Here is a 144,179-nt window from a genome sequence, read left to right as displayed (position 1 = left end):
CATGGCAAATTCAATTGGTACCAGGTGGGTAAGTATTCAAGAGAATCCTATTGTAGCACAACCTACAGCTAGAGGCATCAAATACCTCTAGCTTAAGGGGGAGGGCTATATGATGCATGGTTTTTAGGACCCCTTCTGAAGATGCAATAAAGGCACAGTCAGTTGTTGGGGAGATGAGGATACTCTAGTCCAAGGGATCTCGAAAGAGAAGAAAAATCTACTTCACAAGCACCAAAGAGTAAAAAGTGCCATGGACAGAAGATACATGGGAACGAGCTCTTATGCATGCCTACAACCTATATCTTACAGAATAGCCCATTCTAGGTGTGAATTTCTAGTGAAATTTACACGAGGATGTTCGTGTGGACTCACAACACAGCATACTCCGTTTTCACTTTTTTACTGACAGTAAATATTTTTTACCTACAGTAAATATTTTTCACCTACATGGTACATACAAATCACTTTTTACCTACAGTAACTTTTTTTACCCATGGTAAATATTTTTTACTGCACCATAAGTATTTGGTAGGTAACACTTCACTGTTACTAGAAGCAGTGATTGGGCATCAACAATGCAGTTATAGGAGGAGAAAAGGAGAAAATCTTATGGTAAAGGTGAGTCAACAGGGATAAAGACTTTTGAGTTGAAAAGAGACATGCTGATTTTTTCAAAGAACACATGTCAAAAGAAGCCATGGTTGAGGATTTTTTGAGAATTTGATATTCAGGAGGACCCAGCTGCCACCCCCCCCCCCCCCCCCCCCCCCCGCAGGTCCCCCCCTGACATGTGCAAAACCTCCAATTTCAACAGCCACCTTACCTGCTCTTAAATGCTGGTACAGTCAAGGCCTTATCCCCATGTGTCACAATCAGAAAAATCAGCATTTACCCTCCCCTCTCACATCACTCTAGAGAATATCTTGATGGTGACATATTAGGTGACCTCAATCTGTTGACCACCCGAAGCAAAAAGTAACCCCAATCATCGGATTTAAGCATGTTTATCCCTAATCCTAAACCCTCTCAGAAATCTATATAAGGAGGCCTTCTCTCACTCAAAACCAACACTTCACCAAGCAACGAAGCTATGACGACATTGCTCACAACGAGGAGCTATGGATGGAGCTCTACTCTCTCTCCCTCTCTCTCCCTCCCTCTAGTATGCTACATTACTAGCCCTAAAACCTAAATAAGGAGTCTTCTCTCATGCTCCATGGCCACCATCCTCGCCATCATTCTCTAAGGTATTGATGTGTTGCTAGTAGGATCATACCTACTTGCTGGGTTGATTGTTTTTGACAAGGGATTATGCCATCCTTGGCTTGCTTCTCTATATCCTTGTTATGTATGATCAGATGCCGTTGTATTGTTAAGCTGATGTCTTGTGTATATATATGCTACATAAGGTCCCTAAGCTTCGTTTCTATGTGTTTTGCCATATGTTTTGATGCCATCATAATGCCAGAAGTCTCACTTGCCTATGTGCACTATGTGTGAGGTCCCTAAACCTCTTAATTTAGGGTGGTGCCCCCTTTGTTTTGTTCTTTGCTTGTTTTCATGAGGCGTGGTTTGTGGAGTGTGCACGAGTATAGAGGCCACCCGATTGCACTGCTCTTTTTCCCGCTATCATTTTGGTAAAAGGGAAAAAATATATGGGGGGTTCCCATGCATGGAAAAGCTTGCCTCAGCACCAAGCAAAGAGGAATGGAAAGTAATTTACCACCAAAGCAAACCATGAAGCAATCAATATTCTCCATCCTATTGGCAAGAAAATGCTACAATTAGCATGCAAGGAGTCAGGCAAATTTGGGTACCAAAAGCACACCTTAAGGACAAGCCGATTCAAATCTGGGTGCCTAAAACATCATCTACTGTACCAAAGATGGTTCCAAGGTTCAAAACACAAAGAAGATCATCTCGAGTAAGGAACCTAACACAAAATGGATTTGGAAGAAGAAAGAGCACTTATCTTCTCCTGAATCTTTATAACCGATAAAGCAATGGAGAGTCAAGTCTTAGAAGACTCAACCACACCATTCTGACCAAGACAAACCAAGATACCAATGGCGGGTAAAATCTCAACAACCATCATTATTGATACCAACAGCTTAGGAAATCAGCATACCAGAGCATCCTCATGGTACAATCGAGCAAAGAGCACACAAGATACAATATTTGCTCTTTGGAAGACAGCAAAAGAAAACCTCGACATCAGAAACCCTTGAGTTAATTACTCAAGACCCATCTCTTGCACAACATAATGGTTTGAACTGCATTGATCTTCAAAGCATGGTAGAGTCAACCAAGGCTATGCATAGACACGATTGTTCAACCCATGCACACAATCGTCCCGGAGTAGGCCATCTAAGAGGGGTGGAAGGGAACTAAGTAATTAAGGGCAATGTTTGAAGAGGGAGGAAAAATTTTGATGTTAACGTTTGATTTTTTTGCAAAATTACCTAATAATGCCCTTACAAATCATCAACAGGGAAAATCTAACTGATAAAATCTCCCCAATGAGTGTAAATAGTGTACATACTTTCAAAAAATAGTCTTTTTTGGTTATTTTTCATCATTTTTCCTGATATTGGGACTTAAAAATAAAGAAATCCAACAAAAAATAATAAATTTGGTTCTTCAATGAACTTTCATAATTATTGGATTTTCACATTGCTTTTTTAGCGTATTTTGTTATTTTCTTTGATTTTTTCAATAAACAGGTCAAAAATTAATAATAAATAGCAAATAAGCTCAGACGAAAAAATTGAAGATACACTGATGATCAGAAGAACAAGGCGGACAGGCACAAAAAAAATTCAATCAAATCGAAGATGAAAGCGGGAAGCCTAAATTAGGCGGCCAAGGCCTACTTTTGCAGAATTCTTGCAGAATGAGCTACAGGAATCCGATTGGGAAAATTTTTGAGTCTAACATAGATTTTACGGCCTAGTAGGACTAACATGGGAATTTGGGGGAAAATGGTTCGGGAAGCCCGAGTATAGATATCCAAGGTAGTTTAAAATCACCTCATTTCCACTTTTCCCGTTGGAGACAGACCTTTTGACCTTCTTCACGCGCGATTCTCGGAATCCACAGTCGCCCGTTTACAGCGCCGTCTCACACAAGGCATGAGGGGTAAGTTCTATACTTATCAATGATCCATTCTGTACGGTCGGTAGCTAGTCTAAACCCCAAGAAAAAACCCTAGAATCCAAGAAATGCACGAAGTCCTACAACCAGAAATCGACCATAGCAACCTGTGAGCTCAACCAAATCGGACGAAACTTGAACTCTAGCATGCCCCCATATAATAGAATACTTCTTATCACCAGTTGACCATTCAGTAGGGGTCAAGGGGGGTCCCAAGTAGATGTTGGAATTAGGGTTGCAGAGAAATGCACACAGCTTGGAGAAGACGAAGGAAGCTCAAGGCACACAATAGAGAGTGTGTTACTTAGTGTGCAGTGGAGAGAGAGATATCCCTAGAGTGATGGACATATATACAATGCTTGGGGGAAAAAACCTCCTAAAGAGGGAAAAAATACCCTGGCGGTCCTAGTTCACACACATCACTACCACATGTATATGGTAACAAATCCCTCCTGGAGTGATGCGATGAACGAGAGCTAGCACATGAGTAAGGGAGGTGCCATGGCCTAAGGACATGATCAGTCCACAAAGGGGAGTAAGCCTAAAGCTTTGTGGAAAGCTTTGAGCTTCTCACAAGACAATGCCTTTGTGAAAAGATCTGCAAGGTTGTCCTGTGTTGGCACATAAGCCAAGATGATCTCTCGTGTTGAGAGCCTCTCCCTAACATAGTGCTTTGTGCGAGCATGAAAAAGTGGGTTCCTTGCAATTGCCAATGCACTCTCACTGTCAGTGTAGATAGTGTTGGCAATGTCTTGTCCAACACCCAAATTAGTCATAAGGCATCTGAGCCATACACACTCAACCATACCTATGAAGACTGTCCTGTACTCGGCCTCACAACTCGAAGTGGCCACAGTAGGTTGCTTCTTGAACAACCATGATATACATGAATTGCGAAGCATGAAACAAAAACCACTTGTGGACACTCGCGTGTCAAAACAACCAGCCCAATCTGAGTCCGAAAAAGCATGTAAGTCTGGCGGCAATGATCCCCCCTTGGGATAAAACAAGACAAGATGTAAAGTGCCACTAAGGTAGCAGAAAATCCTCTTGACAACTTGCCAATGCTTAGACCCTGGGCTATTCATAAATCTGCTAACCTGTGAGACTGCAAACTGAATATCCAGCCTCGTGTTGCGTACATAAATGAGGTAGCCAACAGCAGTTTGATAAAGAGTGAAATCCGCAGGATCGCCAGTATCATGTAGACTCAACTTCAAAGTTGTTTCCATGGGAGTGGCAATAGGTTTGCAATCCTCAAGTTCAAACTTACATAGCAATGTCTCTATGTAACTTTTTTGACACAAGGCAATACCACCATCACACTGCTTAAACTGTATACCCAAGAAATGATGCAACAGGCCCAAATCTTTCATCTTGAAAGTAGCATTCAAATCAGCCTTAAATTCAGTGATATGTCTCTCATTTGGTCCAGTGATCAGCAAATTATCGACATAAAGAACCACAATGAGAAGTACATCACCCTCACGCTTTATATACAATGTGCTTTCTGTTGGACTGTTACGAAAGCCTTGTTTGACCAAATGAGTGTCAGCTTTCTCATACCAAGCACAAGGAGATTGCTTTAACCCATACAAAGCCTTCTTACAACTGCACACTTTGTCCTCTTGTTTTTCTTGACAAAACCACGAGGCTGCGTTACATAAACTTCCTCAAATATGTCACCATTCAAGAAAGCAGTAACAATGTCTGATTGATGTACATCCCAACCAAATTGAGTTTCCAATGCACATAGAAAACACACAGTTGTCATACGACAAGTGGGAGAAAAGGCCTCTTCATAATCTATGCCTTTTTGTTGTGCATAACCCTTTGCAACAAGTCGAGCCTTATGGCAATTGATCTCACCATCCGGCTTGCGTTTCAACTTGTAAACCCACTTTGTACCAATGGACTTTTTGCCAGGAGTCAAATCACATAAAGTCCATGTGTCATTTTCTACAAGTGCATCATATTCTGATTGCATGGCAGCCATCCAATTTTTTGATTCTGTGCTTCATCAAAAGACAGAGGCTCCTCAGCATCATGTAATCTAGACATAGCCAAAGCATAACAATCTAATGCATAAGATGCATGGGGAGAGCCTGAACGAGTACGACTAGACAAAGGTGCATCCAATTTACTGTCACAAAAAGTGTGTACCAGCCATTTTGGCATACCTCTAGCCTGCTCATTTTTAGCCCTTTCCTCATCAAGTACATCATGTACATCTGCATCAGTAATAATAGGCTAATCTGTAACATTTTTAGAAACCCCCATAGGCTTTACATTTTCCTCATTGGAACTTACATTCGTATTTCCACCACTGAAAAGAGGCAATAAAGTGTCATAAATGTCTTGTAAGCTTACATTACTGTCTCTAGTACATGACAGCAAGGGCTGAACAAAATCTTCCACAAACACTACATCCAGTGAAACCACAATTTGTTTTGTTTACGGATGATACAACCTGTAACCTTTGCTTTCAGTACTTTAACCAACAAAAATACATTTGACACACTTATCATCCAATTTTCTGCGATGTGTTTGTGGCACCAAAGCATATGCCAAACAGCCAAAAACACGCATGTGCTCAATAGAAGGCTTTCTATCATGCCATGCTTCATATGGAGTAATAGACTGCAAAGCTTTCGTAGGACACCTGTTTAGTACACAAGTGGCACACATGATGGCCTCAGGCCAAAAAGAATGCGGCAAAGCTTGACTTTTGACCATACATCATGCCATTTCCGTAAGTGACCTGTTTTTCCTCTCAACAACACCATTTTGTTGAGGTGTATAAGTCACTGTACATTGGTGTTTTCTCCCACGACTAGCCAGAAATGCGTTGAATTCATGAGACATATACTCCCCCCCTCAATCGGAACAGTGGGTGCCCATAGTACATTTTGAGACATTTTCAGCCATAGCTAGAAATTGTTTGCAGCACATAAAAACTTCGGACTTCGCTTTAAGCGGAAATACCCATGCATGATTGGAGTAATCATCAATGAAAGTTGCGAAGTAAAGGTAATTGCCCAAGGACGGAGTTTGCATGGGCCCACAAACATCACTATGCACAAGCTGCAGCCTACATGTGGCCCAAACTGAACCATCCTTTGGAAACTTAGAACGCTGCATCTTACCCAAAATACAGCCTTCACAAACATGTTTGACAGGTGCTTCAAGAGGCGGCAAAGAAGCAACCATATCAGATTTTTGCAAACGCAGTAAACTGGAAAAATTCAGATGACCAAAACGTGCATGCCAAAGTTTTTCATCTGAAATAGCCCTTGAATCTGCAACAGCAATTGCAAAATTTTGTCCACACTTGTCATACAAAGTGAGCGTATACAACCCACAGCACAAAAGCCTAGATGCAACTATCTCATCACCAAAACTAAGATCATGAATTGTACATCTTTCATCCACAAATTTTACTACAAGTCCAAGTCTAGCAAGTGCAGATAGAGACAAAAAATTCTTCTTGATCCCAAGTACATAAAGTGCATCAACAAGTGTGAAGGAACTGCCATTTGCAACAGTAAGCACAATCTTTCCAACTCCTTGAACCAGATAAGAGGCATTGTTGGCACAAGTGACTGAATTCCCATGAGGGACAGACTCGAGAGAGGTGAACAATTCATGATGTGAGGTAATGTGCTTTGTAGCACCAATGTCAAAATACCACACATGTGAATCTGCAGCAACTGACAAGCATGCATCATGGACATCAAGATTGTAAGTGCACTCTGCACTAAAAGACCATTCTGCATCAACATCAACAACACAGTCTCCTTTCACAGAAGACTCAACAACGGCGGCATTTGTAGTGGAACCAGCATTGGCAGTGGAACCACCCTCTTTCTTCTTGGCCTCTTTTGCCTTCAACTTAGGACACTGCTTGATCAAGTGATCATTAGCTTTACAATAATGGCAACGCATCTTCTTTTTTCCCTTATCACCAGAATTGCCAGAAAAAGTGTTGCCAACAAAAGCATTGGGAACAGAAGTTTTGTCACTCGCAGCAGAACCATAAGAAGTGGCTACATTGTTGTTACCACCCTTTCTTTGAGAAGCAATAAAAGCGTGTTCAAATGCACATTGTCTAGTCCTGTTTTTTCTGGAAAGTGACTCTTGCAACAGCAATGTGCATAATGCATCAACCTTGACAACTTCTGGATTTCCTTGGGTCATAAATCTTCGACTCCAGCTCTTTACGCAGTAAAGCAATTTTAGCCTCATTGCGACTTGCATAAAGACCAGCCAAAATATCCCAAGCTTGTTTTGCAGATTTTGTTGAACGGATGTGAGGAACAATAGTGCGCTTCACAGACAACACAATCAATGCATGAGCCTATGCATCCTTTACATCCCAACAAGCTTGTTCTACCATAGGCAAAACAACTCTAATAGCAGCAATCCTTGGAACAAGACCTGCAACATCCTCAACATCGCCTGCATCCCCAGAAGCAGGACATACATCAATGCCCTACACAATATTCTAGACACCCTTTGACACAAGAACATGTTGCATCATGTAAGCCCACATAGGGTAATTGTCCCCATCCAACCTGTCCTCAGCAGCAAACATCTTGAACACATATGTGTTGTTGTCAGCCATGGTAAATGTTGCACCTGATGTGAAAACTGCCCGAAAAGAGGAGAAACAAAGCGAGAACAATAGGTGCTATATAGCACAAACCTTAGAAGACTATAAGGCACCTATTATGTGAAAAATGGTACTGACAAAAATTCTGCACAAAATGACAAAATAGCATGTGCAATACTACCTGTAGTGGAAACGGAGGCCGAAATGAGCCCGAATCTGAAATTTGAGCAGACCTGCGATGCTCGCCAAACCTCACTGTAATCGGAGAAAGTGAGCAGGCATGAGTTGGAGCAGTTGGCGACTAAGCCCGGGAGGATGTAACCTGCTATGATACCAATTGTCGGAATTAGGGTTGCAGAGAAATGCACACAGCTTGGAGAAGACGAAGGAAGCTCAAGGCACACAATAGAGAGTGTGTTACTTGGTGTGCAATGGAAAGAGAGATAGCCCTAGAGTGATGGGCGTATATAAAATGCTCGGGGGGAAAAACCTCCTAAAGAGGGACAAAATGCCCCAGCGGTCCTAGTGTGTTCACACACATCACTACCACATGTATATGGTAACAATAGAAATAGCTAGGTTTTTAGCAGATGCCAGAATTGACTCCACAGACAGCTTATAAACTAGGTCTAGATACAATCTATATGGTTGAATTCATAAAAACAATCAAGGCAAGCCCTCGAAAAGAGAAAAACGACTCGAAGGCTACAAAGCGTCAAATTTGACATAGAAGTCAAACTGACTCCAAATGGGCCAAAACTGGATAGGTTGCTTCAGGACTATGTAGCGGACAAGTCCATAGACTCAAAATTGACTAACCAACTCCATAGGCCATTTAGTCATAAAAATGGATGAATTCAGAGTCGACAAAGCACAAAGTGATGCTGACAAGACAAAACTTTACCAAATTCAATTTAGGACTTGTTTTAGGTGTATGGAATATGTTTGGGTCAAAATTTGACAAGTTTAGCAAAAAAACGTTTAGCAAAAAAAAGTTGACTGTTGTAAATAATTGCGATTATTTACTTTTGCATTTTTTTGGCTTGAAAATGGTAGCGTCACCTCATCTATCACTTGTACACACCTATTACATGCCACATTTCAAGTATGAGCCAAAATGATCAATGATAACTTGGAAAATTATCAAAAAATGCAAAGAAGTCCTTGAAATGCAAATTTTGAGTTATCTGTCACACTTTTTGATCCAAATCACCTCATATTTCATACACAGCTACATCATGCTTAGAACCAAGTTGCACCAAAAAATGTTCATTTTGATGAAAAAGTTAATAATCGCGATTATTTATTTTTTTGCCAAGATGGAAAAAATTTGTAACTTTGACTTCATGGGACCAAAGCATATGATGTCCCAAGCCCACTGACCAAGTTTGAACAAATTTGGAGCTCAAAATCTCAAAATCCCCTTATATCTACTGTTTTAGAGACGGAAAGCCTAAATCTGGCACCATTTTCACCATGTGTACTCAAATGAGCCCACACTTCATTTAGAGTATCTAATGGATATATATTTCAAGCCTATGATGCCAAAATTGCAAAAAATTGGAAAAATTCATCAGCTGTAAATAATCGCAATTATTTACTTTTGTTGTAAATTTTTGCTTGGACTTTATGATTTTGATCTTTACATGTTTTTATGCATCTATGCATGTTCAAAAATTGATTTGAAGCAAATTGGACTCAATTTGTCAACAATTTAGACTGAAGGACATTTCAGAGCGGAAATGGAAAAAAATGTCTAACTTTGCTCTATATTCACTTATTAACATGAGCAATGCAAGCTGCAGAGAAGGCCAAGAAGAGGATCTCTCAAAAAGAGAAGCTGCAAGAGCTACCACCCTACCAACTGGACCCCAATTCAGTAAAGACAGCCAAAGCAACATATCTATCCATAGAACAGCTTGAAGAAAACAACACCACAGTTTTCACAGGTAGGTTTAAATGTGAAGAAGGACATCAAGTAGGGATGCAATTACTACCTAAAGAGATATATGATGTTGCGGAGAAGCCAGACACAAAAGAAGCTAACAGAAGGCTCGGACTCAAAGAATTCTACGATCAAGAACCGTGTGGTATAGACTTTCAAAAAGCCTCTTGTCTACAATCAAGGAAGACGAATCAGCCCAAATTAGTGACCAACAAGGGCAGAAAGTCGAAGTAGTGATCACAAAGGAAATTGTGGCCGAGGCTGTGAAGTTGCCGACAGAAGGGATGACAATGAGGGCTTGAGACAGAAAGATAGCAGGCATCCTTACCAAGGAGACTGTTGCGGCAACCTTTACTGGCCTCAACCAGAGCCAAGTGGAAGAACCAGCACGGTTGTATCACCAACACTTCCATTTTCTAGCAAAGAGACTGCCAAGGTACACAACACCTAATCATGCACTTGTGACTACATTCACACAAGTGTTGAAGTCGACAACCATACAACCCATTGATCACGCGTATTATGTGCTATCAACGCTGAAGGGTACCAAGAAAGATGGTAAGATCACATATCTGAGTGCACCTAAAGTACTAACAAGAATAGCTTACCATGCTATCGGCATGGTAGAAAATTTTCCACTTGCCCCATATCAGAACACATGGATTGTGTCTGCAGGGCCATCTCCAAGGACCACCCACTCGACAAAGAGAGTTTACAAATCTGATGAAGAGTCGACAAAAAGCTCTCATAAAGCACATAGCAATGAAAGCTCAGACAACAAGGAATGGTGAGCCAGAATAGAAGAGATGAAGAAAAAAGCAGTGACCGCACACCAAGAGGAACCTCAGCAGAAAAAGGCGAGGTTTGAAAGGGAAAAACAAACCTACAAAAGAAGCCGCCAAGCTACAGGAGAGAACCCGGAAAAGTGGTTTCCAAAAGAGGTAAAGGGACCTAGAACAAAGAACCCTGCAAGGAAAGAAGCAGAGGACCCCATTGATTTTCTTGAAAGAATGTATGCAGAGGCAGAAGCACTCAAGCTAAAAGAAGCTCAAGAGGTCAAAAGAAAAGCAAGAGAAGCATTAGAAAAACAAACTCAAGCGGAGGCTACTGCATAGGACGAGGCACATCACTCTCAGAAGGAAATGTATCCTAAGCCTGTCTCACCCGCTGCAGAACAGGCAGACCACCCCATGCCAAGCCCTCCACCTTCACCAACAGTTAGACCCACTGAGGGCAAGCAAGCCAAAGAAGAGGAGCCAGAACCCCAAAGGGCAGCAAGTCCTGAACCACAGAAGGCATCCAATTTTGAGCACCCCAAGGCAACAGAAATAGAAACCACCCCATCTACAACCACCCAACAGGAAATGGCCGAGGCATTCATGAAGCCTCAGGAAGACAAAGTACTTGAGGCAACCGCATAGCCGCAAGGAGAGGTAGAACCCGTGTTGCTACCACAAACAGCCACCATAGCCCCACACACAGAGACTGCTGAAACATCTAGGCAGCTCACAGAGCAAGAAGACTGGCACACTAATGACAAAGTCATCCTGCAAGTTAATGAATATGCAAAATAGATGCAAGAGATGATTGAGAAAATGTGAATAGCAGTACTTAGCCACAGTGCTAAGGCTAGAGAGCTGGAGATGGTGATAGAGGCTCTCTAACAAGAGTTAGAGGACATGATGAATATCATCTCTGATCTGCATAGACAAATCCAAGAGCTAAGAGTTGAAGCTGAACAACACCAGCTGGCCAAAGAGAAGCAACAAAAGGAATGGAGGAACTGGGCGAACTTCTCACAAAGTTATCAGATGCTTGCAAGACCAAAGATGAATAGCTGACAGAGGTTACCAATGAACTCTTAACTACAACTCTGTCAATACAAAAGATCCAAGTGCAACTTGACAAAGTGAATGCTTCACTGTAATATTCAGAGCAAAGGATCAATGATCAGGCAACCTTTTTGCGACAGATAAGGGAAAATCCCGCAGTTGCCTCGATCAAAGGTACCGATGAAGTATATAAAGCATTGGAAAAGAAGAATAAAGACCTTAAACTTGAGCTAAAGCAAGAGCAGTCACAGTGAAGAGACCTTCCATTGATGCGGGTACAGAGGAAAGAACAGATGCTCAAGGAGATAGCATAGCTCAAGCGAGTCAATCAGCTACTATGAGATGGACAGCCAGAGACGCAAGAAGAAGCTAGTACCTCAGAGCAACCAAGCATTGAAATCCCCTCAGTCTCTTTCGCTCAGATGGAAACACAGCTTGCAGAAGGGCTAGGAGGAGAGGAAGATTTCCAGGTACCAATAACAGATGCTAAGCAAGTGCCAATGGTCCAACTGTCAAAATCTAAAGAAGATGCACTCAAGGAGCAGGTTGCCCAGGAGACAGATGAACAATGGAAAGCAGTGATGGATTGGGAGTTGAGAGTTCTCCATTCAATCAATGTTACTCAACTCATTCCCAACCAAATCAATGCACAATGGCATCAACAATCACTGTCATATCCCTTGATCAAGGTAGAGCTTTTACATGTCAAAGAAAGATTATACAAAGACATGCAGGCAAAAGGCGCAGAGGTAGCCCCACCCCAAGTGGAGAAAGAGTTGGTTGAACAAGAATCCATGATACTTGATTCTGTTCACAAGAGCACCTGCAGCACTTCTAAAAGACCCAACCTTTTGTCCTATACCACGGGTAAGGACATGGCAAGCACATGAAACAATGACTAAGAAGCGGCGTACGTGGCTAAATTATCCAATATTGCCAGCTCCAGAAAAGGGAACACCGATGGAGGAATACATGGTGAAAACCCTAACGGGCGCCATGACATTCTTCAAAAGTCTCCCTGATCTCTCATGTGTGTTATGCTCTATAAAATTTACTGAATGCTGCTCACATGCATTGAAGCTTTTCACGAGCCAGAGTAAGCAGGAGCACCGTGGATGTCATTCCTTGAGGGCAATAAGGGTCTTTGCTACGACCTAAGCGGCCAACCTTCCAAATAAGGCCTTTATGGCTTCTACGCTCGGTGCATGTTCTTGCCATCTAAAAATATATTGGCGTTTGAGGAAGCGTTCTCTACAGGGTTCTTCACTTGGCGAACAAAGATTTGGGCCAGTGATCAAAAACTTAACCTCTAGATTTGTAGGCTACTCAGCCACCATTGAGCTCAAAAACAGGGTCACCATGCAGTTCTTGCAGGTTCCTGACAAAGAAAGAAGATTGAGATATGAGAAAGCACTTCATGCACTTAAAGACCGCCTCACCAGCCGCCATCAACCGAAGATTATTTCAGCCCATAAAGCTGTGTCAAGGGACGATACGGGCGAGAAGGGGGAAATGTTAGCAGCAAGCTAACTCGGATACCATTTTTCGGAGCTCTCATTGTAAAAACATTTATTATTTTGATTAATCGAGAATATTGTAACTCCTATTTTCCGGATAAACTTTGTAATTGATGAGCCGTGGCTACAAGCTTCCAGATTGTATCAACATGTTTTTAGTTAGAGCTCCAGATTATTAGTTTTGACCACCAAAAACCTTGGCTAAGGTATAAAAGCTAATTTTTGTAAGTTTTTGATAAGTTTTGGATAATAGAACCAAAGTGTGAGCTAATGGCACTCACTTCTCTTCTTCTCGCGCTTCCTACTGCCTCCCCAATTGTCACATTGCAGTCGCGTCTGTTGTGTTGCAACCACAAGTAAGAGCTCTACGCATTGATGTAAGCATTTCACGATATTTTGTAGCTTTTGGCATCGCCGATGCGTGGCCTAATTTCATCATAAGTAGGAATTTACAATTAAAAATCAAAAACTAAGTATAGACGAGGTATTGGGGCATCATTGCCAAGCATTTAGATGCATTCTGGGTCGAAAACGACTAGGTCAAAAACTCACTGCTGTAAATAATCACAATTTTTTTACTTGACCTAAAGTGAGATTTGAGATAGTAAGCCTGTGTGCTTTGGTCTTATAAACATGTCCTAGAAGTTTTGAGACCTAGTTTTTTAAGACCTGCTTTTGATTTGCATTTAGATCTGGCTCACTAAAGGAGTCCTCGTTGGTGTCCTCTTCACTCTCAGGGGAGCTATCATCGGTTGATGTGCTCGGTCCTTCCGAATTTTTTGACTCTGAACTTGCTCCACTCTCTAATTCATGAGATTCAGAATCCGTTTCACTCTGGGAGTCAGTGTCCAAGTCGTGTTGGTCAAAGTCTTCTATTGAGCTATCTGTGTCACTGTCAGATTGGTCCACAATTGCCTTGCCCTCAGAAGATGCATGTATGGCACTTATCATGTTCAGAGGTGCAATTTGTGGTACCTCTTCCCCCTCTGGTGTGACCCAAGTGGTTCCTCTATTTCCCCAGGTATCTATGGTTGCAGCTAGGTGTACCCAGTCTACGTTGTCTGATTCCGTCATACCCGGTAACACATCCATGTAAGGAGAATCTTGGCCAATGTCTGTATCCTTCTTACAAGTGTAACAATATTGTAGTGGGGCCGAGTGAACTGTGGTGTTAGAGCGATGATCAATAATGGTTTTACTTCCTAAGGGGTGTACCTTACCAGTCACCAAATCCACTCTAAGGACAGAGTCTTGGAATTGCAAATAGACATGATTTTTAGACCAATCATGAACCATTTGTGCTTCCCTCATGAATGGTCGTCCTAAAATCATTTCATATGACATAAGGTGTTTAGAGAAATCCATTACAATGAACGTGTGTCCTACCTTGTGTCCTAGAACTTTGATCTTAAGATCCTTGAGCATCCCCATAGGTTTGGCTATGGTACCATTTGCCATCTTTACCACAATGTTAGTAACACTGAGGCGGGGTTTTCCCATGGATTCCCAACAATCTTTTGTAACGATGCTAACTCCCGCACCACCATCAAGAATTCCCTTTATAGTTAATCCCTTGGTAGTGATGGGTAGGGTCGCATTAGACTCGTCGCCTTCAAAATACTGCCCTAATTCGTTAATGGGTACCTCGATCACAGACTCGTGTCCATCTAAGTCAAGTGATTGCACATGATTTTCCTCATCAATCATAATCGAGTCAGGCCTATTTGGTTGCGCAAACTGCGGTAATCCCTTTCGTAGCTCTCCGTTAAGGAATGCTCGAAGTGTAAGGAATAACTCAGGATCTCCATACAGCTTTGCTATGATCGTGGTTCGGACCTCAGAAGACATGAAGTCCACTAGTTTGGCAACATTCATTGGCATTTTGCAGGGTGTAGGTCCTTGACTAGGAACTGGTGAGGATGGGATCTCATATTCCTCAATGGGATCAGGTATTCCTTCGTTAAACATCCTTTCCAACAAGAAAGCTGTATGCTCACTTTCTGATGCCCCATCCTCACTCCCTTCTTGGATGATACTAGATATGGCTAACGGTCTATGGTTCATGTGGGGTGGATGAACTTGCGTGGAAAACACTGTGTCATGAATTTTGACATGCATGGGTTCTGGTTCTAGTTTCCTTTGAGTCTCCTCCACTAAACCTCTTAGATGTTTCACCTGCTCAATCTCGTCTACTGGGTTTGGATACGTCCCAATCTTCTTTTTACGATTCTTCCCTTTTTGCCCCTGTGGTTTATCTTGGGGGTCTTGGATTGGATTTGGAAACACTTGTTGTGTTTTCAGAGGCTCTTTATGGTTTTCTCTTATTCGGTTTTCATTTGGTTCCATGTTACGGTTTTCTTTGTCGGTCTTTCCCTTTGTGGTATTGGTTCTAGTCTCCATTGTCTCGATTGAATCTGAATCATGCTCGAGGTCATTCATATACACGGGGTCATCTCCTATTCCTATGTTTGTTTTGGAACTTGGCTTTGAATTTCCCGTATTCTGCGACCTCTTCCTTCGCGTCTTCTTTTTCTTTGCTTGGATAACTGACGCGGTATCTCTCTCTTCGAGGATATGGCCTGGCCCTTGAAGCATGGACCGTGTAATCGCATAAGCGGGTGCGACGGGTGATATTGGCGATGTCACACTAGCAATTTTGACCAAATTTAGGGGTGTGATTTTAGGCGCATTTGGGTTATAGGGGCATTGGGCAATCAAGTGATCTATGCCACAACGATTACATGTGAGTATTGGCATTGCAGACGTGCTCCCTTGATTCATTTGCATCTGTGCAGCATTCTTTTGCAGCCTAATAGGGCACTCCGCTGCCCGATGTGGTCCACCACACTCGTAGCATTGAAGAGGTGGCCTCCTAGCCTGGGTGTTGATATTTTGACCTCTGGATGCAAGAGCAGCAGCTTGATAAACCGGCTTGACTTGCCCCCAACAATCTTCCATGTAGTATATAGGACACTCTTCCAATGTATTAAGTCCGTAGGCAATACTAGTGTCTATTTCCTCCTCACAGCCATCTGCATAAGCATTTGATGGCTCGCAACCCACTTGGTTCATAGAGGCGACTCTTGGATGCGGGGGCTGCGGTCCTAGCACAAGAGGTGGTAGTAGTGTAGCTTGTACAACATTTTGAGATCTAGGGACCATGTGTTGCGGTAGTTTCTCAACAGGTGGAGCAGGCATCAATACAGGAGCTCGAGGTGCATCCGTCCAGGCTACAGGTGGTCTATTTGCCATAATACGTTTGATCATTAAACAATCCTTAGCTTGGTGACCATACCTACCACATGCGTTGCAAGTTCCATTAAATTTTACTCTAAACGTAGGGCACTCACTAGTGCTATGTGGACCTGAGCAAATGGAACACCATTGTTGCTCCCTTCTTGGATACATGTGACTATTTTGAGGGGGTCGATTATCCTTAAGAGACTCTTGGATTGCCTTGGTGAGGTCTGTCAAGAATGTCTCAAATACCTTTGGCTCATTGGCAATGGGCTTTGCAGTCATGGGTTCATACTCAATGGCTTGTGAGCTAGTGGATCTCGTGTCAGTAGACACCCTCATGCCTACTATCATCAAGTTGTCCTCTAATTGGATTGCATTGGCAGTGACATCTTCCAAGGTTGTGATACCTCTAATCACTAGTCCATTATAGATTCCTTCATTCCTCAACCCTCGAATGAATCGATCAAGCAGTTGGTTATTGTTGAAGCGCTCATTTACAGGGCAGCGAGAGTTTAAGTGCTTTAGACGACTAATGAAGTCCCTTACTGACTCTCCTTCCTTACGTTCGGCCTTCTGTAGCTGAGATGCTACACCCCAAAGCACACCTTCTCGTATGTACTCCTTTAGAAACAACCTTCGAAGGGTAGGGTAGATTGTTTTCTCGTCCACCCTTAGGGTTCTATACCAATCTCTAGCCTTCCCACTTAATGTCAAGCTTAAGGCATTGCACTTATGTAGTTCGTTGCATTCCCCTAAGGAATCACATACTTGTTCAAACACTTCAATGTGTTTTCTAGCATCTTCGTCCCCATTGAATTTTTGCGTGAGTTTGGCAATTTGTACTGCCTTACTTCTAGGCTCTCTATCAGATGCATGACGCATATTTTCCACGATAGATCGACCTATGGTTTGAGCAAACGCTGCCAAGTCACCTATGTGAGGAGGTAGGGCCGGTGGAGGTACTCTTGGAATCATATGTGGGAGAGGGACGGGTACCGGTCTTGGCATATGTGTGGATGATGCAGGATATGGAACATAACCGGGCATAGGTCCACTCGGATAAGGGCTAGGGAGCGGCACTCGAGGAGCATAAACAAGTGGTACAATTGGAGGTGTGGGGGCCATGTGTGCATAAGGGGCTAGAGGCACATACGGTCGAGGCCCCATATTAGGTACTACAACACTAGGTAGTGGCATTGCGCTAACCGTAGATGTCATTGGTACATTCTCTGTCAGGCTTATCCCTGGAGTGAGCACTGTGTTTTCCTTAATAGAGGGTTGAGCCAAGTTAGGGAAGCTAAAGTTGTCGCTCGGAGGCTCAGATTGCATAGAGACCCCAGGTGAAATGACGTAAGATGGGTCCATGGGGCTCATTAGAGGAGTCTCCATTTGTGATAGAGTAGGCTGTTGAGCCTTGCTCGTATCCAGAAATCTCATGGGGCCAGTTGAGAGTATATTTATCCCTCGGTTTTGCCTTTCTGATTGAATAATGCCATGGATAACATTACAGATCATTTTCTGTTGATCTTCGATGCTCGTGGCACTAGAGGTGGATTGTACAATCTCTATCCATCCTACATGGTAGGCGTGGCCAGAGTGTAGATCCGTCAACACCTCAGTGTGGAGGTCGTATGTCCAATGATCATTAATGAACAATCCTTCTAGAGTCGATGTGTTAACGGTTTCTTGTGAGGTAGAAGCAATGTTGCTCCCCGTGGTTTTACTTGTCACCAACGGTACTCTAGAGGGAACTTCTGAAGGAGGCAGCTCAACAGGGCCTTCTTGGTAAGAAGTTGGCAGGATATCCACATGGACACTCTTTGGGGGTGTGGGGTCCACGTGCGATGTGAAAGGAGAGTCCACTTCCCCACCCCCTTCATGTGCTTCATTTGCATCAGGTTCCGAGCGAGTAGCTCTACCTAATGTTTCCATGAAACGGCTAAACATACCAGTACTAGGCTGTGGAGCTTCGGGAGGTGCATGGCCTTCTCTCTCAGTGTTTTGGGTAGGGTATGCTTCCATGATTTCTGAGTCGGAGGAGGAATCACTAGCGGCTATTTTAGGGTCTTGGGTGGTGCTACCTTGTGTCCCCGCTGAGGGTCTAGATCCTATCGTGGATGGGTAATGGGTGTTCGTATGAACAGAGGAACCCTCAATATGCTCGTGTTCTAGCACCCGCCCAGAGCGTAAGTGCATGTGCTTTTGATACCCTAAGGTGTCAAAAAGCTGCTCTAGGAGGCCTTGTGACTAGTTTTTAGCGTGTTTTTTGTTTGTTTTTTTGCTATATTTTTTAGAGCGTATCGTGGAATGGGCCGTGTGATAGCTCGAAATGAGCGTATTGCTAGGAGGGACGCGCTGTGCTTTACAGCCCACCGTTTGGTTCTATTTTGCTCCAGAAAAGCCCGAAACAGTCTTTTCCTAGCTGGGGAACTAGGCTCCAAATAGCAAGTCTAAAGGTGCAAGTGGGAAGAGAAGGGAGGAGAGTGGAGGACTTGTCCCACATGCTCTCATTCCCTCTTGAGGAGGTAGGGTATATATATAAGAGTGAGTCTAGTATATATCATAGGACTGAGGCCTGGGCCTGGGCATGGGCTTGGGCTTGGACTTGGGCTTGGGCTTGGGGAAATGATCCCGATCCCGATCTAACTTTTATACAAACCAACCCATCTGTTTTTATAACTCACGTTTTTTATTTTCGAAAATCTAACCTCCCCCTCGCTCATGTTTTTTTTCCCGGTTTTTTTTTTTCCAGAAAATGCAGAAATTGAAACTTCACAGAACTGTGTAGTGAAAGCACAGAAAATGCAAAAAAACGCAAGAAATGCTAACTGTGTGACTAATGCTAACTGTGTGCAAACAGAAAAACAGAATTTTGCTAGCTGTCTAACTAATACTAAATGTACGCAGCAGAAAAACAGAAAATGCAAATTGTGCGCAACAGAAAAACAGAATTAACAACTTGCAGAAAAAATACGCCTTCCTCTCCCTCTTCTTTCCTACTGCAAACCACTCATACAAGAAGCACAAAGTGCCTCTTGGGCTTAGTGCAGGGCTATTCCCCGGCAGCGGCGCCAAAAATGTGCGCTCCTTGCCGCACTGTCGAAGCAAGGGAATTGCTGATACACCGTGTGCGAGCCGCAGACGGCACCAAGCACACAACTAGTTTAACTAGTAAGCTCAAAGAGGGCAATGGTGTGTCACTCACCGCCTGATGCTCCTGCCGTAGAGGATTCCTCGCCGCGAAGAAGAGGGAGATGCCGCTACGCCGCACTCAACCGCCTCGCCGCCATCGTGCCGCCACAATGCTCGATCGCACACACACTCTCACTCTCTCTCTCTCTCTCTCTCTCTCTCTCTCTCTCTCTCTCTCTCTCTCTCTCACACACACACACACACACACACACACACGCACACACACAAGCAGATCGTGAAGGAGAAGGTGGAGATGGAGCAAGAGCAGCTTCTATTGCACAATGAGAGAGAATGACTCAATTTTAGGTTTAATTGGCTTTTATGTGAGCTCACCCCATTCACACTTGGGCGCCCATGCTTAGCCAACTAACCCTAGCATGTTCGTGTTAGAGTGCGCCTCTCATCGGCGATCACTCTACCTTTCCCTATTGGACCGACAAGCCCGGTGCCTGACTCTACTTAAATAAATAATACGGTTACAGTGTCCGTCGTAGGCGATAGGGTGTCCGTGAGCCACGAGGGTTAATAGACATCATCAAACAACAAGCAGCATGCAATTTGTTGCATACCCTCATTCAGAGAAATTCATCTGGATGTTCCCACCAGATCTTTATTTAAAAACTTTTAATTCATTTTCTTTCCTTTATTTGCTATAATTAGTACTTTCCTAACTAATCATGCAGCACATTTAGTTTCAACCAATTCATCTTGCCTCCCCATTCAAGCCAAGATAATCAGTTACAAGCCATCAAAATGACAGCACCTTCACAATATTTCCCAGAATTAAGTGTTTGGGAAAGGCTCATCAAGTAATTTAATCATTCCTTCCTAAGCATTTTATTTCGAGAGGTATAGCACCATCTGGTGACAGATGCATAGGATAGCCCCTATATTCGTAGCCTTTCCAGTTCCTTTTTAAGCAACCAAGTCGAACAAATTTTCTTAATTAAATTCACATCATCCTCCCTAAGCATGACCTTCTCATCCAACTATTGGCATCAGGCCATACCCGGATTATGGCCGATTTCCAATAAAATACCGCGGGTACTTCACCCGGCTCCGCAAAAATAAAACAAATCGTTTCATCCCTTATCCCTTGGGCATGAATGATCTACGTATAACAACTTGCCGGTTACGCTGCCCTAGCCGAAAAGGGCCAATCTCCGTCAAGTTCCCCAAGAGAATCCTCTCAATGGGCTGGCCTTTCAATCAATTGACCCCAAGAAGATCCATCTTGGTTTCCGGTCATTTCCAGACAATCTTCAAAACTCCTAGTTAAATCTATGTTTTGCAATGGGCTATCCCTATCACCTCTCGAGATTCCTTTTTAACTCCTAGTTGGTAATTTTCAGGTTCATTTATTTATCAACCTTAATTCCTACTTTCATTAATTATCTACCAGCCAAGTTTATTTAGAAAATACAAGCAAGTTTTTTCCATAGGCATTTGATGGTCAATGTCTCTTCAAAAATGCCAACTTTTTAAGTTCAATCCCCGTTTTGTCGATTCCCAGGTTTTTGCAATCCTTTGCCATCCATGGGACATCTCCATGGAAGCTTGTAGAGTTTTCAGTTCAAAACAACACGGAGGTCAATTCCGCGAAGTTATCCCCTATCTCCCCCATCCCGTATTTGCAAACAAACTTGAAATTGACAACTTTTACAAATACTCTTCAATACCAAAAATTGAACTACTTCTATCGAGATTAGGCAACTACTCTTTTTTTATGGTGCCTAGCTTTCCATTTTAGAAGCTAGAAAGTCATCCTATAATTTAGGAGTTTTCGAGCTTTCCATTAAAGCTTAAACCTAAAATACAAGGTAGTCACTAAAGCTTCCACTTAAGTGCAAAGTTACCATTAATTCTTAGCTTAAGAGTGAAAATCTACCTTTGAAACTTAACTTAATGATGCATAGATACACTTAGCACTTAACCCTAATTGCGAGGTTTCCATTAAAGCTTAAACCTAAAATACAAGGTAGTCACTAAAGCTTGCATCTAAGTGCAAAGTTACCATTAAAGCTTAGCTTACGAGAGAAAATCTACCTTTGAAGCTTAACTTTATGATGCATAGATACTCTTATCACTTGATCCTAATTGCAAGGTTTCCATTAAAGCTTAAACCGAAAAATGCAAGGTAGTCACTAAAGCTTACATCTAAGTGCAAAGTTACCATTAAAGCTTAGCTTACGAGTGCAAATCTACGTTGAAGCTTAACTTTATGAGGCATAGATACTCTTATCACTTAACCCTAATTGCGAGGTGTCCATTAAAACTTAAACCTAAAAATGCAAAGTAGTCACTAAAGCTTACATTTAAGTGCAAAGTTACCATTAAAGCTTAGCTTACGAGAGAAAATCTACCATTGAAGCTTAACTTTATGATGCATAGATACTCTTATCACTTGACCCTAATTGCAAGGTTTCCATTAAAGCTTAAACTTAAAAAATGCAAGGTAGTCACTAAAGCTTACACTTAAGTGCAAAGTTACCATTAAAGCTTAGTTTACGAGTGCAAATATACCTTTGAAGCTTAACTTTATGATGCATAACTACCATTTATACTTAACCCTAATTCCAAGGTTACCATTAAAGCTTAAACCTAAAATGATGCACATAAACCTTTCTAGTATTAAAACACATGGATTAATTAATCCTACTAGAAATGAAGATTACCTCCGCTAAACAAGAGGGAAGTGGGGTTGAAGTCTTCTTGAAGAGATGTGAGGCTCAAGGAGGAAGGAAAGGGATTTAGGATGAAGAGGAAGAAGAGAGGAGCTTCTTCACAAAACCCTCAATGATTTGGCCTTCAAGAGAGGGAGAGAACGAGAGCAAGGTTTAATGGAGACCTTGATTTTACTTGAGCATAATCTTGAGCATGGCAAGTATGCAAGTAGCTTACCAATAATGTGTGTGTAAAATTACAAAGGAGAGGGGGTGCTTATAAAGGAAATGGTGGGTGTTCTTTTCTCAATTCCTATTGGACCCCAATTCTCTTCTCACATCCTATTGGACCCCAATCCTCTTCTCAAATCCTATTAGACCCCAATTCCCCTCTCAATTGCTATTGGACCCCATTTCTCTTCTCAAATGCTATTGGACCCCAATTCTCTTCTTAATTCCTATTGGACCCCAATTTTCTTCTTAGTTCTTATTTCTTAACTTTATCTTTCAATCAAGTTAGTCCCTTTTTCTCCCAGTTCCCGATCTAGATCAATTCCCACACGGATTTTTGACAAAGAAGTATAAAAATAATCTTAATCTTTTTGGAAAAATATAGGGATGACGTAATTTCTTATCCAAAATATCCTTGTCTTTTCATTTTGGAGTAAAGTCTCGTTGTCCACATGACTTCTTTGTCGGTCTTGCTTTTTCTAAATTATTTTCTAGGTTGAAAAAAGTTCTGAATGGCTCTAGGGTTTAGGGAGGGATCTTACAAACTCCCCAACAAAAAGAAAGAGTTGTCCTCACCTCGGGACATGCTTTAGAGAGTAGACAGACTCAATCTTTGGTCAACTTATAAAGATGGTCAGTAACTTTAGGGTATTTAGATGGTCAGTAAATCTATACTTCCTCAGGTATAGAAGAGCTAAGGAGTGAATTAGTCAAGGTTGATAAGGACACGACTACTAGTCAAGAGGTCTTTGAGTCTATTGAAGGCAGCATCTCTCCCCAACAAAAAAGAAAGATCTGTCCTCAACTCGAATAAAATACGTAATTGATGAAGCTTCTTGGATACGTCTTGCGACTTAACTTCTTGTTAAAGCTTTCAACTTGACTTCTCTCTTACACTTCTTCATCCCCAAAAATTTGCTAATAGAATATTGGAGTCATAAGGAATCTTTCTTAATATGCTATCTTCTTGAATAAGTCATTGTGTTTGTGGCTTCTTCAATATGCTACTTCCTCTTTAAAAGCTATTGGTAATCCCTTCTTTATCAGCACTTGTTATCCTCTTATTTTTGCAATCTTCACTCTCTTGTAACTTAGCCATTTTCTTATCTGATGGCGTCTTGGCAAGAAGACATGGTTCTTCCTATATGCATCTCTCACTTGTAGAGTGCAGATGAGGCAGTTAAAAGACAGTTCTTAGAGCGATACAAAGATCTCCTCTTTTCTCAGTCAAATTCTTGTGTCGATCAGACGATATGGAAGACATGGCGACATCTCACAAGAGTGACTCTCTGAGGTAGAGACCATTTTCGCAACAATACCAGGCTTGCTATGGTTACAAAGGCGCTGGGACTTGGCCCTCGATACTACTACATCAAAAGTACACGAGATCCTGGGTTCTCCAAAAGGTTGTTCTTACTTGTGCAGTTTATTCCCCATTCCAAGATTTACCTCAATACCATCTGGAGTCTTCCTCTTAGAGGTACTTTTCTCTTGTCAGCTCATACCCGAGAAATTACTCAAGCTGTTTCATGTTGGGATTCATTAGCACACACAGAACTTAGGTGTTGACATATGTCACACACACCAAAGACAGAGTTAAACAAGACCAAACACATTCAACTCATCAGCATTTCACCATTTACCATTTTTGACACAGCAGACTGATGAACAAACATGAGTTATAGAGAAAGAGACTACACAGTTTGATTCATCTTGTTTCAAGAACAACTTCCATTTCAGCGAATTACATACTCGCGTGAACCAACATGACCTTTAAATAGGAACTTCTGGCAATTATAACAGTTACATCCGATTGACCAAAATCCGACTTATCAAGACTCCGACTCACTAACATCCGACTAATAAGTGTTGATTGATCAAACATAAGTACAAGTAATGATCTGGTGCAGGGTCAACATTTCTCGTAGAATCATTCTAGAGGGTGAGCGTCCTAACATGTGTGGCGCTTGCGATACTTGGTTATGTGATCATATATTAGAGGATCTTCATGAGTTATAAACTTTCTTGCCTCTCTCTATAATTACTTCTTGCCTCGCTTGTAATCCTTTTTTGGTTTTAATTGAAGAAATAACCCTTTTTTGAAAAATTTGAGTATTCTCTGTACTTCCTTGTCTTGAAATGTCAGTCTCTCCTCTTTAATTAAATTCTTAAGGACATCTTGATTAGTGATTTCAGCAAAGGGTCTTTTGTCTATGATAGTCTTGAGTAAAGATTCCAACTTTGAGTTCTTGGCTAACTCATAAGTTTGTTTTCTTATTCTTCTTCGGAGTTTAAATGTCTGCAATATTTATGAGCTTATCTATTGCACTTTCCCATCTTGATTCCTTGTGAGATTTTAAGCACATCTCATTTAATGTCTTTTCTATTTGTCTTGAGAGGCTATAAGTAGAAGTTTACTTTCAAAATCTAGAAATAAGATTGGACCATACCATATCTCTTTGATCCCAATCCCAGCTTTCTCATTGCAATCCATAAATTATTCAATAGTTATACGCATCCCCATAGGGTTAACTGTGTAACTCCATTTGACCCACGTGTTCTTCATTTCTTAGTAGAAATGGCACGTTCCTTAAGAGAGAAAAAGTTCGATAAGGTGTCTCAACATGACTAACGTGTTCTCTGGTTCGACTATCCCCATTCTTTTAGGACTATCCTATAAACTTCTTCTTCGTGAATATTGCAAGCCATCAGTAATTTCAAAACAAGTCTTGCTATATATACTTATAGCTTTATCTGTGGCTAATCACAAGAACTTCTTGGATATCTTCATTACTACTCAAAGTTATCTTCCAGTAAATGTCCCAAAAATTAATTCTTCATGTGGTAGCTACCTTACCCAATCTTGCTCTTTATTACTAAGCTTAAGGGATAATGACAAGTAAAGCTCAATAAAAGTTTCATCCATGCCACTTTCATGTATCTTCGCACAAGTGCATGCCTATTCTTTCACAAATTTCTATATCATTCATTTCCAACTTTACTCACATTTCCACTTGCTTAAATCCCAGGGACAAGTATAGGTTTTTAAAAATAAAAGCTCCCAAAAATGTTCCAGTATAGCGAGCCTTTGCTCCAGCGTAGCAGTTTCCATCCTCTCATAGATAATCCGTTGAAATTCTTTTGGTAGATCCCAAGCCATCTTGAAAATTTTTGAATAATTTATTGGAATATCAAGACTTCATTTTGTAATATATTATTGAAATTTGGGTGTAGAATAGACTGAGCTGTTTCTCCCTCATGCATTAATCCAAAATTCCAAGGTCCAAGATTCAAAATTAGGCTCTGATACCACTTGTGAGGACCATACCCAGACTTGACCCTACTCACCTCCCTCAGTCCTCCAAACCGTTCCTGGGAATGACGTACATCTATCTGCAGGTATCCCTCCCATTTGGGACAGACACTTAGACAAGACTCTGGTCTATCTCGAATGCCAACCCAAGGGGATACATCCCTTCATTCAATGATTCTATCTGCTTCTCATAATCAATCTGTCCTTGATAGCTTTCCACACCCAAAACCATGGTCCTTAGTCTTGATTCTCTTGATCTTTAACTTAAAGATCTGCTCTTGCTTTCTTATTCTCCCTTGGTTCATGGCGATAACCCCTTTTTCCTGAAAAGCAGGCACGGCAGTTATCACTTTCCTCTAAGAAGAGGGATCTTGCAACCCTACCTAGTCTCGCTCGTCCCCGATTACCCATTTTTATCCTACGTAGTCCTAGTGTTTAACATTAAATTTTTTAAATCGACATCCGGCTATCTGACCCTCTGGATTTGCCTACCCACCGAACCATTTCATGAAAATCCCTTCCGAGGTAGTACTTAACTACTACCAAAACAAGAAGACAGTAGTCTATCCCCGGGGCAGTCACTTTTTAGAATGTGTATGCTATCACGTGAGTTAACCGGAAAGGATTATTAAAAGATCAAAATGTATCAAAATGTATACATACAAAGGGGGGTGGGGGTTTTTTAAATAGGAACGTAGTGTAAATATAGTATGTATATTGAGGTATTATTAATAACCTCTTGAATGCACGTGATATAGGAAGCTTTTGATAAGTGACCGCCCCGGGAGTCTATCAGACATCATCAAACAACAAGCAGCATGCAATCTGTTGCATACCCTCGTTCAGGGAAATTCATCTGGTTGTTCCCACCAAATCTTTATTTAAAAACTTTTAATTCATTTCCTTTTCTTTATTTGCTATAATTAGCTTGTAACTACTTTCCTAACTAATCATGCAACACATTTAGTTTCAACCAATTCATCTTGCCTCCCCATTCAGGCCAAGATAATCGGTTACAAGCCATCAAAGTGGCAGCACCTCACAATATTTCCTAGAATTAAGTGTTTGGGAAAGGCTCATCAAGTAATTTAATCATTCCTTCCTAAGAATTTTATTTCGAGAGGTACAGCACCATCTGGTGACAGATGCACAGGATAGCCCCTATATTCCTAGCCTTTCCAGTTCCTTTTTAAGCAACCAAGTCGGACAAATTTTCTTAATTAAATTCACATCATTCTCCCTAAGCAAGACCTACTTATCCAACTATTGGCATCAGGCCATACCCGGATTATGGCCGATTTCCAATAAGATACCGCGGATACTTCACCCGGCCCAACATGACCTTTAAATAGGAACTTATGGCAGTTATAACAGTTACATCCGATTGACCAAAATCCGACTTATCAAAACTCCGACTCACTAATCTGACTGATAAGTGTTGATTCATCAAACATAAGTACAAGTAATGATCTGGTGTAGGGTCAACATTTCTCGTAGAACCATTCTAGAGGGTGAGCGTCCTAACATGTGCGGCGCTTGCGATACTTGGTTATGTGATCATATATTAGAGGATCTTCATGAGTTATAAACTTTCTTGCCTCTCTCTGTAATTACTTCTTGCCTCGCTTGTAATCCTTTTTTGGCTTTAATTGAAGAAATAACCTTTTTTTGAAAAATTTGAGTATTTTTCGTACTTCCTTGTCTTGAAATGTCAGTCTCTCCTCTTTAATTAAATTCTTAAGGACATCTTGATTAGTGCTTTCAGCAAAGGGTCTTTTGTCTATGATAGTCTTGAGTAAAGATTCCAACTTTGAGTTCTTGGCTAACTCATAAGTTTGTTTTCTTATTCTTCTTCGGAGTTTAAATGTCTGCAATATCTATGAGCTTATCTATTGCACTTTCACATCTTGATTCCTTGTGAGTTTTTAAGTACGTCTCATTTAATGTCTTTTCTATTTGTCTTGAGAGGCTATAAGTAGAAGTTTACTTTCAAAATCTAGAAATAAGATTGGACCATACCATATCTCTTTGATCCCAATCCCAGATTTCTCATTGCAATCCATAAATTATTCAATAGTTATACGCGTCCCCATAGGGTTAACTGTGTAACTCCATTTGACCCACGTGTTCTTCATTTCTTAGTAGAAATGGCACGTTCCTTAAGAGAGAAAAAGTTCGATAAGGTGTCTCAACATGATTAACGTGTTCTCTGGTTCGACTATCCCCATTCTTTTAGGACTATCCTATAAACTTCTTCTTCGTGAATATTGCAAGCCATCAATAATTTCAAAACGAGTCTTGCTATATATAGTTATAGCTTTATCTGTGGCTAATCACAAGAACTTCTTGGATTTCTTCATTACTACTCAAAATTATCTTCCAGTAAATGTCCCAAAAATTAATTCTTCATGTGGTAGCTACCTTACCCAATCTTGCTCTTTATTACTAAGCTTAAGGGATAATGACAAGTAAAGCTCAATAAAAGTTTCATCCATGCCACTTTCATGTATCTTCGCACAAGTGCATGCCTATTCTTTCACAAATTTCTATATCATTCATTTCCAACTTTACTCACATTTTCCACTTGCTTAAATCCCAGGGACAAGTATAGGTTTTTAAAAATAAAAGCTCCCAAAAATGTTCCAGTATAGCGAGCCTTTGCTCTAGCGTAGCAATTTCCATCCTCTCATAGATAATCCGTTGAATTTCTTCTGGTAGATCCCAAGCCATCTTAAAAAATTTTGAATAATTTATTGGAATATCAAGACTTCATTTTGTAATATATTATTGAAATTTGGGTGTAGAATAGACTGAGTTGTTTCTCCCTCATGCATTAATCCAAAATTCCAAGGTCCAAGATTCAAAATTAGGCTCTGATACCACTTGTGAGGGCCATACCCAGACTTGACCCTACTCACCTCCCTCAGTCCTCCAAACCGTTCCAGAGAATGACGTAGATCTATCTGCAGGTATCCCTCCCACTTGGGACAGACACTTACACAAGACTTTGGTCTATCTCGAATGCCAACCCAAGGGGGTACATCCCTTCATTCAACGATTCTATCGGCTTCTCATAATCAATATGTCCTTGACAGCTTTCTGCACCCAAAATTGTGGTCCTTAGTCTTGATTCTCTTGATCTTTAACTTAAATATCTGCTCTTGCTTTCTTATTCTCCCTTGGTTCATGGCAATAACCCCTTTTTCCTGAAAAGCAAGCACGGCAGTTATCACTTTCCTCTAAGAAGAGGGATCTTGCAACCCTACCTGGTCTCGCTCGTCGCCGATTACCCATTTTTATCCCACGTAGTCCTAGCGTTTAACATTAAATTTTTTAAATCAACATCCGGCTATCTGACCCTACGGATCTGCCCACCCACCGAACCATTTCATGAAAATCCCTTCCGAGGTAGTACTTAACTACTACAAAATCAGGAAGACGGTAGTCTATCCCCGGGGCAGTCACTTTTTAGAATGTGTATGCTATCACGTGAGTTAACCGGAGAGGATTATTAAAAGATCAAAATGTATCAAAATGTATACATACACAGGGGGGTGGGGGTTTTTTAAATAGGCACGTAGTTTAAATATAGTATGTATATTGAGGTATTAGTAATAACCTCTTGAACGCACGTGATATAGGAAGCTTTTGATAAGTGACCGCCCCGGGAGTCTATCAGACATCATCAAACAACAAGCAGCATGCAATCTATTGCATACCCTCGTTCAAGGAAATTCATCTGGTTGTTCCCACCATATCTTTATTTAAAAACTTTTAATTCATTTCCTTTTCTTTATTTGCTATAATTAGCTTGTAACTACTTTCCTAACTAATCATGCAACACATTTAGTTTCAACCAATTCATCTTCCCTCCCCATTCAGGCCAAGATAATCGGTTACAAGCCATCAAAATGACAACAGCTCACAATATTTCCCAGAATTAAGTGTTTGGGAAAGGCTCATCAAGTAATTTAATTATTCCTTCCTAAGAATTTTATTTCGAGAGGTACAGCACTATCTGGTGACAGATGCACAGGATAGCCCCTATATTCCTAACCTTTCCAGTTCCTTTTTAAGCAACCAAGTTGGACAAATTTTCTTAATTAAATTCACATCATTCTCCCTAAGCAAGACCTACTTATCCAACTATTGGCATCAGGCCATACCCGGATTATGGTCGATTTCCAATAAGATACCGCGGGTACTTCACCCGGCTCCGCAAAAATAAAACAAATCGTTTCATCCCTTATCCCTCGGGCATGAATGATCTACGTATAACAACTTGCTGGTTACGTTGTCCTAGCCAAAAAGGGCCAATCTCCGTCAAGCTCCCCAAGAGATTCCTCTCAATGGGCCGGCCTTTCAATCAAATTGACCCCAAGAAGATCCATCTTGGTTTCCGGTCATTTCCAGACAATCTTCAAAACACCTAGTTAAATCTATGTTTTGCAATGGGCTATCTCTATCACCTCTCGAGATTCCTTTTTAACTCCTAGTTGGTAATTTTCAGGTTCATTCATTTATCAACCTTAATTCCTACTTTCATTAATTATCTACCAGCCAAGTTTATTTAGAAAATACAAGCAAGTTTTTGCCATAGGCATTTGATGGTCAATGTCTCTTCAAAAATGCCAACTTTTTAAGTTCAATCCCCGTTTTGTCGATTCCCAGGTTTTTGCAATCCTTTGCCATCCATGGGACATCTCCATGGAAGCTTGTAGAGTTTTCAGTTCAAAACAACTCGGAGGTCAATTCCGCGAAGTTATCCCCTATCTCCCCCATCCCGTATATGCAAACAAACTTGAAATTGAAAACTTTTACAAATACTCTTCAATAACAAAAATTGAACTACTTCTATCGAGCTTAGGCAACTACTCTTTTCTTATGGTGCCTAGCTTTCCATTTAAGAAGCTAGAAAGTCATCCTATAATTTAGGAGTTTTCGAGCTTTCCATTAAAGCTTAAACCTAAAATACAAGGTAGTCACTAAAGCTTACACTTAAGTGCAAAGTTACCATTAATGCTTAGCTTAAGAGTGAAAATCTACCTTTGAAACTTAACTTAATGATGCATAGATACACTTAGCACTTAACCCTAATTGCGAGGTTTCCATTAAAGCTTAAACCTAAAATACAAGGTAGTCACTAAAGCTTGCATCTAAGTGCAAAGTTACCATTAAAGCTTAGCTTACGAGAGAAAATCTACCTTTGAAGCTTAACTTTATGATGCATAGATACTCTTATCACTTGATCCTAATTGCAAGGTTTCCATTAAAGCTTAAACCGAAAAATGCAAGGTAGTCACTAAAGCTTACATCTAAGTGCAAAGTTACCATTAAAGCTTAGCTTACGAGTGCAAATCTACGTTGAAGCTTAACTTTATGAGGCATAGATACTCTTATCACTTAACCCTAATTGTGAGGTTTCCATTAAAACTTAAACCTAAAAATGCAAAGTAGTCACTAAAGCTTACATTTAAGTGCAAAGTTACCATTAAAGCTTAGCTTACGACAAAAAATCTACCATTGAAGCTTAACTTTATGATGCATAGATACTCTTATCACTTGACCCTAATTGCAAGGTTTCCATTAAAGCTTAAACTTAAAAAATGCAAGGTAGTCACTAAAGCTTACACTTAAGTGCAAAGTTACCATTAAAGCTTAGCTTACGAGTGCAAATATACCTTTGAAGCTTAACTTTATGATGCATAACTACCATTTATACTTAACCCTAATTCCAAGGTTACCATTAAAGCTTAAACCTAAAATGATGCACATAAACCTTTCTAGTATTAAAACACATGGATTAATTAATCCTACTAGAAATGAAGATTACCTCCTCTAAACAAGAGGGAAGTGGGGTTGAAGTCTTCTTGAAGAGATGTGAGGCTCAAGGAGGAAGGAAAGGGATTTAGGATGAAGAGGAAGAAGAGAGGAGCTTCTTCACAAAACCCTCAATGATTTGGCCTTCAAGAGAGGGAGAGAACGAGAGCAAGGTTTAATGGAGACCTTGATTTTACTTGAGCATAATCTTGAGCATGGCAAGTATGCAAGTAGCTTAGTAATAATGTGTGTGTAAAATTACAAAGGAGAGGGGGTGCTTATATAGGAAATGGTGGGTATTCTTTTCTCAATTCCTATTGAACCCTTCTCAATTCCTACGGGACCCCAATTCTCTTCTCAAATCCTATTGGACCCCAAATCTCCTCTCAATTGCTATTGGACCCCATTTCTCTTCTCAAATGCTATTGGACCCCAATTCTCTTCTTAATTCCTATTGGACCCCAATTTTCTTCTTAGTTCTTATTTCTTAACTTTATCTTTCAATCAAGTTAGTCCCTTTTTCTCCCAGTTCTCGATCTAGATCAGTTCCCACTTGGATTTTTGACGAAGAAGTATAAAAATAATCTTAATCTTTTTGGAAAAATATAGGGAATGACGTAATTTCTTATCCAAAATATCCTTGTCTTTTCATTCTGGAGTAAAGTCTCGTTGTCCACATGACTTCTTTGTCGGTCTTGCTTTTTCTAAATTATTTTCTAGGCTAAAAAAAAATTTGAACGGCTCTAGGGTTTAGGGAGGGACCTTACATAGCATATCTAGGTGGAGTAGGTGCTACTGGAACAAGTTGTACATACCTCTCCCTGGAATATTCCATGCCATACTAACACTCTTCTCTCATATGGTTTGTCCATTCTCTCTCAATTTCTCACCATAGAGGTTCTTGGAGGTCAGATTTGACTAGAGGAGCAAGTCTCTGAGCTAATCCTTCTATACGCTTAATTTGCTCACTAGATACCTCTAGCTTTAATGTGGGTTGGATTCTTGGTGAATCACTCCTCTGAGAAGTTGTGTCACTCTCACTCTCAGTATCATATCTTCTTGAGATTCTGCTCTAATTTGGATAGGAGTAAGTTATAGGGAGTGGTGATGGTACATATAGTCCTGTTGTGACCGAATTTCCACCTCTATAAAAGTCATGTTCTATGGTTGCATCTGGGTACAGTCATGGTCCATTAGGGAGATTCACTTGAGGAGGCATGTCTGTCATCTCTGTGATCATTTCATCTCTCATTATCGCTCTTGAAGGGAATCCAGGTGGCTCCCTTTTTGGAATTCTCGTGCTTGGTGGAGATATCTGTGGTCCTTCATTGACAAAATATCCACCTCTTTCTAGTGCATTGTGTGGATTTGTGTCAAAATATGGATAGAGTGGCATTTCATCACTTCTAACTTGGCTTTCCATACCTATGGTCATATCTACAAAAGGATTGGTAGATTGGCTTTCCATTCTAATGATTCTAGCTTTCTTAGTGTCAGACCCACTCAATACTCCCAAGATATTCCTTAATAAGTACCTTTGGCCCTTGATCGGGTCTCTCAGAAGTCAGGAAGTTGTGACTCTTTCGGTATCTGGAAACTGTTTTTGGGGTACCCTAAAAGTTTGGATTTAAGAAATCATGCAAAATTCAGCTTTAAAACCAAAACTATTTTCTCATGGCTATACCTGACTCAATTTGGAGTTGTCTATCAAAAGTTAGAGCAGTTTTGGTGAACTGCGCTTGTAACAGCACTTGAAACAGTTTCAGGACCAATAATGTTTTCTTGTATCTTGACCAAATGTGACCCAAATTTGTTGAAACTTGGTCATTAGGCTACTTTTATACTGGCAAACACTTCTGTGAGCTCAGATGTAACTTTTAACCTCTACTTTGGCACTTGAGACATTATACGCGTATAATGTCTATGTGTTCAGAATTTGACAAAATTTGGTATGTGAGCTCTCCTTGATGTCCTCTACCCACTGCAAGTTTCAGTTTGTGAGTTTAATCGTTATTTTGACACTTGAGACATTATACGTGTATAAAGTCTTTTGTGGCAGAATGAGGTGACTTTTGTTCCACTGATTCCTTATGTCTCAAGCAACTCTCAGCAAGTTTCAGAGTTCGATTTGGACATTTTTTGAGCAAGTTAAGACCAATACAAGTCTGAATATGTAGTTTTCTACCTTTTGCTCTTTGTTGCAAGCCCAAATGAACTCCAAATTCTATGAAATTTTGACTAGGGACTTCTTTATGCTCTAGGACACTGAGGTATACTCAAATGTCTATTTTGACCCAGATCTGGCCTATGAGACTTTATACGCGTATAAAGTCTTTTGGCTGATAATGACATGAAATTTTGGAAATAGGCTTAAAGCATCATTTTCCAACCCCCTATGTGGTCAAAATTGAAATTTGACTTTCAAATCTTGGCATGAGACATCGTACGCGTATAACGTCTATATGCTCAGAATTTGACAAAATTTGGTCTGTGGGTTCTCCTTGTGGTGCTTAACACCCTCGTAAGCTCATATTTAAATTTTGGTCTCTAAAAGTGCCCTTTAGACATCATACACATATAATGTCTAACTGATCCAAATGAAGTGAATTTTAGTCCAAAAATTCCTCACTATACTGGCAACTCACAACAAGTTTCAGATATGAACTTTAACACTTTTTGTGCAAGTTATGGCCAATACAAGCATTCACTTGCCTAGATGCATTCTTATGGTCTTTGCAAGCCGAAAAGTGATCCAAATTTGATGAAATTTGACCTATGTTCTTCTTAAATGTTGTAGATCACAAGGGTACACGTAGATGTGACTTTTGACCTCAGATCTGGCCTGCTCAGATTTTAGTTATGTTTCTACTAGAGGTGCTCCTTAGTGTGTAGGACAAGAATATGTGCTCACACCAAATTTTGGATGTCAAAATTGCACAAAATCATCACTTTACACAAGGAAATCCTCTAAAAGATTAAAATCCCCTTAGCTCCCAATCTATATGTCCAAACGATATGAAATTTGGTGGGTGTGCTCAACACATCATGCAAGAGATGGGTTTAATGTCAAAAGTTCAAAATTCCTACCATAATTGGCCTTGAGACATCATACGTCTATGATGTTTGCTGATGAATTTTTTGTCAGAATTCATTCACAAGCATCCCCAAGCCTCTAGCACTCGTTTTCAAGCACTCTTGCCAAGTTTCATGCAAAAATGTGCTCAGAATTACAAGTTTTTCTTTTTCCATTTCAGACACTCCGTCTTTTGTCTTTTGGGTGTCAAGAGTTGGTCAAAACTCTAGTTTCAATGTATACTTAGGTAAAACCCCCCTTCTGAACACACTGGTGCAGTCAAATTTTCAAAATTTTGTCTCAGGATGGTGTTGGAGACATCATACGCGTATAATGTCTATTATCTCAGATTTTAGATATGTTTCTATTCTAAGTTCCCCTTATCATTAGCAACATGTACATGTGTTTACAACAAAATTTAAAGTTGAAAAGTGCTCACAAACACAAGTTTTTTCTTTTTCAGTCACAACCACTCTATCGTTTGGCTTTTGGTCCCCAAATCTATACAAAAACTCCCCACTCAAGGTGTTGCTAGGGTATAATGACCCTTTTGAACATATTGGTGCAGTCAGATTTTTGAGATTTGGTCTCCAGATGCCCCTTGAGACTTTATACAAGTATAAAGTCCAAGTTTATAGAATTTTTGTTTCTGTACACAGACCTCTTGCACATGCCCTCTTATATGCTCAGCAGCAAATCAGCCATGAAAATATATGCACATAAGCTTGTTTATTTCATTTTCCCCTCAAAAACACACTTTTCAAAGATCATGAATGCAAACAAGCACTTCAGCAAATATATCGGTGATGAATAGCGCTAGATCAAAGTCAGATCACTTACCTAAATCTACTCCTACAAATCATATGCGGTTTTGCATCTATGAGTAGAAAAACGTTTCAATGCCACACATGGACTAGCAAACACTTTTATCACCTCACAAATCACTCGACCACCAACAACTACTCTAATCTACAAATCCTAACTAAATCTACCTAGTTGCAGATCCTCGGCAAGACATACGCTTCCTGACTATCCACTTGATCTCAGAAGAACCTCTTTCGGATCCACTTAAGAAAAATGATTTTTTTAGCCAAAACTAAAGCAAGCAACCATCACACGAGTGTTAGTAGGAATACCTACCTAAGTCCTTGTATCCCCAACAACGGCGCCAATGTTGCGGGAGCGAATCACACCACCCATAAAGTGCATGTAGCACAACCTAGATCAACATAATGTCAATCAAAGACACAAATGACATGATAGGAACACATAGGAGGTCTCTTTAGCCTGTTAGACTGAGACCATCCTACACATACAACACTCTAGAAGGCCAACTAAACCACAACCTAGAATCTCACTGCTCTCAACTACACCACCTACCCACATACACACAAACGGTAGGAAACCAATTAAATCATGCCAAAATTGTATGAAACTCAAGGAACACCATCCCCTCCCTAGGATACACCTGTCCCTAAGCCTACACTCAAAACCCTTGTTCTAAACCCATCTGCAAAAAACGCATATAAAGACAGAGCAAAATTTTGAAAGTGCTCAAAACTGAAATCTATGAGTACCTATGCGTAGCTTATGTTGCTACGATTCTAATGACTACTTGCAGACTGAAAACAGACATCATTAGATACACTTACGACCACAAATAGCTCGTAGGTGCGTCAACACGTGTGCTTCGTCTTGCGTGGAATGCTTGGTGTTGTCGTGTAGCTCTCCTCGTGGCTAGTGTGATGGTGCACTCAGATCTACAATGTGTTGAACGAGCGGGGAGTAGCGCCAGGATGAAGCTCACACTCTCTCTCTTTCTCTCTCACACACAGTAGACGGCCTCGCTAAAACTTGATTATGATAAAAGTTCCCTTTACAAAATGACATAGGTACCTTATATACTAAGGTCACCTTAGGTTAACCAAAAATAGAGTTTGAGGGGTCAAATGGCTTTGTATTTACAATCTGGAAGTGTTACTGCACCCCGGCTTCTGCTACTAAACTACCTACTTATTACAAATGATGTTTATAACCATAATCCTCAGCATTCTATAACTCTCAAAAAATAAATCTTTGATGAGTTATGTCGTGTTGTTGACCCAGCTATCAACAGTAATCTACATGCTGAGCTCTTTCCATAGATATATTACATGATATGGTTTTGCCAGCTAGATTTTAAATTTCATTTTGGGGGGAAAATTTGAATTCAAATAAACTAGTCGTTTTGCCTGTTTGAATTCAAAAGTTGTCTTTTGATTGCTTTCTTAATACTAGAGCTTTCACTCCCTTAAACTACCAAATAAAGAGGCCCTCCTAGACCCCATTCTCTTCCTAATGTCTGACTATGACAAAGAGTGTTTTTTGCACCCTGGCGACTTGACTTTTTACATTCTTGTGCTTACTACAAACATCTTGTCAGGTAAAAGTAAGCTCGAATCCTCAGAAAGAGGATTAGTGAAGGACCAATTTGGCATTGAAGGTTTCTTTTGCCATACCTGTTTTATCTTCTTCGAATCTGCATTTGCATGTGTTGGGTTATCCTTCTTTGACTGTGAAGACTCCATTATCTATTTGATTCTCCAATTAGACCTATTGATAGGAGTCTTTGATGTTGTTGTAGCCTTGTATTCAGTGTCAGTATTTGTCTTTCGACTAGGAGCATTTGAAGACTTAGGAATCCAAATCTCTTGATGAACTTTGTATCTCCTTTGTTGACTTTGCTTCACTCTAGGTCTTGTTGAGTTCTTGAGATCTTCATGCAAGCCTGGTGTAGTTGCAATTGGCTTGTGATTGATTGATAGCCAAATATTTGTATAACCTGTAGAATCCTTGTCTAATAGGAAGATTCTTTGAGATCCGTCTTTGTTCTGTATCCTCTTGAGAGTTGAGGTAGACTTTAGCATCTTTTAAGGTTGTTCTATTGTATACCTACTTCTTAGGTATCTTAGGATATTGTCGAGGTTGATACCTTGTGGGCCTTCTTTCTTCAGAGGGACTTGAAGTTACTTCATATGCTCTAACCTGCGATTTTGTTACCCATATCTGTATGTTACCTCCATAGTACTCTTGTTCTTTTAAGCTCCATTGTGATGCTATCCATCCCATGTGTTTGTCTTCTTGTGTTGATTTCCCGTTCCTTAATCCAAACCGGATCATTGACTTTGACTAAATTGCTTGGAACAAACACTTGCTTGTCTTTCCTTTGCTTTCTTGAGTACTTTGGCTGATATATCTTTGATTTGTTGAGTGGCTCCTTAGAGGTTTCAGTTGGGCCAGCAATTGACTTGACGTTTTGAAAGCCTGACTTGCTAGAAGTATCTGATCCACGAGGGTTCTTGATGTAGAGGTATATGTTGTTACACTTTCTTTGCTAGTTGGTGCAAGGTCCACTTTGGCTTTACCTTTGTCTACAATATTTGTCTTTGATTCCGGTGACTTTTGCAACTCTGAATCTATCATTAATGGTATCTCTAACTGTTGCTTGCTACCACTTGGAAAAGAAAGTAATAGCATTATGTCTTCTTTGTATGCTTTGTGTTGGTCTAACCATTGGGTCCAAGGATGACATTTGCATGCATGTCTTTTGAAGAATTTATCTAAAACTTTACTTGCTCTTCATGATTTTGGATGTTAAGGGTAGCACCTCCATGTCTTCTTGACTTGTATGCATACCCATGATTTCTCTGTTACCTGGCTTGCCTAGAGTAATCTCTAGAATACTCTGAATGTTGTATGCAACCATATTGCACTTTGCTTATTTATCCAATAGAGCATTGCATTTGACACTTGCTCCATTTACACTACTGAGGAATATAGCTATTCTCATTGGAGGTGCTCTTGAAGATTTTTTGTTGTGCCATTTAATGGCCGAGTAACTTGTGTGTAGCGGAAAATAGCATGAACATAGTGAGAATTTCATTAGAATAGATTCCTAATGAGATTAACAAGAGTGCTTGGGTGGAGAGAGCAACAAAAAGAATAACACCTAATTAGATAGCATGAACAATACTTCAAAAGAGAGAGAAATTAAGCAATTGACAACAGTTGAGGACCGGATTTGCATGGAGCCGGTCCCCCCCTCCAAAAGGCTTTTTATTATGGTTTCTCCCATCAAGAGAAACATTTTACAATACAATTTCTTGTGTTCCTACTAGCTAGTGCAATGAAGATGGAAACTTCATGCACTAAGCAAAACATTTATCAAACACAACATCAATTCCCTCACGGTCTTAGACCCAAGACCTCACACACCTTCAAAGATGGTGAGAGCTAGCGGGGTATGAGAGTAGATTGAGAGGAAGAAGGAGTATTCTTATGAGAAAGATGTACATCTCCTCACATAATCACTCATATTAGCATAGCTTAGCTTAGTAATTAGCATGGTAGAGAAGATGAGCATGCATTGAAGCTTGGCTCTTGGTTGGATTTGCATCACAAAGCCAAGAGTGGTTAGTGTAGGCCTCCCTTCTCACAAGCTTTGAGTAGGTGGTAATCTTTCCATTAAAGCCTGAGAAGGAGAGAGACTCTTCTTTTCTTCACAATGAGATTTTGTGAGTGTGTGTGATAATGCCTTGCAAAAATCAAACCCCCTCTCTCTCTTGGTCGACCTCCCTTGCTAATTTACTCATGCTACAGCCCTATTGGACCTCCCGAGACTCAGCCAATGGAAATTAAGCAGCATAAGTGATATCCTTCTGACATGTGTCCCCCTTTCCCCTTTTGTGAGAGCTTTAGGTAATTAATAAATGCAACTATGGACCCATTTGCCTCCTGGACAATAGGAATCAGGCAAGCCATTGGGCTGTTGAATGCTCATTGGTCCCCTTGGTAGATTGTCCAATAGTCTTCTAGAGAGCTTAATTCTTATTGGTTCTTTTATTAAGTGTTTTTAAATTAATTAAACTAGATTTACTCTAGCCTAATTCTCATTGGTCCACCTCCATGGCCATCCAATAGGATTTGACTACACCTTGTGGGCATCTGGCCTAGGGAGCTGACTGACACGTGTCCCTCTTTCCCCTTGTGTACAAATGAAGCTTGTGAGTGTGTGTGGGTTTTTCTCTCTCACCCCCTACTTCTTGGGCTCGCCCCCTCCTATGTAGGGCTTGACAAAGACTTTTTGGGACACACTCAAAGCATCCAATTCCCCTAATGTTTGACCTTTGGACACAACCTTTGAATTTTGGAACCTTAGCATTTGGGAAGTCTTAATGGGCTGAACCTTAGGGTCTTTTGAGCCCATTGTTGCACATAACTCTTTTGCAGATGGCCCCCCCTTTGGATCTTTCTGATTAAGGGAGTGGGTGAAGCTTCTTGCCCCTTGAAAGCACCGTCTACGGGTAGGACATCTCCTATCTCATAGGTTTGTATGCCTAGCTTGGTGGCCAACTCTATAGATATAAAATTATGAGTAGAACCGGGGTCAAAGAGAATAAAATCATCATGTTCTCTTACCTTTCCCCAAGCATGGCATAGAGGAGATCCTTTGTGGTGAGTTTCCTCCTCTTGGATTTCTACCAAGGTAGCTCTAGGAGGATCATGGCGGTTGTTCTTTTGGGGACAAGCGCAGTACGCATGCCCTTGTTCACTGCACTTGAAACACCGGTTATCCTTGCGATAACGCTTAAGCTCTTCAGGAAAGATTTTATTTTTGCCTTTGTAAACTCCCTTCTCCTTAGCTTTGTTGGAATTGCCCGTCGGATACTTTCGGACATTGTCCTTCCCCTTAGGCTCATTGGAACCCTTGTTTTCAGGGGGCTTAGAATTCCTCTTAGCCCCTGTTTGGAAATTGATTCAAGAGGCCACCATATTATGATGTATTATCGTCGATATGGTGCGCGGCCTTTGGGAGTTGACAAACTCTGCCATTTCTTCGGTTAAGCCCGCACAAAATTGTTGCTTTTGCTCTCCAAAATCCAACTTTTTGAAGACAGTGGATTTTAGCTGCAGGTCCCAAAACTTGTCTACATATTTGTGGATGGATTCATAGGGAGAGAGCTTCAAGCTTCGCCATTCCATGAGTACTTTGTCTTTGGCATTGGTGGCCAAAAACTGCTTCATAATGGAAGCTCTTAAAGCTTTCCATGTTTGTGGAGCTTCACCATTGGCCCGTAGGCTAGACCACCATTGTCTGGTGGACTTTTGAAAGTGCATAGCTACATGGCGTAGCTTAGAGGACTCCATAAATCCCTCATCTCCAACGCCGCATCAAATTGTTGGATAAAGGCCAAGAATTTATTTGTAGCACCAAAAGTGCCTTCATAGGTAAGGAAACACCCGCTCTTCCCTCCCTCTTTGAATTTCTTGAGCTTGGACGACCTCTTCCACGCGGCATAGGATTTCCTATGGCCTCTTCTTTTTGATGGTTCAAAGGTTGCACCATCACTTTCTTAAGAAGATGAAGAATTTGAGGAAGATGGAGAAGAGGGTGACCTCTTTCTTGCCTTTTTCTTTCCTTGATCTTCTTTGTCTTCACCATCACTTTCATAAGAGGAAGAGGATGAAGAAGATGGAGAAGAGGGTGTCCTCTTTCTCGCCTTTTTCTTCTCTTGCTTTTTTCATCCCTCTTTAAAGTACGGTGTGGAGAAGTATGTGATGGTCTTCTCTGTTTTCGAGATGATGGAGAGTGTTTAGCCCGCCGTCTTTGTGGAGCCATCTCCGTCGAGGTGGCGGGAGACTCACTTCTTTCTCGTTCCTTCGGTGGAGGCTCTTGAATTCTCCTTTGACAAGGAGATGCGTCATTAAGAAGCAAATTTCTGAGCCCTTCATAGGGATCCTCTTCTTCTTCCGGGATCGGAGAGAGACCTCTTTTGGAAGTCTTGCAAGGATTCTTCCTAGGTGTTCTCTCGTCATGGTGGGGAGCTTGGAGAATCCCATGAGCACAAAGCTGTCGTTGCACTTCACTTTGGAGGGATGGATTGCCCATGGCTTGTTAAAGCCTAGAAACAAGATAGTTAATAAGCATCGGGGCATCATTAGTAGCCTGCTCATTAGCAAAATCAAAGTTATCAACATTAATTTCACTCTCTTTACTATTGTCAGCCATTCTAACAACTTTTAGGTGTAAACGTTTTAGGTGTATTTTGGCACTTCAAGCCCTAGTTGCTAATCCTCTTTACCCCTTTAGAAAAAGCACTTAGGCTACTGTACCCGTGGCTTGAATACCATTAATTGCAAGAAATAGAAGAGAGGGTTGTTCAACACCAAAATAGCACCGGCTCCTATCAAGCTTCTAATAGCTCAATAGTGGTTAAGCCGTAGGCAAGCCCCGTAGGACTCCACTATGAAGACCATAGCTCTCGACGGCGATGCCCCGTTAACTGCACAAAGGCAGGCGCACTGCAAGGCTGAAAAATCCCTATTCTACTTACTCACATGCAATTAATAGTATCAACCATTTATAGCAAGCTTGAGGACCTCCCTTCTTGAGCAAGAAAAGAAAAACCTTGTGCTCTGATACCATGTACCATTTAATGGCCTAGTAACTTGTGTGTAGCGGAAATAGCATGAACATAGTGAGCATTTCATTAGAATAGATTCCTACTGAGATTAACAAGAGTGCTTGGGTGGAGAGAGCAACAAAAAGAATAACACCTAGTTAAATAGCATGAAAAATACTTCAAAAGAGAGAGAAATTAAGAAATTGACAACAGCTGAGGACCGGATTCGCATGGAGCCGATCCCCACTCCAAAAGGCTTTGTATTATGGTTTCTCCCATCAAGAGAGACATTTTACAATACAATTTCTTGTGTTCCTTCAGTACTAGCTAGTGCAATGAAGATGGAAACTTCATGCACTAAGCAAAAAATTTATCAAACACAACATCAATTCCCTCACGGTCTCAGACCCAAGACCTCACACACCTTCAAAGATGGTGAGAGCTAGCGGGGTATGAGATTAGATTGAGAGGAAGAAGGAGTATTCATTCAAGAAAGATGTACATCTCCTCACATAATCACTCATATTAGCATAGCTTAGCTTAGTAATTTGAAGCTTGGCTCTTGGTTGGATTTGCATCACAAATCCAAGAGTTGTTGGTGTAGGCCTCCCTTCTCACAAGCTTGGAGTAGGTGGTAAGCTTTCCATTAAAGCTTGAGAAGGAGAGAGAGTCTTCTTTACTTCACACATGAGCTTGTGTGAGTGTGTAAGTGATAATGCCTTGCAAAAATCAGCCCCCTCACTCTCTTGGTTGACCAATCTCCATTTTAACTGTGCTTGAGGAATTTGTGTTGTCATCCGCGGGTGACCAGTCTTGGTCTTCATTCTTTTTTTTCTTTGATGACTCCATCATGTTTGAATATTATATCTCTAACATCTTCTGGGCCATTGGCATTCTCAATATGATGTTAACTGGTACATCTTTTGTTGTTATCACATGGAATTGGGCTATAATGTTTTGTAAACTTACTTCAATAGTGGTGGAGATGATTCCCCAGCGTTTTGCTCATTGATTTCATGATATGCTAACAAATTCAGGAGAATCTTCAAACTTTGGTTGTCCACATCTTTTCCAAGTGCAAAAAGACATGAGGTTCTTGTCTAAATGAAAATCTAGCTTTACTTCACTTGAGAGTTTTTCTTCATTCTCACCAACAATGTTGCACTTGATCATCTCAGGATTTCTTTCTGTATTGATTGATTTTGTTGTGGCAATGTCCTTGGGTTGAGATTTTTCTACATTGGCTTTGTCTAGATCACCTGCTTTCATTGATGTTGGCTCATTTTGTTATAATACTGTACTTTTTGCTTGCAATTGTTGAGCATTGTCTACCTGCATTTGAGTAACCTTGGATCTTAGAAGATCCATTGTACTATCTGGCAAAATCTATCTCTTTGAAGGAGATTTTGGTGGTGACCTTTGTGTATCCTTCTGGACTTTGGCTTTCATTGATTTTGAATTTTCTATCAGATATTCTGGTAGCTTGAGGCTTTGCATCATCTTTAGATAGTCTTTGACTTCAGTCCTACCATCCATAGGGATTTGTACAAGGTCATGATCTTGCTGATATTCCTTATCATGTGCATCTTGATATGCATATGTGAGCGTGATCACATGTAACTGTTTGAACACTATGGAATTTGTCGGCTTTTGGCTTTGACTTGTGGAGATCAGCTGAAACTTGTGTCTCTCATGATCTTCATTTAAGCATTTGTCGAGAGATTCTAGGGAATCTGAGTTAACTAGAAACTTCCAACAACCATATGATCTTTCAATGGTTTCTGCTTTGAAGGGGTATGTTGGCTAGAAGTTCTAGGGCTTCTAACTGACATTGCAGTTCCTAGTACATGAGCTGATTTAATGAATTTATAGCTCCCCCCTTCCTAGGGTGATTACTATAGTCTGCTTCATTATGAGAGTTCAAAATTGTTCGGCTCTGGTTTAGTACCTTTTGAGATTGTGAAGGCACACTTTGGGTAGCATTGTTGATGTTTGGCATCTGTAAACCTTATGCATAGTTTCCTATGTATCTCCGTGAAACATGAAAAATTATTTTCCAAGTCAAGCTGCCTGATATTGTCTATCCCATGGGTCTCCTATGATATGAGAGTCTGTGGTTTCAGAACCGAAGACATCATAGATTTTAGACTCTCGTCTATATATACAATTGTTTTGATCAAAGTATATGCTCGTTTTCTCACAACGTCAAAGTCTGATTTCTGATGGAGGAGAGTTACTCTGAACAGATTTTTGGGTTCACTCGGGTAATATCCTTCAGCTCTAGAGAGGATGGGCTAGAATAGATCCTATCCTCTAAAATGAACCATCCTTTTTTATCTATCACTGGACGCATTTCTATGAGCTAGGATGTGGGCCGTTCAAACACTTGTTGATCCTTTTTGTACAGTTGTCCTTTTTGGTCCACATAGTGTGCATATGAATTATGTCTGCCATACAAAGCTAACATCATTCGTTTTGATGTGTCCCTTAGACTTGTGAATGATTGCACACTTGTGGTAGTGGATGCAAAATCATTTGCAAACCTAACAATCTTGTCAACGTTCGGTGATATCTAGACACCTTGACCAAATTCACACAAGAGTTTGTTGTTCAAAGAATCAATTTTAATCTTTTATGGTGCCTATGTATCTTTATGCTTATTTTGAACTTGCAGTGCTTTTTTTGTTGCTTTTAATAATTATACAGAATCATCTGATTGTATTAAAAGTGACGAGTTATGTGCACTTACATCGAGATTTGCATTTCCAATTTGCTATGTGCTCTTCTTGGCAGTAGATGTGTCCCTGTTGTTTGGAAATCTTCAAAAAAAATGTCCACTTTTTCTTTCACGATCTGAGCAATACACCATGACTGGTAGTATTTCATTTGGTTCTGTCATGTCAAGCTCTTGCTGAGGAGATTTTGTTTTTATGTTGACCAATTTATCGACTTCTTCTTTTAGAACACGGATGTTGGGGGCTCCATCATTGCAATAGCTCCAATGACCAACAAAATTATCAATCTGGAGGGATGAGCTACCCGGCTAGGCCATGGAAACACTCACACGGTTAGTGAGCTAATTGTGGTAACACAAATGGTTAACTCTATGAGGTGATCTTCTCGGCCTATGGAGGAGCTAAGCCGCAATGAAGGGCAATCTCCATATCCACTTCTCTTCACCTCTAATCAACCCAATCAGACACACTACGATTGCAAGACGCACACAACACTAATTCTATCATGCAACACACTAATCGAAAGCACACATGCATAGATCTATCGAGCACCACACTCCAATCAAACCTACATGCACACACAAGCAAAAGAGGGCAATCACACAAGATTAGAGAGGGATTAATCACTAATTAGTTCAGATCTAGTTAATCTGAGCATCATAGGCAATCATAAGAAGTATGAGAGAGGCATAGTGAGAAAGAATGAATCATTGATTAGTGTTAATCAAGTCTCATGAGCAAGGAGAAGTTGAAGGACTCCATAGCCACACACCTCAAGAGCTCTCACCAAAGAGTGCTCTCAACCAATGAGCTTGAGAACCCTAATTTCTTTTACACACTGCCTTATATACCTAGGGTAAAAATATGCAATGTCTGGGCACCCAAGGGCTTTAGGGCTCCACACTTACTAAATCTGTAACTTAGGCAGAATAAGTGACTTGTTCTTTATAGCTTGGAACACCCATTGAGCCCGTAACATATTAACAATATTACAATGGCTTGAAATAAATCGAGAATTTACAATACATGACCAGTTTGGGAAAATGTGAAAAATGTGTAACTCCAATCTTTACTGCTTCTTTTTGTTGATCTTCGATGTGCATTCGTACGTCTTCGGACTTTAGCATCTTATGCTAACTGACGTTGAGTCACTTAACATTCCCCCCTTCCGATTTTAGTGCCCGTCCTCGGGCACTGTTGAAAAGTGTCCGTGGAGGCAAGGGAAGGTTTTTTATTGGTTGTTGATGGGCTGATTGTCTTCATTTATCATTGAATTTTTTGATGAGGTTCAATTTGTTGCAGCATCTTCATTGGTCTAAATATGTCTTATGTGAGAGATGATGTTGCATTTATCCGTTGTAATAGCATAATTATGAGGCTTCTTTTTATTTATGAAAAGTATGTACAAAGGAAGTAGAATGATGAGGTTCTAAATTAGGGTCTAATACCTAGATGATCAAAGGGAAAAAACCCAGTGGGAAAAAGGTGCCTTTGGGATACGTGCATTATTGGAGTACTTATTAGCATGGAAAATATTAATACATTACTGAATAGATGATTTGCTCATAGATATGGAATTAAAAAGACAGCAAATATGAGAGGGTAGCATGATGGAACATTGGTTTCCTGTTGTAGTCCACTCAATGTGCATAGGTGGAAGCAAAAAAGAGTGCCTAATGCATATGTCCAATGATGGGATATCCTATTTATGCATACACAAAAATGCATGGGAAACAATATGTTGTGCAAGAGAGATTTTGAGGGGTTCTTTAGAAAGATGTAGCTATAAAAGCATATGACATGACTTTGCAAAGCTGGCACCCCTTTAAGAATGGTTTTTGTTGACGAGGATATGTGCTCTCATCTTACTATTCACTATGCATGAGTGTGGACTCTACGACACTACACCAATTGTAAGTTAATAGACTTTGACTCTTATGCTCATCTCATCCAACATGAGCAACACGACTTAGATATGCTCAACTCTTCTAGCTTGAGCGTAAGCCTAATAACTACGACCCTTAGCACAGAGTTTAATACAACTTGAAGCTTTGGGACTAATGCTTTGCTCATTTTATGGCTCAGCAGCCCGACTCTGACTATACCAAAGAGCATTTTTTGCACCCTAGTGACTTGAATTTTTTACATTCTTGTGCTTATTACAAACATTTCTTCAAGTAAAAGTAAGCTTGAATCCTTAAAAAGAGGATTAGTGAAGGACCAAGTTGGCATTGAAGGTTTCTTTTGCCATACCTGTTTTATCATCTTTGAATTTTCATTCACGTTGGTTGGGTCATCCTTCTTTGACTGTAAAGACTCCATTATCTGTTTGATTCTCCAATTAGGCATGTTGATAGGAGTCTTTGATGTTGTTGTAGGCCTTTGTTGACTATCGGCATTTGGCTTTTGACTAGGAGCATTGGAAGATTTAAGAATCCAAATCTCTTGATGACCTTTTTGTATCTCCATTGTTGACTTTTTTGAGCTCTTGAGATCATCATGCAGGTTTGGTGTAGTTGCACTTGTCTTGTGGTTGACTGGTAGCCAAATCTTTGAATAACGTGTGTAGAATCCTTGTCCAAGAGGAACATTCTTTGAGATCCATCTTTTTTCTGTATCCTCTTGCGGTTTGTGGTAGACTTCAGCATCTTTTGATGTTGTTCTGTTGTATACATGCTTCTTAGGTATCCTAAGATATTGTCGAGGTTGATACCTTGTGGACCTTCTTTCATAGGAGGGACTTGACATTACTTCATATGCCCTAACCTGCGGTTTTGGCACCCATATCAGTCTATTACCTCCATAGTACTCCTGTTCTTTTAAGCTCCATTGTGATGCTATCCATCCCATGTGTTTGTCTTTTTGTGTTGATTTCTTGTCTTTAATCCAAACCGGATCATTGACTTTGACTAAAGTGCTCGGAACAAACATTTTCTTAACTTTTCTTTGCTTTCTTGATTACTTTGGCTGATATATCTTTGCTTTTTTGGGTGTCTCCTTAGAGGTTTCAATTGGATTAGCAATAGACTTGAAGTTTTGAAAGCCTGACTTGCTTGAAGAAGCTGATCCATGAGGGTTCTTTGATATAGAGATATATGTTGACATACCTTTTGTGCTAATCAGTGGAGGTTTCACTTTAGCTTTACCTTTGTCTCCAAGATATGTCTTCAATCGTTGTGACTTCTGCAACTCTGAATCTAGCATTAACGGTACCTATAAATGTTGCTTGCTACCTCTTGGAAAGAGAGTATTAGCATTGTATCTTCTTTGTACGCCTTGTGTTGGTCTAACCACCGATGTCCAAGGATGACATCTGCAAGCATTTCCTTTGAAGGCTTCACTTGAAACTTTATCTGCTCTTCATGATTTTGGATGCTAAGGGTAGCAACCATTTCTTCTTGACATGTAGCCTTACTCATGATTTCTCTATTATCCGTCTTGTCTTGAGTAATCTCTAGAATTCTCTGGATGTTGTCTGCAACCATATTGCAATTTGCTTCTTTATCCAATAGAGCATTGCATCTGACACTTGCTCCTTTTGTACTGCTGAGAGCTATAGCTATTCTCAATGCTCGTTCTATTGAAGATCTTTGTCCTACTTTTGCCATGGTCTCATCTTGATCTAGTTATGTCTTTATGGAGGGCAGCTTGAGACTCTGTCTTCCAATCTGACTTTCTTCATCTGATTTAGCTCGTAATGTCTTGATCTTTGGACTTCCTATACCTTCTTGGTTGTTTGCAACCTCGTTCTTCTTAACTTCTAGCTTTGGTGGCATTCTTTGCTCAATAGCTATCGTGGTTGCTCTTTGCTCTATTTGATATGCACTTGCTATTGCCTGATTTGCTTTAAGCTCTTTTGCAGTTCTATCCAATGGAGATGAATCATTTTCAATAAGATCTGATTTGATATAAGTCTCCATTTTAACTATGGTTGAGGACTTTGTGTTGTCGTCCGCGGGTGACCAGTCTTGGTCTTCATTCTTTGTTGTCTGTGATGACCCTGTCATGTTTGCATTTTGCATCTCTACCATCTTCTGGGCCATTGACATTCCCATTATGATGTCGTCTGGCATATCTTTTGTTGTGATCACGTGACATTGAGATATGATGATCTGTGAACTTACTTCAATGGTGGTGGAGATGATTCCCCAACATTCTACTCGTTTGTCTCCTGATATGCTCACAAATTTAGGAGCATCTTCCAGTTGTGGTTGGCCAAATCTTTTCCAAGTACGAAAGGACATGAGGCTCTTGTCTAGCTGAAAATCTAGCTTTACTTCTTTTGACATCTTTTCTTCATTTTCACCAACAATGTTGCACTCGATCATCTCGAAATCTTTTTCTATATTGAGTGCTTTTGTTGTGGCAGTGTCCTTGAATTGACCTTTTTCTTCAACTTCTTTGCTTTGATCACCTGCTTCAATTGATGTTGACTCCATTGGTTGTAATATTGTACTTTTTGCAATTGTTGAGCATTGTCTACATGGATCTAAGTAATCTTTGACCTTAAAAGATCCACTGTACTTTCTGACAGAATCTGTCTCTTTGGAGGAGATTTTGGTAGTGACCTTTGTGTAGCTTTTTGGACTTTAGCTCCCATTGATTTTGACTTTTTTGTCACCTGTTCTGGCAGCTTAAGGCTTTGCATCATCTTCAGATAGTCCTTGACTTCAGTCTTACCATCCATAGGGGTTTCTACAAGGTTTTGATCTTGCTGATATTCATTACCATGTGCATCTTGATATGCATATGTGAGCTTGATCACATGTAACTGTTTGAACACTATTGGACTTGTCAGCTTTTGACTCTGACTTGTGGAGATCAGTTGAAACTTTTGTCCCTTATGATCTTCATAATAGCATTTGTCTGTAGACTCTGATAGAATCTGGGTCAATTGGAAACTCCCAACAACCATATGATCTTTCAATGGTTTCTGCTTTGAAGGGGTTTGTTGACTAGAATCTCTAGGGCTTTTAACTGCTGTAGCATTTCCTAGTACATGAGCTGAGCTTGATGGATTTACAGCTCCCCCCTTCCTAGGGTGATCACTATAGCCTGCTTCATTGTAAGAATTTAAAATTTTTTGGCTTTGGTTTAGTCCCACCTTTTGGGACTGTGAAGATACACTTTGGGTAGCACTATTGACAATTGGCATCTGTAAACCTTCTGCATAGTTTCCTATGTATCTCCGTGAAACATGACAAATTATTCCCGAAGTTAAGCTATAGATAGCATTATCTTTGCCTTGATATTGTCTATCACATGGGTCTCCTATGATATGAGCTTCTGTGGTTTCAGGACCAAGGCATCATACGTGCTAGACTCTCGTCTATATCTACGATTGTTTTGGTCAAAGTATATGTTCATTTGGTCACAACATCAAAGCTTGATTTCCGATAGAGGAGAGTTTGGCTCTGAACAAATTTCTGAGTTTACTCGGGTAATATCCTTCATCTCTAGAGAGGATGGGCTATAATAGATTCTTTCCTCTGAAATGAACCATCCTTTTTTATCTATCATTGGATGCACTTCTATGAGCTAGTATGTGGGCCGTTCAAACACTGGTTGATCCTTTTTGTACAGTTTCCCTTTTTGGTCTACATAGTGTGCATATGTATGATGTGTACCATACAAAGCTAACATCATTCTGTCTGATGTGTCCCTTAGACTCGTGAATGATTGCACACTTGTGGCAGTGGATGCAGAATCAAACCTAACAGTCTTTTGAACATTGGATGATATCTCGATACCTTGACCAAATTCATGCAAGAATTTTTTGTTTAAAAAATCAATTTTAGGCTTTTCAGGTGCCTGTACATCTTTATGTTGATTTTGAATTTAACGTGTTTTTATTGGTGCCTGTACATCTTTATGTTGATTTTGAATTTAACGTGTTTTTATTGGTGCTTCTATTGGTAATGCAGAATCATCTAATTGCATTAAAAGTGACGAGTTAAATGCACTTACATCGAGATTCGCATTTTCAATTTGCTTTGTACCTTGCTTGGCAGTTGATGTATCCCTGTTGTCTGGATTTCTTGGACAATCTTCAAAACAATTTTCACCTTTTCCTCCACAATCTGAGCAATACGCCATGACTGGTGGTATTTCAACTGGCTCTATCATGTCAAGCTCATGCTGAGAAGTTTATGCTTCTATGCTTGCCAAGTTCTCGGCGTCTTCTTTCAAAACATTGAGCATCAAGCTGTAGATTGCTTCGTCTTGACCTTTGTATTGTCTTTGGCTTTGTTCTCCAATTAGAGTGGCTTCTATTGGTTGATCTGTTGGATCTTCCATTTCTGGTTCTCAACTATACATCTGACCACTATAATCCATGTACAATGACCCTAATTGCATATGCACCAAATGTATGTTTTGCGGACTTGTGCAGGTCTCTGGATAAACACTTGGGTTGACTTTTTAAACTTCTATATGCACCTCATCTTTGAGCTTGCAATACCTGGCTCCACTAAAGTCAGTGAATATCTGGGAGTTCTCTGAATCTGGCCTGACTCTGATCAATAGGATCTTGGCTCCCGTGTTGCTTTTGCTGCTCATCAAGTATCTATGGCCTTCTGAATCTGTGTACAAAAATTTACCCCCATTGTAGCCATATAGTTGTAAAATCTGTTCTATTGCACTTGTGCATGTGTTGCCAATGCTACTGGCTCTCTCTGCTGTACTCGAATTTTTGGCTCGATTTGAGTCCATGTCAAAGGGTTCTGTAAAAACTGTTTCTTGGTAGATTCTGGTGTTGGTTAGCAGAATTTTTGTTGCTCGTACTAGCATAATCTGTAATTACATGTGAGTTGTGCTCCTCTTCGTGGAAGCTCAATTGCAATGCAATTGCTTATACTTGCCAATTTCTAGCATGCATGTTCACTTCTAGCTCCTTGATCGAATTGCAGCAAGTCTGTCAAAATTTAGCTAGAATAATAATATACTTGGCCAAATTGATTCAATCCCAGTTTCCAAGGAGATTCCAAAATCTAGCTCGAAATTCTGAGCTTCGATGAGTTTAAAATTCTCATTTGTCGATTTTTGGCTCGATTTTGAAAAATTTAGAAATTTGTCTCTCCCTCACAACTTTGAGTCGATCATTTCGCTCGCTTTTTTTTGTTGTACTAATTCTCGGCTTGCGCGGTGAAATTCTCGGCTTGCGGTGTTTGCTCAGTGTGCAGTACACTTTTCGGCTTTTGATTTTCTCGTTGCTATTTTTCTCGGTGTTATTTTTTGCTTTTCGGCCTCGTTCTGGCTGTTTCTGTCACTTCCTGTGACTTTCTTTTTATGTTTTCTAAGTATTTATAAAATTTTGAATTTTCTTTTTTCTTAGTCTTTTTATGATTTTTTACGATTTTTTTGGGAAAGTTTTGAGTTTTATAATTTTTTGGTGAGTTTTTCTAATTTTTTGGGGGGTTTTAAAGATTTTATAAATTTTGTAACTTATTATGAGTTTTTCGATCAATTTTGGATTTTTTTAACTGAATTTTTTGAGTTTTTATGGATTTTTTATGTTTTATGGATTTATCTGTGAGTTTTTTATTTTTGTGTGAATTATTTGTGTATTTTTCTTTGTGATTTTTTTAGTATTATTATTTTTTTATAAATTTTTCTATGTTTTTCTCTATTTTTTGTGAATTTTGAAATCTCTTTTTTGATTTTTTTGTGGATTTTTTTATGGTTTTTTCTTTGTTCAAAATTTTTTGTAAATTTTTGAAAAAAAAAATTGGTAATTTTTTATGGGGTTTTTAATTTTTTGTGAATTTTTTATGAGATTTGTGATTTTTAATTGTTTTTATTCTTTTTGAGATTTTTATTTTGTTCTTTTATTTATATCATTTTTATATTTTATTTTAAAATATATATTTTTTTTATATTTTCTATTGGAATTTTTAAAATAAAATTTACAAAATCAAAGAACTTATCTCATTTCTCACTTACCTGCAGCACGTGGAGTTGCCTAAGTGTTACGGGACCCTCGAGAGCGGGCCGTATTAGATACATAATTATATTTTCTATAATGTACATATGCATATTTAAGTATAATAATAAGCTTTCTAACCCATCCTATTATTTTTCTCAAGGGTAACCTATTCTTACTTTACATCAGAAAATACTATGGGAAAATCGTCAATAGCTCCGTCTCTTTAACTTGAGGAAAAAAGCATTGATTCTTTATGATCTCACACCCGAGCTAGATCCTATATCTATTCTATGTATATTCTATCTACTCCAATATATACATATATTCTATGTATTTTTATATTTCTTTTTAAATAGCTACTAGGAGGGAATCAAATCCTAGTGGGACACTAGGTGGCATGATTTCAAAGATACACTTATTTTAATGCATTATTGCAAGCACGATTATAAAACTTTGTCAAGGAGCAATGTCATGCTTTCATATGGCATGAGGTATCCTTTGGAATCAAATGAAAGTCTAGGTTAAGGGGACCACAGAAAGACTTTTGCTGCCAGAAATGGACCCTATTTTGATGATTTTTTTACACAAGGTTCCAATCCGAATTGAAAAAATATTTTAAAATGGAAGTCGTAGCTAATGAGCTGAATTTTTTGCCCATATTTTTACTTTTTTATTTGGAGACACGGTTGAGGAGATATGATCAAAATATTGGACCCCAGTCTGCCCACATCATGCAGGGACAACTCATTTCCAACTTTTCCAGTTTCTGTTCACACTGGCTCCTCTCTTCTTGTGTAAATCCTTGGGGGTTCCCTTCACCTATAAAAGGGACCTCTTCTTCCTTGAAAACTACTCAAGCATTCAAGCCATTGATAAGAGGAATTCATGAGGGAGTGAGTAGTAATGCCAAATTGTACTTAGCCATTAACATAAGCCTAAGCCTACACTTTCTCATATAGGAAGACTAGCCATTCTTGCACACAATCCTTGGAAGATCAACTCTAATCAAAAAAGGTCTTGGACTTGGCGTATCAATCAAAGTTGAATTCTCCCCTCTTCTTCTCTCTCCATCAATAATGGTGTCAAAGTGTTTGTCAAGTAAGATGTGTTCTACATTGATGTTTTCTTGAATTCTTGTTGTTTTCTTTTTCATCTCTCATCCAACATATATATATATATATATCTAATCTAGTCTCCTTAACCAAACATATCTCTCTCACTCTTAGTAATTCATCCTCTCTACAAATTTTAGGTTCTCCTTGCTACAGGTACATCTCTCCCCGCAATATCCTTATTGCCTACGGGCAAGAATAGGGCTTGGGAGGGAAACTCTCTTCTCTTCCCTTCCCTTCTCTTCCCTTCTCTTTTCTCATATCTACATTTTGCACATACTAGAGTTATCCTAGATGAATAATCCACATGATCATAATTTCTATCGCTTTCACTCTGTACTATCTATTAGAATTAACGTATGGATTAGCCGTAAAATACATTTTCAACAACGTATAGTGTTTCTCTTTGGCCCAGAAAGGCTCAATGAAATACTTCTATCACCGGATCCCATTATACTACCTCTCATAGACTATAACTTTTCTTTTGACGTAAGCATAGTTATCTTGCTATGAACCAAGAGGATTTGTACACACAATTAATCCCAATCACTAGACAAAATATATATATTATGGTAAGCACAAAACTACAATTCCAAAGAATAATTCGTAGCCTATTTGGTCAGCCAAGATTGAATGTCATTAACTCATCTGTTAACCCTTTCATATTACCCATGATACGATATGACAATAGCCTTGATGTTTTCATCTTTGTGTTGTTTTGACATTCTCTTTTGTGTTCTTTCTTTGTGTGTGTGAGTGCAAGAGAGAAAGAATGGGGCTTCTTTGATTGCACTTCTTTCCAAACCCTAGTCTTCATGGCATCTATGGTTTAACTCCTTCATATATTTTTTTTTTAGTTCTCTCACAAACTCTTACAGTCATAAGCCCGGTGCTTTCTTGGCAAGACCGCAAATTTCTCGATATATTTTTGGTGAACCCGACGCGAATCTGCAACGGTGAGAGTTTGTGGGTAACCATGGGTGATCAAGTTGAGCAACAGGGTATGCATTTTGACCCAGCAACAATGCAAATGTTTAAAGAATTTGCAATGTTCATGCAACAACAACATGCCACTGAAAGAAGGGAGATTTCAGTAACAAAGGCCATACAAGCGATCGTCAATAGAATGGATTAGTTCAATGAAAAAGATGTAACCAAGTACTTACGCGAGTATGTAAAGGAGATGGAGTTGCATCGCATGTCAGAAGGTGAGGTGATTCAAAGCTTTGAGCTAGTTGTTGCTCCAGAAATTAGGGAGCATGTTAAGGCAATTAAAGATGGACATGGCAGAAATTGGGAAGAACTCAAAGTAGCTTATAAGGAGGAATATTTCATGGAGGACTCTGAGAGAGTGACCAAAAGGACATTCTTAGAATGGGTGGTCAAGTCAAAGCAAGGACTATCAATAATAGAGCTACTTAGGGAATTTGAGCGGCGCTATGCACAACTCACCAGGACAAAAAGGGCCACACTAGATGTAGAGAAGACAGATCTTTTCTTACAAGCCGGCAGGTAAAGATTTTCAAGAAAATTTGGAGCTTCTTCTTGAAGATAAAGATGCTGAGCAAGGACTAAAGACCGACTGGAATGAAGTTGAAGGTGATGTTTCATTGCTTGCCAAACGACAAAGAAGAAGGGACAAGATGGTAGTAAACACTACAAGTCCTTCAACCTCAACTTCTGACAAAATGGTAAAGCCTACTTATATAGCTCCTAAATTTGATGAGTCTATGCTAGATGAGCTTGTGAAGGGAATGCGTGACTTGAAGGTGAAGCTTGCAAAACTTGAAGAAAAAGGCCACCCATCAGGGCCATTTCTTAGGCAAAGACAACAGCCCAAAGAATGGTTTATTAATAGATGTATTTCGTGTGATAGTACATACCATGTAAGAAGGGATTGTGCTGATTTTAGTGATGCTTTGCCAAAAGATGTTGTCTTTTTTAAGGATGGTAAAATCCACTAAAGAGAGACAGGTCTACCCTTGAGAACTAACTTTGGGAAGGGAGGAATGCAAACCTTAGTTGAAGATATGGCAACTAACCATGCTAGCTCTTCAGTTGAGGCAGCTACTTATGGAGTAAAAATTGAGCATCTTAGTGATGAAGAGGTGAATGACCATCATGGTCAAATTTGGCCAAATGTCATGCAATTAGCTAAAAAGGGAAAGCTTACAAAAGAGATTCTCCATGAAGCAGGTGATTCCATACGTCTAGAAATAGGATAGAATGATCCAGTGGGCACATTGTCAGTGCATGCCTACATTACAAAATGCCAACAAAATGAAGCTATTGCAAAAGAGAAGCGCAGACGTGAGAATGCTAATGAAGGACCATCAAAAAGAGCTTCTAGAAGTGGAGGAAGAAGTGACTCAATGCCTTCCAAAACACCCCCGACACAAGGATTGTCTCCACCTGAAGTACTCATGGAGGAGTCTACAACAAGAAAGAAGAAAGAGCCAACAAAAAGTAAGACAAAAGGCCCAACTTATAAACTACAATCTGATATTGATGTGGCTACAGATTTGAAGAAAGTCTTGGAGGAAAGGATCTTGAATAGCAAGATTGAGTTTACTCTGGGAGAAGTTCTTGGCATTGCAAAGCGTGAATTCCATGAGGAGATCATTGACATCATCAAGAGGAAGAGCCAAACTCTTGCTGAAGTTTCTCGTCCACAGGTTGAAGGGGAAACCTCGAAGACATAAGGGATACAGCTGCAAAATAAGGAGGATGATGGAACTGTGGTAGGATGCTACCAATCTAGTGGGAGAGTGAAGCAAGTGCATTTCTCAAATGATGATGAAGAAGTTGAAGCTATTCCTAGGAGTTACTATTCACGAAGTCATTGGGCAAGGGCTACTACAGAAACTTTGGTCAAGGTAGGTGATCTTGAAGATCCATTTGTTGCCTTGATTGACCATGGTTCAGAAATAAACATAATGTCAAAGAGTCTCTACAACAAGTACAAATGGCTGATGGACACAGATCATGGCTGGATGGTAAAAGTGGCAAACAATTCATCCGGTGAATTGTATTCAGCATGTCTAGGTGTGAAGGTGACAATAGGTGATGTAAAGATTGACCGAAACTTCTTTGTACAGGATACATCTTCATATCATCTCATCCTTGGACAGCCCTACATTGTGGGAGTTCGAATGGAAACAAAGGTAATGGACAATGGTTCAGCATATGCTAGGATACATAGAAAAGATGGTAAACGTGATGTCCAATTCCTCACAATTTGTGTAAACCATAAAAGAAATCGTGACAACCTCAGAGAACATACTCTACCAAAGGTGAGCAAAGAGTTTCATGATCATAGGGAAATGATGGGTTTTGGCCAAGTACCATTGTAAAGCGGGATTGCAGTGGTACAGAAAGAAAAAAGATCTCGCCTTATCCAAAAATAGGTGAAACTTTCTCAACGGGCTCCTTGGTAACAAGGAATGAATCAGTAAGTTTTACAAAACTTGAAGATTTGAAGAGATATGAGAGGCAATATGTGCATAATGTACAAATAGGCATGAAAAAGAGTGGGTTGCTAGAGCCTACTGAAAATGTTTTGGGTTTGTGTAAACGAGTTTCTTTTGTAGATACTATGGGTGAGCTTGATGCTATAATGGGGTCTAGTTTGCATCTTGAAAATGAAGTTGTGGAAGTTTTCTCTATGGAAATGTATCAAGTAATAGAAGCCTTTAAAGAAAACCAAACAGTTGGTCCAAAAGTCCATGTTGAAACTAAATACAAGAGTGTAGCAAAGAAGGTGAAACCAGTAGCTTCACCCTTACCACCCAACAACAGGGAAAAGATTGAGCAGGCTTCTTTACAACCAAGTTTGAGGAATCCTAAAAAGATTGGACATACCTTCACAAAGGAGTCTTTCCAAGAGTTGCAGATTGGTCGCAAGGAGTTTCTAACACAGGAGGAGACAAAGTGCTTCAAAGAAATGCTTTCAAAGCATGGTAAGGCTTTTGCATTTGAGCCACATGAGATAGGATGTGTTGATCCTTCTATTGTAGCTCCTATGGTAATTTTCACAATACCTCATGTGCCTTGGAATCTGCGGCCTATTCCAGATCCAAAGGCTCATTTGCCAAAGTTAGTAGAGCTACTGAATGAGAAAATTAAAATGGGAATCTTGGAGCCTTCTTGTGCTCCATACTCAAACAGGTGGTTCACAGTTCCAAAGAAGAATGGTTCTCTATGCTTCATCCAAGATATGCAACCAGTGAACAAGGTGTGAATTAGAAATGTAAGTACAGGTCCAATTGTGGATGAGTTTGCAAAGTCGTTTGCAGGGAGGGCAATCTACTCAATGGGGATCTCTACTCAGGGTATGATCAATTTTAGCTTGCAATAGAAAGCAGAGACTTGACAACCATGAGGATACCTTTGGGTTTGGTAAGAATGTGTACCTTGCCACAGGGAGCAACCAACTCTGATGAATGGGATGAATAAGGTCTTACGTGACTTTATTTCTCAAATCACAATGCCTTTCATTGATGATTTGCCTTTCAAAGGATGTGAAGAAAGTGACAAAGATGAAGCTTTGGATCTCAAGGGATGTTGAAGATTTGTGGTAAATCACATAAATGATTGTGATAAAATTTTGTCTAGGTTGGAAGAAGTGAATCTTACATTGTCCGGGAAAAAGTCTATGTTTGGTGTCAATGAAGTGCTCATTGTGGGGCACATGTGCGGGCCATATGGTAGGAAACCTTGTCCAGCAAAGGTAGATGCCATCCAAAGAATGAAAGAAACATGCACTAGCATCACTGAGGTTAGAAGGTTTTTGGGAGCATATGTCTTCTATGTTATTTGGATTCCACATTATGCACATGTAGCTGATCCTCTTTATCAGTTGCTTAGAAAGAATCAAAAGTTTAAATGGACAGAAGCACATGTAAAATCCATGAAAAAGCTAAAGGAGTTGCTCCAATCAGCACCAACTTTGAGAAAGGTAGACTATGAGTGTCAAAGGCCAGTAATTGTGATAGTAGACACCAGTCCTACAGGGATTGGATGGGCAATAGGGCAAGATGACGAAGAAGGACACAGGTATGTGGTAAGATTTGGAGCAAAGGTACTAAATGCTCGCCAAAGAAACTATCCACAGATAAAGAGAGAGCTATGGGGTATGGTTACAGCCTTGAAAAATGAGAAAGAGTACGTAATTGGTGCATGTGTGGTTGTAGAAACAGATTGTCTACCACTTCTTGGTATGATTACAAGCTGCTCAACACCAGACATTGCTATGTTGCGATGGATTGCCTACATTAAGTCCTTAAATCCCGAGTTTAAGCACATTGTAGGTAAAGACAATACAGTGGCAGATATGCTATCAAGGGCAAGGTATGAAGATGAGTCACAAATGATTGATAAGGGAGATGATGTAGGCACAAAGTCCTTTTCTATCTCTCATGTCAAAGGTAACAATATCTGCATGACTAATTCACTTGAATTGTTCTTGAAAGATCTTTATGAAGGTGATTGGCTTCTTATTGGAAGCTACTTGAGTACTCTAACAAAACAGAATGATTGGTCTGAACAAGAATTCAAGAGGATACGCAGGAAAGCATATGGATACTTTTCGAGGGATGGTTACTTGTGGAAGCATCCTAAACAAAAGGGTGCTACACCACAACGGGTTATATGTAAAAAAGAGACTCAAGTAAAGCTCATGCAAGAGTTTCATGAGAGTCTATGGGCTGGACATAGAGGTGTGTGGGCAACCTTCTCCAAGTTGAAAAAAAAATACTGGTGGAAGGGTATGTATAAATATGTAGAAGGGTATGTATAAATATGTATCTAAGTTTGTAGAGTCGTGTGTAACTTGTCAAATGTATTCAAATGTACGACATCGTGATGGATTGCACCCTACATATCCACTAGCCATGCACTATAAATGGGTTGTGGATCTAGTCACAATGCCTTTAGGACTCTGGCAGATGAGATACTTGGTTCTTGCACGAGAGGACCTAACTAACTAGGTTGAAGGAAGAGCATTAAGAGCTAAAACAACAGAAGCTGTGTGCAAATTCTTTCTTGATGAGGTGATTTGCCGTTATGGTTGTGTGGGAAAAATCACTGCAGATAGAGGTGAACTGGATGCCGAAGAAGCAAGGGAGTTCTTTTCTAGATTAGGAATCAAGCTTTCTCTTACTACAACTTACAACCCTGAAGGGAATGGAAAGAGTGAAAGAGGTGTTAAAGAATATGATGTTAAAGAATATGTCCATTGTGCTATGGGCGGCTGGACACTGACTATACTATGTTGTAAATATACTTTGGATAATAGTTCAAAAGAGAAGAAGAAGAGAAGAGCAGCTCGTTGAATGGCTGCTGCAGGGTAACGATTGTGTGTGTGTGTGTTTCGATGTGTGTTGGTGTGTGTGTGTAGTCTTCTTTCCTACCTTCTCCATCACCTGCGCACTCTACAAAGTGGTATCAGAGCTCAGTTTGAGGAGCTACAGTCAATACACAGGTTTCCGGAGCTCTGGAAAACAGCAAAAAAGAGAGGTTTTTTGGTCATAACTCCCTCACCCGAACTCGGAATACAGTGATCCAGGAGTCTATCTTTATGTTTTTGGGCGTTCCGGACGCATTGGCATACTCAGATTTGCCAAAATCTGCAATTTTCTGCAGCAAACAGCCAGCTCACACAAGCATAGGAGATGTCCAGTTTTGCACTCGGCAGTAGATTTACAGGTTACAGGTGAAGAATTCAACATTTACACAGGTTTTGGAGAGCGACATAGAGCTTTTGCATCATGATATTGTGTTATCGAAGATTATGTTTGGTTGTTGTGGGTCCGTTATAGACAGCCACCTATGTAAGAAAGGTTCTGGAAAGAAGTTGAGGCAGTTATATTGTCAGATTGAGTACTTTGTGGTTATGTATGGATATGCGGTCAATGTATTTTGGAAAACTGCAGCCTTTGTGAGGGTCGAGTGAGGTTTTTTGAAGCCTTGCCTTGGGAGCTTTGGTACCTTGGCAATGTGGATTAGGTACTGAAGCGAACCCCCGACTAGCCCCGCGAAAGACCTCATATGTCGTTTACGACTATGAGAAGAAGTTGGATGTATGGATATGTGGTACAGGACAGCGTATGGATTGCATTTGCATACAGGTCCATGTGGACATTGTTTTAGAGTATTTATGCATAGTACTGAGTCAGTCTGTGGCAAAGTGAGTCAGTGGATTTTCCCTTGGCAGTGAGAGATTTTCTGTCAGTGTTTATGAGCACTTTGGTTGAAATTGTCACTTGAGATATTGTCCAAATACAAACGAAACTCTGCCTAAATTTTATCAAAATCCTTTGAAAGAAATTGAGAGAGTGAAGATGGCAGAAAGTTCAACTCAAGTCACACAGATTGTTGGAGAGAAGTTGACCAGAGAGAACTACAGCATATGGTCTTACAGGATGGAGAACTTTATCATGGGCAAAGGTTTATGGGATTATATTACAGGTGAACAAGAGTGTCCCGAGGTTGGTTTGGAACCAAATAGAGAGAATGTTGAAGCACATAAAACATGGCAAGCAGGAGTAGAAGCTTACAAGTGGATCGAGAATTCAAGGAAAGTGATGCATTGGATTTCACTATGCATTAGTGACTTCTTTATACCACATGTGAAGAAGGCTCAATCTCCAAAGGAAGCATGGGAGATACTAGCAAGAATGAACGGCTCCAATACAGAACCACGAAAAGTTCACTTGAAGCAAAGGTTACATTGTGTATGGCGAGGAAATAGATCCATATCAGATTATGTGACAGAGATAAAGCAAATACAGGAAGATCTTGCGAGCATTAATGTTGAAGTTCCAGATGATGACTTAGTTTCAGTGACATTGAATGGTTTGGGACCGGAATACAAGTCATTGGATACATCTATATCTGTTCGAGGACACATGCCTGATTTTGAAGAGTTAGTAAACCTTTGTTTGCAAGAAGAGGTGAAGTTAGGCAAGTCAGGTCCTTCTACATCAAATAACAATTCCAAAGATCAGGTTTTTTACTCTAGAGGTCGTGGAAACAATAGAGGTGGAAGAGGAAACTATGGTCGTGGAAACAATGTTGGAAGAGGTCAATGGCAAAACCAACAAAGTCAAAGTTACAACGATTATAGCCAAAGAGGCAGAGGGAGAGCCCGAACTCGTGGACGTGGAGGTGGACGATTTGTACATCCTCAAAGAGATGGATATTGTAACAGATGTGGCATTTATGGTCACTTTGAAAGAGAATGTTACACAAGGCTAAATCAAAATCGTGATCGTGGTGGAAGAGGCCGAGGTTATGGCAAACATGGAGGAAACTTTGTTGGATACAATCCTCATGATCAAAATATATATGACAATAGGTCGAGTGGACATTTATTTCCTATGGAGCATGTTGTTGGAAGCATGGTGGAACCACATCATACAGATGATTGGTATTTAGATAGTGGTGCCACAAATCATATGACATATCATGGTGAATGGTTTGACAGAAAAGAGAAGTTAGAAGAGGATGAGTTTGTTGCCAGAGGTGATGATACTATGCATCGGATTACACATGTTGGTTCAGTTCCATTGCTAGAAAAAGACGGGACATACAACACATTGGCAGATGTTCTATATGTGCCTTCAATCACAAAGAATTTAGCATCAGTTGGACAAATGACAGATCAAGGGTTGCAAGTCCGTTTTAATCGTTATGGCTGCTTCATAGAGGAGTTTCACAAAGGCAGACCAGGCAAGATATTGGCACGTGGAAGAAAGAAAGTTCGCTTGTTCTCATTGGAAGCTAGAGATCCATGTTTACACAGTGGTATGTATGCAAACAAATCAGTCACTCAAGATGATTGGGCAGAGTTATGGCATAAGAGGATTGGTCATGTCAATTTTAGAAGACTAAAGCATATGCAATCAAATCAAATTGTACGTGGATTACCAAAGTTTGGCAGATTGAATTTTGATCATGTTTGTGAAGCTTGTCAATTTGGAAAGCAATCTCGTTTACCATTTCCAAAGAGCCCCGAATTAGCCAAAGTCCTTTGGAAATTGTTCATTCAGATATTTGGGGACCTTGTGATCATGCTACGCCAAATGGTTGTCGATATTTTGTCACATTTACGGATGATTACAGCAGAATGACATGGGTTTACTTTCTAAAGGCAAAGTCAGAGGCATTTGAAGTATTTTTGGAGTTCAAAGTTATGGTTGAGAAAGAGAATGGTTGTCAAATTAAATGCCTACGTACAGATGGAGGGGGAGAGTACATGTCACACAGTTTTGATTTTTACTTACGTGAACAAGGCATAAGAAGATAGATTACTTGCAGATACACACCACAACAAAATGGAGTTGCTGAGAGAAAGAATAGAGTCATAGCAGAGATTGCAAGAGCCATGATGAATGAGATGAATATGCCATTAACATATTGGGCTGAAGCAGTCCATACAGCAGTACACATTATGAATCGAACACCAACAGCTGCCATTCATGAAATTTCACCTTATGAGAGACTTTATGGGACCAAGCCAACAGTTTCCTACATGAAAGTTTTTGGATGTGTTTGCTATGTTCATGTGCCAAATGAAGCAAGAAAGAAGATGGAGCCAAAGGCAGTGAAGTGTATATTCTTGGGCTACCCAGTTGAAAAGAAAGGTTACAAGTGCTATGATCCTACGACAAGAAAAGTTTATGTCAGTAGAGATGTCAGATTTTGTGAGCATGAACCATGGTACAAACCAAAGCCAGTAATGATAGAAGATGAGTATGAAGAGCAAGAGAATGTGCATCATGTTGTTGATAAGCCAGGACCATCAACAAGAACTATTTCAGGACCACATATGGCAGAGGAGAGTACAGGAAGTGTCAACCCATGGAGTGGTCATTTGGGAGATAAGAAGCAAGACGAGAAAGGCAAGAAGAAAGTGGTTGAAGAGAGTTCTGGAGATGAAAGCCTCGATGAAGAGCATGGTTTACCACATTTGAGGACACTTGGCAGTAAGAATATTGAGAAATATGTACCCCCATATGCAAGAGTTGAAGAGAAGAGTGCACCACAGTTGAGAAGATCAGAGAGGGTGCGTTATCCAGTTGATAGATTGACATACAACGGTTACATGCGTACACATTATGCATACATGGTTTCACGTGTGCAACATAAAGAGCCTACATGTTTTCAAGAGGCAATTGGAAAATCAGAATGGGAGTCAGCTATGGATGATGAGATGGATGCTCTTGTGAAGAATGACACTTGGGATTTGGTTCGCTTGCCAAGTGGAAAGAAAACAATTGGTTCAAAATGGGTATACAAAGTCAAGTGCAAGTCAGATGGTAGTGTGGAAAGATACAAAGCGAGGCTTGTTGCTAAAGGTTATGCACAAACAAAAGGTCTTGATTATGATGAGACATTTAGTCCAGTTGCAAAGATGACAACAGTCAGATTGGTGATAGCAATGGCAAGTATGTTCGGTTGGAAGTTACGGCAAATGGATGTGGATAATGCATTCTTTAATGGTGACTTGGAAGAAGAAGTTTATATGATACAGCTAGAGGGTTATCAACATCCAGAGTTTCCATATTATGTGTGTAAGTTGAAGAAAGCATTGTATGGTTTGAAGCAAGCATCTAGAGCTTGGTGTGAAAAGATAACCAGATTCTTGAAGAAGATTGGATTTAAACAATCTACTACTGATCACTCATTATTTTTGAAGCATGTTGATGGAGAGATCGTCGTTATTGTTATCTATGTTGATGACTTGATTCTCACTGGAAGTCATGCTAAGCAAATTTTGCATGTCAAGAAGAGTTTGTTGAGAGAATTCAACATGAAGGACCTTGGTGAGTTGAGATATTTCTTGGGAATTGAAATTGTCAATACTTTATCAGCAATTTGGATGATACAAAGACAATACGCGTTGGATATGCTTGAGAAGGATGGAATGACAGCGTGCAAACCGGTTGATACACCTCTTGATCAAAATGTGAAGTTGTTTGATGATGGACATTACATTGAGGATGTCACTATGTATCGCAAGATGGTTGGAAGCCTTATTTACTTGACAATAACAAGTCCAGATTTGAGTTATGCAGTGGGTGTTGTGAGTCAATTCATGCAAAATCCATGTAAAAGTCATCTTGATGCAGTGAGACGGATTATGAGATATGTGAAAGCCACTGTCAGTTATGGAATGTTTTATGAAAAGAATGGGAAGCTTTGTCTTTATGGTTACACAGATGCAGATTGGGCAGGAGATTTTATGGATAGAAGATCTACAAGTGGTTATGTATTTTCCATTGGCAATGGTATGATAAGTTGGAGTAGCAAGAAGCAATCAACTATAGCATTATCAAGTACAGAAGCTGAATATCGTGGAGCAGCTTTGGCAGCATGTGAAGAGTCATGGTTGAGAGTACTTATGGTAGACTTTGGTTTTGACTATCTTGACAGTGTCATTATATATTGTGACAATATTAGCAGCATCATGTTGGCAAAGAATCCAGTCTACCATGCTCGCACTAAACACAGTGAGGTACATTATCACTTCATTAGAGAAAAAGTTTTGGCAAATGAGATTGATTTGGTGTATGTGAAGACAAATGATCAAGTTGCGGATATATTCACAAAAGCTCTTGGAAAGGAGAAGTTTTGCTACTTTCGTGAAGCATTGGGAATCCATCATATGCAAGCTCACTCTGAGCTTGAGGGGGAGTGTTAAAGAATATGATGTTAAAGAATATGTCCATTGTGCTATGGGCGGCTGGACACTGACTATACTATGTTGTAAATATACTTTGGATAATAGTTCAAAAGAGAAGAAGAAGAGAAGAGCAACTCGTTGAATGGCTGCTACAGGGTAACGATTGTGTGTGTGTGTCTCGATGTGTGTTGGTGTGTGTGTGTAGTCTTCTTTCCTACCTTCTCCATCACCTGCGCACTCTACAAGAGGGCATCCTCCTATCATCAAAGCTTTGGCCAAGGCTTGCGAAGGAAGAGTTGGTGAGTGGCCAAAACTGTTACCATATGCTTTATGGGCTAATGGTACAACACATAGCTCAATAACTGGCTCCATGCATGCGGAGCTAATGTATGGTCAAAAGCCAGTGATGCCAATTGAAGATACAATTCCCACATGGAACGTACTACCTTGTCAAGAGGGGCTTAGTAGGGAAGATCTCCTTGCACTGCATATACGGCAACTAGAGAGAAGACCAAGAGACATTGAAGCTACAAAAGAACAACTCAAAAATGCAAGTTTGAAAAACAAGGACTGCTTTGATAAGCGACATCGACTCAGGAGCAAAGCAATTGGCAAAGGTGACTGGGTTTTAGTGTATGATAGTAGCCTTGATAACCAGCACACAATCATACGTAAGTTCTCAAAAAGATGGTTTGGACTGTAAGTTGTAAAGCATGTGCATGAAAATGCTACTTACAGCTTGTCTGAACTAGATGGTACAGAAGTAAGGATTCCCATTGCAGGAAAAAGGATCAAAATGTTTAAGAGAAGAGGAAACAATGATCTAGAAGATGTTGATGAGGAAGAAGAGCAAAACACAGGTAAAGATCAAAGTGAACATGAAGCTCTAGAATCATCCAGTGAAGAAGAAAGCAAGGAAGATGTACAAGAGGGCTGATCTTACAAAGAGACAATGTGGCACATACCGGAGGGTGTGCAGGTTTAGAGGGGGTGGATGTCGTGTTGTGACACGTACATAGTAGAAACTCATGCTATAAGAGTTATCTTGTAACTTTTTAGATACATAATTATATTTCATATAATGTACATATGCATATTTAAGTATAATAATAAGCTTTCTATCTCATCCTATTATTTTTTTCAAGGGTAACCTATTCTTACTTTACCATCATAAAATACTATGGGAAAAGCGTCAATAGCTCCGTCTCTTTAACTTGAGGAAAAAAGCATTGATTCTTTATGATCTCACACCCTAGCTAGATCCTATATCTAGGGTAAACTCCAATATATATATATATTCTATGTATTTTTATATTTTTCTTATATTTCTTAAATAGCTACTAGGAGGGAATCAAATCCTAGTGGGACGCTAGGTGGCATGATTTCAAAGATACACTTATTTTAATACATTATTGCAAGCATGATTACAAAACTTTGTCAAGGAGCAATGTCATGCTTTCATATGGCATGAGGTGTCCATTGGAATCAAATGAAAGTCTAGGCTAAGGGGACCACAGGAAGACTTTTGCTGCCAGAAATGGACCATATTTTGATGATTTTTTTACACAAGGTTCCAATCCGAATTGAAAAAATATTTTAAAATGGAAGTCGTAGCTAATGAGCTGAATTTTTTGCCCATATTTTTACTTTTTTATTTGGAGCCACGGTTGAGGAGATATGATCAAAATATTGGACCCCAGTGTGCCCACATCATGAAGGGACAACTCATTTCCAACTTTTCCAGTTTTTGTTCACACTGGCTCCTCTCTTCTTGTGTAAATCCTTGGGGGTTCCCTTCACCTTTAAAAGGGGACCTCTTCTTTCTTGAAAACTACTCAAGCATTCAAGCCATTGATGAGAGGAATTCATGAGGGAGTGAGTAGTAATGCCAAATTATACTTAGCCATTAACATAAGCCTAAGCCTACACTTTCTCCTAGAGGAAGACTAGCCATTCTTGCACACAATCCTTGGAAGATCAACTCTAATGAAAGAAGTTCTTGGACTTTGCGTATCAAGCAAAGTTGAATCCTCCCCTCTTCTTCTCTCTCCATCAATAATGGTACCGAAGGGTTTGTCAAGTAAGATGTGTTCTACATTGATGTTTTCTTGAATTCTTGTTGTTTTCTTTTTCATCTCTCATCCATCATATATATATATATATATATAATCTCGTCTTCTTAACCAAACCTATCTCTCTCACTCTTAGTAATTCATCCTCTCTACAAATTTTAGGTTCTCCTTGCTACAGGTACATCTCTCCCCGCAGTATCCTTATTGCCTACGGGCAAGAATAGGGCTTGAGAGGGAAACTCTCTTCTCTTCTCTTCCCTTCTCTTCTCTCATATCTACATTTTGCACATACTAGAGTTATCCTAAATGAATAATCCACATGATGATAATTTCTATCACTTTTACTCTGTACGATCTATTAGAATTAATGTGTGGATTAGCCGTAAAATACATTTTCAACAAGTATAGTGTTTCTCTTTGGCCCAGAAAGGCTCAATGAAATACTTCTATCACCGGATCCCATTATACTACCTCTCATAGACTATAACTTTTCTTTTGACGTAAGTGTAGTTATCTTGCTATGAACCAAGAGGATTTGTACACACAATTAATCCCAATCACTAAACAAAATATATATATTATGGTAAGCACAAAACTACAATTCCAAAGAACAATTCGTAGCCTATTTGGTCAGCCAAAATTGAATGCCATTAACTCATCTATTAACCCTTTCATATTACCCATGATACGATATGACCATAGCCTTCATGTTTTCATCTTTGTGTTGTTTTGACATTCTCTTTTGTGTTCTTTCTTTGTGTGTGTGAGTGTAAGAAAGAATGGGGCTTCTTTGATTGCACTTCTTTCCAAACCCTAGTCTTCATGGCATCTATGGTTTAACTCCTTCATATAGTTTTTTTTTAGTTCTCTCACAAACTCTCACAGCCATAAGCCCGGTGCTTTCCTAGCAAGACCGCAAATTTCTCAACAATGCGTTCACCAATCCTTCACCTGAACACAAGTTAGCCGACTTCACAATACTTTGAGCAAGGACTTCAAAGGGGACGCGCGAGACAATGTATTGAGAAAAATCCCAAAACGGACGCTTTTGTATTGATTCCAAGAAGATGATTACAAAAGGGACGGAGGCCTCCAGCACGTCTGATGGCTAGGTTCAGCTAAACTTCAACATAGAGTGGATAGATGGATTTATGGAAGAGAGGATTGCCACCCCGGCCCCCTCTCAGCTACCCCGGCTCAATACGTCCGGTTCACCAAGAGTGGAGTACTACTCCCTTATAAGTACTTTAATTTAGGGCGCTCAAGCATACTGCCCGAGGACCAACGGATGAGGTAGAAAACCCTCTCAAGAATCCACCGTCGGCCCCCTCTAGAGGCGCGGTTCCAAAAACTGAGAAAAGTGCTGAAACAGCCTCGCGGGCGCTTCCCAGGCCGATTTGGACCACGGAGCCCCGGGGACCCGCCCTGGCCACCACAGCCCAAGCGGGGATCTCACTTTGCAAAATGCTTTTTGGGGGCTCCCGGAGCCGTGGTGGTTCACGGGAGCGACGGGACTGAAGTTGTCACACCAAGGCCCGTGGGGGGCGTGGCCGCGGAGAGGAGCAATTTCCACCGAACAGGGCACCGTGGACCCGGGGTCCCTCCCAGGCAAGAGGGTTGCTCCCTCACGTGGAGCCATGGAGCTGAGAGGGGTGCTCCGTCATGTGGAGGCATGGGCTGCCCCCTCACATGTTTGAGTAGGAGGGTGGACCGCCGAAGGAACACGGAAGGGTCGTCGATCGCCGAGGAAAAGGCACCCCCCACGAGGATCCCAACATTCTCCCCACCCTTAAAGAACTTGACATCCTCATCAAGACTAAGGTAACTGACCACACACTGCTTACATTGCATAATTGATGCATCTGCATATCTACTCTGCTTGAAAACTTGTGCATAACTGCTGAACTAATGCATCCTACTTCTACTGCTTATTCTGTTGTACATTGTTGCTGACCTCTATGCTCTGGGCATGTGCTTGAGCTCCGGTATTCTGTAGTACCGAAGTAACAGTTGCTTGTCCATTGCAATGACTCTGTCTTCTGGCACCCAAGTGCAATCTGACATATGGCGCCCTCGCCATTTTATATAGAATTCCAGGAGATTGCGTCTAAAACGGTGTTTGATAATGATCTCCGTCTCAAAAGGATTCTGTTCTTTGTCTAATAAAGGCACATGACGGCCATATTTCCCATCAACTTGAAATCGTTTGAGTAAGCTAATGTGGAATACATTGTGTATTTTGACATTGGATGGTAGCTCCAGCTTGTAGGAGATGTTGAAATCTTGAAGAACCCGATATGGACCATAGTATCGGTGGTTGAATTTGGGTGTTAAGTTCTCTGGAAGATTAATCTTTTGTGCACTGACCAGTACTAAATCACCTTTCTGAAAGAACTCGGTTCTTGCTTTCTCGTTGTGCCTGGCTACATAGTTTTCCTTATACTTTATCAAGTGTTTTCTGGCTACATCCATGCGCTTGTGCCAAGCCATCAAAAACTGCTCAACATCCTGATCCTCCGCATGCATGGTGTCTGAAGCAAAAGCCATGGGCGTAATTACTTCTTTACCCGTGGCTAGCTCAAAAGGGGTGTATCCTATTCCTAAGTGCACACTGCTATTATACTGAAACTCAAGAACTTCCAGAAAATCTGCCCAATCCTTTTGATCTTCTTGAACATAGCAGCGGATGTAATCTTCAATGCCTTGATTAATTCGCTTAGTTTGCCCATCTGTTGAGGGTGATAGGCTGACGAGAACCTGAGTTGTGTACCCAAGAGCTTGAATAATTCCCGCCACATGTCACTCAAGAATCGCCCGTTGCGATCTAACACAATTGCCAAGGGCAATCCATGATTTTTGAAGACATGTTTGAAGAAGAGTCGAGCTGTCTGGTACACTGTAAGCGGTGGCTTAGCGGGAATGAAGTGTGCTTGCTTTGAAAAAATCCACTATCACGAAGATGGTAGTGAACCCGTGACTTTCTGGTAAGTCGACTATGAAATCCATGCTGATTACATCCCAAGGTAAAGATGGTGTAGGCATAGACATCAACAGCCCTGCTGGCTTTATGCGCTGTGCTTTGACTAGTTGGCAAGTAGGGCAAGTCCTTACATATTCAACCACATCCTCTTGCATCTTTGGCCAGAAGAAGTAGCGGCTTAGTTTATCAAAAGATCTCTTTTGCCCACCGTGACCTGCAACTTTGCAGTCGTGGGTTTCCCGGAGTAATTTTGCCTTCAGTGCTGGATCATCTGGCACATACACACAGTTATGAGCATACCATAGCCCATCCCGCAAGTCGAAGAGCCCCACTGAAGTCTTTCCTTGTCACCAACTCTACATCATTTGTAATACTGCGGGGTTTGTCTTACTGGCCTCACGAATCTGACCAAGTACATCTTCATTGCTTATTATACTGACTGCATTGACCTCGGGCATGCGACTGAGAGCATCTGGCATCTCATTTTTCTTACCCGGTTTATGAATGATCTCTAGATCATATTCTGCTAGCTGATCTTACCATCGGCTCTGTTTGTGCGAGAGCTTAGGCTGCATCTAAAAATACTTCAGTGAGACATTATCTATGTATACTTTTTTATGCTTATCTAACACGTAGAAACACCATTGATCCAGGCAATACACCACTGCATACATCTCCTGCTCGTGTGTAGCCCATCGCTTCTGAGGATTTGAAAACTTTTTTGAGATGTAGGCCACTGGTCTCTCTTCTTTCATTAGCACACTTCCCAGAGCAATACGTGATGCATCGGTATGAATTTCAAATGGCTTATCGAACTATGGGAGCTTGAGTACTGGCAGGGAGCACATGACTTGTTTGATATGCTCAAAAGCTCGTTGGGCTTCTTCTGTCCACTTGGTATCAGAGCTAGAAAATCAAAGCCGGTCTATGCATAACAGAGGGGCACAGAGACCCACGGAAAGTGACTACACCAACTACTCGAGCAGCACTCCCTTACCCACTGCACGATTGGAAGAGATCACGGAAGACGGGGTAGTTGACTCTTTGGGAGTATTCAAGGTGGATATGCTTGCAAGGGAGACTACAACGTCAAGATACTATTAACAAAGCCGACCCAAAGTTTGAGTCCGCGCCTTCGTCTCCGAACAAAATGAGTCACGCAAACAAACACTCATTTCACGGAGGGGGGAGTGCCCCTCCCAGGGATGACAGAGTGAGCCGGCTGGAGTCTCTCATGGAGACCCAAGCCGCTCTCATGCAGCAGTTCATACAGGTCAACCTGATGAATGCCCAAGCAGCTCAAAGTGCCCCAGTCAACAAAGGAAAAGGACAGGCAGGCACTTCAGGAATCCTCCCGAGTGGGAGTGATGGAATGGGGAACTTTAAACCCATCAAACCCTCTCCCTACTCGGGCCAACGAGACTCTCTATTACTGGAAAAATGGATTTGCAACTCTGAGAGCTTCTTTCGAACCAGCAAGATGGTAGAAGGCCTATGGCCCTCCGTAGTCTCCCACTTCCTAGAAGGGGACGCATACAATTGATTCCTACTGGAGGAAAGGAAAAATCCATACATTACATGGACCCGCCTCAAGGCTGAGATGCGGGACTACTTCGTGCCAAAGAATGAGGATTCAGACACCTGGATGAATGGAAAACGGTGACCCAGGGGGAAATCAAGTTGCAGGAGTATGTGTCTAAATACAGGCAAGCCATGCTAAACGTTGAGCAGATGACTTGGAAGAGAGTGAGGCTCCATGGTTTCCTTTATGGGCTCAAGGATTGGGCCCGTAGAGAAATCGAAAAACAAAATCCAACCGACTACATGTCAGCACTAACCATGGTAGAAAGACTAGTGGACTCCGACTTACATCAAAAAGGGGCCACCAACCCAAGGACTACTGGGGGAAGTGGGACTAGCCCTACAAACTCAAACAGAAGTTAGCTATTCCTCAGAGAGGTGAGCCCACAGGGAACACATCGAGTCAGAACCGACCCTATGGAAGCTTCCGCAGTAATAATCCAAGTAACACTAGTCGCTCGTCAGTCAGTAGGAACTTCTCAGTAAAGCAATGAGGAGGGGCTGCTCAACAGAACTTGCCTTGGAGATCCCCGCCCCGAGACTGCCGTCATTGTGGGGGTGCTCACTGGGACTATGAATTTTATAAGGTTAGCTCACAATCTCGAGCTCACTCCGCTTGGGCCAATGAAACTAATGCGGACAGAGAAGGAACGTCGCAAGTACAAATCATCGACATCACGGAGCAAGAGCAGAAATCGGACCCAAGGAGCCGACTGAAGGAACAGTTCATGTAGGAGACATCAAATCTTCCCTACACTACCTGGCGGCACACATAAAACCAATCCCAAATATCTATGTCAAAACAATGATCAACGGTCAATCACAACTAGCGATGCTCGATTCTGGAGCGAGCCACAACTTCATCTCACCGTCGTGCGCCAAACGCTTGGGGGTAAGGACTTCCAAGCCAGGAGGAGGACGAAGTATCTCAGTAGGCTTTATCCAAGGTGAAGATTCAAACACAGCAATGGCTTTTGACGTGGCTGTCCAAGTAGGTGAATGGCGGGTAAGAGTGGATTTCATTGTCATGCCCATGGACTCCTACGATATGATGTTCGGCCTAGCCTGGTATGACTCCTATGTAATGGGGTTGTATGCCAAGGGCATGAATCAATTGATGCACACTAATGGAAAGCACACACACATAGATCTATCGAGCACCACACTCCAATCAAACCTACATGCACACACAAGCAAAAGAGGGAAATCACACAAGATTTTAGAGGGATTAACCACTAATTAATGTAGATCTAGCTAATCTAAGCATCATAGGCAATCATAAGAAGCATGAGAGAGGCATAGTGAATGAGAATGATCATTGATTAGTGTTAATTAAGTCTCATAATCAAGGAGAAGCTCAAGGACTCTATAGCCACATACCTCAAGAGCTCTCACCAAAGAGTGCTCTCAACAAATGACTTGAGAACTGGAACTTCTTTTACACACTGCCTTATATACCTAGGGTAAAAATATGCAATGTTCGGGTGCCCAAGGCCTTTAGGGCTCCACTACTTACTGAATCTGCAACTTAGGCACAATAACTAACCTGTTCTTTACAGCTTGGAACTCCCATTGAGCCCGTAACACGTTAACAATATTACAATGGCTTGAAATAAATCGGGAATTTACAATACGTAACCATTTTGGAAAAACGTGAAAAATGTGTAACTCCAATCTTTACTGCTTCTTTCTGTTGATCTTCGATGTGCATTCGTACATCTTCGGACTTTAGCATCTTCTGTTAACTGACGTGACTCAATTAACAACGAAGCATCAGGCTATAGACTGCTCTATCTTGACCTTTATACCATCTTTGGCTTAGTTCTCCCATTAGATTGGCTTCTATTGGTTGATCTATTGGATCTTCCATTTTTTATTCTCAACTATAGATCTGACCACTATGATCCATGTACACTGACCCTGATTGCATATGCATTAAATGGATGCTTTGCTGGCTTGTGCAGGTTTCTGGATAAACACTTGGGTTGACTTTTTGAACTTCTATATGTACTTTATCTTTGAGCTTGCAATACCTGGCTCCATTGAAGTTTGTGAACATCTGGGAGTTCTCTGAATTCGGCTTCACTCTTTGATCAATAGGATCGTGGCTCCTATGCTACTTTTGCTACTCATAAGATACCTATGGCCTTTCGAATCTGCATATTAAAATTTATCTCCATTTTAGCCATATAGTTGTAGAAGATGCTCTTTTGCACTTGTGCCGATGTTGCCACTACCACTAGCTTGCTATGCTATATTTGAATTCTCGGCTCGACTTGAGTCCATGTTAGCTCAATCTATAAAAACTCTCTTTTAGCATATCATGATTTTGATTAGTAGAATTTCTCCTGCTTGGTTTGATAAAATTGCTTGTGTCAAAGCAATTTTGGCATTTGAGTAACTCTAGCTCAAAAGTGTCAAAATTGATTGCAACCTTTGAAATGATGAAAATATGGGCCTTGAATAGCCTAATTTGCAATCCACCATGATTTAGGCAATCCACCGTGATTTGTGTCCCTGTTTGTCCAATTGGAAGCTCAAATTGCAGTGCAATTATTGCACTAGCCAATTTCTAGCATGCACGTTCACTTCTAGCTTCTTGACTAAATTGTGGCAACACCTTCCAGAACTGGGATAGAACTGTGATGATCTCGGCTCGAATGATTACCAATTGTTTGTTGATGATTCCCCATTATGAGAAATATGGACTTTGCATGGGCCTTGTAAGGAATCCTAATTTTTAGGGATTAAGGCTAATATTGTGTAGGTTTAAGGGGACAAGGGCATTCAAGAAGCTAGTTTTGAGTAGGCTTTTCTAGCCTTTTTTTTAGACACATGTAGGATGTGGACCTAAGAGGTCACTTTCCCTCTCTAACTTTTGGAAAGTGAAGGGAGTAAAAGGGTGTGGCCACATCAGCAAAAACGTGGGTTACTAAGAGCCAGAATTTGACTTTTTTTCAAAAAGATTATTTTTACTTATTTTTTACTTAAAACTCCCTCCAACATATATACGTATCAAAAAATCATTTTTTGACCTTTTTTTCAACCTACAAACATTGAAAGTCCAGTTTTTCAAAAAAAAGATCCAAAAAAAAAAAAAAAACCTTTGTTCTCTCCTCCTCCTCCCTCCTCTCTCCCTCTCTTCTCCCTCCCTGGCCCCTTCTCTCCTCCTCCTCCTCCCCTCTCTCTCTCTCCCTCTCTCCCCCTGCCTCCTTCTCTCCTCCCATGTTCCTCCCTCTGCCTCCCCCCTCTCTCTTTTCATTCTTTGCTTTCTCATGCAACTGCCGTGGTGCTCACGGACATCACAAATCGTATGCCTCCACCACCATGTACTCTGCACAACAAAATTGTACATACTTTCTTGTTCGTGGTGTTTGCACCGAAGGTCGCATGTGAGGGTGAGTAAAGGTCATCCCAGGAACGTCGTACCGTTTGGTGAGACGAATGTTGCTGGTTCTTCAATATCTTGGGGGGGGGAGAAGTAGGCTTGTTAGGCTATTGCAACTAGTTGTGTATGGGTGCAGGTGCTTCTTTGCATTCGTGGATGCACGAATGTCAAGCTCTTCAGCTCAAAACAGTGGCATACAAGAAAGTATTACCTCTTTGAAGATGAGGGTTGAAACTCTCTAACAACAATTGTATGAAAAGGATGTGTGTATTATGAAGCTTGCCAATACCATCACATATTTGAAAGAAACACCCCTTGGGTACAAAGCAATATACTTCTTAATTTTGGTTGTGTTCTTCTTATCATAGACTTTGAAGTCTAAGGTGTTGCCTCTACTTGTTTTGTAGTGCTTGGCACAAATGTTGATTTTGTGCACAAATAGTGAAAGGATGTAGCTTAGAGAGGTCAAGTGTCACCACTTAATAGCCTTCTTTGTTACATCTTGCAGGTAGGTGCTTCAAATACATGCTTATTAGAGGTGGGCAATCTCATCATAATGTATATTTTAGAATTTTTTATTCCCAGTTGGATGAAAATACTTGCAAATTTGTACAACATATACTTAACAAGTGTCTTTATTATACAGCTTGCAAATGTTGAATTCATACATGTTTTTATTTGAAGAACATGTCTCTAACGCATCATGATACAAGGTGACCTCTTACTATGCTAGTGGAGTGGTGTTGTTTGCAAGAATGGCTCAAGGAACTGGCATAACATGAAGGTTTTACGATGGCACAAAGCTCTCCTCAAGCAATTTATGCTAACATGGAGAGATCCTTAGTAGGACAATACAATAGCTTTTCATAAGCAACACACTCTTTCCTAACATGAGGGCACCCCCACCAAAGATATTTTTATGTGATAGGTCACTCCATGAACATACCATGTCATGGAATGGATGTAAGAACTATGACCTCACTACCCCTTGGAAGTTGTTCACTTTGTCAAAGTTAATGAGAAGAAATTTGGACTTTTTTGTTTGTTGATGTGTAAGAGCACTCTAGGTCTACTATATTTTAGATTGTTTGATAAGTTAAATAAGATTTGTAGTCATTTAAAGTGTAAATTTGTTTTTGTTTGGTACGATTGTACATGGGAAGACATGATAATGTACAAGAGATCTTGATAGAATAAACCTCGATGAGATTCCTACCATGCACTTGTGACACCATACCTCTCCTTGAACCCTTTGACTTCTATCATTGTGGGAAGTCCAAGGAGGACCTATGTTCAAATTTTTAGCAAAAAAAATTTCTTGAAGGAAATTTTGGCTATTTTAAAGTTTGTACACAGTCTAAGAGTTCATTCTAATTGTTTACCTTCAATTTCAAATTTTCACCGAGTGCACTCCTTGGAAGCCACTTTTGAAGGTGTTAGGGCGAGATTTTGGGAAAGTTTTGTATGTAGGAAATACAATCCTTAACACAAAAAAAAAACATTGGTTCTTTGAGTATTTTCAGATTCCATGGTTTTAATGCTCGTTGGAGCCCATAGATTAAGGAAAAAGTAAGAAATTGATTGTTTTACATCATTTTTTTTAGAAATTGCCAACTTGCACGTTGATTTTTAAATAATTCGAGCAAGATATGATTTTTTGCATCACACAATGGTCAAAGAGCACGACGAGATGAACATTTGGAGCCGATTGGAAGCTAGAAGCTATTGAAAACAGCCTAAAATTTAAACACTTGAATCATAGCCATGCATCAAAAATATGCTTGTATTTGCCATTTTAAGGCCCCAGGGACCCTCAACAAGAGGGGCCACAAGGGCACGCAGAATGGCCATCCATTTCCCTGGATGGCCATTCTGCATGCCCTTGTGGGCCCTCTTGTTGAGGGTCCCTGGGGCTTTAAAATGACAAATAGGGGCTTTTTTTAATGCATGGCCATGAGATAGAGGTGTACAGTTTGCTGTAATCAGAGCAACCCCCCCCCCCCCCCCCCCCCCAAAATGGCAAATACCTAAACCTTGTATCATGCTCATCAACCATTTTTTACTTCCTTGTGTCCACCCCCTGTTCTTGGGAACGTCTTGGTCTTTATTTTCCATTTTAAGTCCCTAGGGACCCTCAACAAGAGGGGCCACAAAGGGCGTGCAAAATGGCCATCCATTTTCCCTGGATGGCCATTCTACACGCCCCTGTGGCCCCTCTTGTTGAGGATCCCTGGGGCTTTAAAATGACAAATAGGGGGCTTTTTTTTAATGCATGGCCATGAGATAGAGCTGTAGTGTTTGATGTAATCAAAGCAACCCCCCCCCCCCCCCCCCCCCTTTTTTTTCCTTGTGTTCAAAGGTCCGGAGCATTCACTATGTAAAATCGCACTTGCTAATTTTCACCCAAAACCTGTTATTTTCAGCCCTGCGCCGTAATTTTGACACGTGAACAATTCCCTAGCGGCCATATTTTACGCAAAAATTCAATTTCAAATTCGGTTTCGTGTGAATGTATCCTAGCCGGTTAGCTCTCTACATGCTTCGATTTCTCAGCCACACTTAGTTCGTTTTCTGCTTCATTTTGACAAATTTTGAAATTATTTATGTCGCTCACGGCTTTGTGTTGGTCTCTTTTCTCGCTTTTTCAGTTGTTCTTCTGCTATTTCTCTCTTTTCGCTGTTTGCTCGGCCCATTTCTTTTGCTCTTGCGATGCGTGAATTCTTTTCTGCGGTGTTTTTTTTTTGTCTCTTTCAACCACTCCTCTTTTATTTTTATTATTTTTTGTTAAATTTTGAATGTTATAAAAATTTTGGTATTTTTATGAATATTTATAGACTTTTTTTCAATTTTTTTGAATTTTTCTCTGAATTTTGTAAATTTTATGGAATTTTATGAGGGTTTTATGCTTTTTTGTGATTTATCTTATCAATTTTTGATTTTTTATGGATTTTTTGTGAGTTTTTATGAATTTTTTACAATTTTTGTGAATTACCCTTGTAATTTATATTTTTAGGAGCTTTCTGTAAGGTTATTATTTTTATAAGTTTTTCTTTTTTTTATAATTTTTAAAACCATTATTTTTTTTATTGTTTTTATGTTTTTTCTCTTATTTATGTTTATTTTTTATTATTTTTGTGTGTGTGTGTGTGTGTTTAAAGTGACTAAATAAAATTACCTAAATAACTTAAAAATCATAATTAAAATACATACTAGGGAGTTACCTTGCTTACCATTGTGGCGGGGCTGCAGGAATGGGAGCAACAGGCGACGAAGGCAATGATGGTGCGGTGACCTGCAAATGACGAAGTCTATGATGGGAGCAGCAACGTGCCGCGTGCGCGAAACAGAGGGAGAGAGAGTGTGTCAACGCGAACTGCGGGCAGGGGGCGACTAAACGACAAGGAGAGAGCGAGTGTGTGTGTGTGTGTGTGTGTGTGTGTGTGTGTGTGTGTGTGTGTGTGTGTGTGTGTGTGTGTGTGTGTGTGTGTGTGTGTTTGGTGGGTTGGTCACCACGTGGCAGAGAGAGAGTGTGTATGGGCACGTGGCAGAAGAAGAAGAGTATTTTAACGTCGTAGGAAACTATCCCAAGAGACCTTAAAGATCTATCCGACGAGGAGAGTTGAGAGAGAGTTAAGAGCCCCTTGTGGCTTTTAGTGTCAATAGAGGAGAGAGAGGAAATAAGAGAGAGAAAATGAGGGAGAGGTCTTATTATGTGCCTTGAAAAAGGCAAAATTCAACCTTAATGATCACAGGAGGTGGTTCTCACCGGAACTAGCCGTCAGGGATTTTCGCATCGAACTCGAAATTTGACCATCGACTCCGCACGACAATCAAAATTTGTCAAAGTATATGCCCAAGATCGTTATGAAGCAGCCGGTGCTCATCGAAACCAAATTTTCACTTTTTATTTTCTTAATGCTCGAAAAAGCCAAATTTAGTCCAAAAATTAGCCGAAGGCGCTAAAAATCACCCGAAAATCCAAAAATTGCTTGAAAAATCCAAAAAATCTAAGAAAAATCTAAAAATCTCAAAAAATAATTGACAATCACGATCAAACATTTTTGACACACATAAGCACACCAAAAATAGCAACTTTTGTCAAAAATATCAATTACGACAAAATCAAGAACCCGGTCCTCGCAAATAGCGAAAAACTCAAAACTCGACCAAAGAGGGCACAATTGCGCTCAAAAGGATGTCATAGGTGGACACACACTTGCAATTGACCATTCAAGCATTGGCAAAACAATGGACACACACCTACGACAAAACAAGGGCAAAACAATGGACACACAATTGATTTTAGTGCACACACACACTTGCAATTGACCATTCAAGCATGCGATTAGATCAATTAGGCACACAATTAGCAATGTACATTCACCAATTAGCAATTGAACTTGTCAATTTCATACGTCTCCAAATCTGAAAATTTTTGGCATTATGACGGCATGAAAATGAACATTTCAAAAATTTCCATAGCATAACATAGCATCGATGTGGTGTTAATTAGCATAGCATATCATAGCATAGACATGGTGTTAATTAGCATAGCATAACATAGCATCATCATGGCATCTCTACACATGTTTAGATTCTAGGGAAGTTGAGAATACCACCTTGTTTACCTTTCCAATGAAGATCGGTTGAACGGTTGAAAACTCCAATCCTTAGTAATTAGTGTGTAAGTTAGCAAAAATTAGTAAAATTAGCAAGGGGTTAGTGTGAAATAAGAGTGTGTAGGCACACAATTGGCAAGATATGGTGACAAATTAGGGAAAAATGAACACATTGCTTCATGCACACACATCCAAAATCCACAAAACCATAAACACACAAGTGAAATTAGTGAGGACACACATCCGATTATGCCATAATGACACTAACTAGGCCACCATCCCCGGCAACGGTGCCAAATGTTTGGGGTACCATCTAAGCATAGCTCCAATGACCAACAAAATTATCAATACGGAGAGATGAGCTACCTGGCTAGGGCATGGAAACACTCACACGATTAGTGAGCTAATCATGGAAACACGAATGGTGACTCTATGAGGTGAGCTTCTCGGCCTATGGAGGAGCTAAGCCACAATGATTGGCAATCTCCACATCCACTTCCCTTCACCTCGAATCAACCCAATCACACACACTAACGATTGCAAGACGCACACAACACTAATCATATCATGCAACACACTAATCACAAGCACACACACATAGATCTATCGAGCACCACAATCCAGTCAAACCTACATGCACGCACAAGAAAAACAAGGTAATCATACAATATTAGAGAGGGATTTACCACTAATTAGTTACGATCTAGCTAATCAAAGCATCATTAGCAATCACAAGAAGTATGAGAGAGGCATAGTGAAAGAGAATTAAGCATTGATTAGTGTTAATCAAGTCACATGAGCAAGGAGAAGCTCAAGGACTCCATAGCCACACACCTCCAGAGCTCTCACCAAAGAGTGGTCTCAACCAATGAGCTTGAGAACCCCAATTTTTTTTAAACACTGCTTTATATACCTAGGGTAAAAATATACAATGTCCGGGCGCCCAAGGCCTGTAGGGATTCACCACTTACTAATCTGCAACCTAGGCACACTAACTGACCTGTTCTTTACAGCATGGAACTCCCATTGAGCCCGTAACACATTAAAAATATTACAATGGCTTGAAATAAATTGGGAATTGTCATAATAATCAATATCTAATTCTCCTAAATGATTTCCTCATGTTAAACTGATCATTCAATATGGGGAAGTGCCAGGGGAGAAAAAGCTAGAATATTGGTTAAGCTAGCAGACCGGGCCACAGTAGGGATCCAAAGGGGGGGGCATCTGCAAAAGAGCAATGTGCAACAATGGGCTTAAAAGACCCTAAGGTTCAGCCCATTAAGACTTCCAAAATGCTAAGGTTCCAAAATTCAAAGGTTGTGTCCAAAGGTCAAACATTGGGGGAATTGAATGCTTTGTGTGTGTCCCAAAAGTCTTTAGCAATCCCTACATGGGAGGGGGCGAGACTTCCAAGTAGGGGATGAGAGAGAAACTCACACACATACACACAAGCTCCCTTTACACAAAGGGAATGAGGGACAGATGTCAGCTCCCTAACCCAGATGCCCACAAGGTGTACCCAATTCCTATTGGATGGCCTTGGAGGTGGACCAATGAGAATTAGGCTAGAGTAAATCTAGTTTAATTAATTTAAAAACACTTAATAAAAGAACCAATAAGAATTAAGCTCTCTAGAAGACTGTTGGACGGTCTCCCAAGGGGACCAATGAGCATTCAGCAGCCCAATGGCTTGCATGATAGCTATTGGCCAGGAGGCAAAGGGGTCCAATCGGATTTTTAATTGAATTAGATAACTACCTAAAGCTCTCACAAAAGGGGAAAGGGGGACACATTTCAGAAGGCTATCACTTATGCTGCTTAATTACCATTGGCTAAGCCTAGGGAGGTCTAATAGGATGCTAGCAAGAGGGGTCGACCAAGAGAGAGAGGGGGCTGATTTTTGCAAAAGGCATTATCACACACAATCTCATGTGTGAAGCAAAGAAGACTCTCTCTCCTTCTCAAGATTTAATTGAAAGCTTACCACCTACTACTCCAAGCTTGTGCGAAGGGAGGCCTACACCAACAACTCTTGGCTTTGTGATGCAAATGCAACCAAGAGCCAAGCTTCAATGCATGATCATCTCCTCTACCATGCTAATTACTAAGCTAAGCTATGCTAATATGAGTGATAATGTGAGGAGATGTACATCTTTCTCGTAAGAATACTCCTTCTTCCTCTCAATCTACTCTCATACCCCGCTAGCTCTCACCATCTTCGAAGGTGTGTGAGGTCTTGGGTCTGAGACCGTGAGGGAATTGATGTTGTGTTTGATAAGTGTTTTGCTTAGTGCATGAAGTTTCCATCTTCATTGCACTAGCTAGTAGTGAAGGAACACAAAGAATTGTATTGTAAAATGTCCCTCTTGATGGGAGAAACCATAATACAAAGCCTTTTGGAGGGGGGGCCGGCTCCATGCAAATCCAGTCCTCAACTGTTGTCAATTGCTTAATTTCTCTCTCTGTTGAAGTATTGTTCATGCTATCTAACTAGGTGTTATGCTTTTTGTTGCTCTCTCCAACCAAGCACTCTTGTTAATCTCATTAGGAATCTATTCTAATGAAATGCTCACTATGTTCATGCTATTTTCCACTACACACAAGTTACTAGGCCATTAAATGTTACATTGGTATCAAAGCACAAGGTTTCTCTTTTCTTGCTCAAGAAGGGAGGTCCTCAACATAGCTATAAATGGTTGGTACTATTAATTGCATGTGAGTAAGTAGAATAGGGATTTTTCAGCCTTGCAATGCGCCTGCCTTTGTGAAGTTAACGGGGCATCACCGTCGAGAGCTATGATCTTAATAGTGGAGTCCTACGGGGCTTGCCTACGGCTTAACCACTATTGAGCTATTAGAAGCTTGACAGGAGCCGGTGTTGTTTTGGTGTTGAACAACCCTCTCTTCTATTCCTTGCAATTAATGGTATTCGAGCCACAGGTACAGTAGCTTGAGTGCTTTTTCTAAAGGGGTAAAGAGGAGTAGCAACTAGGGCTTGAAGTGCCAAAGTACATCTAAAAAGTTTACACCCAAAAGTTGTTAGAATGGCTGACAATAGTAAAGAGAGTGAAATTAATGTTGATAACTTTGATTTTGCTAATGAGCAAGCTACTAATGATGCCCCGATGCTTGTTAACTATCTTGTTTCTAGGCTTCAAACAAGCCATGGGCAATCCATCCCTCCAAAGTGAAGTGCAACGGCAGCTTCGTGCTCATGGGATTCTCCAAGCTCCCTTGTGTGGTCAAAAGTGCATTGAACTCGCACATCTAGCCTTGAGACATCATACCCGATGTCAGACACTTTTGGATGAGCATAAAGCCAATAGATTGTGCAAAAAAGCTTGCTAGCTAGCCTCATATATACATGTGTACATAGTCCTGCAAGTCTTGGTAGTGACCATGTAGAAATTCATGTACAATGGTTTGGTTTTGCCAAGCTTGTGTACTAGTGTTTTGGTTGTTTGAGTCCCCAGAACATGGTTTTCAATAAGTATTTTCAATCGTGCTTTATAGCACGTGAATCGGACTTGTACGTCATGAATTATATGCATCCGAAGTGGGAGGTCTCAATTTAGAAAGTGATTGTAGCTGCATGCGACAAGGGCAACTAGGAAAACTTGATAATTTGAATTAAAAATGCTGAGATTTGAGGTTTTTAGAAGTAGCGGAGGTGATGGGCTCTTAGTCGTATGTTACGGTGTGTCATTTGTTGACCGGAGCAGGAAGTTATGCTTTTGGAAAGTTGTCCAAGAAACTCTCTCACTTGGGAGAGAAGATGGAAAATAACTTGCACATGAGGGAGTTGGGAGAAGGGTTGAGAAATTTTCCATGTGGCATGGGACTAATCCCACATGGGAAAGGAAAAGGAGAGAATGGGGGGGTATATAGGGCAACGAGGGAAACCCCCATTAGTTGTATCACTTGGTAAGGAGCTTGGCTTCTTGGGCTCATGGGCTCTTGGGAGATGGGGGCGCCTTTTCTAGTTGTCCACACTTGCCTACGCAAGCGCCTTCTCCTCTTTTGGTCCTCTAGACAAATGCCCCCACTTCCCAGGTGCACAAAGTCACCGACTTGACTCCAAACTTTATAAAAAAAGGCCCAAAAATAAACCAATTAAAAAAATACCTCAAGAGGCTATGTCGGCTGAGGAGAGAGAACAAGAAAATTGGATTAAAAAGGATAAGAGAAGCCCCTTTTTAATAGCTACAACACGTGCACAGTTTCAAAGAGCTATTTTTTTAGCAAGAGGGAGTACACCCCCAGTTTCGAATGGCCATAACTCTCTCATCTTTCATCTTTTTTTTGCCTATGGATACTCTACAGACAACTCCACGAGACGAGCTATGTCATGATGTCTTTGGTTTCTCCTGATTCCAAATGTGTTTCATGCTTGAATGGTTTTTCATAAATCTTTATAGGTACTTATCACATATGATTTTGGCAGTGCAATAGGTCTTCCTTCCGATGGTGTGACTCATGCAAGGCTATAGAGGCACTCGAAAGATGGGCGTTGGAGTATTTATGTTGATTATAAGCCATTAAGTGCAGTGACCCAGAAAGATCCTTATCCCTTACCTTTCATTGATCAACTTTTAGATGCAGTGGCTGGCTTTGAAAAATACAGTGTCTGTGATGGTTATTCCGGGTATTTTCAGCTTATCCTTGCTCCTAAAGACCGGAAAAAGACTACTTTTATCACTCCATGGGGTTGTTTCTACTTTTGATGCCTTCCTTTTGGGTTAACAAATGGGCTTGGAGCTTTTGAAAGAAAAGTGGATTGGGTCCTTACCCCGTTCCTTGAGAAGTTTGTCAAAGGATTCATATATGATTTTTGTGTATACAGTTCAAGGAAAGAGAATGTTCAAAAGCTTGAAATGACTTTTGCAAGGTAGGATGAATGTGGGGGTCAATTGAACCCTAAGAAGTGTCATTTGGCGCAGCCAAGGGTGAAGCTTTTTGGACATGTGATTTCAAAAAATGGGATAGAAGCAGATCCAGAGAAAGTGGAAACTTTGTTATTGTTGTCATCTCCAAAGGATATCAGAGTGTTGGCCACTTTCATACAGAAGGTTACATATCTGTCTCGATTCATACCTTTGGCATCACAGTTATTGCATCCATTGCAGTAAGCGGTTAAAAATGATCCCTTGGAGTGACAAGGGATTGTGAAGATTTTTTTGACAAAGTCAAAGAAGTATTGAGTACACTACCCATTATGCAAGCCGCTTGACTAGGAAAAGAAGTTTTATGTTAACCCATCAGTGGGAGATGATGCCATTGGGTCCATGTTGTTGCAAAGGGGGAAGGAATCTCAGTATATGAAGCATGTTCATTATGATAGCAAAGTGAAAACTCCTCTTGAGAGAGATTACTTTAAAATTGAATTGGTGTGACGAGTATGGTTTATGCTTGCAGACAATTTAGACATTACTTGTTGCAAAAGTCCTTCACTTTTCTCACCAGTTATTCATTGCTTCCTCAGTTGTTCAATAATTCAAATATATCAAAAACAATGATGAAATGGGTTATTGAACTTTAGGAGTTTCAGTTTACCTTTTTGGTAGAAGAGAGTACTTGGGCTACCCTGACAGATTTACTCACTTATAAAGAAACTCTTATTTTGGTTAAGGAAGAGGTGGTGCAAAAGAAGTAAGTTGAGACTCTTGCCACCATATCCGATGCTTCGCTGTTATATTTTGATGGCACTTATCCAAGAAGTCATGATGTTGCTTCGGGAGGCATTATCATTTATGATGCACAAGGAAAACTTGTAAGGAAATAAGGGCTGAAACTTGATGCAAAAAGTAATAATGAAGCAGAGTACATGGCTCTGGAAGGTGGTTTTCACATTTATGTACAATTGGGAATTAGACGCTTATAGATCAAAGGAGATGCCTTGTTGGTCGTAAAGCAAGTATTGGGAGTATGGAAGAATAAGAATCCTAAACTTAGAAATTTATGCTTTAAGGTGAAATCGTTACTCAAAAAGTTTGAGGCATAGAGTTTGCAGCAAATTGAAAGGTCTCAAAATGAAGAAGCTCGTGATGCTGCCCAGGAAATGATCGCTTGTATGTTTGTGTTGAAGGCAAATTCCCCTTTATATTATTGAAGGGAAGTGTTATCAAAAGAGGTGAATTTTTTGTTGACAGATGTTTTACCTGGAGATCTACCATCCTGCAAAAAGTATGCTTTTATAAGAAAAGCTAGGAAGTACATAATGCTTGATGATATGCTTTACATAAAGGAAGTGATTTAGTATTGTGTCGTGTTCCTCAAAAGAAGAAATCTACAAGATTTTGGAAGAAAATCATGAGGGATCCTGTGGAGGCCATTCTATGTATGGCCAAGTATTCAGCGGGAGGTTAACCATTGGTGCAAGTCTTGTTTGTCTTGTGAGAAAATGGGAAAGAGATTTTGAAGCCTGAATTACAAAAGACAATTCTAGATTTTGATGTGTTTGAAAATGGGGTCTTGATGCTATTGGACCCTTAACCATGACTAGTAAAAGAAATGCTTACATCTTGACAGTACTGGATTATTTGTCACGTTGGGCAGAAGCCAAAGCTGTCAAACAAATTACTAGTAAGAAAATGGGAAATTTTGTATTTAGACAACTAGCTCATTGTCTATATGGACAATTAGATTTTCATCAACTAAAATTTAAAAAGAAAACTCTAACTTCAACTCTAACTCTCTCTCTCTCTCTCTCTCTCTCTCTCTCTCTCTCTCTCTCTCTCTCTCTCTCTCTCTCCAGGGGCGGGGGAGTTCGGGGGCGTTGGTTGGAAATAAATACATTTTTGAATATGAATTTGTATATAATTTTACAAAAAATGATGTGATATTTATCATGTGGTGGAGGGACTCTTATACACATTGTATAAGGAGAGAGAGAACGAGAGGGAAAAAGAGTCTCAATAGAGACAAGGCGTAACAGAGATTTGATCCAGACATTTTCTGAGTTAGACGCTCAGTAAGATTCTCATCAAAAAATTCCATACACGCATGTGGGTCCATGTTCAATTATCTATGCAAGTCTCACCGACTTCCACGTAACTTGCCAAATTGCGTGGCATGCAAACAATCGGAGACGTTGATGGAGCAAAAGACGTCGTGCGCACACTCACACACCAAGACAACTCAACACCACACAAGAAATTTACTTGAATTCCTCACCTCACTCACCCCAACTCAAGAGCTCTCTAAAAATTCTACCCACAAGCTCGATTCAAACTCCAAACGCCTCAACCTACAAGCCCTTGCCTGTCCACAGACACTACAAGGTGAGTCGAGTTGATCAACATTCAAAATCACACTCGATGGTGACCAAAATATACAAGAAAAACCATCAAAAGTTCAAAAACTCCAGCCACAAAAGGCCTCTTTCAAACCATTGCAAAATCTTCACCAAACTCCAGTATGTTGGACTCTTTGGAGTAGCACCAACCCTAATGGCACCGATACAGGGTCACATAGTCTTGCAGAAAGCCGCACCTTCTTCCCTCAATTCCTTGCACACACACATCCATGGAAACCTCAGAACTTCCATATACTCTCCCAAGTGCAAAATTGAAGAGAGAAAGCTCTCATTCACTCCTCCATACACTCGAAAACAAGACACGAACGCGACGGGACTGCACTTGACCACCTGTAGGAACCCTGCTTCCTCCCACACACAGAGGGGTGAAAGTGTTGATATTGCTCTTCAAAAGTCCTCCCTCAGCTGGAACACTCACACCACCGTGAGTGATGTGGCTATTTGAAGCCATTTCACACCTTTTTTTACCATTTTTTGACCTTTTTTGGCCCAATTTTGGCCAGTTTTGACCCCTAGCGAGCATTTTTTGCAGGAAAAACTCCCAAACGGACTCCAAAATTCACCAAATTTTGCACGCTTGATCCTTGATACCCAAAGCACATTTCCACATCCCCACATTCCATTTTTTACCACTTCTAGGGCGACGCTGTATCACCGCAGATCAGGCGCCGCAAATAGACAGTTACCGCATGTGTCAAACTTCTCGAGCGTGATGAGAGTACCTACACTTGTCACTTGCATTATTTACATTCTAGAAAGCTCAAACACATTATCTAGAGCCAAAATAAGCCACCTAGAACCATATCCAAGGCCCCGATACCCTATCTAGGCATGTACGTATGCTCGACTGCCGACACGCAAGCACGCATATTTACAATGTGCACACGTTGCACCTTTTTTCGAACTTGAAACCACTTTTCAAAGCTCCCAAATGCATGTGTTTACACCTTTTTTTACATATGACCATGCATATAAACGCTACTTTGTACACGCCAAAAGCGGTCTATCAACATGTCCATGTAACTTGTCAAGTTACGTGGCAACCATATAACTCGATGAGTTACGTTGACATCTGATGAGTATGCCACGTCGTTATCGAGAGTTCTTCCAGGACGGCAGTCACGTAACTCATCGAGTTACGTGGCCTTCCTATGTGACAATCTAGTAGGCCTTACCACCTAACCTACCGAGTTACGTGGCAATGCCACATGCGCATGTACGTGGAAATAACATGTCACTATTGCGGCATGACCACGTCACTCAACGAGTTACGTGGAGACTCTTACCAGTAACTCGTCGAGTTCTAGCAGTATGCCACGTGTCACAAGTTCCTACTTCGGGCACGAGGGTAACTCGACGAGTTAGCCGCATTGCTGAGGTCACGCTTGGGTGCAGACTGCGGGAAGTGGGTACGCTCTATCTTGCCTACACCCTAGTCAAGTGATTAAAGCGCTCGCTAGTTTTGGGCACCTACACAAATTTGCATATTGTAACTTTTGTAGAATGTAAATGAGGGTGATAAAAAATAAGGTCGGTGTGGACAGACACAGACATCCATGACTACCAATATTTGAGACCACTCAAATGGCTCGAACAAAATGTTTAGACAAAGGTTCCAGCATGTAGTCAATGTCATTCACCTCTCGATCCAAAATACAATCCTCTCGCTTTAAACTACCATGCTTTGAATCCCCACAGATCCAAATAGGAGTGTCTTTGTTTAATCATGCTCAAAGATAGTGACGTACGTCTTATTATCCAAAAACTTAAAAGGTTTTTACAAAAAATTGGCTTTTATACCTTAGCCAAGATTTAGAATTGACAATCTGACTCAGACTTGGGGTAGAATGGAACTGGAGATCACATTTGGGTAATAATCACTTACAATTTGAGAGCTCATAGCACTAACTACATGTTTATAAGAATAAAAGAAGGTATTAGATTTAGATTTGATGGGATTTGCATTCAGCAATAAAGTGAAATTATAGTCCTTGGGCTCAAAAATGGTAGCTTTGTTAGCTTGGTGCTAACACAAGCACACATGTACACAATGGACATGGGGGCACAATCCGGCTTTTCTTCTTTGCTACTCAAAATGATAAGATGGTCTACAAAACATAAGTGGGAAATAGAACACATAGAGATAACTCTATACAATGGTCAATGTGGAAACTTTGGTGAGTGCATTGGCAAGATAAATGGCCAAGTCAGTGAACTCTAGCTATAGTATCATTGGCCATGATCCTCGTGTCAGTGAGGAATGTAGGCAAGAAACCATGCCAACATACCATATGTTGAGCTAGCTATCGAAACCCCCCCCAAAAAAAGAAATAAAAATAAATAAATAAATAAATTTCAATTCCATCTCTCATACTCCAAGCATAGCTTGAAGCTACCTCGCCTTCTCTATTTCTAAGTCCTTCATTAAAATGTCTATAATCTCCTCATCATGTATCCTCTTGTACCTGGGGTCAATGTCGGCTACGAAGGCCCTACCTCCGATGAAGTAATAGTGCACCTTAATTTTCTTTGTGCTCGTGTGGAGCATTGAGTTCCACACTATTAGGTGTTGCTTAGACTGTGACAGTATATGACAACTGGCCTTTGAACCTATATGCCCTCTTCAAGTAGCATCTCCAACCATGCTACTTCACATGTTGCCACCGTAGCACCCTTGTACTCAGCCTCAATGTACTCACAAAAGCAATCATGGGTTTTTTCTTACTACTCCATGTGAGAGTAGCACTCCCAAATGAGAACATGAATCCCATTTTAAATTATCGGTCAAATTAACTACTAGCCCAATCTGCATTTGTGCAACCGTAGAGATACACCTCTAGCCTCATAAAAGAGTGCATAATCTAGTGTAGCACTCACATAGTACAATGTGTGCCTCACTGCATCCAAATGTGGATTCTTGAGAAGCTGTAGAAATTGGCTCTCAAGCCCAACCTTATAACTCAAATCTGATCGTGCAATTGTCAATTAGATTAAACTGCCCACAATCTTCCTATACATGGTGGCATTCTCAAGCATCTCCCACATCAGCTCACATTTTCAAATTATAATGTTAGAGCATAGCAATAGGCTTATAATCAATCATCCCATTGCTTGCCAACATATCGATTGTGGATTGCCTTTGTGATAGCCATATACCCACTTTGGTGCGTATAATTTCAATGCCCAAAAAGTAATGTAGCTCTCCCAAATCCTTCATTTCAAAATCCTGCTTCAAGAGGCTCTTTATGTGCTTAACTTCAACCCAATTGATTTTTAGCAATGATCAAGTCATTCGTGTAGATGCATATAGTTAGAATAATCGTCCTGCGCTCCCCCACATACAAGGAATGACCCGCATCAACCATATGAAACCCATTAGTAATCAAGTAGATTGTAATCTTTTCCTGCCAAGCTCTAGGTGCTTGCTTTATCCCATAAAGTGCATTCCTCATTGAGGATGTCTTACATCCTCATGTCCATGTGGTTGCTCCATATACACCTCTTCTTGCAAAGTCACTATGCAAGAAAGATTTCTTCACATCCATGTGATGCAGCACCTGACCTTTTGATGTAGTCATTGCAATAATGGTACAAATAATAGCAACCTTAGCTCTGGGACCGAAGGTCTCTTCATAACCAATGCCATAAGTCTACAAGCTAGCCTTGTATCTACTCATTGTGCCAATTTCATTGTCTCTCACTTTGCAAACCCGTATATATCTGATCAAATTCTTTCTTTTTGCATTGGCACTAAATCCCATGTCTCATAAGCATCAAGGACAACCATCTCCTTATCCATGACTTGATCCCATTTTGAATCTCCCACAACATCCTCAAAATAAATAGGCTCTACATCTTGCACAACCTTTGCCCTAAATACACAATGTTGAGCCACATGATTGTGTCACAAGTTAATCTGTGCACAAGACTCCTTACTCCATAAAAACGTGGTAGAGAGAATGAATCACCGCTAGGGTCCCTGTTTTCCAATTGTTTCTCTCTTACACCTAGAGTTTTCACAAAGGGTACACCAAACTCCTCATCAAGACTTCGCATTGAGTAACTTGAATCACCATTATCATGACTAGCACTCAAATTTGGCATCATCAACCTTTCTTTCCCTTTTCTTAGTAGATTTAATGAATTTGTAGGACTTACTCTTTCATGTAACCTGCCACTCCTTAGATTCTCAGCGTGACTTCAATTAGGTGACCCTAGTGTCCACTTAAGACCTATGATTGTGCACATACGTTTTTTGCAACCAAATTATTCTTTACATCAGCCTCGAGCTTTTATATCAGCATACCTGTGGGAGTGTGGGCGGAGAGTGTGCAAGAGAGGGAAGGAGAAGGGGAAGGGAATGAAGCACAATACATAGCAGGGAGTTTGGGTTAGTGGAGAGGAAAGTGAGAGAGTGTGGTCAAATCTCTCCCTTTCTCTCTCTATATTCATTTAGGTGAAAGTATAAACAGGGGCGGTTTCCCACGGCCACCTGGCCTACACCCCAACAACCTCCCACTTGAAGGTCACGGTGGCCAATAGTGGCATTAGTATAGTTAGTCTATACAAAGTTGATAAAGCATTGCCGAGGCTTCATCCTACACCCATAAGTTCTATACAATGTGTAAATCGCTCTGAGGCTAGGCTCTTTGTGAGAGCATCTGCGGGGTTGGCATCAGTGTGAACCTTGACAAGCTCGATACGCTTGCCAGCCAATGCATCTCGTATGACATGGTATCTGACCTCTATGTGTTTCGACTTTGAGTGAAACACTGGATTCTTTGCCAAAGCAATGGCACTCTGACTATCACAATGTAGTATTGGAACCTCGTGAATGCCCAAATCTCCCACTAGACGAGCCAACCATATGACTTCTTTGCTGGCGTCAGACGCAACAACATATTTTGCCTCAGTGGTAGATGAGGACGTGCAATCTTGGAGACATGATCTCCAAGAGATAGCTGCTCCAGCAAACATGAACACATAGCCAGATGTGGATCTTCTACGATCCACTCAACCCGCATAATCCGCATCCGTGTAACCTACAATAGATGCATCACTATTTCCGAAGTGTAAACACTTGCTAGCTGTACCTTTCAAATATCTGAGGATTTTCTTCACTGCTTCCCAATGCTTCTTGCCAAGGTTTGCCATGTACCTACTAACCACTCCCACTGCATGTGCAATGTCTGGTCTTGTGGCTATCATAGCGTACATCAAACTGCCAACTGCTGAAGAATATGGTACTTTCACCATTTCCTCTTTCTCAGCCACTATCTTGGGAGAGTCTTCCTTGCTAAATTTGGAGTATTCTTGCATTGGGGTACTCAATGACTTCCCCCTCTGCATGCTAAAACGTTGCAAGACTTTGTGAATGTACTTTTCTTGAGATAATTCAAGAATTCCACGTTGCCTGTCTTCGCCATAGACATCATAGAGACAACTCGCTCTTGAATCATACGATGCATTCTTTCAACTATCCCATTTTGTGCAGGTGTGTATGGAGCAGTAAATTGCCGCCGAATGCCTCTTCTATTGCAAAAATCCTTGAACTGTGTGGAGACGTATTCTCCACCATTGTCCGTGCGAAAAGCTTTGAGCTTTTTTTCTGATTGGTTTTCAACCATGGCTCGAAATTTTTGGAATGTCGAAAAAACTTCTTCCTTACGCTTAAGGAGATACACCCACACCTTTCTGGTAGAATCATCTATGAATGTGAGAAAGTAGTTCGCCCCCCCTAGAGTTTTATGTGGCATTGGACCACACAAATCACTGTGCACCAAGTCTAGAGGTTCGCCTAGTTTCTTATTCAATGGCGAAGATGTCAATCTAGTCTGTTTGCCATATAGACAGTGCTCACACAATGGAAAGTCCGTGTAATCTAACACACGTAAGTAGCCAAAACGCTGAAGTGTTTGATTCCCTTTTGGCTAATATGCCCTAGCCGGCTATGCCACAACTCAGGAAACGGCATCTTGGCAACATAGATAGAGTGTTCGTCGACACTCGAAACAAACAAAGAGTACAGGGATCCATTTTTATTACCTTTCATCATGATAAGGTTGTTCTTGCAGATCATCCAAGAACGATTACCAAAAACTGTAGTGTAGCCAAGATCATCCAATTGCCCTATAGAAAGCAAGCTTTTCGTAAGCTTGGACACATGTATGACATTCTGCAGCACAAAAGTAGTGCCATTATGCATCTGAAGTTTCACATCACCAATGCCAATAATGTCAAGCTCATAGGAATCACCAAGCTTGACTATTCCATGCATGGATGCATAAGAGGAAAACCACTCTCTATGCGGTGTAACATGCACCAGAATCAAGAATCCAATTATGTGCATAACCCTCATCCTGTGCAACCAAAGCATCTGGAGTGAGATCTGAAGTGAAAATGAGAACATCTGAGGCATCTGCTGTCACCTCGGCATGAATCTCTGTGGGCATAATGAGCATCACTGGAGGAGGAGCATCCTCTACTGCAATGGTAGGTATGGGAGACTCAAAAATATTGAGCTCCTCAATCTTTATTGTACTTTTTCCTTTGCCAGAATTATCCTTTTGCATGTTTTTCTGATCTCTTAGGAAACTGCGACAATCCTTTTTGTAATGACCCTTCTTGTGGCAACACTCGACATTTTTGGCACTGCGGTCTCTACTTTGGTTTCTGTGTCTGCTAGGACTACGAGGATTTCGCTCTCTACTTTTGCTTTTGTATTTGTTCATGTCACGGCCTCTTGCCTTTGTTGAACTGCCAGCCATATATGCATCTCCATGACTAGCACCATCGAGAGATTTACAATGAATATCTTCAGTGAGCAACGCATCTGTGACAGCATTGAACTCTAACTTGCCATTCGGAGCCGAATTGCTAATGGCTGTGCAAAAGATATCCCATGAACTGGGTAGAGAGCATAACAAGAATATAGACTTGAGTTCATTGTAAAACTCCTTAAAGCCCTGAGATGTCAGCTGACCGAACAAGGAGTTGAACTCATTTAAGTGACTAGAAACTGTGCTATCTTCTTTCATGTTGAGCTTCGTAAGATTTTTCATGAGAAAAACTTTGTTGGATGCACTTTTGCTCTCCCATGCTGAACATAAGCTATCCCAAAGTTCCTTAGTTGTTTTCTTCCCTATGATAGTGAAGAAGACTGATTCGGCTAGATGTAGACGTATCGTAGCCATGGCTTTTGCATCCAAAAGCTCCCATTGAGCTTGTGTATAATCATCATCCTCTGCGCGCTCTTTCAACGGTTCTGAGAGGCCTTTGTTTATCAAAACATCTTTCATGCACTCTTTCCACATGGTGAAGTTGCTGCCATCGAACTTCCGAATGAAATACTCCTCCTTTTCTGAAGAAGAAGCCATCGTTGATAAGAGGGTTTGAGAGGTGCCAAACTATGGCGAGAAGCTACAGAAATTTGGGCAGAGTAACTTTTGTATCAGGAGTAAAATCTCAACCGAAATAGATTCAAAAGTGCCAACAATGAAAGTCACGACTTGCGGGAAGGAAATCCGGCAGAGTCTCCTTTGTATGAGGAGTCAAAACTCAACTCAAAATGCATATAAATGTGCCAACTGCACTAACTGGGCATCTGCTGCACAAAACCACTGCTGTGTGACTGCCAACTCGGCGTCAAAAGCATAAATAACCGTCCAGATACATATCCTATGGCGAGGGTACCGTAAAGGGGAACTCTAGCTACCTGTATCACCGAAGGTGTCTCAACATTCGAGCACACCACAGCTCAAAGAAAACCTCACGCTATCAACCCTCCAAAGGCTAATGCAGACACAAATGGACTAGCCACAGTCTCAGAAAGGGCTCTTCCGGTCCGAGTCTCAGAAATGGCCGGGAAAAACTGCCAAAATAGCCAAAAATGGCTCCACACGTAGTACAGTGGGCAGTGTCTGCAACTTAACGTACATGAGTAAAACCGCGCTCAAACAGGCGCCAAGGACTGCTGCATGCAATGAAAGTGATCCCTGCGGGGATATCTACTCTCAAAAGAGCTCAGTAGCACTATGTGTGCTCACAACGAAATGCATATGTCAACGCATCTGCCCGTAGAGAATCTGCTGTCGAAATGATTACCAAATCGCCTGTGAAAGCGTTGTGTCTGGTAACCTGGAGAAGCTGTGAGTGAATGGACTGCAAAAACCCCCTATAACTTGTAACCTGTGTGTCGGTGTCGCTATGTGCCGATTTCTGCCACCGAGCAGAAATATGCTAGTCGAATAGCCACCAAAGGTGTCGTATCCGTAAACTGTGTCGTACAGGGCGATCGGTGCGCTCAGTGCCGATGCCGGGTGTCACTCCTCTATGACAGAGGTACCTCACCCGCGCATGTCGCAAGCACGGTCGTCGATCGCGGGAACACGCTCGTCTGGGAAAACGCCCGATGTCTAGGTCGAATGTCAGAGATCCGCCGCAATGAGCAGTGTCGAGCCGGTGCACATGAGCGGTGTCGATGTCGATGTCGCCTTCCGCCGCTGCCGGGCGGAAGTGGCTAGCCGAGTAGCCGTAGAATGCCAATGCTCGAAGCGGAGAAGGACGCCGAGATCGGACTGATGCCAAATAATGCAGAGCTTACTCGCCCGCACCTGTAGCCGAACACAATTTGCCTGTCTCGCTCAAGCTCTCTCTCTCACGCTTGTCCATGGGGCATGTGTGTGAGCCGGTCAAGGAGTCGGGGGTCGGAGCATCAAAATGGGGTTTTGCCGAGGGCTCTGTGTGGGAATGAGCCCTTGCACACAAAAAAGGTTTTAAGGCTAAAAACAAAAATCGATATTTTTTATTGCTGGTGCCAGCGCTGACGAATCAGAGGATGGGGCTGTGTGTGTGTTTGCTGCTCGGCAATGGCTGCATCCTATTCGGCCTTGCTCGTTGTTGCACGACCTTACTGCGTGTTGATTTTGATAGTGTGTGTGTGTGTGTATCCACCACCAAGCAATTGCTCTCGGGTCTGCTTGGCCACGCTTGCCTGCACACTTGCTTGGCCTTGCTTTTGACTGCCCCAAGTTCCTCCATTATCACAATGCTACAGCTCGCTTTTGTTTGAGCATTGTATGCAACTCGCTTTTGTTTGAGCATTGTATCCTGCTCGACTGCCCTCGATGCCAAGCTTTCAAACTCCAAGCCCTCAATTCGATGCTGCCTCGACTCTATCTCCTTATGCCCCTATCTGCTCAACGTCTTGGGCTGCTCAACTTGAGAGATCGACAACGCTGCCCTGTGTATGAGCCGTGCCAAATCGACGGGCTGGCCCGATTATGCTTCAATTTGAAGCTACCGATTTCTGCTATGCTTTCCTAAGCTGCACCCGATTGCTCTCCAAGCTCTGCACTCTCAGGTCGATTCTAAGTCTTGCTTCATTTACTTGAAAAGATTCATACCAGATTCCCTGGCTACCTTAATTGGCTATGTTCACTGCCCCCCGTGACCTGCTCTCGACTTGACCTGCAGCTCTCCCTTGCTTTGCAAAGCTTGCCATGAAGACCTCCAAGCTTCCGATTTTGTCGGGCTTGCCTTCAAGCTCCTGCTACTTCTCGTTTTCTTGACAACACTTGCCTTCAAGCTCAACCACCTGCAGATCTCGAATTCCCTACTGAGACTCCATGCCTCCAAGGGCAGCTGCACACGCGGTGATGGGGAGCGGGATTGGTAAGCCAAGCTCGGATACCAATTGTGGGAGTGTGGGCGGAGAGTGTGCAAGAGAGGGAAGGAGAAGGGGAAGGGAATGAAGCACAGTACACAGCAGGGAGTTTGGGTTAGTGGTGGAGAGGAAAGTGAGAGAGTGTGGTCAACTCTCTCCCTTTCTCTCCCTATATTCATTTAGGTGAAAGTATAAACAGGGGCGGTTTCCCACGGCCACCTAGCCTACACCCCAACAATACCAACTCTTTAATTCATCATTCTTGCTCACCCTCACTTGACGTGTGACAAGGTTGTAACATTTGTAGCCCTTTTGCTCAAGGGAATAACCAACGAACACACATTTTTTTGGCTTTTGGTTCCAATTTTGTAGACAACTCATACCTAACACATGTGCATAGGAAATACAACCAACACTTTAAGGTGTGCCAAATCAGGTTTTTAGCCATTAAATTTCTCCTCGAGTGTCATGTTATGTACAATAGCATTGGGTGTCCTATTTAATATATATACAACCATAGATACTACTTCAACCCAACAACAGACATTTTTTTTAATCATCATTGCCCTTGCACCTCCTGCAATGTGCTTATTCTTCACCTTAGCAATTCTATTTGTACGGAGTATACCTCCTTAAAAATTGCCTTTGAATTCCATGATCTCTCAAAAATTTGCTAAACTTATTGGAGAAGTACTATTCCCCTCCATTTGACCTCAAACATTGTACGTATTTCCTTGTCAAGCCCTTACCTTGAAAATTATGAAAGTGAGTAAACACCTTACATTTCTCCCTCATGAAGTACACCCATACCTTCCTTGTAGGGTCATTAATGAAGGTGACATAAAACTTGCATCCACCCATAGATGCAATCTTTGTAAGACTCCATACATTAGAACACACTATCTCCAACACATTTTTGCTTACATGCTTGTCATGAGGAAATGATGATTTTTGTCTACTTTCTAGATTGATAAGCCTCACAAACATGATGCATTTCAACCATTTTGAATGTATGCATCTAGCTTAAATATTGGCAAATGTGTCACGAGCTCTTGACTTTGTGTAGTTATCAACCAAATGTCTATGTCTACAACAACTCATACCCTCGTGCAAATATGGCAATTCTCATGTTAGGTACATCCATATCAAGAATGAACATTGTGCCCACCTTTTATCTTGTGTAATGAATCTTCCATTCTTCTTGTATTCTTCTACATACAAACCATCAAAATTGAACCTGATATGCAAACCTTGCTCATTTGCTCAACAAACTCCAAGTTCTTTGTACTATTGGACACATGAAATACACTAGCCGAATACTTCACTTTTCCATCTATCAAAGCCAATGGCTTATTCCATGTATGCACAATAGGATTCATTGTATCATCCCTAAGCTCGACATAACTAGGATTGTCCAAAGTTTGCATGTCAAACCAATCACCATGGTTGATCATGTGATTCGATGCAACCACATCTACATACTATACATTATCACTACCTTTTGATACATGTGTAGACATACTGTTCAATAAATGTTGCAAAAAACAATACTTTTGGCTCATCTACACACTCGCTAGTTAGTGCCTTCATAGTTGTTTTGCCACCTACTTTGTGAACAATCACACTCAAAGTGATCTTGATTGCCATAGGTCCAACATCCCCTGTGATTATTCTACATATTGTTTCTATGAGCGTTTTCTCGACCTCTTTGACTCCCCCTAGCTGGGAAGTTTCCTCTACCAGATGTATTTTGCCTTTGATCATCAGCCATACTTTAAATCCTTAGTTCTGGTTCCCAAGACCACAACTACCTCCTTGATGCACACCACGTCCTCTATCTTTGCCTCTCTTATTGTGGAAGAGTTTGTTCATAATTACTTACACCTTGGAAGATGACTCTTCACCAATGTTCCTTCCACGATAACATGTTCCTTCCACGATAACATTAAGACAAAATTTGTCAAACTCGGAATGTTTTCCTGGGTAGGAATAAAGGTCTTGAATTGCTTTGTACGGAAGCCTTAAACCATGCAAGCATACTTCCACCATGTCATCATCATCATCAATCATAATACCAATAGATGCAAGGGATTCACATATGTCCTCTATCTTCATAACATCTCTGTCTTCACAAGTCGACGAGTGTGAGTCTCCTGAAGCAACACTTGTGCATCTGTCCGTTCACCATGAATGTGCTGCCATTAACCTTTACCTATCAGCAACAAGTTGGTCATTCTAAACTTCTAAGCATAGAAGTTGTTCCAGCTTTTCACTTATGATAACCTATCACCACAATATATGTATGTGCACACAATACAATGCTTCACACTACTATATAATAGCTTTGAAAACTAAAATACCAACGAAGCTTCTTGCAACACCAAAATGAGAGATTTGCGAAAATGCGAACCTTTACTTTCTTACACATGAACGAACTCTATCTCCGAAACAAATGTTGAAACGTGCCCAAAACTGAAATTTGGCTGCACAGGTGTAGTCCAATGATTCAACAAAATCCCGAGCACCACAATCTTGCACAAAAACAACAAAAATTAGAGATCCTTATCGGTGCTTCTCGTGAATGCTGGGGGTGAGTATAATACCAACACACAAGGGAGGAGAATGGAGAAATCCTTACCCTCGAATGCTTCTTCCGATGATCCTGCTTGCCACTCACAACTCCTTAGCCACAAGTGGGCTCTAATACCATGTAAAGAGATTGAGAAGAAGAGAACTTGAGCTATTGCAAGCACTTACACACACATTGGAGATGGAGGCACAAAGCTGCTTCTTCTTCTTCACTACAATCAATACTCCAAATGATAAGATGACTTTCCCTGCGGTAAAATTTTCCAAATTTTCTGCCCTTTTTCCCTGGAATTTATTCATTTCATTCGTGTATGATCTCACTGTCTTCACTAACTGCACTAGTTATCCCGACATGTGCTCTGTTGGAGCTCGCGAGCTTGTATGCTCGCTGCCATTGCCGCTCTCATGTGCTGTTGTTCTACCTGCCACTCGCGCAGTTTGTATTCCAGGTGGGATAGCGCTTCTTGAATTTAAGTGGAACTCGAGAGCTGGTCGAAGATTGCAGCAGAGGAGCGTGGTGTTAAGGGCAGGACGCGGAGGAGCAGAAGAGGAAGGAGAGGTGAAGCAGCCGAGTTTCTCCTTTACGCGCTTAGGGGCACAAGCACTCATTTGCGTCCTCACCCTTGGGTTCCTGGATGCAGGGTTAGTCTCCATTTCTATTGTATGCATAGCACGGAGAGAGAGAGAGAGAGAGAGAGAGAGAGAGAGAGAGAGAGAGAGAGAGCTGTATTATTTTCCATCTCTAAAGATTAGAAGCTGGACAGGAACGCAAGGATATACTTGTTTGAGCCGTGATTCTGAGGTGATCGTGCATATCAAACACAGTACAAAGGCATGGAAGATCTGGCTTCATTTAGAGTAGATTGTAATTAGATGGTCTTCATTGGGATGGCTAATACATACCACTGCATGGCAACATGTAACCTCCCCTTACTCTAGGTTCTCTTAAGTTGTGAGTTTTTTTGCATAGAACAAGGCTTGGCAATCACTTCTTTTCAGTGAAGTTAATAGTAAATTGGGCCCTTAGTGACCTCTATTGTAGGCCTGTTAGACCTACTCTTAGAAACAAAGGGAACAATTACTGCCTCGGGTACCCCTAGCAATAATACTCATAGGGAATACAGGGAACATGGCTTGGAACTTCTTGCCACATGCTTCAAAATGGGAAACGTGTTTTAGTACATTCTTATTTGCTGCCACGTTCCCATTGGGTGCTTCCACAAGGGAATGCATTTTGGACTACCTTTCCTTGTGTCAAAACTTTATGACAAGAGAGGATGTTGTTTTCGAGGCAAATAATATATGGGAACACACCACCGGCACTGGCACATCGAAGAGGGTGTGCACACGTTGGGGATGGGGAGCGCTAACAAGAGGAGAGAGGATCACAAGTGGAAAATGCCAGATGGAGAGAGATCGTTGTAGAGAGAGAAAACGCTAGAGAGAGGTTGTCGTATGCACACCAAAACGCTAGCCAGACAGAAAACGCTAGAGAGAGTAGAGTGTGCCCAAACGCTGGATCTCTGCACTGAACATGCCAAAAGTACAAGGGGGGAGGGGAGGGGTTGCGTATATAGGCAAACCCAAAGTTTGCCTGTCACGATGCTATGGCAACCACTAACCTTAGTTGTTTGTTTCTTTTCGATGATTTTTATTTAATTTTTGGGACCTGCTTTTTGAAGTCGCAAATGGTCGGACTTGTGTGGCCAGTGTGAAACGGCTGATGGTCGAGAGTTTCATCTGCAGACGGGAACTTGGAAGGCCTTGTGGCCACGAGTTGGTCAGGCCGACTGGCATTGAAATCTGAGCAGTAAATACTAAAAGGGCGTCTGGGCTCAGTTCAAAGTCATTTAGGCCCCCTTGCTACACGTTATAAGTTGGTGGGTACTAGGAAATTAAACCAAAGGTAGTCAAATGAACACATGGCAGTCAAGGAGGTGCATGCAGGCCAACACACACCTTCTAGAAGGCTCATCCAAAAGGGGGTGCCCAAATTTGAGAGGGGGGCTGATATGTACACATTGTGTGCTTTACAGTGTGTGGGTGTAGGTGGTCACAGCTTTAATGGAAAGCTTGCCTTCTCCCTTGTCTCATGTAATGCAATGATTTGCTGTCGCGCATCTCTCTCCCCCATTTGGCACATATGGTAATCCCCCACTAGATGGGCTTCTCAATTGACCATGTACAATTCTGAGGGTTTTATCCGCGTTTGCCAAGGCAAGAGCCTTATGAACAGGTACAAGATTAGCTAATTGCTAATCCCCCACAAGTACGCATAGTTCCATCACGAAGAATTACGAAAACGAAGAGTTTTCTCGCGTGGAAACTCGTCCGTTTCAAAGGGGAACTGTCCCATTGCGTGCGGGAGCGTCTGAGGCATGCATAGACGTGTTCGCTCCGCACAGAACGAGGAAATTACAGCTTGCTGTGTTTTTCTGCAGGTTTAGGGTTTCGTACCTAAAGTGCAAGAGAACTCCAAGGGAGCCTCAGGAAAGCCTCGGGATGCGTAAACAGGGCTTTGGGCACTTGACGGTGGCAAACAGGGAATTACAGCTTGCTGAAATTGACCTGCAGCTCACTGGAAAGCTTCCAGAACGCGAGGGAAAGTGTCCTACACATGTAATTTTGATCTAAAAGGGTTTTGGCATCGATATGCTACGGACATTGGGTCAAAAACCTGCAATTACAGTCATGGACAGGTTCAGACAGCTTGGTGAGAGTTAGATGAAAGTGTACGGATCGTTTATTTGCAATAAGAGTAAAGAAATACCGAAAGGGGCGCCAGTCTTTGGGGTCAACAGGGTGTTAGTGTCTACTTGGGAGCGCTCTAGCTACCAAGTCGTGAAGTGTTTTGAAGTGTAATTCCTAGCCACAGGTTTATACGTGAAGTTCCTTTGTGTCGAAAAGTTTAAGAAAAGTAAACAGCGTAAAGATCGGGTGAAAGCCTACGTCTACCGTCCTACGAGCCGATTACATTGCCCAACCACAGCCAAAACCCCACGATCTTGATAAATAGCTAAATACTGCTAATAAATATGTAAGTTCACTAAAAGTGACCCGACACACATATTTAGTAGCAGACTGCAGAAGACTAGAGACTCTGGCCTCGAGAACCCTAGGAACGGGGGTCCTGCCTCATGTGTCACGTGACACATCCAACCCTATGTGTCCGTGGACAAGCTACAACATAACAGGGTTCCGTCAGTCCAGTCAGTCTAGATTAGAGGTGATCTGGTACTTTTGTGAGTCTATTTGTAGACCGTGCATGCCCAGTCACTTAGTGTAGATACATATCCTCTGGTTGCACACAGCATGATCATAAGCATTTCCATCAGAATCCATTAGAATCAATTAGGAAAATTTTCTAGTGCATTTAGCCTGTTGTACCTATTTTTGACATTTTTCACTTATTAATTTAAGTGACTTTTGTTGGAAAGTAGGTAGGGCAAATTGGGTAAGAAAACATATAAGCAAACCAAGGTTAGCACTAAACAACAGATGAGCAAGGAGAACAACAAGCCATTGGCGACAGGTTCTCCCCTCTCTCAACAAGACTCCCCAAGCATCCCTTGGCGATTTCCCCAAGCAGCTATCCCTAGCGTTTTTCCTCATCGCCAGCCCCCCCTTTTGCCTTGGCGTTTTTCAGTAGATACCGGACTGCATCCCCCCTTTGCATCTAGCGTTTTTCACCATTGCCAGCAGGGCTGTCCTCTTGGCGTTTTCAACATTGACCCGCAGCAGATCAAGCAGCGTTTTCAGCCCAAAACGCAGCATTGACATCAGCGTTTTTAGCAGCCAAACCTGCGTTTTTTCAGCAGCATAAAACAGCCCCGAAATTCAGCCTTTCATTCGAAGAGTGACAGGAATCCCAAGAAAGAAGGGCTTGTCCAGCCTCCCCTTTCACTCATTGAGAGGGGACCGTGCACTTAGCGGCCGGCCAATAGACGTGAGGTGGGAAAAAGCAACCTTGGTGTGAGCGCAAGGCCGCCAAGGGGTGCGCCTGCGGAAAGGAGTAGAACTCGGGTGAAGAGAAGATCCTTCTCAAACACGGTTTACAAGCGAAAGAAAACCTCAAGAACCTCAAGACCCTCAAGAACCCAAGTTCCTCGTGAACTTAAGAACCACAGATCATAGTGCATGGTCGTCACCCGAAGCGGATTGGATACTTCGCATACAGGTGATGCGCATGAGAGAGGCGACGAAGAATTTTCCCCACCAAGAGATTTTTCCGACCCTCCCCCTTCGCCATCTACGCCACATAGTGTACCAAACCCTATGGAGGCAATGGTCAAGCAGATGATGGACATGATGGCCAAATAAGAAGAGACTCGCATTGCCTTGGAACGCGAACGCGACGAACGAAAAGAAAGAAAAAAACAAAGAAAGGAGGAAGCGGTAGCAAGACGTGCGGTCTGGGAGGCCGAGTGTGAGGCTCAAAGAGAACTACGTACTCAAGAATTGGTTCGACAAGTACTTGCCTCGAAGTCTGAACCAGCCAAAGATCGTGGGAGTTCCTCAAGTGGTGCAAGCCACGATGCGGATTCCAACAACCCAGTCAGAGAAGTTGACTTTCAGTAAGTATGATGGTAAGATGGATGCTACGGTTATTCATTCTTGGTTGCATCAATTTAATGCTTATTTTGCGACAACTAAGAAGTTAGGGAATAGCAAGGTATTGACGGCAACTATGTACCTTGCCGGTGATGCCATCAATTGGTACCACGCATGGCAAGAGGCACAGCTAGCCGCGCACCTAGAGGAAGCCGACGAACTCACGCCCGTGTCCTTCAGTTGGGCTGATTTCCAAGACAAGCTCAAAGCGGGGTTTATGCCACCTTAGTATCTCGCACGATTGAAGGACGATTGGCGCGCTCTCAAGCAAAATGGTATGCGGGTTATGTCTTTCCCTAATCGTGTTTTGCAGCTCGGCACTCAATTACGCAAATCGGATTCGGAGCGCAAGGAGGCATTCCTTTACGGATTGGACGAGTATATCAAGTATGATGTCGAGGTACTTGATCCAATTGATCTCAACAAGGCGTAGCGATTGCTCTTGTATACGAGATGAAGCATAACAAGGGAAAGCCTAAGGAAAACAAGACTTCTCAAGGAACCCTGCAGAATTCGCACAACACGCAGAATGGTAAGAACGGTAAGAATGGTAATTCTTCTAGCCCTTCTTCCTCTAATTCCTCGGAAAAGAACTCTAACAATGAATTTAAGGGTAAAACTAAAGCACCTGCAAAACCTAAGCTAAACCCAGATGAAAAAGCTGCACAAGGAAATGTAGGAGGATACATCACGGCTGGAGAACAAGTGATTTATGTTAAAGAAGGTAGATGTTTTCAATGTCACGTCAAGTGTCACATTAAGAAGGCTTGTCCTAAGACAACTCCACCTAAAGAACAAAAGGCACTCACAACAATCACAAGCAATAGTAACAGGGAACGGGCGGAACGGGGCCCTCCCGTTCCCGGAACGCGTTCCCAAGCCTGGTGCCTCCTTGAAACGGGAACGGGACCGGAACGTCGTTCCCTTCCCAGGCATAACCGGAACGGCAGGCGGAACGGGGCCCGGAACGGCAAATCCAGAACACCAAAGTTTTAAAAAATGACAGTTTGGGGCAGATTTTTTGAACTTTTGGGGGGGTGTTATTTCCATCCTCTCCTATATAAAGAAGGGCTTTAAACCCTCTCTCTCTCAAGCTCTCTATCTCACCCTCTTCCTCAAGGCTCCCTCTCCCTTTCCCTCAAGGCTACCGTTCCGGCCTCCGTTTCCGTTCCGCCACCCCAAGGGCCCCCCGTTCCGGAAACGTCCCGGAGCCCCCCGTTCCCGTTGCCCGTTCCCGTTCCGTGTAACTATGCCACAAGCACTATAACACACCACCCTGCATCTTCACATGACTCCGACACACACGTTGATGAGTCTCTCATGAAGTGTTATGGTCATGTAAAGGGTCAGCGTTTTATCATATTGTTTGATCCAGGCAGTATGCATGATGTGATTAGTCCCTCTCTTGTTGAGAGAGCCCGCCTAGAGGTTAGTCAGAAATCTCCTCTCGAGGTTTCTGGCTTCGCTCCTGGTATAGACTCTCTCATCACGAAGGAGTGCCTTTTGATGTGATGTTTACCGTTCAACAAGCTTCTTTCAGTAGGAAATTTCTTGTGTCTCCTCTCTCAGGATGTGGACTCTCTCATCACGAAGGAGTGCCTTGATGTGATGTTTACCGTTCAACAATCTTCTTTCAGTTTGAAATTTCTTGTGTCTCCTCTCTCAGAATGTGATATGATTTTGGGCATAAGATGGTTTTATGAACTCAAACCTCTCATTGATTGGGAGACTAACACTCTCACTTTACATGCCAAAATTGACTCCCCCCTCATCATTCGTGCTGAGGAGGGCTTGCATTCTTTGCCTCTCATCTCTCATGTGCAGGTAAAGCGTGAATTACGACGAGGAGCACAAGCGGCATTCATCTATGCTGCTCCTGTTTCCAAGAGCATTCAGGCTCCAGCTAAGTATTCAGATTTGTTTACGAAGTTTAAACATCTCTTTTTGCAGGATGATCTTCCACCTCGTCTCCCACCCGAGCGGCTGGAGGACCATCGCATCGAGCTTATGGAGGGGGCACAGCCTGTCAGTAAGGCTCCCTATCGTTTGAACAAGACACAGGAGGAAGAGTTAGAGCGACAACTCACAGAGTTGGTGGCTAGAGGATTGATACGGCCTAGTGTAAGTCCTTTCGCTGCCCCTATTTTGTTTGTTCGCAAGAAAGATGGTTTGTTTTGTTTGTGTGTTGATTATAGGGCATTAAACAAGATGACCGTCAAGAACAAGTTTTCTATGCCTCGCATTGAGTATATCCTCGATAGGCTCAATGGGGCAAAGGTTTTCAGCAAGGTCGATCTCAAAAGTGGATACCATCAGGTACGGGTATTCAAAGGCGACATTTTCAAGATCGCTTTTCGCACCGAGCGAGGGTAATGGGAGTATATTGTTATGTCTTTTGGATTGACAAGTGTCGTGGGTACATTTAATCGTCTCATGGTAGGTCGTTTCAGCGATATGGTCAGTGTATGTGTGTTCATCTTTTTGGATGATATTCTCATTTTTTCTGCATCGTGGGAACAACATGAAAGAGATGTCGAAAGGGTACTAACTCGTTTGGATGAGTGTCAATTGTACATTGCAGCTAAGAAGTTTGAATTTTTTCTTATTGAAGTCACTTATCTGGGTTATATCATTTCTACAGAAGGCGTCAAGCTAGATCCCGCGAAGGTGGAACAGGTTCGTAATTGGGATTTGCCCAAAACTGCATATGATGTGCGTTCTTTTCTTGGTTTATGTCAAGCATATAGTTCGCACATAGAGAATTTTGTACACATTGCTGCACCTATGACTGATGTTTTGAAAGGGGTAAAGACTCGCCGTCAGCGCGTAGACTTGCCCGAGGCAGCCATTGAAGCTTTCGCAGCCCTCAAGGTTGCGGTGACAGAAGCACCGTGTCTTATCCTTGCCTCTTGGGATGATCCCTTTGAGGTATGGACGGATGCGAGCAATGTCGCCATAGGCGCTGTGCTTCAGCAGCATGGTGGTTCTGTAGCTTTCCTTAGCCGGAAGCTCAACAGTGCGAAAAAGAATTATTCAGTTTATGATAAAGAACTTTTGTGTGTCATTCACTCTTTTAAGCATTGGAAGCATTTTTTTTTATGGTAGAGAGTTTACAGTGCGCACAGATCATCAAGCCCTCAAGTGGCTCCAGTCTATGTCTAGTGCACATTGGAGTGATCGCCAAGCACGGTGGTCACAATTTTTGAGCAATTAGGAGGTTTGATTGAGTATGTGCCTGGAAAAGCTAACCCTGGTGCAGATGCGTTGAGTCGCAAAGGACAAATTTTGGCTCTTGAGTCAAGATCCACATTTTCTATTCAGGGTGAGTCTTTTGACAGCATGAAGAATCAGTATGCGGATTCCGAGTTTGGTAAGCATTGGTTGCAGGCTCTTGCTTCCCAAGGGCCAAGCAACTATCTCATTCGTGATGGATTGTTGTATTTTCGTCAATGTTTATGTGTGTTGCTCTCTCTCAGGCCAACCATATTGCATGATGCACATGATTCTCACGGGTGGGCAAAGGGGAACGAACACCACTTTGGAAAAAATTGAACGATTCTTTTATTGGCCTAAAATGCGAAAATACGTGTTTCGTTATGACACACAGGGCACTATATGTCAAAAAGTAAAAGCTCCTTGGGGTAAGCAGCAAGGCCTCTTGCTTCCACTACCTATTCACGATGGACCTTTTCAAGATATTTCTATGGATTTTGTGACTAACCTACCACCAAGTTTGCATTCAAGAAACACTCAATGTTTGACAATTGTTGATCGTTTTAACAAGTTTTGCATGTTGATTGAAACCGGCCTGTTCAATCCAAAAAGGGCGGTAGACTTTACTTTAAACCTTGATTTAGCTTTCACCCATTATTAGTCGTCTATTTTACCTGTGCTATAGTGACACAAGAGAGGGGAATGGGATACAGATGCTAGAATGCACCTGTATGAGAAGACCGACACCAGATTGGCCCCTAACTTAGGCGCCCCTTTCGGTATTTCTTTATTGTTTAAAAGAGGGAATAAACGCCGTGGTTCTTTCCAAGCTACCCCGCACAACCTTGGCTGAATTTTGACTGTTTTGGCCTGATTTCGGCAGCATAACTGTACTAGAACCCTTCACGGTCAATATTCCCACGCATTAAATGACTTTCCCGATGCATACGGGCACTTTGCAAAACCTAGCGAGAATCTGCAGCACGCTGAATTCTCTGTTTTCAGCCCTGAAAATGCGCCAGATCACCTGTACAGCGGTCCCCTTGCGTCCCCGAACCTCCTGGGGGTATTAGGGTCCGTTTAGGGCCAAAACCCTAAACCTGCAAAAATACACAGTAGGCTGTAATTTACTGTTTCGGGCTCCGTTTCGCGTGCCGATCGCATCCTTAGCAAGTCCTAGAGCTCCCGCAGCTGTAGGGCTGCTTGCCCTTTGAATCGGACGAGATTTCTGGCGTGAAACCTTTCCGAATTCACCTGTACCTGCAGGGAATTAGCCGCTAGCTAATCCAGTACCTGTGCAAGAGGCTCTTGCCTCGGCAATCGCGCATGAACCCACACAACTGTACATTGGTCAAATGAAAAGCCCACTAGTGGGGCATAACATACTGCCATAGGGGAGAGAGAGGGCAGTGCATAGCGTGCAGGGCATCACTCCTTGCACCGCACTGTGCATAAGAGGGAAAGCAAGCACTCCATAGCTCTTAACCTGTGACAAAACTGAAAATGAGGCTCTCCCCCTCCTAAATTCAGCGCCAACTCTTGTTGCATGAGGCAAGTGCACCAGAAGGTGCCACTTGGCACATTTACAAGCATTTTCCCGTTTCGGGGTTGCCGCCTAAAAATCTCCCAACCGGCTGCCCAGTTGACTTCACGGCAGAGTAAGAAAATGTTCCCTTTGTCATTCCGGAGGTAATGACGTCAACACATTTTCAGGTCCCAAAATAGCAGTTCCGTAAATTTTAGGAGATGTTGCCATTGTATCTTTCTAGGTCATCCGACCCTCTTTGTACACTGCGGCCACATCCAGAACTGAAATGTAGCCTCTGTAGCAAAGGATTCCACTTTGGATAACCATAGTCTTTGTCCAACCTTAGTGCTCTCTTGCCCTCAGGCCTAGACTCCTCTGGACAGTTCCACACTAGCTATGCAATGCAGGGCAGTTAGATTTCCCGAGGGGTGTTTCCAAAAAGTGAAAGTAAATAGATAATAAGAAAGAAATCAACAAAAAGGATAGATAGTAGTCACACGTTGGTGACATTGATTCCTTGTAAAGCCACAATTACTGCACAAGATGTAGTACGGTTGTTCATTAAGCATTGGTGCCTCCTCTGTGGTTTGCCAAAATCAATTGTTTCAGATAGGGATGTTAAGTTCACGTCCAATTTTTGACGTGTACTCTTTGAAAATTTTGGCACTAAGTTAAATTTTTCATCGGCTTTTCATCTGCAGTCAGATGGTCAAACAGAAATTTACAATCAATTGGCTTTTGATGTTTTAAAGTCATATGTGCATGATCAGCAGTCTTAGTGGGAGCTCTACCTCCCATTGGTTCAGGCTATTTTGAATGACTCTTTTTCTTCTGCTATTGGTCGAACTTCGCATGAGGCAGCTTTTGGCCGTCCTTTCCAATCACTTTTGATTCGCTCAAGCAGTCAAATGCCTGATGCCAATGCTGAAAGTCAGTCATTGGATGAGATTTCTGAGAGAGTGAAGCTGCGGCTAAGGAAGGCTCAGGAATCTTATTTGCGGCAGGTTAATAAGCATTGTCAGGATGTTTCGATCAAGGAAGGAGATTGGGTGTATTAAGAATCATGAAGCAACGTCTTAAGCAAGTTGGAAAGGAGTGTCCAAAGTTGTCTTTTCGTATGTATGGTCCATTTCCAGTCATTAAAAAGATAAATGAGGTTTCAATGAAATTGCAGTTGCCTAACTCATGGCCAATGCACAACGTTTTCCATGTTTCTTGGTTGAAAGTGTTTCAGGGAGCACCTCCAAAGGACATTTCGGAAGAAGAAGAACCGGAGATCATCCATGAAGCTGAAGTCATGGAGCCGGAGCAAGTGTTGTTGCATCGGTTTCGACATGGGTCGAAGAAGCAAGTGACATTATACTTTTTGAAGTTCAAGGATTGAGGAACATACGAAGTGGTGTGGGTCGACGAAGAGTTTTTCAAGGATTATCCAGAGTTGTTGCTAGAGTACAAGGAAGCCATGCAGCTCGGTACCAGTTTCTCACTTTAAAGAGGAGGGGATGTCACGTGACACATCCAACCCTGTGTGTCCGTGGACAAGCTACAGCATAACAGGGTTCCGTCAGTCCAGTCAGTCTAGATTAGAAGTGATCTGGCACTTTTGTGAGCCTATTCGTAGACCGTGCATGCCCAGTCACTTAGTGTAGATGCATATCCTCTGGTTGCACACATCATGATCATAAGCATTCCCATCAGAATCCATTAGAATCAGTTAGGGGAATTTTCCAGTGCATTTAGTCTATTTTACCTATTTTTGACATTTTTCACTTATTAATTTAAGTGACTTTTGTTGGAAAGTAGGTAGGGCAAATTGGGTAAGAAAATATATAAGCAAACCAAGGTTAGCACTAAACAGGAGATGAGCAAGGAGAACACCAATGCATAGGCGTGCTAACCAAATAGCTTCTTTGGAAGCCTCAGTGGCTGAAATATATTCAGCCTCTGTAGTAGACAATGCAACAATCTTTTGCAATCTAGAACACCATGAAACAGCACCTCCTGCAAGAGTAAATACATAGCCACTTTTGGATTTCCGTGTATCCACATCACCAGCCATGTCAAAGTCACAAAATCCCTTCAACTCCATTGGTCCTTTACCATAGCAGAGGCATTTGTTTTTAGTCCCTTTCAAGTACCTCATAATGGACTTCACTGTATCCCAATGTAACCTGCTTGGATTAGCCATAAACCGGCTAACAACTCCCACTGCATGGGCTATGTCAGGCCTAGTAGCAACCATAGCATACATAAGTGAACCACAAGCTGAAGCATAAGGCACACTTTGCATGTCATTGGCTTCTTCCTTTGACTTGGGACAATCATCCTGGGAAATTTTAACACATGGCTGTAATGGCACACCAAGAGGCTTTGCTTCAGCCATGTTAAATCTGTCCAACACCTTTTCAATGTACTTTTCTTGCGACAAATACAATAGGCGCTTGTCTCTTTGCCGTGTAACACGCACTCCAAGTATATGTTCAGCTGTCCCAAGGTCTTTCATTGAAAACGCAGATTTCAGCTGCCCTTTAAGAGCATCTACAATGCTTCTTTTCTTTGCAGCTATCAACATATCGTCTACATAGAGCACAAGAATGATCGGGCTGCCATCCTCATCACGTTTGGTATACAAACAATGGTCTGCATGGCTTCTTTTGTAACCATGTTTAAGCATGAAGCGATCAAACTTCTTGTACCACTGTTTACATGATTGTTTCAGCCCATACAAGCTTCTATTGAGCATACATACCAAATGTTCCTTGCCAAGGATGACAAAACCCTCGGGTTGCTTCATGTAAAGCTCTTCTTCCACATCACCATGCAAGAAAGCGGTATGTACATCCATTTGGTCCATTTCCAAATCAAGAGCAGCCACAATGGCAAACAATACACGCAAAGTGGTCATCTTCACAACAGGAGAGAACACTTCCTGAAAGTCTATGTCCTTGGTTTGAACATATCCCTTTGCAACAAGCCTTGCCTTATACTTGGGTTTTGCATCAACAGTTTTGATTTTATACACCCATTTGTTAGGAATAGCCTTCCTTCCTTTGGGCAATTCAACCAAATCCCAAGTATGATTAGCATGCAAAGCTTTAATCTCTTCCTGCATAGCAAGCTCCCACTTGTCACTGTGCTCACATGTCTTTGCCTCTTTATACGTAAAAGGCTCTCCCTCATCTGTCAACATAATGTAATGCAAAGAGGGGTCATATCGACTCACAGGCCGTCTTTGACGAGTAGAGCGTCTCACCCAATGATCCACATTATCCGGCAATGGGTTTACATCAGGTGGCACTACAAAATCATCAACAATGGGTTGTTGTACATCATTTTCAGCACCATTTTCAGCATTGTTTCTTGGCTGCAAATGCCCTTCAGGAGCCTCAATTTGCTGTCCAACATCATCTGGCTCAAACACCACTGGATCATCTACATTTTCAGCCATTTGTGGTGCATCTTGAGTGTCAAAAATAGGCCTAACAGGTGGCTGGTCATGCTGAAATTTCACCCTTTTATGGTCATGCTTTGAGGCACAATTGTTTTGAAGCATCCTTGCCTCATTAAAAACAACATCCCGGCTGCGTACAACCCTTTTGAGCCGAGGTAACCAAATCCTGTAACCCATTTCGCCTTCTTCACCATATCCCATGAAGAGGCCTTTAATGGACTTCGCATCTAGTTTACTCCTCAACTCAGGCCTAACATGCACAAAAGCTTCGCAACCAAAAATGTGTAAGTGATCATATGAAGCAGGCTTGCCAGACCAAACCTCTTCAGGGACGTCACCTTTCAAAGTCATGTGAGGGGATCGATTGCATATATGCACTGCAGTTTTCAAAGCTTCTCCCCAAAATCCATGAGAGAGATTAGCTGTGGACAGCATGCATCTCACCCTCTCACAAAGTGTCCTATTGAATCTTTCAGCCACACCATTAGAAGAGGGGTTGTATGGCATAGTAAGCTCCCTCTTAATGCCCAAATTTTCACAAAACTTGTTAAATTCAGCACTTGTGTACTCCCCTCCATTGTCTGTACGCAAGCATTTTAGCTTTCTACCTGTTTGGGTGGTCACAAATGCATGAAATCTCTTAAACGCAGCAAAGGCTTCATCCTTAGACTTAAGCAAATAAACCCAAATTTTCCTAGAATGATCATCAACAAAGGAGACAAAATAACATGCACCACCCATAGACCTAGTAGGCATGCTACATACATCAGAATGTACAAGATCAAGCACACAAGATTTACGAGAGACACCAGAGTAATAAGAACGCTTTACTTGCTTGCCATATTGACATTCATCACAAAAATCAAGCTTTGTGTCTTTAGCATCAAGCTTGTTCAAAGTACAAAGCTTAGAAAGGCCCTTTTGGCTCATATGGCCAAGCCTCTTGTGCCACAACTCCATGTGAGAGTAAATTTCAGCCAATGCAATAAACTTGCCCAACACGGCCTTTCCATGCATGCAGTAAAGTGTCCCTTTCTTTGTGCCCTTTACAATCAGCCTTGAGCCTCTGGTCATTTTCCATGACCCTCTCTCAAACAAGATGTTGTAACCATGCATATCCATCTGACCAACAGAAAGCAGACTCTTCTTGATTCTCGACACATATCGAACATCATGCAAGACAAGCTCATTTGTGCCATCTATGGAGAGATGCACAGTGCCAATATCCTCAATGGAACATGCATGATTGTTTCCAAGGTATACATGGCCACGCTTGCCTGCATCAAAAGTAGAGAAACACTCCTTGATAGGAGTCACATGAAATGAAGCACCGGAATCAACAATCCAAGTCTGGGACAATGCATCATTGACAGTCAACAAAGCATCAATAAGATCACTCTTGGTGATCTGCATGTCCTGTGAATGAACATTTAGAGAGGCATCAAAGTCATAAGCATCATCATCTGATAAAGTGGCACACAAGATATCCTCTACATCTGACAGCTCCTCAATCACGACACTAGAAGCCACATTGGCCTTCTCTTTGTCCTTTGAGCTATCCTGTGCATCTGTCTTGACTTCCTTCTTCTCTTTCTTTTTGTCTCCACCATTCTTTTTCCTTTCTAACTCAACTTTATAGTACCTACAATCGGGTTTCTTGTGACCCTTCCTGCCACATTGATAGCAAGTCACATCACCCTTGCCTTTGCTTGCATTTCCCCTTTCTTTATTCTTACTCTTACTCCTTTGTGCATAAGCATTCTTCTTTTCTGTCCTGCCTCTAACCATGTTGGCAGAGCTGCCTCCCTCTCCACTTGCTTTCCTCCTGATTTCTTCATTCAAGATAGAACCCCTAACAACATCAAAGGTCAAATTGGGGTTATTGGACAACGAAACCACCAAAGTTTCCCATGACTCAGGTAAGGTCATAAGCAAGAAGATAGCTTTCAGCTTATCATCAAAAGGGGGCAAGCCAGAATCCTGTAACTGCGACAAAGTACCTGCGAACAATGACAAGTGCTCTGCCGCGCTCTTGGACTCATCTAGTTGCATGCCAACAAGCTTTCGCATCAAGTGCACCTGGTTAACAGGCGTTGTATTTTCATACATTCCCTTTAACTTCTTCCACACATCAAAAGCAGTTGTGAGACCTTTCACATCAATGACGGTCTCATCTGTCATTGCCATTTTAATGTATGTAATGGCCTTCCTGTTCATGCTAACCCATGCTTCATCTGTCATATTCTGTGGCTTCACCTGTTCAAGTGCCCCTTCGCAATCCTTAAGAAATAGGATTCCTTGAATCTTGTCTTTCCAAAGATCAAAACCTGTACCATCGAACCTCCTAATCTCGAAGAGGTTCTTCACATCCGAAGAAGATGAGGCCATAGTTGCACGAAATAAGAGGAATAATCCGCTGAATTTTTGGGCAAAATACGCAAAAATCGGAGTATAGCCTCACAGAGATGTACACTACAGCTCCAAATGGTCACAGGAGCAATTTGGGGCAAAATAGGACGATTTGGGCACAAAATTCAATTTCTGAAATTTATGCGCAGGAAATTTCAGCGAGCGAATTTGTGCTCGAAAACAACGAATTTAGTTGTTTTTAGCCTCAGAAGACATACACAAGGCTAATACACAGCCTTCAGAAGCATGTAAGCGCAAAAGCCCCAATTTGTAGCATCAACATTGCATGAAATTGAGCCACAAATGGTCATACATCGACAAAATTTGTCAAATGTGCGTAGATTGCATCAATTTGCACTTTCCCGAATGTAATCGCACCATAAAAACACTTGCAAAAACTTTCGTAAATCTGAAATTTGCTTAAAACGCCTGTTTTAGGGCTTGTTTTTCGACAATTTCAAGGTTTTCGGATAGCGGGGACTTAGCAAAAGTATTCCCACACCTTAATACAACATTTGCAAAACCTGTATTTTTGCTGTCATAACCTGTAATTTCCTGTTTTTGACCTAATTTCAGCCTGTTTTAGGTCAATTTGGGTTGCCGGGAGCTCTCTAGTGTCTGGGGACGAGTCCTTTGGTGACAAAATTGCAAAATCTTGCGATAAAGTTGACCTTCTTGGCTGAAATTCAGCGTTTACAGGTTTGGGGGCAAACCCTAATCGGGCTCTGATACCGGTTGATGAGTGCGCGGCGGTGTATGCAAGTGAAAGAGCACGCGAGGAAGTGCAGTGTGTGTGCAGAGAGGGGAGGCGAAGAGCAGCAGGAGAGGAAGCGCTAGAAGAAGAAGAGGGAGAGAGAGAGAGCTCACGTTTTTGGGGAAAACTCAATAAGTGAGTTTTGGGTTTTCCCACTTTTATTATAAGTGACCTTTAAAAAATGTGTCCAGGTGACAAAGTATAAAAATGTACAAAAAGGGGTTATTTACGCCTTTAACCCAACACATGTGGCGAGCCCGTTGCTTCCTCATCTTCGAGGCTATACCCATCCCATCGGTGGAGATTGCGTGATATTTGGCTAGAGCTGGCCCATACCCTCTAGGGCCAGTTTGAGAGACTTCAGGGTAGCTCCGATAGCATGCAGGAGTGTCGAGAGGCCTTCTTGCGACTTTGGCGCCCAAGACCCTTTTTCACCATGGTTCATGTCGCGCCTAGATGGCAGTATCGTCCACCATTTTTTCACCCCCTATCTCTTGATTTAGCCATCATGGTCCATATATTTTCACTGGGAGAGTCTCCTCACATGTTGATGCAGCCCTCTCTATGCCCGCCCATTGGGCAATTTTCTCAACTATTGGAAGGTTTTTTTTGTGGGGAAAAAAAATGCCATCCGTCATCCTTGCATTTGTCTTTGGCTTGCAGGGTCCTTGTGGTGAATCAGGTTGTTCTTGCGACATCTTGGTTCACCACAGCCTGCATGACTCTTGAGTCTTCACTTTGGCATCATGGTGCGTTTTTAGTGCCTTGTACACAACTTTCTGTGCGGTTGCTTAGATGGCTCTATTGACACACATCCACGAGTCCATTCGGAGACAAATCATTTTGCCTAGAGAGGAGGTAGGCTTGGGGATTATTGATCTAGAGATACAGAGCAAGGCCTTGCTTGCCAAACTCATAGTACGCGGATTGTTACGAGGGGTTGAGCCTTTGGAAACTGTTTCTACACCATGCTTTGTCACATACCTCTCCTCGGTTTGGATCTATGGATAGTGCCGGTGTTTGGCGCCCAACCATTAGATTCATTTTCACATGTGCACCTTTGGATACGTCTCATTTGTCACCATTTATGTGGTGCTTACTACGGATTTGGAAAGAATTACGTCTTGAGCAACGCTTTATAGAACCTCCGATTGTACTCTTCTAGGCTCTTGCAAGTAGCTATAGTAAGTTGGTGCCAATCTATCATGACATTGGCGTCGAATTCATTTGACAGCCACGCATATGCAAACATTTGCTTGAAGTAAACCCATGTGGCGTGTGTCTGCCCTTTCGTGAACAGTGTCGTCCACCATGTATGCGCATTACCTTTCAAGAAAGTGGTAGCTTTCCTGACCTTGGAGGCTTCTGTAATATGCCCCCCTGCATAAGCACTATCAAACTGCTGAGGAAAGTAAGAGCCTTCGTCTTATTCTCAAATCCGTTGAAAGTATCAAACTTCACAGCTGCGCCACCTTCTTTGTATGGTTTTGGCTTTTCTAGTGCTCCCAAATCATCATAGGGAAGTGTTTGCAATATGGGCACTGTAATAGGGATCAACGGTGCCCCTTGGCCATTGACATTCTGAGTCACCGGTGCCATATTTGCCTGTTGGTGTGAAAAACCAGCCATGTCAAAATTGCCCTGTGGCACCCCAAACTGACCCTGATTGCACTAAAACTCTTGGTGCATGCCAATATTACCATACATGGGGTTTGGCATCATGCCTTGCATACCCCCAAAGACTGTTCTTGGCTTTTAGTCAAGCACACAACCAGCCATGCTCTGAAACACAGATCCACCCCTGGAATAATCAGGATGTATCGTGGGTGGTGGAAGAACGTGTTGCATAGCTTGGAAACTGGTTCCGTGTCCATTTAATGCAACATTTGGACTCGTAAAGGTGGCTGGCTGAACTGGTAAAGCCTTTGGAATAGGCATCCTAACCACTTATGCGTGGACAGAAGGGATTTGTTTTGGAGCCCCAATTGACTTCACAACATGAAAGTGCTCCCTGCCCTGCTGAGACGCATTAGGGACTTGGGCTTAAGCTTCAACGGGCTCTCCTGCATGAGAAAGTTGCCTTGCGTGTTGTGACACTAGTGGCTGTTGCATAAGTTCCATAAACCTAGGATTTTGCACCAACCGAGAAAACACATTCAGAGCAGCAACCAACGGAGTCCTGAAAGCATCCTCATCTAGTTGCCCAATCATAAACCCTTGACCTTGTGGAGCATTCACATTAACAAAAGGTACAGATTGGGGTGGCCGTGAACTCTCGCCAAAACATGTGAGTGCGCACGTGTGCGGAAGCGTGAGAAAGGGAGAGACAGAGAACACCAAAATGCTGATGTAGGGAAGAGGGGACTATCAGCCCCCCATGACTACCAGAGCATGAGAACCTCAATACAACAGATCGGATGTGTGGAAGTGGGTACCCCCCTGGCCCCATAAATAGGTGCCCAAGGGGAGGTAGGGCAAAGCCTGGAAAAATCCTCCACGACCCAACATAAATGATATATGGAAATATATATGTGGCGCCCGGACAAGGTGGGCAGCTGGCCCCAAACTTGGGCGGTCGGACCAGGTACAACCTAGACTATGGGTGGCCAGCCCGGAGACATACTAGCCATACAAGTATGCCCTAGACCTATGTGAAGCAGCAGAGTGGTGTAAGTCTAACAAAACACTGGAGGAGGAACAACATGTCTGTCCTGTGAAGAGAAACCCTCTTCCCTGGTGTCATTCACTCTGTCAGCCCTAGTGTAATTCCAAGTTCTTGTGCTCTGTGCCCTCGCCGAAAACCAACCAAGGCTCACTCTTTGAGGAAAAAGTGATTTTGTCCCTGCGACGGAACCATGAGACCAGCCGGCAGACTCACTAGAGGGCAAAGCAGTACATCAAAAGCTTTAGACTCAGAAGCGTTGAACCCCAAAAGCTAGCGCTAACTCTTGCCAGCGCAAATCACAGAATTCCGTACAGTTGTCGCATCATCAATCAGCGTGAAACGCGGAATTGCACAGCTGCTACGTTAGCACTTTAATGCGACCTCTCTCTTTATTTCTCTCTAGTGTCCCCAGGGCCCCATAGGATAGGACCCTATCCTATAAGTTGGGACAAACTTTAACTTTTGGTTATTTGCGGAGATGCCACGTTATCATTTTGTGACATGGTTTCGCATGCCGGTTTGATCCGTAGCAAGCCCTTGAGCTCCCGCACGTGTAGGGCTACTTGCCCCTTGTATCGGATGAGATTTCTTGCGTGAAATCTCTTCGAGTTCACGTGTACTTGTGGGGGGTTAGCAATTAGCCAATCCAGTACCTGTGCAAGAGGCTCTTGCCTCGACAAACGTGCATGAACCCACACAACTGTACATACAGATAGAAATTCCTTGAGTTGCGCATCACGATTCTGTATTCAAAGGGGGGGAGAGGTGCACGAGAGCGGAATCATCGTGCTACATAAGGCAAGGGAGATGTCACGTGCACATCTAACCCTATGTGCATGTGGACAAGCTATCTCAGGTCTAGGGTTCAGGTCAGCTTAGGAAGTGTTTTGGCACCTTTGTGTGCAGGCCGTGCATGTTTAGGCACTTATAGTAGTTGCATATCCGCGGCTGCACACAACATGATCATCAACATGACATTCATGATTCATTACCCATCATGAGCATTTTACAGTGCACAAAACCCATTTTCCCTATTTACTCATTTTTCACTTATTATTTAATAAGTGACTTTGTTGGAAAAGTGAGTAGGGCAAGTTTGCTAAGTTTCTATAAAAGAAACCTAGCGCTAGCACTTTCTGGCAGAAGAGGCAGAAGAAGTTCCAGCAACTTGCAGTGCACCTTCTTAGCAAGACCGGTAGGAGGCCCTAGCGTTTCTAGCCAATAGAAGCAGATAGCGTTTTCAGGTTGCAGATGAGCTTGGCGTTTTTGCTACAGATCAACTGACGTTTTTCAGTTTGCAGCACTTAGCCTAGCGTTAGCAGATTCCGGCGTCAGATCAGCCCAAGCACATCAGCGTTTTCAGTTTTCAGCACTTAGACACCGCAGATTTAGCCCTTAGCCTCGCAGATCTCACCTACCCGTAGCAGATCCTCGTCGTACCGTCGAGTCAGCCAGTGTTTTCCGATTCAGCCCGCTGTCCGAAGATTTCAGCATCCGCGTTTTCAGCACATTGTCGTCGCGGCGTCGTCCTCGCGTGTGTCCTCGCCGACACAGTATTAGTATTCAGCAGAGAGTCAGTAGTTAGCAGATTTCAGCTTTTTCAGCCCTAGCGTTTTCAAACTTCAGCCCGGCCTCGTCGTCGTCATCATTGTCGTCGACATCGTCGGCAAGTAGACCATTGTACCAGATTCATGCAATCAATAGCATAGACCTCTCTTGCCATAGAGAGGGGTGCCCTTGGAGGAGGGTTTGAGAATTGTCTGGTGTCATATTCTTCTCTCTCTCTCTCTCTCTCTCTCTCTCTCTCTCTCTCTCTCTCTCAGTCTCAGCACCTTCATTCACAGTAGCATTCACTTGTTTGTGATCATTGCACTCTCTCACTAAAGGAACGGAAGGCTCTCCCTTCCGTAAGTAAAAGGAACCTTGAGCACAGTTCGGAGCACTCATCTTGAGCAAGATCAACATTCACTTCCGTTGCACCTCACATTGGTATCAGAGCTTTGTCAGTGTTGTGTATCACTCAAGGAAAGTACCACAAGAATTTTTTTGCTTGTTGCGGTCGCACGTAACCCATGTCCACTTGGGCGTGTCGATTCCTAATCGCGTTTTTGAAGAGTGATAGGTAACCCAAGAAAGAAGGGCTCGTCCGACCTCCCCTTGTTCCTCTTTTCACTCATTAAGAGCGGACTGTGCACTTAGCGGCCGGCCAATTGACGTGAGGTGGGAAAAAGCAAGGCCGCCAAGGGGTGCGCCCGCAGGGAAGAGTCAAGCACGGGTAAGAGAAAAGCCTTCTCAAACACCAATTGCAAGCTCCGGAACTCAAGAACTCAAGAACCTCAAGAACCCAAGTTCCTCGAGAACTTAAGTACCCAAGATCTCAGTGTATGGTCATCACCTGAAGCGGAATGGATACTTTGCGTAAAGGTGATGAGCATGGAGATGGTGACGAAGAATTTTCCCCTCCAAAGGATTTTCCGACCCTCCCCCTTCTCCATCTACGCCACGAGTTGCACCAAATCCCATGGAGGCTTTGGTCAAGTTGATGATGGACATGATGCTACAACAAGAGGTGCAACACGCCGCCTTGGATCGCGAGCGCGAAGAAAGAAAGGCAGTCTTGGATCGCGAGCGCGAAGAAAGAAAGGCAAACTTGGATCGCTAGCGCGAAGAAAGAAGGGTAGCCTTGGAGCATGAGCGTGAGCAAGCGAGCTTGGCGGGCGAAGAAAGAAAGGCAGCAATTGAGCTTGAGCGTGAGCAAGCACGCGAAGCCCAACGCATAGCTGCCGAAGATAGACGAGCGGCCTTGGAATTAGAACGTGAGATGCAGAGAGACCAAGAGTTGGTCCTACAGGCACTCATCTCGAAATCCGAGCCACTCAAGGACGTGGGCGAATCATCGGGTAGCACAAGTTGAGAAGCGGATTCCAACAACCTCGTCATTGAGAAGTTGACGTTCAGTAAGTGAAACTGGCCCGTAGGGCGGTAGGCTATGGCTTTCATCCGAATTTTTACTTTACTTTAGACTTTCACACTCAGAGAAACCTTTGCAGAAGGAACGTGTAACGGGAATTATCACTTAAAGCACACACACGGCTCGGAAGCTAGAATGCTACGAGCAGACACCGACAACCTGTTGGCCTCACATTTCTTTATTCTTTAAGAGGGTAAATTACAAAGAAGAATCCTGGGAATTCTTTACCTGTATCTAGCTAGATATCAACAGTTCTGGCGAAATTTCGGCAGCATAACAGCCCCAAAACTTGCCCGAACCCAATTCCCTTGTTGGAACTCGCTTCCATTGACATAAACCCTCTGATTTCTGCCCAAAAACAGTAAATTCAGCATGCTGTATTTACTGGTTTTTGCACTGTTTTCAGCCCTAAACAGTCCCTGAACTGTCCTCTAACCGTGGGGCATTGTTTTTAATGGTTATGGCATCCGTGAGGCTGAAAAACAGTCCAAATTCAGCACATAACCAGCGCTGAAAACGAACCTGAACAGTAAGACCTCACAGATGTACATGAGTCAAATGAAGAGCCCTCTTGAGGGGCATCACATTACTGCACGTAGGGGAGAGAGAGCAGTGTGAGGTGTGTAGGACATGACTTCTTGCACCACACTGTACATGAGAGGGAAAGCTTGTAGTCAATAGCTCTTAACTTGTGATAGCTTGCAAATGAGGCCCTTCCGAGCTAGAAATCGAGCGCTAGTTTTTTGCATGAGGAAAGTACACAGAAAGGTGCCAGTTGGCACATTTACAAGTAGTTTCCCGCTTAAAAATCTTTCGATTGGTTCCCGAGTTGACTTTGCAGCAGAGTTCTAAAATGTTCCCCTTGTCATTCTAGAGGTAATGACGCGAACAGATTTTATGGTCCAAAATAGAAGTTCCCTAAATTTTGGGGGGATGCTTCCATTGGACTCCCACTGGTCATCTGACCATCTATCCCCATTGGGACCACGTCCAAAAATGCAATGTGGCCCAACTGTTGGGTACTTTCCCTCGATGACCCCACCTTGGCACTATGCCTTTATTGAGTTCACTTCTTAGTATCCACCAACTTGCTAAGTGTGACGGGGGGACCTACATGATCTTGAACTGAGCCTAGACATCCTCTTACTATACAATTTCCAGTGCCGACCAACTTCCTGTCTACGGGCGAAACTACTGTTCACATTGGCCATACAATGTCCGACCATTTGCAACTTCAAAAAGAGGGTCTCAAAAATTAAACAAAAATCATTGGAAAGAAACCAACAACTAAGGTTAGCAGTTGCCACGTCCTTGTGACAGTAAGTATGACGGTAAGATGGATGCTAATGTTATTTATTCTTGGTTGCATCAATTTAATTGCTTATTTTGCAAGAACTAAGAAAACATGAAATAGCAAAATTTTGACGACGGCCATGTATCTTGCCGGTGATGCCATTAATTGGTATCACGCATGGCAAGAGGCACAGTTGATTGCACACCTAGAGGAAGCCGAAGAAGGCGTGCCCCTTTGCTTCAATTGGGTCGACTTCCAAGACAAGCTCAAGGCGCGGTTTATGCCACCTCAATACTTAGCGCGGTTGAAACATGAGTGGTGCAATTTCAAGCAAAATGGTATGCCAGTCATGTCTTTCTCTAACCGCGTTTTGCAGCTCGGCACCCAATTACGCAAATCAGATGATGAGTGCAAAGAGGCATTCCTTTTCGGGTTGAAGGAGTATATCAAGTTTGATGTAGAAGTATTCGACCCCGTGGATCTCAACAAGGGGGTAGCAATTGCTCTCTCCCAAGAGATGAAGCACAACAAAGGAAAGCCTAAGAAGAACAAGTCTTCTCACAGTACCTCTCAGATTTCTCAGAACCCACAGAACGGCAAGAACGGTAACTCTTCTATCCAATCTTCCTCTAATCGTTCGAAAAAGAACTCTCAAAATGAATCTAAGGGTAAAGCTAACACACCCGCTAAACCTTAGCTCACTCCAAATGAAAAAGCCACACAAGGAATTATTGGAGGATACATAACGGCAGAAGAACAAGTTATTTATTCTAGGAAGGTTGTTGTTATCAATGTCACGTCAAGGGTCATATAAAGAGCACATGTCCTAAGAACCCATCCAACGAACCTAAAGAACCCAGAACCCATATCCTCTGTTAATGCCATATATGAACACACTAGTGTGTCCCAAGTTTCTTATAATCCTCTCATTGATGAGTCTCTCATGAAGTGTTATGGTCATGTGAATGGTCAACACATGGTGGTCTTGTTTGATTCAAGTAGTATGAATGATGTGATTGGTGTCTCTCTTGTAGAAAGAGCCCGCTTGGAGGTTCGCCAGACATCTCCTCTCGAGGTGTCGGGTTTCGCTCTCGGTATGGACTCTCATTACATGAGAGTGCCTGTTATTCGCTGTTCAACAAGCTTCCTTCGGTTTGAAAATTTGTAGTGTCTCCTCTCTCAGGATGTGATATAATGTTGGGCATTAGATGGTTTTCTGAGCGTAACCCTCTCATTGATTGGGCAGACAATACTCTCACTCTAAATGCCAAAAGTGACTCTCCCGTTATTATTCGTGGTGAGGAAGTTGTTCATTCTTTACCTCTCATTTCTAATGTGGAGGCGAAGCTTGAAAAGAAACATGAGAAGGAGACTCTCTCAGTCCTTTCTTCTTCAAAGCATGACCCATGTTCACAAGGATGATGGTTTAGATAATGATTTTTCTAGTGAAGCTAACTTCATTACAAATACTATCAATCACGCAGAACCGATCTTGGCTCTCAAGCCGAGGTCCAAGGAACCCACTCAGGAAATATTGTGTGTTCGCATGATTAGTCAGCACGTGACGGTTTCTTGTATTTTCGTCACCGTCTTTATGTGTTTCCTTTTCATAGGCATGCCGTATTGTACGGTACACATGATTCATTCATGGACGAGCACGGATGTATGCAGATTATTTCGAAAAGCAAAAGAGTTTGCATTCAAGGAATTCACATTGTTTACCAATTCGTTTTGTCAATCGCTTTTACATGTCTCTTCCTTGGCATGATACAATCTTAGAAAGAGCACAAGCAAGATTGTCCATCTAGCATTGGCATCTCCATTGTGATTTGCCACAGTTGATAGGTTTAGGTCGAAAGGTCAAGATTCAATCCTCTTTTTTGCGTATGTTTGTTGAACGGTTTGGCACTTCGTCACTTTGTTCATTTGCATTGCATGCACAGTCTTGTCGGAAGAATAGTATTTTTCCAATCACTCTACATGGAATGGGTATGTTCATGATTTTGTGTTGGAAGTGGTTTCAGGAATTTTCCTCCTCGGAGATTCTCGAAGAAGGTAGACGCACGACCATAGCCGAAGTTGGAGCGGAAGGCTCTCCCTTCTATAAGTAAAAGGAACCCTTGAGCACAGTTTGGAGCACTCATCTTGAGCAAGATCAACATTCACTTCGGCTGCACCTTACAGAGAAGGCAAGCTTTCCATTAAAGCTGTAAGACCTTTCACCCACTACTCACACACACATTGTAGGCAGCTAATGAAGAAGATTAGCCCTTCTCTCCCAAAAATGGACGTCTCCTCTTGGGATGAGTCTGTCCAATTAATCTGGTGCCGCCATGTGTCCACTCTACCCTGTTTAAGTTAATTTCCTAGTACCCATCAACTTATAAGTGCCACGTTAGGCCTAAATGACTTTGAATTGAACCAAGAGACACTTTTACTTTTCGGATTTCAGGGTCGATCGGCCGACCATCTCACGACCTGCCCTTCACTTGTGCGGGTGAAATCCTTGGTTGCGGCCGTTTCACATTGGCGACACAATGTCCGGCCATTTGTGACTTCGCCCATCTTTGTCTAGGGCCATCTTGTTCAAGATCTCTGTGAATTGATTCATGACTTCTTTATCCGTCTCGTGCCTTGCACCTTGGAGTTGTGGATTCACCGTGTATGCTGTCCCGTGTATAGGAGAGGCATATGAATTCCACCTCAAGCTACAAAGTGCATGGATCTCTGCATATCACTCTACATCCGGTCAAGCCGTGCAAGCTCTTCAATCATGCGGTCCATGGCCGTATAAACCTTGCCGATGCAAGGCTCCATACCATCCACAACCCGAAGCTAGACTCTTGAGCTCTTTCCAGAACTCTAAATTCTCTGCCTTCTCCTTGCACACAATCCCTGTGAGACAGTCCTTGTATAGAAGGAGACGGTGAACTCATCACTAATGAAAACCTTTCGGACCGCATTTTGACATTCAGACAACCTACAAACGAGAGGAAAGTTGAATGCAAAGCGGGTGTTTGAATATTGAGGAGCACTTTGCCACCCAACCTCTTGAGGTACTCAGACCGAACGAAATTGTGATTGTTGATGTAGGTCACAATCTTTACTGCATCTGCAATGATTGGGGCGATCCATCCTAGCTTGCCAATGTCTTTTAAAAGGTTGTTCAAGCAATGTGCCATGCAAAAGCACTGTGACATGCAGATAGTGGCCCTCTACAATAGCTCCTGTTGCCGTGTTTGATGCTTTTCCATCTGTGACAAAAGCCATCACATGTTGCTTCCCTGTGGCTGTTGTCCACTCTGCGGCGAGGACATCGGTGGACTTGCCACTCTCAGTGGCATCATGAGAGTGCACAAAGTACATATTTTCACTTAGAGTATGCGACGAGGCCATGAATGGATCTCTTTCTCGTATCGCTCGCCTGTCAGCAATGAGGATAACCTCATGTTTTGCCCAAAGGCGTTGTATATTGAGAGTCGCTTACTCCACCACTGCCTTCTCTCAATCGAGCGAAGTTGTTCGGAGAGCTTCTGAAGATGGCGGCACATAGCTTGTGCCATACTCTCTTATCCGTTGCACCATATCTTTCCAATACTCCAACCTATTTTGATCACACATGGAAGAGGTTAGTATCATAGTTTAGAGATCATAGTGGCGGAAACGTAGAGAACGGAGGAAACTATGAAGAGAGAGAAGATCAATAAAGGTTAACAAACCGCGACAAATGGGATATGGTTGTGATAAAAGAATCGAGCAACAGCGGCATTCACCTCTTTCTTCTTCTTTGGGTCCCAAGAGGTGGCAAGCCGCAAGGGTCCTTTGACGACGAATCGGACCAGATAAAGACTCACCGGGTAGAGTGGAAGAAGAGAAAATGAGGGTCTTGGGGTTGATAGCCTTGCGTGCGGCCTTGGATTTAGGGTTGAATTGCCGATCCTTTTCCTCAAGCTCTTCCTTCTCAGCGCTTACGTTGGTGCAAAATCTTACCTCATGTCCTGACACTCGAAGAAAGTGTGCCCTCACTTTGTCGTGGCCCCCTTTCGGATGGTGAGAGCATAGCTTGCATGCCCATGCGCGAGCACCTCTCCCCACTGACAAGGTGCCCTCCGAAGTCACTTCATCCCACCACGACCATTCTTTTGGCTTTTGAGTGTTGCTCGCATGGACTGAGGGGGTTGTATGACAAGAAGAGGCCATGGAGAGAGAGAGAGAGAGAGAGAGAGAGAGAGAGAGAGAGAGAGAGAGAGAGAGAGAGAGAGAGAGTACTAAGTAGATACTAGATACATAAGAGCTTAGTGGCTAGACCTTGTGGCATGTGCACAATGCATTGTCACTTGGGGGGTGCATTTTACAAGGGGGAGGTCACAAAAAAAGAAATTTAACCTCCCAAATTTCTGCCCGTTTATAACTATTAGCTGGATTTTAGTTCGTTGAATAGAGCCTGGCCGTCCGGCCAGCTGCCCAGCCGTGCCGTCCGTTCCAACACCGTTCCGGCCCTTTTGAGACCGTTCTAGTGGTTTTGTTTCGTTTGGCAGTGCTGTTCAGAACGTCTGACTGTTTGAAGACGTTCCAGCCTTCACCTCTGCCTTGGAACTCCGTTTCGGCGTTCTAGCCCCTTAGATACACGTTCCTTGGTAACTCTGTTTTGAGGTGGGTGACCCATTGATTGGAGGCTGATTTCAAGGAGTTTTATCGTGGTAGATCGGAGATCCGGTGCCTACCCGTGTTTGAGAGGAGACTTCCTCACAGTTGCAGACTTGATCATTATCCTATTCGCCCTTCCCGCTACACCTTTGACATGTTATCAGAGCCATGGTGTGCTCTCGAGTCGGATTGGTGATTTATGCGAGTTTGTGGTGCTGAATTTTCGTGACAAAGAGGACCGTAGAGCTAGTTGCTGCTATTTTTCACCCTCTTGGGTCTGATTTGGTGTTGTTTTTGGCTGATATGGAAAACCTTCTTCATCTCAACCTATCCTAGCTGATTCAAATGCCGAGTTTTCCTCAACCATGAATGTGGTTGAAGAACCAACCATGAATGTGGTTGAAGGTTCTGACAAGAATTCGGTCCATGATGAAGATGTATATGAGGAATTTTAGATGAAGGAACAAAGGGTGGCGAGTATTGGGGAGATTGGTTGTAGTTCTACGTGGGTGTTAATCAAGATCCCTATTCAATGAACCTTTCCTAGGAATTGGCAATTGAGTGGTCAGAACTTTGCTTGTTGGAGAGCAATGACGACGACAATCTTTGGCTTTGGCAGTAGCGACTTTAAGGAGTGGAAGGATCCAACGGGAGCAAAGTTGTGGAGACGTGTCAATCAAGGTTGCAAGAGTATGTACGTACGCATCCATACAGTACGATGCGAAACAGTACGTACAGATTCGTACAGTACACAACTTTTTTTTTTTCTTTGGGGGGGGGGAGGGGGGACGTTGTTTTGCTAGGAAAACCCAACGTGAGAAAACTACCTCATTTAAGCCAAGAACAGCCACAAAACAGCCCACTCCCTATCACCTCTTCTTAGGAGATACTGAGACGGACAAGACAAATACAAAGACATGCTCAAACTCTAACGATTGTTCTCCATACGTGGGAAAAACCCCTGACAAATTATGATAGTTATATAGTTGTCTATGGAGTAAGGTCGTTTGCAGACACTATGTAATGAATGGATACTTGACTGATATGTTTGCAAAAATGTAGAATGTATGTTTTAAGAAAAGGGTATATACTATTACGTACCTTTCAGTACAAAGGTGCATACCTTACGTGTTGAATCCAAACCGTTCCTTACGTAAGGTATACACCTTTGTACTGAAGCATTTGCTCACAAAAAGCATGCCAAAGAGCATCATTGTTCAAATGACCAAACCTATAATGCCATAAATCACACGTGGGAATCCTCATCGATGAAGGAAGACCATGGAGCATGTAGAGACCATTCTCCTTTTTGCCCTTCTGACCTCCTTACCTTAGTCTCGATCCTGAATGGACACAACATCCTTCGTGAAAATCACCTCCATTCCTAGCTTGCACACCTTGTGCACAAACAAAGGATGAAATCCCATTTTTGGAGCATAAAGTACCTTGGAGGTATGCGTACCCCCTCTGCCGTGTGGAATCAACTCCATGGAACCCTTGCATTGGATATGAATTTCAGATTTGTCACCAATGAAAATAGTACCACAGTGTCGCCGTATGTTGGCAAAAGATCCTTCGAATGTGTCATGTGCCGTGAGGTGCCACTATCCAGAATCCAATCACAACCATCTCAAACCGCAAGAACGTCTCAACCTCCCTTGTCCCTGGAGAGTCCTCTGAGGGTAGGATCTCCAAATGAACAAAGGCTGGTGATTGCTCCGCTCCCGCCATAGAAGTTCAGCATCTCCAACTCGCTTTGGACACTTTTGCCAATAATGGCCCTTTTTCCCACAATGATTGCAATGCTGATCTGCCTTCAAGCTATCCTTTTCAACATCACTCTTCTTTGGATTGTTGTTGCTTTTCTTCTTACCCTTTTGCTTCTTGTTGTTGTTGTTGGAAGAACCGGCCAAGGCTTCGTAGCCTGACTTCTTCTCCTTATTGAACCGCTCCTCTGGTCCAACACCATTGGAACAATCTCGTCCCAAGAAATAGTATTCAGCCAGTCACTAATAATCAGCGAAGAATAGAAATTGGTGTACTGAGGAGTAATTGGGCCAAAAGCTTGATGGCTATGTCCTCTGAACTGACAATCTTTTCCATATGAAGTATCTCCTGTTGAAGCTCCTGCATCTTGTTGATGTGATCCCTCATGGATGAGTGCTTCGCATCCAGAGTCCTCAACTGCACCTCCAAGGATATCCGCTTCATTGGAGAGACTCGATCATATAGTGATGAAAGTGTTAGGGAATAAAGGCCTAAGTGCCTTGTACTTATTAACTTATAAGTTAAAAGACTTATAAGTGAGGGGGCCCAAGTGTGAATGGCCCCCTAGTCACTTACTCATATACTCAAAGGTCAAGCCCAAATGAAATATGTGACTTCTCCCAGATTGCTACAAACGTTCTCTCTCTCTCTCACGATTTCTCTCTGCGTGAGCTTCTTCTGCGCCACTCTCCTCTTCTCCTTCACTCTCATTGCATAGGATAGCAAGTGGGCTCTCTCTCCTGCTCCCCCACACGTGGTATCAGAGCTTTAGGGTTTCCAAGAGAGCCATTTTCGCAACACAGATCAGAATTCTGTTCTTGCTCGCTGCGGGAAGGATATTCAACCGTTTTCGATCAACTCTGTCGCGAAGGGATCCTCTCACCGTGTAGAATCGACCTCCGGTGACAGTTTCCCCAAAATTAGGGTTTCAAAAACTGGCGAACAGCAGCCTATTTCTGCTGAAATTGACCAATTTCGGGGTCAATTTGATGCAATCTCATTAGGGCAAGTCTCACAGGTCAATCTTACAGGTGTTTCCACCAACGAGGTTCTGAAAATTCAGCAAAACAGGTATTTACAGGTCTGATTTTTTCCCTAAAACAGGGAATTTCAGCAAGCAAATGATGTATACACCTTGTGGAAACCTTTGGTAAGGGTTTGGCAGTGTATGTACGCTGTTTTGGGGTGATTTCGCGCGAAATTTGCTTGCTGTTTTTCTGTAACAGCAAGCTGTTTTTTGCCCGATTGCGCACATTTGGGCGTGTTTAGGTCGGCAAAACAGGGTTTCAGTGTTTGCAATCACTCAGAATGGCTTCTAGCAGTGAAAGTGGCAATTTGTTGCACATTCGCAAGCTTGAAGGGGCCCATAACTTTGCTATATGGAAGAAGCAATGTTATAATGTGATGTTGCAGAAGAAACAGGCGAAACCTATTAAGTTACAAGGTGTGAAACCGGTTGATATGGAGGTTGAAGAATGGGAAGAAGTGGACGAGTTGGCTCGCTCCACGATCATGCTTTCGGTGTCTGACAATTTACTCTTCAATGTAGAGAATGAGCAGACAGCATGGGGCATGTGGAAGCGTTTAGACGAGTTGTATGCACAGCAGAGTGCTGCCAGTAAAGTGTATTGGCTTAAGAAGCTTATGGATCTCCGCATGAAGGAGGGCACGCACATGTCAGTGCACCTCAATGAATTCAATTCTATTTTCAGCCAACTGACAGAGCTGAAATTCACGATTGATGAGGAGTTCAAAGCTACTTTTCTGCTATGCACATTACCCGAGAGTTGGGATGTATTCCGGACAGCTCTTAGTAACTCAAGTGCGTCACTTAAGTATGCAGATGTAGAGAGTTCTCTCTTGATGGAAGAGATGAACAGGAAGAACACCACAGGTGGGTCTTCTAATGCTTTGCACTTGAGAGGCAAGTCTCAACAGAGGGAGAAATCTGACAGTAAGGACAGGGCACGCAGCAAATCTCGTAGGAAAGATGTTGTGTGTCATCATTGTGGAAAGAAAGGGCATTATAAACGGGAATGCTATGAGTGGAAGAAAGAGAAGAACAAGGGTGCTGAAACTGATGCAAAGGACAAGGGAAATGCCAAGAAGAGCACTGTGCTGATTGAGGAAATCAATGTTGCTAGTAGTTGTGACAGTGACAGCAGCACTGATGTACTCAATGCCTCTTCTGTGGATGCACATACCCTTGCTATGGGTTCTGATGTGGACATGCATACTTGGATTCTTGATTCAGGTGCCTCCTTTCATGTAACACCTCATAGGGATTGGTTTACACAGTACTCAGGTGAGGTGCAGGGCACTGTTTATTTGGGAGATAACTATGCATGTGACATTGCAGGTATTGGCAGTGTCCAGTTTTCCTTTGCTGATGGTATGACTTTTGTTTTGCACAAAGTGCGCCATGTGCCACAACTCAAGAAGAGTTTGATTAGTACAGGGCAGCTAGATGATGCAGGCTATCACACCACTTTTGGTGATAGCAAGTGGAAAATTTGTAAAGGGGCCCGGATTGTAGCCAAGGGTTGTAAATCGGACACTTTGTATCCTTTGCATGTATCTAGTGTGCGTGACCATGTTGTCGCCGTAACCAAGCATCCAAGTGTTTCTTTGTGGCATGGCCGGTTGGGACACATGAGTAAAAGAGGAATGGAAACTCTGTCTCGTTGTGGTTATTTGCCGTGTTTAAGGTATGCTGATTTTTCTCATTGTGAGCACTGTATTTATGGTAAGCACAATCAAACACCGCACAAAAGGTCTCTTTCTTTGAAGTCTGACAGGTTAGACTTAGTGCATTCCGATGTATGTGAAATGCCACAGTTGTCCTTAGGGGGAAAGAAATATTTTGTCTCGTTTATCGATGATGCTACACGTAAGGTGTGGGTGTATCCAATACGTGCTAAAAGCGATGTTTTGGATACTTTCAAAAAGTTTCTTGCGTTTGTTGAGAATCAAACTGACAAGAAGCTTAGGTCTTTGCGCTCAGACAATGGGGGGGAGTATGTATCAAAAGCATTTATTGACTTTTGTGCTACTAAAGGTATTAAAAGAGAGCTCACGGCTCCTTTTAATCCCTCTCAGAATGGAGTTGCAGAGAGGTTGAACCGGACTATCCAAGAGAAAGTTCGGAGTATGCTGTCACATGCTGCATTACCTCATGGTTTTTGGGCAAAAGCTATGCAAACAGCTATTCACTTGATTAATCGCTCACCTAGTAAGGCTTTGGGTGGAAAGGTGCCTGAGGAGGTGTGGTCTGGCAAGCCACCCTCATATGCACATTTAAGAGTGTTTGGTTGTGAGGCCTATGTTCACATCCGGAGTGAACTGCGCACCAAACTAGAACCAAAGTCTCATAAATGCATTTTCCTAGGATATGGTGAGGATGGTGAAATGGGGTATAGATTATGGGATCCCGCATTACGGAAAATCATACGCAACAATGATGTCATCTTCAATGAGAATTGCATGCACAAACAGCCCACAAAGGTCGAGGAAGTGCGCCGGGTTGTTTTTCGTGAAGATGTTACATATGGACAGCCAAGAAGGCCCAATGTTCAGCAGCCTTTACATGCTGAAAATGGTGCTGAAAATCAGCCATTAGCTGCTGAAAATCAGCCCCAACAAGTTGCCATTGATGCACCACAAGTAGGGGAACAGGTTGATGCTCCTAGACCGCCCGTTGTTGCGATGCAACCGGCTGAACAGCCTGCTGTTTTTGATGGTTTACAGGCTGAAAATCCACCTGTTATGGATCATTGGGTGCGTAGGTCTACTCGGGTGACAAGGCCCCCCGATAGATATGAACCGTCTTTGGACTATGTCATGCTTACTGATTGTGGTGAGCCGTCTTGCTATAAAGAGGCTATGCAACGGGAAGACAGTAAGAAATGGTTCAAAGCAATGGTTTCGGAAATGCAGTCTTTGGAGAAAAACCATACATGGGACTTGGTTGATTTGCCTAAAGGGCATAAGGCTCTGCCATGTAAATGGGTTTACAAGACCAAGGTCACATCTGATGCTTCTTCTAAGTACAAGGCACGTTTGGTTGCTAAAGGGTACAAGCAAAAGCATGGTGTTGATTTTGATGAGATTTTTTCTCCTGTTGTAAAGCTTGCCACATTACGTCTTGTTTTAGGCCTGGTTGCTTCTGAAGATATGGAGTTAAAGCAAATGGATGTCAAAACAGCGTTTTTGCATGGCGATTTGCTTGAGATGATCTATATGATGCAGCCAGAAGGTTTTGCGTCAAAGGGGCAAGAGAAGAAAGTATGTAGACTCTTGAAGAGCTTGTATGGTTTGAAACAGTCTCCCCGTGCATGGTATCACAAGTTTGATACATTCATGAGGTCTCAAGGATACAAAAGAAGTCATTCTGATCACTGTTTGTATATCAAAACGGCAAGTGATGGATCTCTTCTATTGCTGATTTTGTATGTTGATGACATGCTTATTGCGGGTAAAAATGTCACGGAGTTAGATGCATTACAGCAAAGCTTAAAGAATCGCTTTGACATGAAGGATCTTGGTGATGCTAATCATATTTTGGGCATGCGTATCTCTCGAGATAGACCTAACAGGCGTGTGTATCTATCTCAACGAGATTATGTTAATAAGGTGCTACATCGTTTTCATATGGATGGGGGAAAGGCACTTGGTACTCCGCTGCCTCCATATGTAAAACTGATTGCACATGACTGCCCAAACACAGATGATATGCGGGTTGAAATGGCCAAGATTCCTTATGCATCAGCCGTTGGCAGTTTGATGTATGCTATGGTTGCTACACGTCCGGACATTGCATTTGCGGTGGGAGTGGTAAGCAGGTACATGAGCAATCCTGGCAAAAAGCATTGGGAAGCAGTGAAGTGTATCTTGAGATACTTGAAAGGCACTAAAGACTTGTGCATTTGTTTTGGGAAGAGTGAGACATCTGTGCATGGCTTTACAGATGCAGATTTTGCTGGACATCCAGATTGCAGGAAGTCAACCTCTGGATATGTGTTTACATTCACAGGAGGTGCAGTTTCTTGGATTTCTAGACTGCAAAAATGTGTTGCTTTGTCTACCACTGAGGCTGAGTATGTGGCTGCCACTGAGGCATGCAAAGAAGCTTTGTGGCTCATGCGTTTGGTAGAAGAGCTTGGCATTAAGTCACCGGTTCCTATGCTACACTGTGATAGTCAAAGTGCTATTATGCTTGCAAGGAATCCTGTTTTTCATGCCAAGACAAAGCACATAGAGGTGAAGTATCATTTTATCAGAAGTGTGCTTGATGACAAGAGCATTATACTTGTCAAGGTGCACACAGATGACAATCCTGCAGATCTTTTGACCAAGAGTCTTCCAGCAGAGCGGTTTGCATATTGCCGACAGATGATGGGTGTTGGAGGAGTAAGTGCATGATCAGCTGATGTATTATAGTTAGTTGATTCTTTGATCTCCCAAGGTACATTGCCTTTAGGTGGGAGGTTGTTAGGGAATAAAAGCCTAAGTGCCTTGTACTTATTAACTTATAAGTTAAAAGACTTATAAGTGAGGGGGCCCAAGTGTGAATGGCCCCCTACTCATATACTCGAAGGTCAAGCCCAAATGAAATGTGTGACTTCTCCCAGATTGCTACGAGCGTTCTCTCTCTCTCTCACGATTTCTCTCTGCGTGAGCTTCTTCTGCGCCACTCTCCTCTTCTCCTTCACTCTCATTGCATAGGATAGCAAGTGGGCTCTCTCTCCTGCTCCCCCACAGAAAGCCGATCCCAAATCAACTTTGTGTCCTTCATCAATCGGATGTGACAAATGTAGTACTATTGAGGATTATAAAAGATCGGATTCGAACATTGACATACTTCGATAACTTCGCTCTCGAAGGATCCTTTGGCTTTTGAAAGTTGCTCGAAACAAAGCCTCCAAGCTCGCAATAGTCGAAAACCGCCATCATGGTAGCTTTCAAATGACATGGTTGTCGGCATTCAATTGCCAATCCGAGGGAGAGGTAGGTATCTTGATTGGTTGATCACCTACTCCGGAGTAGAACTGGGACCATTTACACTGGAATAGAACTGGGACCAATATCCCCACTCTTGTTGAGGGGTTGCTACCTCAGGTTGTACTTTATCACGGACCGAGTTCATGTCAGAATCATCACTCTTCTCCATTGTGTGAGAGAACTTGGGCATGTGACGAGGCTAGGTCGAGGGAGAGGAAGGGAATCCTTCAAATCTACCCACTACAACGCAAACCATCTCTTTTTGTTGTGAAATTTAGCACCAAAAACTCGCACAGACTACCAATTCGATTCAAGAGCATGCCGTGGCTCTGATACCATGTCGAAGGTGCAATGGAATAAGGTGAGCGATCTCGTCTACAACCGCGAGCAACCCTCCTCTCGAGACCGGGAACCAATGGATCTTGGATCTATGGTGTCAAATCTCCTCGTAGACGAACTTCTATCGCGTACCGCCCACCGAACAGGCACATGTAGCAATCTGCAAGTGCAAACCTACAAGTAGGAGATCACGGAGGGAAAGGGGAGCGCTAGAGAGAGGGAGAGATATCGATGGCAAAAATTTAGAGAGAGAGAGAGAGAGAGAGAGAGAGAGAGAGAGAGAGAGAGAGAGAGAGAGAGAGAGAGAGAGAGAGAGAGAGAGAGAGAGAGAGAGAGAGAGATGAAATGAAATGAAATGTAATATTAACGTCTTCAAGAGGCCAAAATGACCTATGAGACCAAAAGGTTACATGTGGTGAATCGAATACCAGGTCTGGGTACAAAAAGTAAAGAGTGGGTAGGGGTGGGGTGAAAGCTAAAGACAAAGGGTGAGCTGATACAATGAAGCTCTCTGACATTCGAGGCATCATATACATATACATCAGTATCCGGGAAGGATCCTATGTCGCGCCAGTATAGTATGGATCCTCTGTTGCAATTTATGTTGATATTGAGAGGGCCCTCTCATCCGTGGGCGACGGGACCGCCCCAACTCTATCGCCCGATCAAGCAGTATGCCTTTGGTGCCTCTGGTGTTGTTATGCTGTGGGGGACTACTCGAACTCCTTTGTGTGTGATTGAAAGAAATCTGTGATCTTCCGCTGTTGCTGGTCTCTCACCCTCTTCAAGAGGTCCTCTGTGTGTTTGCGAATCTCCAGTAAGTATGATCCGAGGCATCTTTGACCCTGGTATCTCATGACTCTAGAAAGTGGCCCAAAACCCTCTCTTAATAGATAGTGAAAGCGGCCTCGTATCTCATAGTATACTGGGCAGTGACATATGTAATGTAGCTCTGTCTCTGGCTCTATTTGGCACACCTGACAAATCTTGGACTCAGAGAGAGAGACTGGTGGCTGAAAACGCTTGAGAGAGGAGAGAGAAAAGGCTACAGCATCTGGAGAGAGAAAACACTAGAGAGAGATGTAGCCCAAATGTTGGAAGCTCTGCTCATTGATCACAACATGCCATAAAGTACGGGGGGTGGGGGGGTTGCATATATAGGGAAATGGGAAATCTGCCCTACTCAGCCAGAAAACCCCATGATCCCAAAAATGCTAGTAAATGTGTAAACTTACTAAAAGTGACCTGCAACACACATTTAGTAGCACAGGTGCAGAACATTGGAAACTTTGACCCTAGGAAACCCTAGGAACAGGGGTCTCGCCTCATGCTAGCCTATTGGATGGGCAACACCGTGCATTGCTGAGAAAAGGTACGTCTACCTCAAATACGGCCAGGCATAGCCACAAAACCGTCCCCCACTCCCTAATCTGGTCTTGGGAGATATTGGAGCCACCATCGGACAGGGATATGCATTCTAACAATATGGAGCAGCCTTCAAGATTCCCAGTTTCAGGATCTCGTTACAAAGTTTATAGTTTGCAGAAGGCTCTCTATGGCATGAAGCAACCTCCTCGAGCACAATACAATAAGGTCGATTCTTTCTTCCGGCAACATTCCTTTTGTTGTTCTTCTATAGACCCAGATTTATGTCTTTTCAGAGAGGGAGGATTTATGATACGTGTTATCCTCTATGAGGATGATCTTGTGATTGCAGTAAGCCATGGCCGGCATATTCGTGGTATAATGGAGACCTTAACAAAGGAGTTTGAGATGATAGATTTTGTCTTGCTTCATTAGTTGCTTGGATTGGAGATATTGCAGACAGAGAGGGCCATATTTCTCTCTCAGCAGCCCTATGTCCAAGAATTTTGGAAGACTTTTGGTATGTCCGAGTGCTGACCTATCTCTACTCTGATGGAACCTAACCAGAAGTCGTCCGTGTATGATCCCTTAGATGTAGCTGATGCTATGAATATTGGAATCTAGTCTCTTCTCTTATTTTGGTTGCTAAGCACCCGTTTTGACATTAGTTTCTCGATGGGACTTCTCAGCTCATTCGTGTAGAAGCCGGCCAAGTCTCATTTCGAGCAGGCTCGTCGGACTTTGTGGTATTTAAAGCAACCATAGCGGTTGGGTGTTTGGTGTGCAGTTGGAGGTTGGGTGTTTGGTGTGCAGTTGGAGGTACAGACTTCCGAAGATCCAAAGGAATGATTCCTAGGAGCAGATTAGGGAGTGAGGGCTGTTTTGTCGTAGTGTCCCGCCGCATTTGAGGTAGATGTTCCTTCTCCGGTTGTATGAGCAATGTATGTGCATACTCGGAGGTTGGCAGGCGGTGAGACCCCTGTTCCTAGGTTCATGGGGTCAGAGTCTTTGTATATTGCATTTTTCCCTAGATCACCACAAGGTGGCACAATTATGCCGACTGACATAGTTATAACAGGTTATTATTAGTTCATTATGATGTGGCATTTTTATAGGCGCCCTCGTTTATCATATGTACAAGTGGGTTATGCAGGGGCTCTAACTAACTAATTTAGTAGAACTGTCTGGTCAGCGAACAGGCTCACAAGGGTGACCAAACAAGTACCCCTAGGGTTTGTGTTGGCTTTGCGTTAGCAGCATGGTTACGTGGCACATTGAGGCCATGTGGTCCTGACATTTTGGACGACGTTGAGGTAGCTTGATAATCTAGTACATACAAGGGAGTTTGGTTGAGTTCCACTATCTTCTAGGACGTGGGAGATGGATTTTAGCTTCTTCACTGTTGCAGAACAACTGGATGTTATTGGATCCCTTGGAGGCCTTTAATGACAAATGGTGTCCTCTTATTATCTCTTCTTTGGAATGGTTGGTAGATACAGATGTTTACCTACCCTCAAGGGATTTGCAGAGTCTTGCATTGCTTGGAGGAGGATTGTAAAATTTCTTTGGTGACTTATATGTGGTATCTTTTCCAAAATGTATCATACATGCAAATTAATAGAAACGACCATATTTTACTTTAAACATGTATACAAGAGATACATTAGAGGGTGGGGAGGGTTTTTCAAGGACACCCATAGAGTACATATAGTACATATATAGGGATGTTAGTGGCGATCTTTTGAATGCACATGACATGATCATATAGGGAACTTTTGATGAGCGGCTCCCTAGGTTTGGATGTCTATGAACACGGTTTATAAGCTCCCAAAACTCATGGGAGTGGTTTGTGACTTATCCTCAGGAATTTCAAAGTGGCTTGGAGGTAGGGGGCATGTTATAAAAGCAACATAGGCTACATGACTAATTTCTTTCACGGGCAATCATCTTTGTCATCTACTCTAATAAAAGTTGTCTTACCTTTTTGCAGCGTGGGTGCGTGCATATGTGTGTGAATTGTGTCTATTTGGATAAAGACAGACAAGAGAGAGAGAGAGAGAGGTATTGAAACTTGAAAGTTTTTTGGTAGATTATCTTTATCATTGACAAACCAGTTGATCAATTTTTTTGAAAATATTATTGTTGCAGCTATAGTGGAGATTGGTCTCGCATCGGTGTGTTGTCTAAGGAGTTAGAATCGGCTTTCCGTGTGGGAGCTTATGGGGTGGTACCATTCTCAGTTATTCTTTTGTGGCTAATTTCTACATCCAATCAAAGAGGCGAACTGTGAACTTCTGGTTCATTTGCATGGTTTCTCAAAGAGGATGTCAAAAGCAAGTAGAGCTGAAAGGCTGGGATTGTTGTACACTACAAACGTTGCACTAGGGATCACAATACTTGCATGCCTTAAGACAATTAGGGGAGAGAATATCTTGGTACTTTTTTATCCTCTTTATGGCACCTAGGATGGTGGTCTTTTGAATATCTTCCAGAGACTTAAAAGGAACACTCGGCCAGCTCATTGATTGTGAACCACCTTCCAAGCTATCTATTATTGGCCTACATAAAGCCTTACTAAAGTTTAGAATTATTGGGAGCTTGTTGATTAGTGCCACATGGCAAGTTTCATGATAGCAAACGACGTGGTCTTTCTATATTTAACTAAGCATTGCCTTTTGTATATGTAGGCCAGTGTGAGAGACAATTGACATATGTTTTTTTCTACTTTCATAAAGAGGCACATTGATTGGTGGGTCACACACTCTTTTTGCATGGTCTCATGTATGCCATTGTGACTTTTCACCTTGTTTTTTATGATGTCCCCTTGTGCAATTTTAATGGCGACGACGTGTGATTGATTGCCTGTTTTTTTATTTCTATGAGCTTTGATGTATCAATTCTCCACTGTATATATGGACTTCAAAGGTTTAAACTTATCTACATTGTGGCAATGAATATTTTTCTTATAAATAGTTATGGTAGCTTGTTGGAGGGATTCTAAAGTTATTGTTTTTGGTTGGTCATTTAAGACAAATGAGAAGAGCTATGAGAGCTAAACGAATTATTCACACATCATGCTAATATGGTACAAATAGAAAGTTTTAATGATGTACCTATTTTGTCCTCTAAGAGTTCCTTTTCTAAGGACAGTTCAATGGGTAAATTTTGTGTGCTCTATTTATGACCATCAATTAGGCATGAAAACTACGTGAAGGTAAAAAAAAAAGTGCTATACAACATTGCAAGGAAAATCCTAGAAATATGAACTACATCGCAAACTAGTCAATTTCAATTGATACTCGAGTTAATGATATGTAAGTAAATTTTAAATAATCAAGAAAGGGGGAATGTGATGCCTCTATTTCGACATGTGTCATAGGCTCTAAGCCCCTTCCTCTGAGGATGCTTTTTGAACAAGGAGATGGCTCTATCAAAACAAGAAATTCTTGTGGCCCATAAATGAGGGACAATTTCCAATGAAAGAAAATTGATTTAAACGGAAGTTTGAAAGGGAAGTCATGAGGTCCTTAAATGAAGGGATTCATTTAAAAACTATACCAAGGCAAACAAAAAATTGTACACATTTCTCCCTTCTCCTTGCCAAAAATGAACTATCTAATGCAAGCTAAGCTTCTATGATAGGAGCCTTTTTTTCCTCAAAAAAACATTTTACAAGGTCTTGTTATAAAATCAAAAGTATGCGCTCTGCCACATGTATGTCAACTTTCCTTTCTCAAGATGCCTAAAATAGAACAACTTGCTTAAATGAAGCTTTCTAGGCTATAAGTTTGAAAATCAAAATGAAGATGTTTCCAAAGATTTTCTAAGTTGGTCTTTGTAAAAAAGAACGTAGATTGCTAGACCTTAAAATTCTTTACGAGGAATGTTAGTAAGTTGTTGGAAATTTCATAGTATAATTTGTGTAATTTTATTTTGGCTTGCATCATGCTATGCAAAAGCTCAACATGAATGACATGCTTCTAATGACAATGCGACAATTATCGTTTCCAATTGTCTTTTCTTTCTTAGCCAACACGGCCATTGTTAGTCCCGTGACACAATCTTTTTTCCAATAATTGCACGATAGTGCCTTGATTTTACTAGTTGCCTTGGTAAAAGCACGAGACATTTCAAAAGGTGGAGCCATTTACTTTGCTTGTCCACGTGTACCCTATTGATGTGGGATAAATACATGATGAAATCTAAGAAAAGTCAAACCATGGAATCACAAAGGAATTCATAAAACATATGAAATCTCATGAATTTTTTCCGTTATAATCCAAAATATGGTGATTCATATTATGCATGCATGATCTAAGCATGGGTATTCATTAGCATAATCTCGAATCCACAAGGTGTGATAATTGATGAACCTTACCATACCTAATGTTGTTTTAGTTCCGAACACAATTTCAAAGGGCCTCATCAAATTGGCATACTTTTTGGCTTTCTAAAAGAAACCCTTAGTGTTGTGCCTCAGGGAGACTTTCATTGTCTTTAGTGCATGATGGAGACTTACCTTTCATTTTACATCTTGACATGTCTTTACTTTTCTTGTATTTTATTGTTTTAGAATGCTAAAGTGAAGCTTCACATTGCATAATTTTAGTAAATTATACACACACACACACACACACACACAACACATGTTTTTTTTTTTTTAGAATGCTAAAGTGAAGCCTCACCTTGCATAATTCTAATAAATTTTATACACATACACATATATTAATTAGTTCTTTTCATTTCACAACTTCACATAGCTTTACATTTCTTGCATTTTATAGCTTGATTCCAGTCAGTGTTAATGTTTGAGAAAGTCTCTTCTATTAAACGGCTGCTGATCGAGTTTCCTCCTCACAAAGAAGAAAATCAAAAATACTAGCAAAATTTTTGAGATTTGTAAAATTTTTGGACGACCTTCTCACATATTTCATCGGTTGTTTTTTCGTTTACCATGGTTTGCAGCTAGCTAGTCTCGATTTTCAATCGGCTCAAGACTAAGCTGAGGCAATCCTTTCCCAAACACTGATACGAGTTTAATTCAACCTAACAATTTTATCACTTTCTTATTGTTTTTGAAAGCCGTCGTGACCCTTTCACTTGTTTGGATAGCCTTAGAATCAATGAAGCATTAGTGATACAATGAGATTCACACTTTTTTCTTTTTGAACAGACCCAATTGGCTCACTTGTGTGTTAGCAAAACCGGTTTACCCTTCCCAATATTACCTCTTTCCAATGCTAGACATGTACAACCGTAAAGAGAAAACCATATACATGCATTACTATTGAACACTATGATGAAAGCATGGTGGAATAATGGCTTCAAAATTAAAAGGTATCCCTAATGGCTTCAAAAAAAATAAAAGGTGCTCCTAGTCCAAAGATTCCACTCAAAAACAAGAAAAACTATGCGTTAATCTATAGCACGTAACAACAGGCAATCAACAATATTACCTAAGAAAGATGAATACAACATTGAGAGAGAGAGAGAGAGAGAGAGAGAGAGAGAGAGAGAGAGAAACGCTAAAGAGAACTTAGAAGAAAACGCTAAAGGAAAAATGAAAGAGTGGAGAAACACCTATTTATATGGACACAAAAGGTCTTTTGACTTTCCATCATCATTTGTCTTTTGACTTTCCACCTTCATTTGTTTTTTCATTTCCTAAACTCACCCTTCACTTATGCACTTAATATGTTTTGAAAGAATTTTTATTTTTCTAAGATTGGAGAGACCTAATGGCATCTTTATAGTTTGTAGAATAGAAGTTAAAGCATGAATAGATCTTGGTTTGCATGTGACATGCATGGTAGTTTCTTTCCTACTTCTGAAAATCTCATGTTAACTTTCGGTTACTTGCTTTTTACGAGCTAAGAAGCAAAAGAACATTTCAAAACTTCACGTGCAAAGGTAGATCCATAAGGGCAGTCTCCTATCCATGAGCAAGGAAGTCGGATCTTTCCCATTGTAAACGAAAAATTAGAACATACAACATTTCAAAAAGGGCTCATCTCACATTGAGAATGCAATGAAAATAAAGTAGAGGAGCTTCTTGTTTCCGACAGCTAGCTTCAATCAGTTTCTACGAGTCTTACAGTGACAAACCTTTCCAATAAGAAATGTTGTGGATAGGGAAAAGTGTTTTACTGACCTTTCTGCATAATCCGGGCCACTACCAACAAGGTGCAAAGAAGACCTTTCCCAATTATGAAGATTCAGGAGGAGGGGGGCCATATCCTACAAGGTGGCAGATGATGTAAGATTTTGTTTGTGAAACGGTGCAGCTTCCGCCTATTGATGTGGGAGATTATGGTTTCAATACATCAGTCAATGCAGGACTTTGGATTATGGATGCAAACATAAAGCTTGTCTCTTGACCATGGTGGCCTAGTCCACATCCCTTGGCCAAGCTAAGAAATTTGTGAATGCTACAAGTCTTTTTGCACACTTTCGTCCTTTTTTCCTCTATAATGTGTTTTTTTTTGTTGGCTAGCATGTTGACTGCCACATTTATGCAGTTTCTTGCCATAATGAGCCACAGCCCCATGGGGCGTCCATCAACTCCTCATAGTTCGCCAAATACTCTAGGCCATCTGATGCATAGCCCAACAAGCAAGCTACATTCTTTTTCGCCTATGTGGTTTGGTGGGTGAAAGCTACCTTCTTAGCCTTCAAGATTCCTCAAAGGTAGTCTTAATGAATTTCATCAAGAGCCATGATGCAACTGCCACGGTGGACATGAAGGGTGGAAGGTGGAGGGAGAGATATAGAGGGATTGATATGGCTTGATATTTCAAATGAAGACAATGGAGGTGACTCTTCCTACCCTCATTTTAAAGGCAAAGGCAAAGGCAAAGAGAGGTGTGGTGGTTGTGGCCTACAATTCCATGCACTAGACTGACAATAACATTCCCATAATGTTTATTTAAAATTTTACAAGGATTAATCTCATCCAACTCTCTCTCTCTCTCTCTCTCTCTCTCTCTCTCTCTCTCTCTCTCTCTCTCTCTCTCTCTCTCTCTCAATCAATCTATCAATCAATCAATCAAACATGCTTTCACAAAAGACACTAGTCGTGGACTAAGCACATGTAAAAAATATACCTCATACAAATGCAAAACACGTTCATTTGAAACATACACAATTATTATGACATTTGCATCATGGTTGGGAATACCTCCATGGAGAAGGGGCAAGAGCCATGGTGGACCCATGGTATTCAATAACAAGGATGCCTTTGTAATGATTGACGATGGGGCTACTATGAGAAGACTAGCACCATTGATAGAGGCGGACCCATGTGTGTGCAATGTGTTGGCCTTGGTGGGTGCTAAACTGGCCATGGTGCCCCTAAATATCCATGTGTGCTTGGTGGTGGAAAAAAGGATAGAAGAGGCCATTGTTAAACCTACGGCTAAGAGGCAGATGACTCTATCCACTCATTGATCATTGTGACACCTCACC

The 144,179-nt window shown here is 41.8% G+C and overlaps 1 protein-coding gene across 1 annotated transcript; it reads left to right on the top strand.

The window, feature by feature from the left end:
• Window positions 1–100,015: 100,015 nt before the first annotated feature.
• Window positions 100,016–139,472, top strand: LOC147424754 (DNA-directed RNA polymerase subunit beta). The gene is made up of 2 exons (XM_086500274.1): window positions 100,016–100,343; window positions 138,864–139,472. Exons 1-2 carry the CDS (start codon window positions 100,054–100,056, stop codon window positions 139,003–139,005), a joined length of 432 nt encoding a protein of 143 aa, XP_086356400.1. The 5' UTR covers window positions 100,016–100,053; the 3' UTR covers window positions 139,006–139,472.
• The last annotated feature ends 4,707 nt before the right edge of the window (window positions 139,473–144,179 follow it).

The sequence above is a fragment of the Adiantum capillus-veneris genome, chromosome 25 (assembly GCF_014529385.1).
Source record: "Adiantum capillus-veneris isolate H3 chromosome 25, ASM1452938v2, whole genome shotgun sequence".
In the NCBI taxonomy this organism is placed as follows: domain Eukaryota; kingdom Viridiplantae; phylum Streptophyta; class Polypodiopsida; order Polypodiales; family Pteridaceae; genus Adiantum; species Adiantum capillus-veneris.
This window is presented reverse-complemented; position numbering and strand designations above follow the sequence as displayed.

Excerpts from the sequence above, each read along its gene's own strand:
- LOC147424754 (XM_086500274.1), top strand. The coding sequence starts at position 100,054 with ATGTGCTCTGTTGGAGCTCGCGAGCTTGTATGCTCGCTGCCATTGCCG. Across the intron at positions 100,344-138,863 it reads CTTGGGTTCCTGGATGCAGG|CTATAGTGGAGATTGGTCTC; the intron begins GTTAGTCTCCAT and ends TTATTGTTGCAG.